Raw genomic sequence first — 144179 nt, 5'->3', positions numbered from 1 at the left:
TCAATTAATTCATAGAACCCTTTGACATAAGTATCAAAAAGTGGGAGATAATAAATAAGGAGATACCCAAAAAGGGGAGATATCCAAAGGGGGAGATAAAATAAATTGGGGAATATACTAAAATTTTCAGTCTTGAAGAGATAAGGAGAATAAATCCAAAAGTATACAAAAACTGCAAGGGAAGATGTGTGAAAGGGGGAGTAGAAATAGAGAAGAGAAGAATGATAAGGCAAAGCATGGAAATAGCATGAGTCAAATCTAGCATAAGGAGTTTTGAATACAGAAATGGCACATTAGCTCAGGGGGAGTTACATTTTTTGAGGTATATAGTCTTCCACAAAATTTTGAGCAGGTTTTTGAAGTTTTGTACATATGTCAAAAAAGATGTATATTATACTTATTGAGATCAGATTCATAATGTTTAGTTATATGTTTTTGAAACTCATGTCAAAGGGGGAGATTGTTGGTCTCAGATTGGTTTTGACAATTTAGTGTCAACACACTTCAAAAAATTGTTAAGTAGATGCCAAGTATAATATAGATGCCAAGCTACAGTATGTGTTGAGCCAAAAATTCAACAAGAGCCAAGTTATTCAAGTGCCAAGTGATAATTGATGCCAAGAAAAGTATAGGTGCCAAGAAAGATAGACTTACTATATCTGTAGAGCAAGACATAGTTAGTATAGGTCCAGAGAAAGATAGAGTCACTATAGGAGCTGAGCAAGATAGAATTCCTATATGTGCTGAGCATCAAAAAATAATAAGTGTCGAGTAACATAGAATCAACAAAAGAGTTTGTATCTTCACAAACTCAAATGTAAACCATTTTTGAGCCAATTCAAGATGAATCTCGAAGGTTCTTAACGATAAGATTGAATCTATTACATTCCCTATGTAATATGCATGCAACCAATCACAAAAATGGGGAGATTATGTAACCAATCAGATAAATGGAAAGAATTGAGAAGGAAAGATGGATGAATCTCAATCGGACTCATACCTAACCATAAGTCTCAAAACCTTTATAAGGAGGTTGAAACCCCATAATTCAAGTGTGTAAGAGGTTATGTGGATTGCAATGAGTGAATGCTAGAAATTTTTTGAAAGGGATGTAAGGACTTAGAGGAAGAACATCATTGCAGAATTAGGTTATCAAAAAAAAGTATCAACACTTCAAAAAAAGTTATATCAGAGCATGAAGGATTATATCTAATTGGATAGAAAAAGGATTTGGAATCAACAATTGGAGATTGTATGTCAACAGGTCATCACATTCTATAATACTTTCTAGCCATTGTATTAGGAGAATGAAAATCTTATGAAGATACATTGGCATAATAGCTATTTCTTAGAACCTTTAACAAGGTGTTAAATCCTTTAATAGGATGACATTCCAAGTCAATGTTTGTAAATCCTTTAGACTTTTCACTTTTAACAAGGCATGCCTTTCACAGGGTAGACAATTAATAGTGGTCAAACTTTGTAACTTTAACCAGTTACATATTACTGTAGTGATAAGTTGTGGGTGTCATCCCCACCCCAGTTTTACCTTCTCATTTTGGAGGGTTTTTGGGTGATCAAATCTTGTGTTATCTATTTTCATGCATGCCTTTAATTTCATGTTTATTAGAAGATATTAGATGCATGTGATTGATTTTAGCTAAATAGTTTTAGAGGGTAAAGTTTGTTACTTCTGATTCACCCCCCCTCTTAGAAGTAAATCTTCCCACTTGTAAATTCCAACATAATGGCATTAATTCCAATCTCCTAATCTATACAGCTCCATAGTATTAGGGTATGTGGAGGATCATGGTGTGCCAAAAAGTGGCAATCTAAAAAATATGTAGTTTTGAAATATCTCAAAGCATTTCAAAATATATTCCAAAACTTTTCCCACCCATATTGATACCAAACCAAAAAATTAATAGCTTTATAAGGCCTAGTATATCATTGGATACTAACCCTACATGATCAACTTTAAAAACATGTCAAAACATATTTTTGGTCTATTTTTGTGTATTTTTTACTTTAAACATGTACCTGATCACTTGTTTTCAAGCAAATTAGATGAAATGAAAATGGTTTCTTAACAATGTTCTTATCTTTCCATAAATGTAATCTCTATCAAATTACAAGTGTAGTAAGTAATTATTACTTATTTTCTAATTGATTTACATAAAAAGTGTTGATTGACACACTGATTGAAAAATAGTTATAACTTTAAAATGATACAACATTTTTGAAATCCAAAAGATGTATCACATACTATGCTTCTTCCACTATAACGATAAAACAAGAAGAAATAAATCTTGCAAAGTTTTCAATTAGTTAAGGTTGTTAGAGACAAGAATTTTTTTTTCTGAAAATACTATAGTAAACAATTAATAATTATTTAGTTATTTAGGATAAAAATACCCAAACATATACGTCACATTTGGGCATGAGTTTGGGTGAATGCATAAAGTTGGGTCATAATTTTGTGGAAGTGAATTATGCAGAATGAGAGCTCTTTAGAAATAGATACCCATTATGGTTTGGGTGCCCGATCCGTATTCAAAAATTAAGGATCGAGTACCCAAACTATGATTTTAAAATCATGTACTCAATTTCTAAAAAGCATAAAACCCAATTTTTTGTGGCTTTTCCTTCATTCTGATTATCATTTTAAATGGGAGCCTGATTTAAGCTTAGAAATAGGAGCCCATTTTTGGTTTTCTACTGACCCCCAACTATTTCTTTCACTGTACCAGGTAATTTACTTTGTTTTATATTATTTTATTTCATTGTTTTCAGATTATCACTTTATAATTTCGTCAATTTATTCCTTTTTATTCATGTTTAATATCTTTTAATATGTAAAATTGTAAATTTCTATTGTTAATAGTTTTATATTTAAATTATTATATATGTTCATTTAAATAGTTTTATATCTATTCATTTAAATTTTTGTTTTGTAGATGTTCATTTAAAATTATTATTTTAGATGTTTTGATTTATTAAATAAAATTTATAGTGATTAATGATTAGATAGATGCAAATTAGATTGTTTAAACATGTAATTACATTGATGTTTTACATTTATTTCAACTAAATAGTAATTAATTGTAAATTAGTTTATAAACCATAGTAAATTTGTAAACCATGATGTTAAACACTAAATTCTTAAAGTAAATCTAAACCATAATGTTAGCTACCCATATCCATATCATAACACTAAACCTAATCAAGTTTCATGAACTCATACCCTAAAATGTTATTTATAAAACTTAACCACGTAACCCTAATCTTGTAGTTTAAGGTGATGAATTTACAAGTTTGAATCGAATATATGTTTAGTGTTCATGTATGAGTTCAAAAAATTATATGAAAACATCAAGTTCGAATTTAGTTTAAATTTTAAATAATATATAATCAATCATTATGTATTAAAATAAATTCTAAGTTCAATATATGAAATAATAGATAATTTAACTGCAAGTTTCCTATATATCAAATGATTTTAATGACAAATATTAAAACATAATGTTAAACAGGGTATATAGTCTTATTAATAATCTTGTTATAGACCTAAACCCTATTAAAAATCGTAACTTCAACCATAAAACTAACTATATTACTAAGTCTAACCTCAAGCTAACCATAATTGTACAATAATTTAATCTAAACCCTAAACATAAAACTAAGTATTTAATTTTCTCCCTTACCTTAAATCCATAATTTTAACTCTAAACCCTAGATTCATGTAACTCTAATGGTAACCCAACTCTAATCCTAACATTAACTAAAATCATAATCCTAAACAATCATGTAACCAAATCCTTAACACAACCTTAGCCCTAATAAAAAATATAAATTTAGACTCTCTTAAATTCTATTTGTGATTTTCAATAAGTCATGTTTCCCTTCGAAATCAAATGTAAAATTTTAAATGGTCATATCTTTTTTTATAAAACTATAGAATAACTCTAAACATAGTAAACACTAAAATTTAAACCCTAATCCTTAAATGTAAACAATAATTCTAATCCTTATTTTTAAACACTAATTCTAAGTGCTACACTATAATCTTATATTATCACCCATAAATCATAAATCTAAACTCAAACTAGAAAAATCTAAATTCTAATGCCTAATCTTAAATGATAAGCCTTCAAATAGTAGACGTAATCATAAATGTTATATTTTATGCCCCAATCATAATGTTAATTACTCTACCCTAATTCTAAATGGATAACCCTAAATCATAACCCAAAACACAATCAAGTATTTAAATGTTAAATCCCAAGTGAACATTTTAATATTGAACCTTAATTGTAAATGCTAAGGCATAGTCCTTAACATTTAAATATAAATGCTAAACATTCATATTAAATTATCCTAGAAAATACATACCATAATCCTAATCATATTTCTATTTTAATGATGTAAACCCATACTATAATCTTTTCCCTAGCCCTATTTGTAAATGCCAAACCATGATTATAAATGCTAGACCCTAATTTCTCAATATAAAATCTAAATTGGTAAACACTAAATTATCCCAATCTTAACCATAATTAAAAATTTCCTAATCCTTAAAGCCGACATGTGATCCTAAAATGTAAACTTTAATTCTAATCCTAATTTTTAAACACTAATTCTAAGTGCTAAACTATAATCCTAAATTATCATCCATAAATCCTAAATCTAAACCTAAACCATAATTCTAAATTCTAATGCCTAATCTTAAATGAAAAGCCTTGAAATAGTAATCGTAATCCTAAAAATACTATATTTTGTGACCAAATCATAATGTTAATTAATCTACCCTAATTCTAAATGGATAACCCTAAATCTTAAACCAAACCACAATCTTATTTATGTTTAATCCTAATTGTTTTAACATTGAAACTTAGCCATAAATGCTAAGGCATAATCCTAAACATAGATATAAGTTATTTTTAGAATTCACATTTAAGTTGATTTATTAATAGTTTTTTGGAGTATTATTTTATGATTAGGCTTAAATTTGGTATAATGTTCAATTAGCCTTAAGATTAAAGTTTACTTAAATGTTGAACTTTACTTATATAGTTGATATTTTAGATTTATTTTATTAAATATTAATTTTGTGAATTTTTATGTTGTTTACAGATATGCATATTATATTTGATGGACCTCCCCCTCCCCCTCCCCTACCCTTGCCTCCTCCATCTACACCTCCACCTCCACCCCCAACTCCATGACCACCTAGTTTACCTACACCACCTACTATAGATGATCTGAGGGAGAGAATGAGGTGCAACCTTCACCACATCATGTACAATATTTAGACCATTAGGCACGAGACCCACAATCCCCCTTACCTACTTCACCTTGCAAATAGTATGCAAGGCATTATAAACTCTATCGATATTTTGGATAGTGACATCGATAAAGTTAGATTATGGGGGTAAAACATGTGTGCCTTCTATTCTAATGACCTATCCTATAGAGAGGTCCATCATCTCAAGTTAAATAAATGACATTTTAAAAGAAATTTTTGTAGTCCCTAAGATGGGTCTTGAGATTAGCTTGAAGAAGCCTCATATTTCTAGTAGATGGTGCAGGCATCCATTTATTTAAGTGCACTTTTGGGAGTGATGGTGGATGGTATTTGACCATCCACTATACACAAATCATGAGGTGCCCAACTACTTTCTTAAGACACTATGGACTAAGTTTGCATTGAGTTTGAACCCTAGTTATTGTGATATTAGATCAATTTAGGGGGTTGGTGGAAGGATGCCTTAGGATACGCTTGGGGAAAGGCTGAGTGATAATACAAGTAATTGCAAATGTCCTAAGCCTCTTATACCTCTTCCTATACTAATGTTCCCAGTGCCTCACCGTCATTGAGCAATGTCATCTTCTCTTACTTCACTGAGTGCCCTTTTGGAAAATTTAATAGAGTAGTGGATACCGGCAATAGATATTCATCCACTTGGACACATTTGTACCAGTCATGGAGGTATATGTAGAGGCCCCTGAATAGTAATTGATGTAGCACATGATGGCCATCATGCTAAGGGTGCTGATTTTTATTAAAATGCATACACTACTCATGGTGATGGTACTAATGATATTATTGTGTCATCATTTGTTGACCTTCTGCATGGCAAGGGAGATAGTTAGGAGAAACAAGTTAAAATTTAGTTAAAATTTATAAAGTACATAATTTTTTACTTTCTACATATATGCATAATTATATTTACCATATTAATGTATGCTGATTTTGAATTAATAGAGGATGGATGATATTGTTCCTCCTAGGAGGTAGTATAGTCTTTTCTCGAGACCTATAGATGTTGGCATCTCTCATATGTTATGCACTTTGAATTACACTATAAATAATGTATATTGGAACTTGAATAAATGATATCTGCTCATATGTTATTTCTATCTAATTTCGTAGGGATTGTCATCTGTTGCATAGTTTGATATTTGTATAGGTCCTTATCGATCAACCACTGAGGCACAACCTCAAAATCCTAAGGAATGAAATTTTGAAGACAAATAATTTTTAGTATTTTTATGTACACATTTTTATTAACTTATCTTCAAATTTGATTCATGTATAATTTTATTTATTTTGGTTTTATGAAAATGGAATGGATTGTACTTATCCATATAGGCCTCAGTATAGTTTATTTTTTACTCCTTCATCTTTTGGAAATTTCAAAGATGTCAATGATCATCATGGTAGCATATCTTTAGATGCATCTATGACACCAACTACTACTTAGGTATGATATATGTTTTTATTTCAAAAAAATGTAGAGTACATTATGTACTTTTAAATTTGTGTACTTTGTAATCCATGTATATATAATTTTGACTCAATGTTTATGCACCCATAATTTTATGACTATGTCACCATGAGTGTTGTTGAGACTACAAGACTAAGCTAGATGGAGGTACTAAAGTCATTCTTTGAGGTCAGTATTGTAATTTATACATACATAGTTTATTATGATCTTTATCAAATTTTAAAAATTTATGTATTGTAAATTACAGGACCTCACTGCTGCCCCATTTGGTAGCTTTCACAGTGCAACCCCTCATTATAGAGGGATACCTATCTGACATGGTATTATTTTTATTATATACTAAATATATAATTTATTTGCAAGCTAGATTTTCAAACCCATTTCAATTAAGCATGTACATATTGTCTTTTTAGGACGTCGCACACAATGCTCCACAGGGTGTCCCACATGATGACACACCTCATGTTACATAAGATAATCCATCTGAGTCCTCTTTGGGTGGAGTAAAGAGGATTGCAAAACAAATAGATTAGGTCTTTTGGCACCTTTAGATTATATTTTTTGTGACACATTTTTTTATTCTAATACACTTTGTCTTAGGACAATTTATTGTATTATATGTATTTTTTGAGATCATCGATCAGGTAACGAAATGTTAGACCATGCATTATATTTTACGAATTATTATCATGCTAGTGTATGCAATATAGATTATTATGTTATTGTGTTGTAAGTGTGAATCATTTTCTTTATTGTGATATATTTTAATGATATTATGACACATTTTTTAAGTATATGGTATAGGAATAATAATTTTAATAATATTAATTATTTATATAGGAACATTAATTTAAACATGTTTGAATGTAAAAGTAATGGAAAAGAAAGGTGTTGCTCTTAGATGATTTTTACATTTGAGTGTCTATACACTTAACCACTTTCCACATTGAAGTCGAGTACACTATGTATGCCAAGCTACAATGTGTGTTGAGTAAGATTTTTAATAGGTGCCAAGCAGTATATAAGTGTCGAGTCAAAATTAATGTCAAGCAATCCAGCCATAGTTAATTTCAAGTTATCTAGGATCTTAATTGTGTCAAGAAAGATAGAGTGTAATAGGTGCCAAGAAATCCAGGGTAATATATATGTTTCGAGCACTAGTATTCCAGTATGTGCCAAGTAACACAAAATCAAGCTATCAGTTTATGCCCTCACAAACTCAGATGTAAACAATTTTTGGAGCTGACATAGAAGGATTTCAAAGGAGAAAAAGGATAAGGAAGAATTTTTTTAATTCCCTATGCAATTAGCATGCATCCAATCAAAAAAATGGAGAAGGTATGCAACCAATGAGTAAAATGCAAGAAATGAGTGGGAACTCAAATATTCAATATGGGTCATAGATCCATACCTAACCTTAAGTCTTCAAAATATTTAAAAGGAGGATGTATGGGGAGATTATAGAAAAATTCAGTGTGAAGGAAGGAAGACTTAGAGGAATAGAGCAACAATTCTGCATCCAGTTGATCAAAATAGCATAAGGGATAAGAATAGAGATTAGATCAAGCAAGCAAGGGTCACATTAGAGAGACAAGATCAAGTTCCTGAATTTAGCAATTAAAGATTGCATACTATCAAGTTCATTGTTCTAATACTTCCTTTCCATTGTATTAGAAGTTGAAAATCGTATATTGATAGGTTAGCTTAACAGCTAGGTAGGAGAACCTTTGGAGAAGGTGATTGAAAATCCTATTGTATTAGGTGGGTTTAATAGCCTATTGTAAATCCTTTAACATGGTGACACTTCATGTAAAGTGTTTGTAAATCCTCTAACTAGGTCACTATTGATATAGTGTAAAGCCTTTAATAGGGTAGGCCTTCCACAAGGTAGGCCATCAGAAGTGGTCAAACATTTATTACTGCAGTAATTTTTGTGGGTATCATCCCCACCCTAGTTTTACCTTCTTATTCTTGAAGGGTTTCTGGGTTACCAAATCTGGTGTTATGTGTTATTACATGTGTCTACTTTATGTTCATTTCTATGTTTCCATGCATGTAGTTTACTTTTCAATTATTTGATTTAAAGGATTAGAAAAGGTTGAAAGTGTGGTACTTCTGATTCACCCCCCTTCTTAGAAGTACTCTTACCATTTTGAACATTCCAAAAATTGGTATCAGAGTATAGGTTCTCACAAGGAAAAGCCTAATAGCTTAGAGAAAAGATCTAAAGATGGAAGTCTTCAAACTTGGGAAGATTATAGACAATCAGGTGATTGATGTGCACCTTTCTCTACACAAATTGGAAGAAGCCAGAGAAGAATTGAGAAAGTCCTTAAAAAGAAGGAAGGAGATAGCCATAGCTGAAAATGACATACATTACAAGGAGATTGATACCACACAAGTGTTTTCCAATGGAGATTCTAAGGAATTTGATACATCAATAATATAATTGATGGAGACAAATAGAGCACAAGCTAAAGAAATCAAATCACTCAAGCTTTGAACTAGAATCATAGGCTATAATGCTTTGTGAAGTGACTAAACAAAAGAAGAGAGCCATTGAAGACAAGGCCATGATAGAAGATGACAACAAAAATCTTACCAATAGACTAGAGGAGAAGATAATTGAGTTTGAAAGGATCTCAAACATGTAGGTAGACACCTTAAGCCACATGATTAATGCTCATCATGAATTGAATATGAAGGACATTGAGATTTCTACCTTGAAAATACAAAACGAGCAACTACAAAATGAATTGAAAAGAGAGGAGATAGCAGAAAGATTCAACAAACCCAATGAGGCTATCAAATATTTTGAGAAACTACTAAAATCACCAAGGGCTAGTAATGATACTTGAGGACTTGGTTACACCAACATTGAACAAGGAGAATCATCCAAGACTGCAGAAGAAAGTATTAACAAAGGTAAGAACAGTAAACCTACTTCTCATTTTTGTGGTAAAAGGGACATACCTCTAATGTATAGAGGAGAAAGAACAGTCATGAACATGATAAGCCTACAAATGCAAGCTTTTGTCACAAGTGCATAAAGTAAGGACATCAAGCACATGAATTTAGAACCAAGACTATGAGGACACCAAGATTTGAAGGTTACTGCTACAACTGCAAAAAAATATGGACATAGAGCATTTGAATGCAGATCAAAGTCTATGTGGACACCTAATCAGCCTATAGGAGGAAACAACCATGGTCATCACTGCAATTGGGATTACAACACTAGGTATAGTTGTCACTATTGTCAAGAGTATGGACACATTCCTAAAAATTGTATAAGAACATATTTTAGAGGGAATTACAGTAGATGGTTGAGCCAAACCACATGTTTTAGTTGCTTGAAGACTGCACATATCAATAGGAATTGCTCAACAAAGTCAAAAGCACCCAAGATAGAAGTCAACATAGGAAAAGAGAAGGTTGACATTGAACAAATAAGAGGGAAAATGAACAAGACTTGGAAGAAGAAAGGTGAGTATAGCACATCAAATGGAGAGATTACTTCACCCAAGAGGTTAGGTGATCACACTTCATCCAACTAAGGAAAAGAAAGGTGTATGGGACTGATATGTAAAGCTATATCATAAATTAGTCCCAAAGAACAAAAGAGTACTGCAAGGAAGAAATCAGCATGAGCAAAGATGCCAAGTCAAAATTTTGAAGAAGCTGCTGAGTTACCCATGGATGCTGAGTAAATTTCCAATAGATGTTGAGTTTCTAATAGCGATTGAGCTGATATTTGAAGTTGAGTGAAATAGAAGTCTAGTGGAGGTCGAGTAAATGAAATACAATGGGAGCCGAGTCATATTCAATCCTTCAAGTGCAAAGTTTATAGTTGTACACATGAAGCATTTAATGCTAGGTCTTTAATAGGTATAAGGTTGAATTTTGTTCATTTTCACACCATTCAAACACAGAGAAAAGATGAGAAGAGTGAAGAAGCGATCAAGCAACAACCTAACATCCATTTTCATGGATTTTAATAATAATTCAACACAAACTCATCGATTTAAAGCTATTTATCAAGTACCAAGCTAAATAGAATTAAAGTTTTTAATATGTTTAAAACCTTAGTTTGGTAAAATGGCCTATAGTTCAAGAAACCACAAAGAAAAGGAAGGTCATGAGATTCAGTTGGTTAGCAACGAAGTAAGGCAACTCAAATTTAGGCCAATCCCTGAAGTTGCCTACAGAAATGAACCAGCTCATGCATTATCCATCATTCCACATAAAGTAGTCATGGTTCAAGATGTAAGAAAATGCTACAAATACAAAATTGGTTCCATGGCTGATTTTGAAATATTCCAAGCTTATGACAAACTATGTGAGAAAAAGATTCTGAAAAAGGAATTCAATATAGTTGAGAAAAAGGGTTTGGCCAATGCCCTAGCCTACCCTATAAGATTCAAATCTGAATGGATTTTCATTATTTTGAGTCAAATTCATGATGGTTATCTTTGGCTAGAGATAAGACCTACTAAGATTATAAAGAGGATAGTTTATAAGGTTATAGGATTCCCAACCCTAGATCAGCCAAAGACCTTGAGAAGTGATAGAAAGGAGGTCATTGAGAGAAATACAGGAGCCAAATGGAACAATAGGGGAATGACCATTGATACTCTAACTGATCCTCTTCTAGATTTTTTTGTGACAATAATATCCCACAAATTCTATCAATCTAGTAGATTAAACAATGTGCCATGTTTAGTAGTTGATGTAGCCTAAAAATTGGTGAAGAAAGATCACACATATGATCTATTAGAACTCATGTTACCACAAATTAATGGAAACCTAGGGGCAATAAGGAGATCAAAAGGTGCTCAATGCAAATTTGGTTCAATTCTTATGTGTATATTCTTTTATGTTATGGAAGAATTTCCTTCTATAGGAAAGGTGAATTGGAACACTAATGAAACTACAATTACACAAATCAATGAGTTCTTTGATCAAATGGGTGACAATTTTGAGGCACAAATGACAAGTTATTTTGAAGACTTTAAAAAATCCATGAAGTAGAGAATGAGAATACCAGCTTCACTAGTAGAGAAACATGTCAATGACATATGTTTCTTGGTTGACATTGACTACACCTACATCTAGGTAGCAATACCTAGAGTAAGATGGCTAAGGCCATTGGGTTATGAGCTTGATGTTGATGAAGCCTCAGTAGTAATCACAGCATTGCCTGCAAAAGAAATTGATAAAGCAGTGCCTCACTTTGGAACATATGACGTTGTCAAGTCCATAGTTGGGATTGACTTAAAGACATCCACTATTATCAAGAAGAAATATAGGATAGAAGATAAAGAAGCAATTCAGAGCAAACATTGAAGGAGAAGTAGGTGACGAAGAAGAAGAAGAAGAAGAAGAAGTAGTAGAAGGAGATAGTGAAGAAGAACAAGAGCAAGGGCAAGGCCTAGTACAGCTAACACAAGGCTTAGGAGAAGACAAGGAGGAAGGTGTCGACGGAGAAGAAACTGAGGAAGCACCTACATCTATTGTGAAAAAGAAGACAAAGGAAAAAACTTATCCTGTAGCTCAGCCCAAGTCCAAGAAGGTTAGCAAGCCAACTCCAACAACAAGGGCCACTACAAGAGCATCCACTCAAAAGCCTAAAGAGGCATCAAAAGAGAAGAAGAAAGACACTAAATAGCTTGCTAAAGAACCCAAGAAGAGAAGGAATGTAGCATATCCAAATACATATGATGAAGAAAGAAAGAAATCAAAGGACATTAGCTAATTTAAAGTGGTAAGCCATCCTCCTAAGACTACAATTGATAAACTTTGTGATAAGATTAAAAATGAAGATTTGAATGATTTAAAGTCTCTTAATTTCAATAAGCTCAGTAGGGAAGAGAAGAATAAAGTAGAGGAATTTGTGTATGCCATGATGGCAGAATTTAAAAACACACCTCTAGAACTTGACAATACCATGCCCAAGGAACTATATGAAATAATTGAGAACAAATGGCATTATTGTCTAAGAATGGAAAAGGAGATTAGAGAATCCACCTTGGCTCAAGTAAAGCCTGACACGATAAAGGCTCAAATAAAAAAGGAAAACAAGAAACATCGTGGAAAGTTTTCACCTAAGTGTAGAGCCTTCAAATTTCTTCAAAACAAGATTGAGGATGTTGTGAATAAATACACACATTTGTGGAAATTAATTTACAAGATAACTGATGAGAAGGTAGAGGAAACAAATAAGGCAGAAACTAGTGCCAAAGAAAAGATAAAGGAAAATAAAATAGAGAAGCAAGAGGAGGAGAAGAAAGAGGCAAAGGAAACAAAAAGGAAGGAAGAAGGAAAGAAAGAGGAAGAAAAGAAAGATGAGGAAGTAAAAGGAGAGGAAGAGAATAAGGAGAAAGAAGAGGAGGAATTAGCTAAGGGAGAAGACATGGTAACAACTGACCAATAGCAAGAAGAAGAATAGAATGTGTAAGACACACAAATGCCACCTCCTAGTCCACCTCATGTAACCATTACACCTGCAAAGACAATAATTATTAAGGATTTTCCTAACAATTCGGCTTAGAACATCAATCCACTAACTGCAAAGGATCTCTCCAAGATCCTTCACCAATCCTCTTTACAAGCATAGTTATGTACAAGCCCTGTATTGGTGAGTGTTGATGAGTTAAAAAAGGTAGTAGCACCACCACAAAAGGAAAAGGTGAAACCAAAGGAGACACCTTTCACATATACAACTACTTGCACTAACATTTTGATGCTTCCACCACTACCTCTACCAAGAGCAACAAATGATACTATTTAGATTTTGAGTGCAAAAGAAAGGAAGTCAAATGAAAAAGAGGATACCTCCAAAGAAAAGGAGTAGGCCACCATACAAACATTGGTAGAACTACCAAAGACTGGAACTCTTACAAAGAATATTCAGAAGTTGAGTATTGAAGCCATTCCTTTAATTCTCAATTCCAAGCTTGAGTTCAACTAGAGTGGCAAGGGTACTTCACTGTGGAGACCCTAAATTAGATGAAGAAATTGTTATACCCTCCTATGATTCCAAGACCATCACAATGGCACAAATGATTGAAATGCAAACTACATTAGATAGAAGGATGAGGTAGGAAATAATTAGGAAAGAGTTCAAACATAAGGAAGCACTTATGAGATCAAGGACATGTTTATAGATGCCTCAAGCTTGTAGTCACTAGATGAAGCAAAGCCAATAATAGAGCAACTATTAGATATAGTTGACTAGGTGACCAATGAAGACCAGGATACTAATGTTAAACTCATGGAATGGTCAGAGAGAAAATTTTAAGGAAAAGTGAATGAGAAGATATCAAGTGGCATAGCACTTGAACAGGTAGAGTTGGCCAAGAAAATTGATAATGGAGGTAAATAGTAATTTTTTTTGGCTAAGTATGGTATTTCTCTTTAGAAAACTTTAACATAAGTGTCATTAAGGGGGAGATATATGTTTTAGGAGAGATATAAGGGAGATACAACTAAGGGGGAGAATACTATAAATTTTTTATAGCAAAAAGGGGGAGATACAAAATTTTGGCAATCATATGGAAGATAGCTGTATTCCATATAAGATCTAATACAAAATGCAAAAATTCCATAGCTCTAATAGATCAGATACAAAAACACAGATATAGAAACATAGGTACGGAATATAGGTATAGGGCAGAGGCAAAAGAGTATCAACCACATTCAAAACAAAAATTTTGTTGCAAGAATGTCAAGGCACATTAAACTCAGGGGGAGTTATAAGGTATTTTGAACAATTTTTGCACAAATTTTGAAATTTTGTGGATAAGGTACTCATAAGGATAGATTAGTAATGATTAGTTAAGTGGTTTTGACACTCATATCAAAGGGGAAGATTGTTGGTCTTAGATGGTTTTGACATTTGAGTGTCAATACACTTAACCACTTTCTACATTGAAGCTGAGTACACTATGTATGCTAAGCCATAGTGTATGCTAAGTTAGATTTTCAACAGGTGTCGAGTGACTTCAGGTGCCGACCAATATATAAGTATCGAGTGATATATATGTGCCAAGTCACAGTTAATACTAAGCAATCTAGTCACAATTAATGTCGAGCAATCCAAGATCTTACATGTGCCGAGTAAGAAAAAGTGTAATAGGTGTTGAGCAATCTAGGATAGTATATATGTGCCAAGCACTAGTAGTCCAGTATGTGCCAAGTAACACAGAATCAACATATGAGTTTGTGCCCTCACAAACTTAGATGTAAACCATTTTTGGAGCCAACATAGAAGGATTTTGAAGTAAAAAGAGGATAAGGATGAACCTTTTACATTCCTTATGTGATCAGCATGCAACCAATCAAAAAAATGGAGAAGACATGCAACCAATGAGGAAAATGCAAGAAATGAGTGGGAACTCAAAGATTCAATATGGATCATAGATTCATACCTAACCCTAAGTCTTCAAAAATTTTAAAAGGAGGATGAAAACCCCGTTGTGTGTGTGGATGAGAATAATGTGTGGGGAGATTATAGTGAAATTTAGTATGAAGGAAGGAAGACTTAGAGGAATAGAGCAACGATTATACATCTAGTTGATCATAACAACACAAGGGATAAGAGAAAAAATCAAATCTAGCAATTAAAGATAGCATACTGTCAGGTTCATTGTTCGAATACTTTCTCACCATTGTATTAGAAGTTGAAAATTATATATTGATAGGTTATCTTAATAGCTAGGTAGGAGAACCTTTGGAGAAGGTGATTGAAAATCCTATTGTAAATCCTTTAATAGGGTGACACTTCATCTAAAGTGTTTGTAAATCCTCTAACCAAGTCACTATTTATATAGTGCAAAGCCTTTAACAAGGCAGGCCTTTCACACGGTAGACCATCATAAGTGGTCAAACATTTATTACTATAGTAATTTTTGTGGGTATCATCGCCACCCTAGTTTTACCTTCTTATTCTTGGAGGCTTTTTGGGTTACCAAATTTGGTGTTATGTGTTATTGCATGTGTTTATTTTATGTTAATTTATATGTTTACATGCATGTAGTTTACTTTTTAGTTATTTGATTTGAAGGATTAGAAAAGGTTGAAAGTGTGATACTTTTGTTTCACCACCCGTCTTTGAACTACTCTTCCCATTTTGAACATTCCAACAAAAGAAGGTCATTACTAGAATTGACAATTAATTTTTAATATCAAGTGCACACCTTTAACTTTCAAATAGAAGTGAACTCTTAGTTTTAAATGTGTGCAACATGTTTCAAAATAGATGTAAGACAATGTGAATGACATAAATAGAAGTGAACTCAAAATATAAAATTGATTCAACACATTTCTTCAAATGAGGTCCTGGAAAATATATTTTTAAAACAAAAACATGTATTAGTAAAAGCATAAATTAATATGAGTTATCTAAATTATGTAAATACATTTGTGATGTATGTACTCACTATGTGCAATTGCACAAGATGTTGATGTTAGATGCACCTTAAACAATTAAATTGGCACAAATTGTAATTGAGACTTGAATAAAAGGTATATATAAGTTTTCTAATTTATTGTTGACAATGCATACATACATTTAAAAATTATATAAGTACATATATAAAAATTGCACAATAAAGAAAAAAAAGAATATGTTTGAATTAAATGTAGTCATCCCATTGTACCATCTGCATCCTCCCTCTTTTGCAATGCATCTATGATTGTCTTGTGCTCATCCATTGAAATTTTCCATAATAACTTATTGGCGAGTCTCACTTTGTATATTTCTAATTTGATATTCATTACCACAACCAAATGAGAATAGTGTAAAATCTTCTTTTCAGATTGTTAGTCCTCAAATGTTGGTAAGCCATTTCTTCTTGTTAGGTATGTATGTAGCCAGGTGCTAGCTACAAAAATAGACCCAATTGGACACTCAAAACCATCATTATCAACTTGATGAAATATCAATTTTTTCTTAGGTTCCACACATTTGCCTTGCCAATACTTAGTATGTTCATCGTTATCACTAGGTGCAATAACAACATAAACATGCCCTACAAGATAAGATAAAGTACATAAACACTTTAATCAAATGTGTAGATATGTAAATAATATATTAATGACATATACTTGGATTATATTAATGACATGTACATAAATAAATAATTTAATTTGAAGCATGGTCACAATAAAATTTAATTTCATTATGGGGTAAAAGCATAAACCTGTGTCACCCTTTTGTAAAGGAAAAGGCTAACAAAATTATAATTGTTCACCTTTAATGACATAAAATATTTATTATTATTTTGAATTTGGAGATAAATTAGACTAATGAAATGTGAAGAAATGGATTAATTTTAGGATTATAAGTATTAATAATTATTTGGAATAAGAATTGATATATTTTCCTAATTTTTATAGATAATTTTTTAGTGTTGAAAAAGACTAAAAATTAGGGGCCTAGTTCCCACCACAAAACTATATACAAATAAATTTATTTCTCTTTGATCTTAGACTATGTTATAGATAACATATATATGTAGAACAATCAAAAATAAAAATTGGCTTTACAACTATATTTTCCCTTTTATAAGGATTGAAATTTCAACTCACCTAAAATCGATAGTTTTCATCTCTCACCAAATTTTTCAAAACAAACCTATTCTAACTAGGAGAAAAATTATACATTCTAGAAGAGGGTAGTCTCCTTTATAATGTCATATAATTTTTATACTTTTTTGATATGATTTAAGATTTTTTTCTTTCTCAAAACTAACATCTTTTCAACTATTAAAACATGTGCTTGTGGAATTTTTTATTTTCAATATACTATATCTAATTGAAACACTATAAACTCTACATGAGAATATTCTTGACTTTGAGCTCTATAAAATGGTGTTTATATGTTATTAAAAAAATATCATAAAAAATCGTAAGAGTTATTTAAATGCCACTTTTCTGGAATAATTTTACTTCTTTAGTAATTGTATACAAACTAGTACAAAACATGCATTTAATAGACATTTCCAATTGGAAAAGTATGAGGCCATATATAAGATAGAATAAATTTATCTAGATCGTATGTATTAACAAAATTAAATTCTAGATAGAAATACTCAAATTTAGTCATTCTAATAAGTTAGCCTAATAGGTGACATAGCTTTGTACTTTTACCCTATGCAAAGGTTAGGTTTTATGAGGTCTGAAATACAACCATAGTCTTCTGATGCAAAAGTAACATTCTAATCTTCATTTACTATATCATCTTCAAAATTTGTGTCAATGGCAATTTATTTTGCCAATATTCAACCCATTACATATTCTTGAATTCTTCTCATTCATCTATAAAACAAAACTAACAAAAAAAGTAAGCTCCCTAATATATAATCCAAGTGTTAGAATCTGAACTCCTAAATGAATGTCATTTAGTTGATTCAATAATTGTGTGTCATAGTCATATCTTGAAAGGCTATTCTTCTCTTCAGCTAGGCAGAAGAAATGTTAGATTGTAGATTTTTGACTTGATCCTATGTATAAATATTTGTTACACCATTCCACAATCTTATGTGCATTTTTTAATTTTTCTTTTTCCTCAAATTTTAATGGCTCTCTACTAAGGGATCTCTTTATGCATTCACTAGAATCATCATGTTCTCATTTACCATGTCCAACATCAAAATAAATCAACACATGTTGTATATTAGTTTGCCTATGTGTCCTAGCCAACCAATAGAACATTCTAGCATTCTTAAATATTCATCTACAATTATCTGACCATATCCAATGTTTTGTCATTTGATTTTTTTTCTCTTTTAAATTGTCATAAAATAACTTGAAACAATATTGGACAAACTCGGATGAATGAAATTTATTATTACTTATATAGAAATGGTGCTGTCTCAATATTTTTTAATCCTCATTTGTACTATCAGGTGCATGCCTATAAACTATCTGAACATAAATTGTTACTTGCATTGAATTTTGATATTGTGGTTGTCCTACATCTTGTTGTGCAAGTGTGTAGTTATCTACAATGTCAACAACTAAAAGTATAGTACCAATTGGAAACGTATCCTTACATATGTGAAATTTTCCATCAAGCCATCTAGCATACTGAGAGTTTTTAACATATTTTGATACAATCAAACTCTTAAATTCATCCATAAATGCATGAAAACTAACTTTATCTATAACTAGATCACTCCCTTCTCCCAATCTTCAAATGCTTCAATGGATATTCAAGAGTTCTGAATCTTTTACGTCAACTAATTGTTGTCCAAAATTAGTCAAAGAATTTTCATGCAAACATTCATCTAACAAAGAAACATTCATCTAAAAAGATATACATTGAAAAGAAAATATTAGCTTACAAAACAAATGTGATATGAAATCCTTTATAGTTTGAGGTGGTATTTTTATACCACATTCCTACCACATTTCTTTACTATGCATGGTACCACATATAGATTGAAATACATGATAATGGTAGCAAAATTGAACATGAGTTTTATAACATGTGATTATTTCCTTCTTAATCCTTACATACCATGGTTTACACTTTTCAAAAGATCTTTCACTAATGGTAATAGTTAATACCTTAGCATCTACAACTTTTCTAAACAGTTCATTTTGATTCATGTCCAAAAAGTGTTTAGGATGTAGAACATGCATTTTTGAGCCAACTCTCAATTTAAGAACATCTCTTGATTTAGGGTTCACTCTTGTATTATCATGAAAAATAATTTCATCCAAACTTTTGACTTTAGTAGTAAGTTTCATATGAGATATCGAGAGTCTACCACTAGAAGTCCATAACCTATTTGTTGGATCATATTCATATTTTAGACATTTAAATTAGTTGCAACATCAACTAACATTGAAACATAAATTTCTATATAATATTTGAGCATGTTTCCTAAATTGTCTCCACAAAAACAATTCATGAAGATTATCTAGCACATCATTAGAAGAATGGAAATTATGTTCACTCACATTAGTATCATTCCAATATGTTTGTTTAGTACTTGGTCTTTCCATGTCTACATTCATACCATCCTTATTTTCTATTGGCATTTCATTTTCAATGTTATTTGGAATTTGACTCTCATTTTTTTTTTCTTAAGATTTCTTTCGGGGCATGCATTTCCATTGGAGTTTGTTGTGCATGATCATTTGGAAATCTATTCTCATGAAGAAAATTCAAATAGTTTAAATCATAACTTGCTTCTTAAAAATCACCAATTTCATCATGGGAAAAAACTCGAGAGTTTGGAGACACACCTATATTGAATGTTTGATTAGAATCTACACCTAAATCTCCTTGCATTGGGTTCTCATCTTTAGCCTCTTCATCCATCGTGGTATCCTCAATGTCTTTATCCTCTAAAAGATTGATCAACTCTCTAATTCTTTGTCTTCTCTCTCATTGATGTTGTGCTTCATTATCTTTGTTTTTTGCAATCTCCTCATTTGTTAGAAATTTTATTTTCTTCTTTCTCCATTGTTTTGATCCCATGTTTGCACTAGTTTTGAATTCAAATTAGTAGCTTGAAAATTGTAGAAGATGTCAAGAAAATAGAATAATCATGAAAGAAATTCATTGTTGCAGCTTGAAATTGTCATTCAATCATTGTAATCATTGAAAAGTGTTTTGTGGGGCATCTTTTTGGGCCCAACAGGTACATCAAAATTGGGCAACTAATTTTTAGACAATCAGGCACTTAAATTTTAAATTACTAGGTACCTAATTGTTTAAATATTGGGTTCTTGATTCTATTAATATTTAAATTTGAATCAGGGACCCAACTTTTGAATTATAAATTGGGTGCTCGATTCTAATGCCATGAGCAAGAGTTTTCCATGGGCAGAAATTCACATCAGGTTTTGCCTTAGGGAAAGTGATGGCATAGGCTTGTTGGGATCAAGCATATGGCTTTATACCAAATTTTTACAAAGGTATTTAATCAACAATTTCAGGTATTGTTGTAATTTTTGTATGGTCGTCCCCATTGAATTTTTTGACAAAATTAAAACCCATTATAGGTCTTACTATTCTAATTTCAAAAATGTAAATTTTATAGTGTTATGGCTTCATTTTCTATTTCACCGTTATTTATTAATCAAAAGTATCTTTTAAACATAAAATAGTGATATTCACAAAAAATTTAATAACCTTTTTAACTTTTCATATTTTTAAAATAAATTCACATGTCATCAATCTTCACACAATTCTTTTGAAGTTAAACACAAAAATATATTTAAAAACAAATTTTGATTAAATTATGGTGTCTGTATATGAAAGGTTTTAGAAATTAGCTTAATCATCAATTAAAAATTAATTAAAAAAAGATTCGTTAAAAAATTCAAGAAAATTATTCTTGTCTATCTTTGGTGAGTCAGGTAACTTTTTTTAAATGGATTAACAAAAATTCATTTAGTTGTGTCAAATTTTGGTGTCCTTCATGAGTGTGGTATGGTCCTAAAATAGACATTTTAAAAATGTAGTTTTTAAAGATCCATACCAAAATGAATCAATCATATGAATATAAAAATAAATTACATAGTCAAAAAGGAGATCCCAATCCCCACAACTTTTATTTCTAAAGTTTTTAATATTTAATCTCTAAATGCCTCAAATTCTGGCATTAATTAAAAATATATTTCCAACATAGGAAAAGCACTTCCACTTTTTGGCCAAAAGTTAGACCCAACTTCTATCACTGAATCATTTACTTATTATATCTAGAATATTATTAAAAAATATTATCATTTGGTTTTTATTAAGGTGGTTAGACATATGTCTAATTATATTTGTCGTGAAATTTTTTTACTATTGCATTAAAATTCAAAATTTTAACAAACTAATTGTTTAATTTTTTTTAGATAAAGCCTAGTATTTTGGAAACTAAATTCAATTTCTTAGAGATTCTTTTATCTTAACTTTTAAATAGAGAGTTCATAACAACTTGAAAATTGCATGTCAAGTTGACTTAACACTGATTTGCTGATTTTTCATTGGCACTAAAGGGCATAGTTTGTTTGAACATGATCCCAGACATACCCAGTAATAAATACTCAAAAATTCTATTTATTTCTTCTTCAAAATGGTTTTTCGATATATCATATCATAGTTGTGACTATCTCGATGGTGTTTGGATCTAAATACATCATCCTCAATGATTATAATGTATATTTGAAATGTGAAAACCATTGTGTGAAAATTTATAACTTTTTGTCAAAAGTTAACAATATTTTTTGCTAACAAGCAACTTTTTCAATATCATGCCATAAGAACTTATAAACCAAAAAATTGTAACTCCTAAAACCTTATTAAGATATAATGACTTATAAAACATATCAAAGTCACATTATTTCTCTAAAATATGAAAATTTAGGATCCTTTTGGACTAAGTGAACTTAGGTTTATATAGACACCTTAAGTTCCTTGGCCATACAAATTGGATCATTATTTATTAAAAAATGAAAACTAATATTAAATTTGTTGAATCATCTCCATATGCCTTGTTCCATCCTATTATTATTTATATGTCACCTTGGTGCCCTGCACTACAATCTTGTGGCCAAAAGAGACTCAAGTCCCTTGAGTGGCAATGTCTACAAGTTTAACACTAGTCTTCTCAATGTCCTTGCAAGTCATTCAAGTTACTTACTCCAAAGGAATCCTACCATTTGATCAAATAAACATAATATGCATCCCTCCTAGTCTTCTTGTTGATCCTTCTCTCCAACATACATTCAATTTTTGGAGGATTCTGTCTTAGTAATCTTGAAGTACATCTATTATTGGGGAGTCAGTAGAACTTGCATCACCAATATCAGTAGGACTAGAAGTTTTATAAGCATAAATATTAGATACACTAAATATAGGTGAGAGACCTATATGAGGAGGTGAAGCAATACATTATGCATTGGGACCATATTTCTTAAGGATTTGGAAGGTACCAATCTTTTCCAAGTGTAGTTCGGAAAACTTCCCTTTAGAAAACCTTTCTTTTTTAAGATGGACCATGACAAGGTCCCCTACCTTAAAATGTATTTCTCCCCTCTTTACATATGTTTCCTCCTTGTACCTTTGAGAGCTCTGATACAACCTTTCTCTAACCTATTGGTGGATATCTCTACAAAATTAGCTTCCAGGGCATTCCTTTGACCAATGTTCTCTACTTCTCTAAGCTCAAACCCAGCCCTTCGATGAGATCCATAAACAATTTGAAAAGGGCTAAATCATGTACTCCTATTTACAGACTGGTTATAGGAGAATTCTACTTGTGGTAAAATACTATCTCACATAACACCATTTTCTTTTGTTAGACATCTAAGAAGGTTACTCAAAGACTTATTTATGACCTTTGTCTACCCATCAAATTGTGGGTGACAGGTAGAGGACAAATCAAGGTTAGTTCCAAGTCTCTTCCATAGGGTATGTCAAAAATGTCAAACAAACTTAGGGTCTCTTTCTGAAACAATGGTGAGAGGTATCCCATGGAGTCTTACAATTTCCTTGAAGAAGAGGCTTAAAATAATTGAAGCATCATGGGATTTTATACATGGCAAGAAGTGTACCATTTTGAAAAATTTGTCCACAACCAGATACACACTATAGATCATAACTAGATTTGGTTCTTGGTAAACCTAGGAAAAAGTCCATGCTATCTAAATCCCAAGTCTTTATAGGTATAGGCAATGGTGTATACAATCCTTGGTTAGAACTTTTTTGTTTGGCCCTCTTTGTAGATAAAGAAAGTCTCTTCAAACTTTCTAATATCTATTTGCATCCTAGGCTAGAAATAAAACCTTCTTACTAACTCCAAAGTTTTGTCAAGGTCAAAATGACTAGCTAGGCTCCCATAATGCAATTCTCTTATTATATTTTTCCTCATAGAGCACTGAGGTATACAAAATTGACTCCCTTTGAATAAGATGCCTTCTTAAATGATGTAATATAAAAAATTAATATGATACCTATCTCCTATTTACAAACAAACTTCGTACACTTCTTTAAAATCTTCATCATTAAGATACATGTCTTTTAAGGTAGAAATACCAACACTCTCCATTTAGATTTCTTGAATGGATAAATTCCTCCTTCTTAAAGCATCGGCTACCTTATTGGCTACCCTTTTCTTGTATTTGGTAGAGAAGGTGTATGATTGCAAGTACTCCATGATCCATTTGATTTTTCTATGATTCAATTTGTCCTACCTATTAAGAAAGCTCAATGTTTTCTTGTTAGTGTAAAAAATAAATTCCTTATGTAGTAAATAATTTCTCCATTTCCTAGGCTACTAAACCATTGAATACAATTCTAGATCATAGGTGACAACTTTTTTTTTTCCTCATTAAGTTTTTCTCTAAAAAAGGCCATAAGCCTTCCTTCATGACAGAATACACCACCAATTTCTCTCATACTAGCATCACATTCTACAATGAAAACCTTGTTAAAATCAAGTAAAAGAAGTATAGATTTCTATGCCACCCTTTTCTTCAGATATTCAAATGATTGGTCTTCATATTTAGTCCACTTAAATTGGCATTTTCCTCCCCCTTTGATAGTTTCAATAATAGGTGAAGTTATCCCAGTAAAATTCTTTACAAATTTTCTATAAAAACTAGGAAGGCCATGGAAGCTCTTTACCTCACCAATAGATTTTGGAGTAGGCCAATTCAATATGGCTTCAACCTTAGAGGGATCTTCTCATCTAATTTTTTGCAAAAATAAAAAATCAGATAATTTTTTATCCTGTAGGTTAGGGTTTGGTTTGTGAAATTTTTATAAAAAGAAACCTAGGTGAAACCCTATTAAATATTTTTATCCACCAAGAAAAGTTTTTAAGTCATATGGTACTTCTTTTTCCAAAAAATGGCTTGGTGAGCGAATCAATTTTCATAGTGGAATATTCTTTTGGGAGATCATTTTAAAATTCTTTACCTTTAATTTATTCTTCCCAAAAGTTTTTCCTTCTATCAGATCTCTTCTAGATATACAGTGGTTGTCATTTCGCATAGCCAAGTTGCAAGTATTTTACCATATGCGACATGGTGAACATTGCAAAACCTAAAGATGGTGATGGGAAGAAGAATAATGGGTGCCAATTTTTTATTATTTTAAAATTCTCATTGGTCAGATTGATGTCATCAATGTCATGACTAGAAAATGCAAGAATCCAATTGGTAACAAAAAAACACCTTGATGTGAATATCAAGAAGCATGAGATTAACAAATGGATGGGCATCATAAATTTTTTCTATTTTAATGACACTATATGCTTATGATGCATTGTTAAAAGAATTGAATGTAGTGATAATGGTGGAAACATTTATTTTTTCTTGGCACCAGAGTTCCTAAATGCCTTAAGGAAGTTGCTATGTCATGATCGAGAAATGAAAGAATCCTACCAATAATGACATAGCACCTTGTCGAAAAAGATGGAATGTAGCCATAGTTTTGGAAGGTTAGTCCCAGGAATTCCCTAGTTAGAAACAAGCCACATAACTAGTGTGATACAGTGGCATTAGTTAAGACATGTGTGCTAGAAGTCACTATGTCACCACCGTAAAACCTATGTTTTACGTTGGTGGTGACATAGCGCCTTGCTAGAAAAGATAAGATACAATAGGGATTGATTTTATCATGTTAAAAAAATATCAAAATATTAGTTTTCCAACATGTCAAAGTGTTTCCAAGTCACATGTGACATGGAGACGCAATCAAGGAAAGGATAGATGAAGAATCAGGACCATCAGATCAAGGTTAAGTTAATCAAGAACTGTTGCGAAGTCGCCATCAAGAGTTGTGTGATGTTTATTCCATGTGACATGGTGACCAAGGGAAAGAATGCATGGGCCCACCAATGTTGAAGTAAGATAATTATAGATTCCTTGTCATCAGATCAAATTTGCATCAATGGCAGGCACAAAGTTGTTATGAGTAGTTTGTTTTTTTTAATGGTAGCGATGTAACGACCATAGAGAGAAATGGAGGGACCCACCACAATCATGTTAAAATAGTGATCAAATGCACATAGTTAGATTATAATGAATCTACTGTGGTCATGATGTTGTAAAGATAAATTGATCACTATTTATACATGGTGATATAGCGAGAAGGTGGCACGTGTCCACAAGTGCTAGTGGGTCCAGTCTAAGTTGCTAGTAGTAAAAAAAAAATAGATTATTGGGTTGACTTCTAGTTTGGCAAGTGGAAAATGAGTCATTCTTGTTTATATTCTTGGTTCCTTAGATTTTTTTGAGATCGACGACATATTTTCAAAATTAAAAGGTGCTACCACCCTACTTTCCTTACACTTCATTTATGAAGATTGAAGGCTCCTTGTGTGAACTAGGAATAGAGTATATTGTAGAAATCTCAATATTTCCTTCATATGAAATTTTTTTTTTTGGCTTCCAAAGAATATAGAGCTATTAGGAACCTGTAGTAAAAAATCAAGTAAGTTCTTGTCTTCACCATATATATCAAAGTATTCTAGTTTTTTACAATTCTATTCACCATGTCTCCAAAGAAGGTTTTCTCTAGTCAAGAAGGCTATTTAGCTAGAAATATTCATGATGATCTCCTTAACTTATTTTTTTATTCCATAAATGAGACTATTAAAGTGAAAAAATTAGTTTACCTAAATCCTAGACTCAAATTTGCTGACAAATTGTATGATAAGGGAAACTAGGTTAGGGATGCTAAAACTTTTCAAATAGGGTTTGTTCTCTTCAAAAAATGGTTCTCAAAAAGTAAATTATTTGCCCCTCATGGGAACATCTGGAACTTTCATTTGGGAAAACTAGTGGTTTCTAGCGTTTTCATGGATTATGACCTATTAGAAGCTATTGCTAAAAATTATGACTCAATAATCAGAGTAGTGAGAAGGTTGGATGGTGAATGTCTCATCACAGTAAGCCTTGAGGAAATTAGAGAATTTTTTGGTCTAGAGATATTTTTAGATTATCATGTACCTATTGACTTACAAGATTTGGAAAAGGAATATCTATCGAATAAGGATATGATCAGGTAGGATGCACTGAGGGCACACATAGGCACAATTGGAAACTTGCCAATAATCACAACATCTATTAGGGAACCTTTTAAAAAGGAATATTTCACTTCTTGGACTTTGGAGATATATATGACTCTATGTAGGGATTTTAGTGAGGATGAGAAGAATGTTACACCTATAAATTTTATGTATATGATGGCTCAAATTTCTTGTTTTGGTGTTTACATTCTTTGAGATTTCACCTCCTATCTAGCATAAGAAATCCATACGGGCTTGGTTGGAATTTCCTTGGGCAAGGTAGAAAAAACTTTTGGTTACTACTCACTACTGATGCATATGTTCTTGTTTAAAGGCATGGCATATTTTGGGAAGGGAATAGTTTTGAATAGAAAATAGGAGGGAGAAGCTTTTCCAGTTCATTTGTGGAGTGCAGATGTGACCTGGGATGTAGAAAAGGCTAGGTTCATTAGGTTTGATAGGTAATTTGCCTCAAGGGAAAGGTGCCTTCTATTAAGGGACAATCCTAAAATCCTTAAGGCATTAATAAATTTGATTAGGCCCATGGATAATGCCTCTGGTTTGAAAGTATCACACAATTTGGGAGATATTATACCATACACTATTTCAACTATTTTTAGAATTTATGGTTTTAGAGGGACTCCTCATGTATTACCCTACCAGGTGCCTCTAAATGTAGTGATAGCTGAGATATTGGTGCAACTAGGAGAATTGGAGGAAAACTATTTGGTAGGAATACAAAGAGGCTCAATTTTCCCAACTTGTACTATAGTACACCATTTTGTAATTACAAAAGGTGTTTGGTTATTTTTATACAAATTACTACACTAGTATAAGATGGTTGAGTCTCATCCCCATTTTTGTGATACTAGCGGATTCTATGATTTGATTTTTAGATTCAGTGCTAAGCTTGGTTCCATAAAACATGAGCCTTATTACTCTAAGGATATAATAAGGAAGGAGTTTTCTTTGCAAAAGCAAGTGACCAAAAAGGAGAAGTGGAGGGTTTTTTCAAGAGTTTTGGAATTTATCCATAGTTTTGACAAGGATTATAAGTCTCTTGATAATGCAAACATAGAGGTAGATAAAATAAATAAACTCATGATAACTTTTCTTGAGATAATGGAGGCAATGAATGAGAAGAATCAATTCTTCATTAATGCCTATAATGATAAAGCTAGAGAGGTTATGAAAAGTCTTACATTCACTCCCAATATTGGACTAGGACAATTGATTGTGCAAAAATGGTCCGGCTATAATCTAGTCCAAATTAAGAAGAACACTGTGGATGAAAGTAAACAAATAATATCATCCACTAGTGTTGTCTTGGAAGAAAGACTTGATGAGCCCTCTCCTAAGAGGCAAAAAATAAATGAAAGAAAAAGGTCCTCACAATGAGGAATATTCACCTACCTAATCTCCTTTGTAGATTGGAGAGGAGCAGCTCACTAGAGAGCAAGTTGAATAGCTAGGGTCCCAAGGGGGAGTATTTATTACCCAAGCAGAGCTAGATGAGGGAAATCCTCAAGAGCCTCTAGTGCCAAGCCTTGATTTGATAGTGGCAGATTATAAAAGGAGGGAATTAGACCCTGTGTTAGAATAGGCTAGCCATGCATTCTTGTCGGATGATGATTTTGTTAAGTCAAGAGCCTTCTATTAGTTTGCTTGGAGAACAAATATGGAAAATATGAGGAAAGGTGCAACAAGTTGAGAATTGAGAACCTAGAAATGGAGGAGGTAGACATAAAAAATCAAATAAAAGATGAAATGACACAAAAAATTAAAGAGGGGAGATAGATTGTAAAAGCATCTGATTCTACTACTACCCAATAGGGATATACCAGATGCTCTTGTTTTTAATTATGTTTCTAATAAAATAAACATACAGGATTAGAACAAGAAATAAATTAAAGGTTCCACCTTTAGTGAAGACCAAGTTGCCTTCGTCATTTTGTCAATAAGGAAAGGATCCAAGACTATTTCCTTATAGTCAAATGACACTAGATTAATAAAAAATATAATTGTATAAAGAGTAACAGATAGAACCAATATTTAGATTGCATATTTAAATGTTGATACATCACACCTAGCTTTGGCCACTATAGAGAGAGGATGAGATGGAAAGGTTGGAGTTATAGGCTAAGTATGAGAAAATTTTGGATGCTTACAATAAGGAAGTTTAAAAAAGAATTGAATTTGAAAATAAAATGAGGAGATAGTCTTCTAGGCCAAAGATCACTTACCCTCACCCACCAGTGGAACCTTTTAAATCCACTCTCCTTATTGAAATTCCTAATACTCCATAGAGGCCACATTATTATATAGCTAAAGATTTTGAAGAAGAGAAGAGCAAGCTATGGGCACTACATGTAGAGTTTAATGTTCAGTATGAAGATAAATTGAGAAGGACTCTCATGTATTTGGTTGAAAAAATTGAATAGCCATTGTTGTATGATTAGTTAGCAAGTGTAATAAACATATGGGAGGAGAGAAAAGAAAGTGAATATACTTTTAAACCCATTGTCAATAAGTGGAGTAAGAGGAGAAAAGAGGTCACATTGTTATGTTATTCTATTATAGAATTTGCACATGACCATATAGAAAAAACTTATGACATGTTGTTAATGATCTTTTAGAATTTGATGATAAAAGAGTTGAGAAATAGAGAAGGATTGTTAGATACTTGAATAAGTAGAAAAGTGTAAAATTTTATTTATTTCCACTTGCTTTGGACAAAGAGAATAAACTAAAAAGTAAGGATGAGTGCGCCAAGGAATTAGATGACTTGTTTCATTTAAGAATGGATAAAGTTATTAATGAAATAGGACATGCATGGTGGGCACCCACAATAGAGGAAATGGTGAAGGTCCAATTATTCTTTGATTCTTTGAAACAAGATTTTGTTAATATTGACAAAGAGGTTGAATATGTGGTCAAGAAGCAAAATGATATCCTATAGTTTAACTGTCCAGAGGGCACACTTTTTGACAAATGGATGGTAGATATTGGTTCTGATGAGCACTGGGAAGAAAATAAAATTGATAATGATGAGATGGATCAAGATGAAATAAAATCCATTGATGCACCTTCAAGAGATTAGAGGGAAGAGGAGGACAAAGATAAGCAACCAATTGTAGTTGCAGGAATAGAGGCCCAAAATAATGACATGGAAGAGGAAGAAACAAGAATAAATTTGGTTTTATTAGTTCATGATGAAGCTAGTTGAGATCCTCGAGTTTGACTTGAAATTACTAGAATAGGACATAGCATTGGCCAGTTTAATTGCTATATATTCCAAAGAATCGAGATAGCACAAGAGCCAATCATGGAATCTATAGTGTTTGTAGAATGCAATAGAAATGGGGCCTACAAAAGGAATACTGTGATGTATAAGTTTTTTGTTACACACAATTTTATCTTTTATGACAGCAAGATGTAAATATATTTTGTCTTAAAGGAAAGTTGTCATTTCCTCTAATCTTGAAGCTTGTTGCATCTCACCCTTTATAAGTGAGATTCTAAGGCTAGAGAAAGGGTCTATTTTATTATCTTTATAATTTTTATTAAGTCTATTCAGTCCAATCTTTCTTGATGAATACTTGGTGATATGTTTTCTCTACAAATTTTATGTGAATATATCAATTTGACAAGATTTAGGTGTTTTGTCTTCAGTTATTTTGAGTATTGTTCAAATGTATATAATTTTTTAGAAGGGAACTAATAAAAGAGTGAGCTATCCCAACATCTTCTCTAGCTAAATCTTGTCTTTTTTCTCTTCACATGATTATTTTGAGATTGTATGAGCAAGTCTTGTTCAATTGGATGCAATGAAATCAAATTGTATGCCAAATTACTATTGCTTTTAATTCAAAGGATTAAATAAATACTTTAGTAAAATTGATAGGATTACCATGGTAGTGGGAGGGATGTTTCTGAGAATGATTTTAATTAAGAATTGCTGATTATATTGATTTTAATGCAATCAATTAGATCCATGAATTGAATAGACTCTAAATCCCAATAGATAAGGCATTGATCTGATTATTTCAATCTATTGATGGAAAGATCATAAGTGGGAATCAAGTTTAAATGTTAACTCAATTTTATTTTACTATTTGAAGATCATCAATGATGGTTAGCACTCATTTGCATTTGATCTCTGAGTCTTAGTTAACTACTATTGTTAGGAATATTTGTAAACCCTAGGAGAATTGTGACCAAATATGCTATTAAGGGATGTGTGTTTTTGTAAAGTGTCATGGAATGAGAAAGTTTTTGTATGTGATTGTATGTTGAAAAATCTTCCATCCCTCAGGTACACCCACCTTGGTTTTGCAAAGCCTAAAGAGTAGGAAATCAATCTTGATTTTGTTGAAGTTGGATCTAGATAAAAGGCATACATAATTGTTAATGGTGTGTAGCTGATCCTTAGGTTTTGTACATTTTATTATCTTGGTATTGAGAATTTTGATTCTTGATAGTTGAAAAATGCCAATAAAATGGCAACTTTGCTCGAGAGTTTCTTAACACATATGTGTGTATAAAATGCACTGCAGTTTCTTTAGTATTGCTCATGATGGTCATGAGTCTTTAGTGAAAAACCTTGAGAATTTAAAGAAAAAATAAAAGACCACAAGTACCATGTACTTACAATAGCATATACAACCTTTATGAAGTGTCTTATTTGTCAAGTGAGAGTTGCAATTATGTGTTTTTTGTGATTGGTCACTTTATGTTACAAATTTATTTGGTATTTTCTTGTATTTTTTCTCTTGAAGTCAAAAACTATTTTACTATCATATTTTCCCTAGAATAGGGTGGCAACTCAGTCAAGGTTTTGAAGCTAGTTCTTATTTAACAAGAAATTATTTCTAATGGCTGATAAAAGGAAGAATACAAGAGCTTACACAAGGGCCAATCTTGATGTACCTTTATATACCAATTTGCCCCAAGGTGGTAGGAGGAATCAAGGAAAAAAGAAGGTAGATTTGAATCCTACCTGGAAACCTAGAAGTAATACATCAATATACCCTCAATACCAACCAGTGGTACGAAGGGAATCTTCTTCATTAGGTTTTAAGTCAAAAACTATAGGACTCTTGGGGGGAATATTTAGTACACCACTACAAGAAGACCAAGTTTATCATGACAAGAACATGTCCTTAGTAGGAGATACATTTCATAGATTAGAGATGAACCATAGTTTAGGATATGGGAACATTATGAAATATCATAGAATAGTTCCATTTATGGAAACAAATCTTATAAATCTTGATGATCCTACTAATTCAGAAGCCACTTCTATAGACCCTAAAGAAATATGCTTAGAAATAGAAGTTATAAAGAAATGGGTTGCAAAAGAGGAGGCCAAATGTATATTTTTGGAGAAAGAAAGAGAGAAAGTCACTTTGAATGTTATTATTGAATGAGACAACTTGCTTAGAAGAATGGCTACTTTGAAGGAACAAAATAAGAAGTTAGAAGAAAGGACCTTATTCCTTCATGCTGATGTGTTTGAGGATATAGATAGTTTGAGATCTAGGGTTTTAAAACAAGAAAATTTCATGAGCCAATGATAAGAACCTATTATTTCTCAAGTCCAAGCTTATAAGCCTACCCAAGTAGACCCTGTAGAACCTCCTGTAGACAAAAAAAGGGAAAGGTCATAGGAATTCAAATAAATGAACCCCAAGCCATACCAAGTAAACCTATGAATCCTCCCATGTCTAAGTTAGACCTTGATCTAGAAAAGGCCAGAAAGGAGAAAGAGGATTTGACAAAAGAACTTGAGAACGTTGGGAATGAAGCTCAAGCAGTAGAAACTAGGAGAAAAATTCAATTTATCAAGTCTAACTCTGTTTTAGCTTCTAGGCCTAATTTGTCTACTCAAACTACAATTTGTATGCCTAGTTATGGACCAGTAATATCTAGTTAGAAAATATCCCAATCTACTCTTGCATCATCATCCACTACTAGCATTTAGATCCCTATTATCCAAATACAAAAATATCAAGAAAATGTTGCTCAAAATCAAGCCAATATAGCAAGCACAATAGATGTTGCTGGTTTTCAAAAGAAGCCCACATATATGGAAAAATTTAGATAAATATCATTTGTAGGGATTCCTCATTTCCCTCATCCCATATCTTTTGATCTAAGAGACAAAGTTGTTAAATTCTTTGGAAAAAATGTTGTCACTTGAGAGGAACATTTGAGAGTCTTTGTAGATATGTTGAATGAATTCAAAGTTGATCATGAAGATATGGTGATTAAATTGTTTGTGCATTCATTGATTAAAGACATCAGGGATTGGTTTAGAAGATTACCAGAATATTGTATTAGTTCCTAGAGTGATATGGCAAAATTGTTCAAAGAACAATATGGTGATAATACTAATGCTGGATTTATGTTGAATCATTTCAATAATACCAAGAGAAACCCTAATGAATCTACATTTGATTTCAATGTAAGGTTTCAAAAGGGAATGTATAATTTTTTCCAAGTTATATTATTGAATGAGGATGTTTGTCCTACAACTTATTTTAATGATTTTGATAGCAAGATAGCTTACCAATTGAGGGATAAATATCCTAAAACTTGAAGGGATGCTTATAAGATTGTATAAAATATTGAAAATAATAGAAAATCATCTTCTAAGCTTGGGAGGAGAGATGAGCTACAGCTATTCAATCCCAAGAATAACAAAAAGGAAGTTGATAAAACTCATGGAAGTAAGAAACTTGAATGATGTAGGCAAGGATAAAATAACTACGGCCAAAGGCACACCCAACTATCCAAACCACCCTGCAAGTTAACACAGTGGAAAACACAACACAAACACATCATCAAGGAGAGAGAACAAGATATCTTTTATTAACTCATCAAATATTCACCATACATGCCCAGTTGTAAGGCCTTCTAGGTTATGGCCAAATTACAAAATACATTCACATTGAAAGATCCAACTGCAAATTTGCACTTTCAGTTCTGCTCTTTCTAATTTTCTTCCCCTTCAAATCCTCTCTCCAAAAACCTCCTTAACACTAAGCCTAAACACCCTATTTATATTTGCCAAAATGGCTTACAAATCATTCTAGAACATTACATATGAGAAATGATGACACAAGATCCTATCATTAAATTCATGATCAAAATTAAATATGTAGGTCAGCTCCCACTAAGAACCAAAAACAGACAACTCAACACCCACCAGATAAATGGTACTTGAAATCAACTAGAAACTGGCACTCGACATCCACTGGAAACTGGCAACTTGACACATGAAGGAATGCTCGGCACATGAAGAAACACTCAGCATATGAAGAAATGGTCAACACATGAAGGAATTTTTGACACATGAAGAAACACTCGGCACATAAAGGAATGCTCGACAGATAAAGGAATGCTTAGCACATAAAGAAATACTTAGCACATGAAGGAATGCTTGGCACATGAAGGAAGTAACTTGGCACCAACTAAGTAACTCGAAACCAACTATAGAATGAACAAAAATGAGTAGGATAATAAGGTAATCGAGGATGCTCCTACATTAAACAACCAAGGTTGAAAGAAATGATTCACTTGAATCATTGAGATGTCCCAACCTAAGTTGAATCCAACTCAAATTTCAAAATCCATGAAGCATCTTCAATAGGTTTGTTCTTCCACTTCACCAAATATTCATAGTAATCTTTTCCTCTTGTACTCTTGCCAACTCTTTGATCCAATATCTATTCAACATCCTCAAACTATTTCTTAGGATAATCATCTGGTATAAAAACTTCATCCTCTGACTCATGATACTGATACAAATCAGCAATACTAAATAGAGGAGATATATCCATGTCATCAGGTAACTCAACCTCATAAGCATTACCACTGTCAAAATTCTAGAGGATCTTACAAGGTCCAAATTTCTTCATCTTCAGCTTGCTATATGTTCCAACTAGGAATCTTCCTTTCTTTAGATGAACCATCACCTCATGACCAACTTGAAAATCATGGTGTCTTCTAGACTGATCAGCATTCTCCTTATACTTTTGATTAATTTTTTCTAACCTCAGCTTCACTTCCTTATGCAAAGACTCCATAAAATAAGCAAATTCTTCTCCTACAACGCTTCTCTTTTCTTCACTAGCTACATCTCTCAAATCTGATATACCTCTAGGATCTGTTCCAGTAGAAATCTCAAAAGGTGTCTTCCCAGTACTCCTATTCACTAAATTTTTATATGCAAATTCAACTTGTGCCAATACCATCTCCCAATTACTCGGCTTATTCCCAACTAAACATCTCAGCAAATTTCCCAAGCTTCTATTGAAAACCTCTGTCTGTCCATCTATTTGTGGATGGAATGTAGAACTAAAATTCAATTCTATACCCATCTTCTTCCACAAAGTCTTCCAAAAATAACCAACAAACTTACTATCTCTATTTGAAATAATGCTTCTTGGTAATCCATCCATGCAATCTCACAATCTCTTTAAAGAAAAGTTCAGCAACATGCTCAACATTTGATGTCTTCTTACATAGTATAAAATGAGCCATCCTCTAAAATCTCTCCACTACAAAAAATATGGAATCATACACTTTCACTATTTTAGGCAATCCAAGAACAAAATACATACTAATGCCAGTCCAAGGATTCTTAGGAATAGTAATAGGTGTATACAAACCAAAATTTTGACTCACTCCCTGTGCAACTTGACAAACTCCACAACTCTTTACAAATTTTTGAACATCCTTATACATTTGTGGCCAATAATACTTCTCTTTCAGAAAAATCAATGTCTTATCAATTAAAATATGTCTAGCTAATCCACCACTATGCTTTTCCTTAATCAAATTCAACCTCAGAGGACTTCTAGGAATACACAACTGAATACCTTTGAAAAACATACCCTCTTGAATGAAATACTCATCATACTTACTTATGTGATCTATCAGATTTGGTGCTCTGCACTCTCTCCAGGCCTTAAAAAAATTAGGATCAGTATCATATAACTCTTTCATCTCATCAAAACCAAGAACTTTAACCTTCATCTTAGTCAACAAAGAATGTATTCTACTCAATGCATCAACAACTTTGTTAGTAACTCCATTCTTATGCTTGATCACAAATGTAAAACTTTGCAAATACTCAACCCACTTCATATGTCTTTGATTCAATTTATGTTGACTTCCCAAGTATTGTAAAGCTTTATGATCAGTATACAACACAAACTCCTTAGGCATCAAATAATGTCTCCACTTCTTTAATGCTTGATCAATAGCATAAAACTCTTGATCATACATAGAATATTTCCTTTTAGCATTGTTGGTAAATAGATTTTTCACAGTAGAATTTTCCCAATGGAGTGTGTGGAAAACCATTCACAACAGTTGGATAGGCCCTTGGTATGTGGCCTTCCTCTGGGTTCAGAGGGGTAACTCTCTCATATGATATGATTTTTAAAAAGGATTTTCAAGTAAAGAATCTAAAACTTTAAAGATTACGAGAAAGTTGTTCAAGATGAATGCACTACATGCCCTCACAACCTTCTTCGGTAAACAAGATTGATAACAAAGGCGGTCAAGAACTACACTTGAAGGAAACCAGTATTACCAAGTACATTCATTATCATTCAAAAACACTCACATAGCACCATGAGAATGTCTACTACTGCATATAACAATTTTGATTTTAAAATAAGAAACCCAAAGCATATCTCATTTTATTTCCTTACACCAAGAAAGCAATAGAGAAATTTCAGAGATAAAAAGTGTACATACCTTCCGAAATTTATCCCTCAATCAAAATTTCAGCATAGTGTTCCCTTATTTTTAAAATCGAAAAGTCCCTTTTACAAAGCCAAAAGGTGTCCTTATATAGACATAGAGGTTAATAACTACCTCTTTGTGGTTAATAACCACCTCCAAAATACATAATTTTGGAAGGTTAATTAACCTCAAGAAAATTAACCTATACAAGGAAACTTGCATAAACAAAATTTTAGCTATAGTTCCTAAAGATGTTTACATATAAAATCACTGATTCTTTTAGCTACTAACTCTATCTACCCAGACACAATTGATCTATCCCAAAAAGCCCTGTAAGCATCTAGGATGATCATCATTGATTCATAGTTCTAAATGAACACATTTTCCATCCTGAGTTTGGCTGTGAAGTATCTATCTTGAATTTCTTCTGACTCTTGTCGATAGGCTAAAATGTTACAATCTCCTAGAGTGACTACAACCAGGTTGAGCTTCATCATAGTTCCAACATCTGATACATGGTTCTCTAATTTTCTAATGAATCTAAACACTAAAGGAATCAATGAGAAATTCAAAATCAATATGTTGAAGGTCACTTACTGGTGCCCCACCTATGATAGTAGAGATTAATTCATTTGTAGGATTTGTTTTCAGCTGCTCCAAAGAAGCTATTAGCTTTTCAAACTCAGTGATCCCTTTGTTGATGTTTATCACCTTCCAACCAACACTTTTACTCCAGATATGTGTTTGGTTCTCACTTGGATCAGTAATAATTTTCTCAAGAAGTAGGATGCTCCTATCTAACTTTGCCATTTCTCTTAATTCATTAGCTACTTTTTTCCAGGTGGATTTATGTTCCTTTCTATTTTCTAGCTCTTTAGAAATTTCCTATATCTGTGTGATAACTTTTCCTTATATCTCCTTCACTACAGTTATAAGTTTTGAAGCATCCTCTATCATCCTTTTTATCCAAGCTTCTATCATCATACTATGTGACTTGTGTTTGTAGATTCTTTCAACAATAGTATGATCTAAAATACCATCAGGGCTTGCTAAAATCAGTAGAGTGACCATGGGTTGGGCATTAGAAGGATTTCTGATTGAATTAATATAAGATACCAGCATCTTAACTTGTTCCTTGAGTTTCTCCTTAGCTCTTTTCTCTTCCTTCGCCCTTTGCAACATCTGAACAGCAATCACTTCAAAATTTTGAAACTCTCTTTCTGCATTAGAAGGACCAAGATCAACCTTTTCTAGAATGAAATTTAATTTAGATGCTTCATCAACACTCTTTTCAATTATAGGCTTGGCTAATTTCACACACAAGTTTCTTGAAGTTTCATCAATAGCTAACCTAGACATCACCTTGGTCTTTTTCACCTTAGGAGGCTTCTAAAGAATACTAGAGATCACATCAAATGGAGGTTAGATCATGTGAAAAAATTTCTTCCTCTTTTGAAGACTATTCTGGAACCATGTATGCATATTATTTGAAACCGGTACATCACTTGTTACATTTTCAGCAATCATCATTAAGTCTTCTAAATTAGATAACAGATTATCTAACTACGTGATGTCTATTAATGGCATATTAGGAGGAGAGAGACTCAAGTGAGGAATCACTACATCAAGAGGGGATGTAACAGGGACATGTGATTCAACAATTTGAGGAGTTCTTTGATCTTTTTCATTGGATTCATTTCGTTCTTGATCCATTCTACCTTTCATTCTTGTCCTTTTTCTTTTGACTGTAAACTTATCTAGCTGATTTAGATCTTCATCTTGATCTTGAGCACCTATATCTAGTTGTTGTATCTTCTCACTAGAAGTTTCTTCTATTGCCATCCGAGATGATTCCCCTATATTATATCTCCTTTCTTTATTTTGAAACTCACCACTTTCTTTTTCAGCTCTGGCTTTATTGATCTAGTCTCTTGTCCTTTTAAGAACATAGCTATACCTATCCTTCAAGCTTTTTAACTTGGGAATTGATCAATCAATAGGAGGAAGCTCTAGCAATTCAATTTTCTCATAATAGTAAGGATCAAACAAAGAAACCTCATCATCATTAACACCTGTCACATCAATGTCCAACTTGAAGTCTATCATCGGCCATATTGTAAGTCGCATCCAATCTCTCTTCCTAACTTTGAAATCATTTTCATAGTCTTCTAGAGTTGAGAAGTGACCAAGACTAGGATTTAACTTTAATTCATTCACTGCATAGCCCTTATTGTCATAAGGGAAACACATTGTGTAAGGATGCAATTTTTTTGTGGCAATAGATCTTTCAATGTTCCTAGCATCTAATGTAGTATCACAACTATAATATTCGATGTCGATAGGAAAAGGTATTTCATCTATTTTCCTGTTCCTATAAAGTTTATTGATTTGACTAATCTACCTACACATCTCAATCAAGATCAATTTATCATCAACAAATCTAGGTAGCATCAGTGGACACCCATCATAGGTAACTAGCCTAATATAAGTAAACTTTGGAAATTGTATGAAAACACTTCCATATTTTTGTACTTTCATCACTACTTCTGGTGAAATTCTGAGTCCAGTATTCCCCTAAATCCCCCTAATAGTTAGCATTGTGAATGCATCATTCACTCTTCTAAAATGGTGCAAGCTATTATCATATTGAATTTGAAGAAGATGATTATACATAATGGTCGTATCATCATAAATACCCTATCGATTAAGTCTTGGCCAACTTTTGGTACTTGCAATAGCATAGAAAAGATATGAAGTCATATAAAAGTAGTCATTTTCTTGAAGTCCCATGAGTTGTCTATGGAGTGAGTCGCTGATAATTTCAGCCCAATCAATATTTTTTTTTCCTTTATAGAGCATATTGATAAATAGGAACATCCAACCTTCGAACTCATGCAAATCTTGAAGACCAACGATCCTACTCAATAGAGTTACCATGTTTGCCATGTCTTCTTTTAATGACGATCTTTGAATGGATTTTCCTAATTGAGATTTTCCTCTTCTTGGTTGCAAGAATCATGACCTCACCACAGTATTTAAACATTGGGTTTTATTTGCAGTAAAATATTCCTTGGCAGTTCTTAGATTGACACTGCAATATTGCATCTTGGTAGGCAATCAAAAAATATCAGCAATAGAGGCAAGGTCTAGATAGACAATTACTTCATTTTTCTGTGAAATAACTTCTCTAGTGTTGGGATGATAAGCCTTCATGCAATCCAATACTAATTTTGGGCACTATACTAAAATGGGATGTCCACTTTCTCAAGCCAAGCCACTTTCTAATATCTTTTCGACTAATGGGGTCCTTTCTTCGTTCACAAGAGATGACCAGAAGTCTTGACGGAAAACACTTCCTAAAATGGTATCTCTGATATTTGGAAGCATACTTCTTAAAATTGGAGCATAATCTAGCCTCTGATACTTGTACTTCATGATTGATTGTCAATCTTTCTTTATCAAATATGTTAGATGCCTTCAACCTCGTGCTGCACTCTTTAGTTTTGACTTCAAAGTAACAAATTGACCACTGAACCAAAAAAATCTATCAATATTACATTGGACTGAAAATTACCATGTCTTGTAATAGACATTCACAAGAATTTGACCACGCCTAGACTATAATTTACTCACAAATCTACATGTCATTAATGATGCTCCGACATATATGTAGATTGTCGATTGCCAAAGAAGGTAAGAATGCTGATCTGAATTTGAATAACCTAAAGAGTGAATATTTCAGAGCTACAATTTAGGAATGAGTATTTCATTTCATCGAACGCTTCACTATCACTCTATATTTTCTGTTCATTTTCACCACCCTTTTAATTTTGGCATTATGTCAAACAAGTCGAGAGCGATCTTGAGTATTGTAAACATCCTCCATAACTTGTCCATGAACCTGACAATAAATTATTAAAATTCCCTTAGATTCAAGGCTCTCATCATCTTGAAGCCACAATGCTTTCATGTCATTCTCCCTATGTTTGATTGTACCTAACTCTCATGCATTTACAAGAGTAAGCCATTTCTGCCGAACTTCTAGATTTTGAACTAGTATGCCAACACCACACTAGCTATAGTGACCAAGTCATGTTCCATTTTTGCAACCCACATTTTACCAAACATTATCATCACTTCATTCATATTCAAGAACTTTATAAGGATTGATGTTCATTTCATTTTGTGAACCAAATGTCTTATGGGTAATCTATCAAACATGTGCCTTGCACCAACCATAATCAGTAAATGAGAGCATTTTTTCATGAGAACTATTAAGAAAACTTCTCTTTCGGCACCCTCAAGGCTGAGATTTGGTGATTGATCAAACCTTGGAAAACATGTCCTCTCAATAGGGAATGTCCTCCTTATGTTGAATGCACAAGCATGCAACCTGTGGACATCCAGCGATTAAAGCAGAACTTAGACTTATTCATTGCAAAAATTGTGACTCTTCCAATATCTTGCCTCTTATGTATGTGTCGCTGATTAAAAATATCTATAGTAATTTAAATGCATGGCATGAGGTTTGTACTGTATCTATATATTCTCAGACTTAGTGATGATGGCATCATCCCAACTATTCATGTGGAGAGCCCATGCATTTGGGTTTGTAATTGGGTGAGCAAGATGGCATGAGACTAGTTGCTAAACTGCAAGCTTATTTGGTTCTTTAAAATGTCTTTACTCTAAACTTATGAAGAGGACAACCTGCACTTATTGACTTTATTCCAGTTTATGTATACATGTGCTACAATAGCTTCCAGTGATCCACATTTGCCTTGGCATAGTTATCCTAAACAACCCATATTTATGGCAGAGTTCATAGGTTGGAACACATATATCACTTATTATCCATGTCAATAGTTCAAATCCCTAGCATGAGGCTTGGTGATATTAGACTAGCGGCATGAACACATCAATGCTCATGTGGGAAAATAAATGCATCTGAACTCACATATATGCTATAGCTTCATATAGCTTACCAAACTTTGAAACATCTTCCACTATAAAGGAAACAATAACCATAGGTTGAGACTGATTCCAATAAAGTTGAATCATGAGTTAGCTATGTATTGAGTGAGGTGGTACACTGTCACTACTTCTTCAAAAACATTCTTACCCTAGACTTCGTGGAGAGAAAACTGCAGTTCTGTGACATGATAAATAAGTTATTATCAAGGGGAGAAACCTCCTAGCACATTTTTTTTCTCCATTTTCTATTCGGTTCTTGCATTATTGACAAATGTTGCATATGTCATTCTCAATGCCATGTTGCATAGCCAGGATGGTATCTAGCGTACAATAGTATAAAACTTAATTTGAGTCTTTAAGAAAGCTTCCATAACATTTACTCAAATTAAAACGTCTTTTATTGCATATGATGAATTATTAGGGACTCCATTTGATTCATTTCCAATTTTATTGCCACTTGCACTTATGTACATATCTAACTTCTTTTTTAAACAAGTTAATAATTGCCTCATGGGGGTTAAGAAAAATGTATTTTTGATGGCTATCATTAAGCTTTTGAGAGGTTAAGGAAAACACATTTTTGGTAGCTATCATTAACCTTTTGGGAGGTTAAGAAAAACATAATTTTGGGGGTTATCATTAACCTTTTGAGAGGTTAAGAAAAATGTGTTTTTGAACATTATCATTAACCTTTTGGGAGGTTAGGAAAAACACATTTTTGGTAGCTATCATTAACTTTTAATAACTTGAGGCTCAAAAGTTGGATTTAAAAAATTTCAAGTGTTGTGCAAAGCTGAGAACGAGCCAAAGACATGAAATTTGTAGAAACTCAAAAATTCAAAGATAAAATGGCCAATTTAAAGGATAAAACCAAGAAAGTTTCAAAAAATTAATCATGTCTTATAATAACCAGGCAACAACTAGCTCTAACTGGGGACAACGACTGACAAGGACGAAGCTCGAATCTAGAATGAATGAAATAGTGCCTTATCCATTGGTGGTTTCAAAAGCCAACTTATAAGCTTTTGGGAATTTCTCTCCTTCTAGTGATATCAACACTATCCCAGCACCTGAACCAGAAGAAGAAGAACTTCCATCAAAATCCATTGACCATAATTCATTAGTTATATTAGGCATGAGAGGTTTAGTCACATCTTCTTCAATGGACATCATCACATACATTCCATGCCCAATATCAACATACAATATTTCAGCTCTTGGATCATCTGATTTCAAGACTGTATATGTGGCTTTATGCTTAGGATTAAGCTTAACCTTTTTATCTCCAATCGGGATAAGGGCATGAGATAGGTCCATCTTGATCTCACCACTAAGATCTTTGCAATATATATATATATATATATATCACTATTTATCCATGTCAATAGTTCAAATCCCTTGTGTAAGGCTTGGTGATATTAGACTAGCCACATGACCATATTAATGCTCATGTGGGAAAAGAAATGCATCCAAACTCACATATATGTTGTAGCTTCATATAGCTTACCGAACTTTGAAACATCTTCTTCTATAGAGGAAACAATAACTGCAGCTTGAGACCGATTCCAATAAAGTTGAATCATGAGTTAGCTATGTGTTGAGTGAGGTGGCACACTGTCATTGCTTTTTCAAAAACATTCTTACCCTAGAATTTGTGGGGAGAAAACTATAGTTCTGTGACATGATACAAAAGTTATTATGGAGGGGAGAAACCTCCTAGCACATTGTTTTTCTCCATTTTCTATTTGGTTGCTGCGTTATTGACCAATGTTGCATATATCACTCTCAATGCCATGTTGCATAGCTAGGCTAGTATCTAGCGTACAATAGTAGAAAACTTAATTTGAGTCTTTAAGAAAGCTTCCATAATGTTTACTCAAATTAAAACATCTCTTATTGCACATGATGAATTATCAAGGACTCCATCTTATTTATTTCCAATGTTATTGCCACTTGCTCTCATGTACATATCTAACTTCTTTTTTAAACAAGTTAATAACTGCCTCACGGGGGTTGAGAAAAACATGTTTTTGATGGCTATCATTAACCTTTTGAGAGGTTAAGAAAAACACATTTTTGGTAGCTATCATTAGCCTTTTGGGAGGTTAAGAAAAAGACATTTTTGGGGGTTATCACTAACCTTTTGAGAGTTTAAGAAAAACATGTTTTTGAGCGTTATCATTAACCTTTTGGGAGGTTAGGAAAAACATGTTTTTGGTAGCTATCATTAACCTTTAATAACTTGAGGCTCAGAAGTTGGATTTTAAAATTTCAAGTGCTGTGTGGAGTTGAGAACGAGCCAGAGACATGAAATTTTTAGAAACACAAAAATTCAAAGATAAAATGGCAAATTTAAAGCATAAAACTAGGAAAGTTTCAAAAAATTAATCATGACTTATAATAATCGGGCAACAAGCATCATTCAAATTTTCACTAAAGAAAGCAACATGCTTACCTTCTTGACTTAATATAGCTCCTATTGCATTGCCACTTGCATCACATTCAACTTGAAATACTTTGTTGAAATTAGGTAAAGCCAATATAGGTAATTTAACAACCTTTTTTTTCAAAGTCTCAAAACTCTTATCAGCTCCATGTGTCCACTTGAATTCCTTTTTATCTCCCCTCATTGTTTTAGTCATAGCATTACAAATAGCACTGAAATTCTTTATAAACTTTTTGTAAAAGCTCTCCAAACAATGAAATGATCTTACCTCACTCACATTCTTAGGTGTAGGCCATTCTAAAATTGCTTTAACCTTCTCAAGATCCATCCTCAATCCATCAACTGAAATCACAACTCCTAGGTACACAATCTCCTCTTGCATAAAAGAACACTTTTTCAGATTAATCAACAATTTTTCCTCTTTCAACCTTTGCAATACTTATCTAATATGCTCAAGATTTTTTTCCTTAGTCTTGCTCAATATCAGAATATCATCCAAATAAACAATCACAAATTTACCCTAGAATCTTTTCAGAACTTCATTCATCAACCTCATGAAAGTACTAAGTGCATTAGTCAAACCAAAAGGGATAACCAACCATTCATACAAACCATCTTTTGTCTTGAAAGAAATCTTCCATTCATCACCTTCTCTGATTCTGATATTATGATAGCCACTTTTCAAATCAATCTTGGTAAAATACTTTGCTCCACTCAAACAATCCATTATGTCATCCATCAATGGCATAGGAAACCTATATTTCACTGTTATCTTGTTAATGGCTCTGGAATCAGTACACATTCTCCATTCTCCATTCTTTTTAGGTGCTAATACAGTAGGTACAACACATGGACTCAAGCTTTCTCTGATCAAACCTTTCTGCAAGAACTCATGCACTTGTCTATTAAGTTCTTCATTCTCTGCAGGTGTCAATCTATATGGTGCTTTGTTTGGAAAACTAGCTCCAGGAATTAGATCCATACAATGGGTTATACTTCTTATAGGAGGTAAACCACCCATAATATCTTCAACAATAATGCCTTTATACTCATTCAGCAACTCTGCAATTTTTCCTAGTACTTGGCTTCCATTGGTTTCTACTGTCACTCGATCACCATTGACAAAACTTAGTTTTCTTGGAATTATAGCAAAACAAACCTAATTCTTCTTCACTTCCTTTTCAAATTATTTCCCATTAACCATGCAAATTTTTATAGTAGTACAATTAACCTCATCTAGAACTTCAATCAAAGGCAACAATGTTTGTTTCTTCCCATTTACCCAAAGAGTATATTGATTCAATCTTCCATCATGTACAACATATCTATCATATTTCCAAGGTCTACCCAAAAAAATATGAAAACAATCCATGGGCATAATATCACACAAAACTTCATCAAAGTAATCTCCAATTTTGAACTTCACAAGGCATTGCTCACTTACCAATATCTTATGCTCATCTTTGATCCATGAAACATGATAAGGGTTGGGATGTTTCAACCTCTACAATGACATCTTTGTAACTAGCTCTTCTGATGCCAAATTTGTAGAACTTCTACTATCAGTGATCACTTTACAACATTTTCCATCCATCTTACATCTTGTCTTGAAAAGACTTCTCCTTAAAACAGGTTCCTCATCATCTCCCTTATTACATAAGGTTCTTCTCAACATCAATTTTTCTCCAGCCTCAAGTCCACTTGGAGAACTCTCAATGTCTTCTTGAATCATAGCATTTCTATTATTCTACCCACCTTTAAAAGATCTACATTTAAAGGATCTATGCCCTTGTTTTCCACATCTAAAATAATTACCATAAAATCTACCTCTAGAATAATAATTATCTCTTCCTCAGTAAGAATTAGTACCTCCTTGTTAAGAATTACCACTTTTTCATTTAGTCTTGCCTTTGTCATCATTCTTCCATTCAGTTTTTCCTTTATCCTACATAGAACTTTCAAATCTGCCACTTTCTACAAAAGATCTACCTCTGCCTCTCTAGAATCTACCACCTCTACCTCTCTATCTTCGTTCATGCTTCTTTGTCAAGATCTCCTCAATTTTCAAGGCATATTGATATGCTTCTTATACACTTTCCAATTTCACAAAACTTATTTCATCTTGTATTCCAGATCTCAATCCATTAATGTACCTTGCAATTTTCTCAACATCATCATCCACATGTCCAGATCTAATGTCTAGTCTATAGAATTCCTTAGTATACTCTTTCACAGTCATGTCTTTTTGCTTCAAATTTTGCATCTTTCTAAACAAGATAACTTGGTAATCAGTAGGAAGGAATTTTTGCTTTACCTTGTTCACCATCTTTGGCCAAGTTCTGATCTTCTCCTTTCCTCTCCTTTATTTATCAGTTTACAAGTGCTCCCACCATAGTGATGCATGACCTTTCAACCTAGTAACTAAAATCTTCACCTTTCTATTATCAGGAGTGTTTTCATACTCAAAGAACTTCTCCATATCAGAGATCCAATCTAGCATAGCATTGGTATCCAATTTTTTATCATAAGGAACAACTTCTATAGCTGGCTTTGAATTCTCTCTAGACAATACTCTCAACAATCTTGTTTCATCTTGGTCTTCTTCAAGTTCTTGATTAGGGTTTGGTGAGGTTGCTTCATCATCACTTACATCATCAAGATCTGCTCCTCTACTTTAGGCTATCTCCATAGTATCTAATCTAGCTATAATTTGTCTCAATTGATCCAATATAGCATTATCAACATTATTTCCTCTACCTCAAACCATCTTTACAAATCAAGTTCTTGCAAGATTGTAACCCTCTGCAAGTTATAGGTAAAATCTATAGATCTGCCACCTTACAACTAAATCCAAATCAGGGTTCTACACAATCCAATCTCCACAAGGATGAACCTCAAGCTCTGATACCAACTAACGTATGCAAAGATAGAATAGCTAGGGCCAAAAGTACACCGATCTATCCAAACCACCCTGCAAGAGTTAACATAGTGGAAGACACAACACAAATATAGCACCAAGGAGAGAGAACAAGATATCTTTTATTAACTCATGAAATATTTACTATACATGCCTAGCTATAAGGCCTTCTGGGTTACAGCCAAATTACAAAATACATTCACATTCAAAGATCCAACTACAAATTTGCACTTTTAGTTCTACTCTCTCTAATATTCTTCCCCTTCAAATCCTCTCTCCAAAAGCCTCCTTAACTCTAAGCCTAAATACCCTATTTATACTTTCCAAAATGGCTTACAGATCATTCTAGAACATTACAAAAGAGAAAGGCTGACACAAGATCCTATCATTAAACTCATGATCAAAATTAAATATTCAGGTTGGCTCCCACTAAGAACCAAAAATAGACAACTCGGCACCCACTAGATAACTGGCACTCAACATCAACTAGCACTCAACATCAACTAGAAATTGGCACTCGACATCACTTGGCATCCACTGGAAATTGGCAACTCGACACATGAAGGAATGCTTGGCACATGAAGAAACACTTAGCACATGAAGAAACACTTGGCACATGAAGGAATGCTTGGCACATGAAGAAACACTTGACACATGAAGAAACACTCAGCACATGAAGGAATGCTTGGCACATGAGGGAAGTAAATCAGCACCAACTAAGTAACTCGGTACCAACTGTAGAATGAACAAAAATAAGCAGGATAACAAGACAACCCAGGATGCTCTTGCATCACTGAAGAACCTACAATTGGTTAGTTGTTGGACTTGTTGAAAAAGATGAACCTAATGACTTTCAATACACATAAGCCAAATGTGTTGGAAATATAGGAGGAGTAACTAAGAGGGGGGGGTGTGAATAAGTTACCACTAAAATAAATCCTAGATCCCTTAGATGTCAACAATAAAATTTAGATAAAGAAAGATGATTACTATTGTTCCTAATTAAACACAAAAAAAATGTTGTATCTCAGTAAATGTAGAGTGTGATCTACTTTTAGCTAATCTTAAATATTAACAGTGATTAATTTGCAAGAATAAGAGAATGAACACATGAGACACTAGGATTTAATGTGGAAACCCAATATGGGAAAAACCACCAATGTAACTAGTTACTATTTTTCACTCTTCTAAAGTGAGCCTAGTTAGGAGCCAAGCTAGTTAAAGGTTACAAAACACACTATTAGGTGTGACCTTGTTAGAGGATTTAATCACTCTGGTAGGAGTGGCCTTGCAAGAGGTCTTAAAAAAATTCAATGGAACTGTCACCTTGTTAGAGTATTTACAAATGGATAGTAAACCAACTCTATTAAGAGATTTTAGATCACTACTATAATGGTTATAGAGTAACAATGAAATGAATTGATTGTGGTGCAACTGAATTGTTGATTATAGATCTCTTTTTTGCTTCATACTTGATCTTTCTTGATTGAATAATGTTTTTTTACTCCACAAGGATACCTGCTTATCCTTCAAGTTTGCTCTCACTCTTTCTTTCTCAATTTAATCAACACCCTTGGACACACACTAGAGATCTCAACTTGACCTTTTATTTATACCATCTAGAATGTCAAGTCAGCTCAAATTCAAATGCAATAATCAATAATCATCACCATATTCGGCTAGAAACAATACTTAAAAGAATTAAGATTCTTATGCCAAAACAATAAAATCCTTCATTGGCTAATCCGACTTGGTAAACATTAGTTCTGAGATGACTTCCTATGTTAACCAATAGAAGCTTTATTAAGACTATGAACTTGTAAAAATCCTTTTGTAACTGAGTGAACTTGGTGAACACTAACTCTGTCCAACTTTCCTTTACTAACCATGTGAACTTGGTTAACACAATTTCTTGGCTAAATTCCTTCAATGCTCAAGTGAGCTCAGTAGACACTGTCTTCATAGAGTAAACTTCAGGAATGCTTGATAGACAAGGAAAAATAGTCTTGCTGACCAAGTGAGCTTGGTAAGCAGTGACTGCCAACTGATATTACATTTGTGTAACATCAAAGACCACACATAATTAGACAATTGTATCCAACAATCTCCCTCTTTGGCTTTGATGGAAACACAACATGTCATAGCACAATGAAATTTGAGAACAAGAATTTCTCTAATAGAAAGCAAAAGCTTCTTCTTCTTTCATGTAGTAATCTCCTTCTGTGAAGAATTGCATAACTTCTATGATAGTATACTTCTGCCTTAGAAAAATATAAACAAATTTTAGAAAGATATGATAGTAATCTTCTCCCTCTTTGACAATATAAGCCAAAGACACCACATAACAAATTAGTATTAATGTACCCTGAGTACAGATTCATATGCAATATTTACTATGCTGCATCAACTGATTGATTTTCAACTTGATTCCTATTGATGCATCACTAAAACTTTATTTAGTGAGCTTCAGATAGGGGAATGACCCCTAACTTACCTCTTAGATATAGGAATGCATCCTTAGGTAATGGCTTGGTGAATATGTTTGCAATCTATTCTTTTGTGTGAACATATATTAATCTGATTTCTTTTCCTGTACCAATTCTCTGAAAAAATGATATTTTATAGAAATGTACTTAGTTTTGGAGTGCATCACTAGGTTCTTTGATATGTTAATTATGCTAGTGTTATCACAATACATGACAATTGGCTCTTTGATCTTGACCTTCATGCCTTCCAACAATCATTTAAACCAAACAATGTTAGAATAATTCACTATTGCTACAACATATTTTTCTTCTACTGTACATTGGGATGTGCAGTTTTGCTTCTTGCTTGTCCAAGATACCAACCTTTTACCAAGAAAGAATACTCCACCACTTGTTCTATTTTTGTCTTCAAGATTTTCTACCCAATTAGCATTAGCGAATACCATTAGGTCTAAATTTCCTCCAATTTTTTACCATAATCCATAGTCTTTAGTACCTTTTAGATATCTCAAAAATTTTTTTATTGCCATCATATGATTTTCTCTCAGTTTAGCTGAGAATCTTGCCACTATCCCAACTGCTAAAGCATTACCAGGCCTTGTATGAACTATATATTGTAATTTTCCAATCATTGATCTGTATAAGTCTAATCTACCTCTTTTGAATCATCATCTTTGGTAAGCTTTAGTCTAGTACACGTGGGGGTTTCCAACTAGTTTAGAATCTTCCATTCCAAACTTCTTGAGTATCTCTTTGATATACTTAGATTGAGTAATTCTTTTTTTGCTAAATCTGTTATCCAACAAAGAACTTTATCTCACCAAACATGGAGATTTCAAATTCCTTGTTCATTTGTTCTAAAAATTCTGTGCATGGATCATCATTTCCTGTAAATAGAGTGCCATCCACAAATATCTCTGCCAATACAATCTTGTTATTTGGTCCTTCCTTGATATAAAAACTATTATTATCATTTGTTCTCTGAAAACCAATCTATATAAGGTATTTATACAACCTTTCATACCATGATCTAGGGGCTTGTTTTAGACCATACAATGCTTTGTATAATTTGTAGACCATGTCCCTTTTTTTTGGATCAACAAAACCTTTGAGTTGTTCAATGTAGTATTCCTCATCAAGAATACCATTGAGAAATGTAGATTTAACATCCATCTGATATAATTTGAATCCTTTGTAAGTAGCATATTCAAGTAGAGTCCTAACACCTTCTAATCTTACAATAAGAGACAAAGTCTCACCACAATCAATTCCTTCTTCTTGAGAGTAGCATTTACATACTAGTCTTGCTTTATTTCTTGATACTTGTCCATCTTCATTTAGCTTATTTATGAATACCCATTTTGTTCCAATCATATTTTTATCTTTGGGTCTAGGTACAATGGTCTAAGCTTTTTTATTTTCTATTTGTTGTATTTCTTCATTCATAGCCTCAATCCAACTTTCAGTCTCCAATGCATCTTTTACACTTCTAGGTTCAAAATCAGCAAGTCAACATACACCTTTTAGCTTACTTGTTGTCATAGTACCTTCTAATTTATCTCCAGCATTCTGATCAAGTGCATGATGCCTTCTGACATACTTGGCCAATAAAGGTTCTTTGCCTTTTGCATGAATTGCACTATTTTTGTTTTGAATTTTAACTTTTGACTGAGGTTGCTTAGACTCAATAGGTATTGGCTTGGTAGCTTTAGAATGTGATTCAAGTTCTTGTGACTCGGTTTGGACTTCTAGAAACTCATTAATTGAGGAAGACTTGGGAGATTAAGTCTCCTTATTGATAGATGTGTCTGAAAATGTATCAGGTTCAAAGTAAACAAATCTCTTGTAGTCTTCTGGTTCCTTTTTTCTTTCTTCTTCAATCTTTTCTGCAAACTCATCAATTCTCCACGTGCACTTTCTATTATTTTATGAGTAGAAAAATTCAAACATCTATATTCCTTACTTCTACAAGAATATCCTAAGAATATACCTTCATCACCTTTCACATCAAACTTTCCTTTTCTAGACTCTTTCAAGATAAAACATTTACTTCCAAATACTTTTAGGTAACTTACATTGGGTTTGTAGCCATACCATAACTCATAAGGAGTTTTATAAGAGTACTTCTTCAATTGTACTTAGTTCAAAGTATGAACTATAGTGCTGATGGCTTCCATCTAGTATTTGATAGCAACATTCTTTTAAATTATTAGAGTCCTTGTATAATACATGATGGATCTATTTCTTCTTTCAACTATTCCATTTTGCTTGGAAGTACCAGGGGTTAATAATTGTCTTTTAATTCCTCTTTCAATGAAAAAGTTATTGAATTCATTGGAGATGAATTCACCACCTCTGTTTGATCTTAAGCATTTCAATCTTTTTCCCATTTGCTTCACTATCGTTGCTAAATACCATTTGAATTTCTCAAATGTTTCTGACTTTTCTTTAAGATACATAACAATAATCATTCTAGAATAGTCGTTAATAAAAAAAATAAAGAAATTCACCACTATAAATATCTATTCCACTAGGCCCACATAGGTTTGTATGCACAATTTCCAAAAAATATTCAGATTGATAGTTTTTGCTTTTAAAACTAGTCTTTCATATTTTACCAATCTAGCAATTCTTGTACAAACCAACATCTTCTTTCTTCAAACTAGGGACACCTCTTACTTTTTTGAATTTTCTTATCTTGACCATATTATGAAAGTTTATATGACATAATATTTCATGACATAACCAAATTTCTTCCATTTGAACAATAAAACATGACCAATCACCAACATCAAGATAAAATAGGTTACCTCTTGGTTGTTTGCCTGATCCAATCAGATTCCCTTTGTTATCCAATAGTCTTGGCTTGCCATGCATGAATTCTAACTTGAATCTAATATTGATTAGCTATGCCACACTTTGAAGATTATGTTTTAGTCTTTCAAACCAATATGGATTGTCACAAACAATTTCTTTGGTTAATGAATTCGGCCTTTCCCTTTTATGCAACAAGGTTCATTGTTTCCAAACCTTACACTACCTCCATCATAATGTTCAAAGTGTTCAAATTTTCTTTTGTCTCTAGTCATATGATGTGAACATCCACTCTCTATAATCCATGTGTCATTTTTACTAACATGAGAGATATGTGCCATCTTATCTTCTTCTTCATTAGATTCATCTTTCACAATAATGTATACTATTTCATCTTCATTTTTATCAAAATTTGTAGCCATAAAACAAGTCTTCTTACCTTTATCCTTGTATGATTTGTGATTTTTGAAATCCTTCTTTCCATTGTACTTGTGAATCTTCTTCTCATCCTTGCTTTCTTTGTTTGGGCACCTAGCAGCAATATGACCAATTTCTTCACATGAAAAATAGATTAGGGGAACTTTACCTTTGTATTTTCCTCTACTTCTAGAATATTTCTTTGCAAGTAAAGAATCAACAATTTTAAGATCACTATCAGAACTTTCCCCCAATTCCTCTTCACTTTTTGATAGAATGTCCATTATTTTCTTTCCTTTTTCTTTGAGCGAAAGTTTGGCGTCAAATAGATATTCAATATTTTTGGAAGCTACAACATAATTGTCATAGCTATCTAGCTCAAAAGTTGTCAATCTTCCTACTACGATATCCAAACTTATCTTGTGATTTGGCTCACACCTCTTTTCTCGAATAGTAGATACTCTAATTGCATAGATAGGAAGCAATGTTTAGAGAAATTTACTTACAATAGTTTCATCCTTGATTTCTCCTATTGAAGCTCTGATTGCACTGACACTAGTTTTGATTCTCTCTACATATTTGGCAAGATTTTCATCTTCTCTCATTCTAATTTGATCAAACTATCCTTTAAGGATTTTTTCTTTGGATCTTCTCATATTGTCATCACAACCATAGATATCCTTTAGCTTGTTCCACATATCAAAAATAGTTTTGCAGTCTTTGATCTCATCAAATTCATCATAGCTAAGAGCAGATGCAATATCAATCATCATGATGTTATGGTTCTTTTTCTCAGAAATATCTCCAATAGATAATGTACCAATAGGGTTGTGTATTCTTCATCAAGGTATTTTAAGCTTGAATTGCTAATGGTGGCTAGATGAAGTCTCATGATTCCTTGCCATGCTGAAAAGTTATCTCTATTTAGCTTTGGAATCTCTCTCTTGTAAGACATCTTGGTCTCTAGCTTAGATCCATGAAACCTTTCCTGCAAGCATCAAAAGTTTTGATACCAATTGTTGGAAATATAGAAGGAGTAACTAAGAGGGGGGGTGAATCAATTACCACTAAAATAAGTCTTAGATCCCTTAGATGTCAATAATAAAATCTAGACAAAGAAAATTGATTATTGTTGTTACTCGGTAAACACAAAGTAAATGATGTACCTTGCTAAATGCTGAGTGTGATTAATTTTTAGTTGATCTTAAATATTAATAGTGATTAATTTGCAAGCATAATAGAATGAAAATTGAACACACCATGATTTAATGAGGAAACACAATATGGTAAAAACCACCAACGTAACTAGTTACTTTTTTTCACTCTTCTAAAATGAGCCCTATTAGGAGCCAACCTAGTTAAAGGTTACAAAAAACACTGTTAGGTGTGATCTTCTTAGAGGATTTAATTACCCTATTAGGAGTGGCCTTGCAAGAGGTCTTAAAAAATGCAATGGAATTGTTACCTTGTTAGAGGATTTACAACTAGCTATTAAACCAACTCTATTAAGAGATTTTAGATCACTACTACAATGGATAGAGAGTAATAATGAAATGAACTGGTTGTGATGCAACTGAATTGCTAATTACAGATCTCTTTTTTGCTTCATACTTGATCCTTCCTGATCGAATAATACTTTTCTACTCCACAAGGATACCTGCTTATCCTTCAAGTTTTCTCTCACTCTTTATTTCTCAATTTAATCAACACACTTCCACACACACTAGAGATCTCAACTTGACCTTTCATTTATACCATTTGGATTATCAGGTAAGTTCAAATTGAAAATGCAATAATCAATAATCATCACAATAGTTAGCTAGAAATAATTCTTTAAATAATTAAGCTTCTTATGCCAAAACAACAAAATCCTTCATTGGTAAACACAACAAAATTCTTTAAATAATTAAGCTTCTTATGCCAAAACAACAATTTCCTATGTTAACCAACAAAAGCTTGGTAAACACTAAAAACTTGCAAAAATCCTTTGCTAACCAAGTGAACTCGGTGAATACTGACTCTGTCCAACTTTCCTTTGCTAACCATGTGAACTTGGTTAACACTATTTCTTGCTTGAATTCCTTCAACACATAAGTGAGCTCAGTAGACACTATCTTTATAGAGTGAACTTTAGGAATGCTCGGTAGACAAGGAAAAAGTCTTGCTAACCAAGCAAGACTGGTAAACACTAACTGATAATTTATATGATATTTGTGTAACATTAAAAACAACAAAAAATTAGACAACTATATCCAAAAAAATGTTGGTGAGAAGGTCCTAATTAATAATAACCATTTCAAAATAAAACCAAGAATATAAAACTATCCTTATACCACTCAAATGAAAGCTAGAAAACCAATTCCTAACTAGACCCAAAATGTGAAGGATAAGATTACACTAGAAGCTCTACAGAGAAGTTCTATTAATATGAATGATGATATATCATGGTGTGTCATATGTCAACCATCCCATTCTCCAAACTATTGTGTAGTTGCTCAATCATTTGTCTCAGATCAAAGTGCACAAAATGGGGAGGATGAAGAAGAAAAAAGCCATGATGATGTAAACTGTAATATAGTTAATGTGTGTGACGATTGTGTAGATTTTGATTTGGAAGAACCTAAAAATGATATTACACAATAGACAATTGCTTATCAGTTATATTATTAGTAAGTATTCTCAAAAAATGAAGGTTATGACAAAGAGCATGTGTGTGTTACATCTTTAGAAGTTGGCCATGAAAACTTGAGAATTCCCTCTAAGGAGGAGATTGATAGGATTACTACAGAGATGATTTCTCAAGTTCATAGAAATTAAAATTTAAGAAACTAAACAATCAATAATGATGCTAGAAAACCCTCTGGTATGTTCATCAAGGATATTATGCATAAGATGAAAGATGATAATAAGAAGATCAATGTAGATATTGCTAAGATTAAAGATGGCAAGACCAAGAAGTGGGAGCCTAAGAAGAAGGTCTAGTTCCAAGAAAATGAGATAGCAAAAACAATTGTGCAAGAAAAGAAATTAGGATCTGACACTATCAAGAAAATGATAGTGCCTATTGTTCAAAAGTTTTCCACTCTAGATATTCTTGTAAAACCCAATATATTTGAACCTATTGATATGATAGCTATGTTGTCACAAATAATTATTTAGGTTCCCTTATTTGAACTATTTAGAATTAGAGAGCATAAGATTAAAGCCTTGTCATGGTTGGGAGGGACAAGAAATAATAGCAATGTTGCAGAACAATGTGTCATTCATCAAACCCTAGTGGTACTAGAGGATAGTGATATTATATCTCAAATTCCCTAGATGTTTTTGGATGATTCATCAGTAGCATATATAGAAGATATTGACCCTTTCTTGCTCAACCTGATTATAAAAGGAAAAAACTTTAAAAATTCCATGATAGATTTAGAAGCTTCTAATACCATCATGCCATTCAAAGTTATGGAAGCTTTAGGTTTGAAGGTAGATACTAAGCAAGGTAGATGTAGAGGTATGGATGCTAGAGAAATCCCAATCATAGGTACTATCAATGCTTTACCATTTAAGCTAGCTACATACCCTAAGCTAGAATCGACCATGTCTATCCTTGTAGTTGATATTCCTCCACATTATGAAATGTTGTTCTCTAGAAAATGGAGTGTTTCTATGGGAGGTAGCCTACAATGTGACTTGTCTTATGCAACTTTTCACATAGGGGATAAGCCTATTAAAGTGGATAGAAAGCCAAGGGTTAGTCACATTCTTGGTGAAGAAATTGATAAGGATTCCATTTGTTTCTTGGACACTAGTGTGAATGCATTTAGAGCTGAGTTGATTATCCAAGAAGTTGAGAAAGTTCCTACTATGATTGAGCATGAGGTTGAATGTTGTATGGATTCACTAGTACTATGGACCATTTATTTTGATGTGGTCAGCTCAAAGGAAGGCTCAACAGTAGGGGTGGTTTTTGTTTCTCTTGAAAAGAATACTTTTATATAATCTTTCACCTTACATTTCTCATGCACTAACAATATAGAAAAATATCAAGCTCTTCTATTAGGATTAAAAGTTGCTACCAACCATGGAATTAAGAAGTTGCATGTCATAGTTGATTCTAAATTGCTCATCTCACAAATAAGGGAAACTTATGCCTCTAAAAATAAGAGATTGAAATAATATAGAAATGTTGTCTGGGACCATATTGAACTCTTTGATGTATTTGGTATTTTTGTGGAGAGATAGGAGTTAGAATAAGATGGACCACCTATTGGACAATGTAGCAATTAAGCCTAAATATGTATCATTCATAGGAATTTCATAGATTGAGGTTCAAAATAGGCCCTCAATACCTGACAATCTTGAATGTTGGTAAGTCTTTGAATATGACAAAGATATTCTAAATTTCATGTTAAGTGAGGACAAATACCACAATCAAGAGATGGATTGCAGTGATTTAATTGAAACCATTGATGGTAAGGAAACAATTTTTGGCCAGGAGATCATGCAGTTGAAAACTAACAAGGTACCCAAGGGGTTAGTAGACTTAGAAAATATCTTTGATAATCAAGATAGAGTAAAATTTGGAACTAGGGACCCTAGGCCTCAAGAATTGGAAGAAATAAATCTTGGTGTTGATGAGGCTCCCACGAAAGTTTATACTGGCCAAAACTTGCCTGTTGAAATTAGAAAACCATTGATTGATTTTTTGAGGAAGTGAATTTTTTTTTTTGCATGATCATACAATGACCTTAAGCCTCATAGGGAAGATTTGTTCCAACATGTCATACCAATTAAAGATAATGTAAAACCTTTTAGACAGAAACAAGGACTAGTAAATCAATGCTTAGCACCTAAAATGCAAGAAGAGCTAATGAAGCTAAGATGTGGAGGGATAATTAAACCTATTAGGAATTCTACTTGGGTCTCAAATTTGGTGCCTATTAGAAAAAAGAATGGAGACATCAGACTGTGTGTAGTTTTTAGAAACCTAAACATTGCTTCTATGAATGATAATTATGGGTTGCCAAACATGGAGGCTATGTGACACCAAGTAACTAGCTCTAAGTTAATGTCTATGATGGATAGATTCTTAGGGTACAATCAAGTCCTTGTGAAAGAAGATTAGAAATTCAAGACAATATTTATAACTCCATGGGGAACTTATTTGTATGTGAGAATTCCATTAGGGTTGATTAATGTTGGTGTGACTTTTCAAAGGGCTATGAATGTATCTTTCCATGATTACATCAATAAGTTTATGGTAGTATACCAAGATGACCTTATAGCTTATTCCAAGAAGGTTGAAGACAATTGTAGACATGTAGAGAAGATTTTTATCAAAGCCTTGAAATATGGAGTATCTTTAAATCCAAAAATATGTATGTTTTAGTTAACATAAGGTAGATTACTAGGACATATAGTGTCAAAAGATGGTGTAAAGATAGATCCTAAAAGAGTGGCAACTATCGATAAGGTTCCTAAACCAAAAAATGTGAAGGGAATACAATATTTCTTTGGGCAAGATAATTTTTTGAGAAGCTTTGTTAAAAACTTTGTTGAAGTTAGTAGACCTATTTCAGAAATGCTTAAGAAAGGAGCTACTATCGAATGGGATGGTGAACCTTCATAGGAATTTCAACATATTAAAACCACCATAAAAAATGATCCAATCATTAGGGCTCTAGATTGCACAAAACCAATGCACATATTCTCTTTTGCATCTTTCCATACTGTAGTTGCAATCTTGTTACAAAAGAATGAGGAAGGATATGAATAGCCTATTGCTTTTTTCAATAAATCATTATAGCCCGTTGAACTAAAATATGAGATAAATGAAAAGAAAGCATATGATTTGTTGAAAGTTCTCAAATCTTTTAGGTCTTATTTGATAGGTGATATTTCTATTGTGTTTGTACCTAGTGCAGTTGTCAAGGACATATTTTTTTAGTAGGAGGTGTCAGCTAGGAGATGCAGATGGATTAATAGGATCCAAGAATTTCATATTGAAACTCAAATCACAAATTTGGTAAGAGGTCAAGGATTAGTTGGGCTTATGGCTCAATCCAACTTAGATGCTAATAAGATCAATATAGTAAAAGATGATTAAAGGTCAAACTTATGTGAGAAGGACCATTGCGAATAGTATACTAATGTTATTCATTATCTACAACATATGGAAGCCCCATCTTATTTGACTAAAAATTAAAAAAGAAGCACTAAATTACAAGCCATCAGATATATTATTGTCCAGACTAGCTTATGGTGGAGAAATTTTGAAAGAGTGGTACTAAAATGCATTGATCAAGAGAAATCAAAAGAAGTGTTGAGTGAAATGCATTTCGGAGTCTATAGAGGATATTATATGGCCAAGATTACTACACAAAAAGTGATGAGATTTGGATTGTAGTGACCTTCCCTAGTAAAGATGCTCAGATGATGGTCAGAAAGTGCTATGCCTATCAGAGATTTGTAGGTATGTTCAAATTTTTAGGAAACACTCCATTAAAACTAGTGGAAGATTCAAGCACCATTCCAACAATGGGGAATGGATTTCATAGGAGAAATATCTCCTAAGTTTAGTACTAGTTATTCATGGATATTGGTGAAGTTATTGATTAGTTCACAAAATGGGTAGAAGTAATTCCTACTAGAAATGCAACTAGCAAGGTTGTCAATATTTTTTTGCTAAGTCATATCATTTCCAAATTTGGTTGTCCTCAGAGGATTATGACAAATAATGCAATGTGTTTTAGATCTAAGCAATTCATAAAATTTTGTGATAGGTATGGGATAACAAGATCGACATCTTCTCTATATCATCCACAAGGGAATGGACAAGCTAAATCCACTAATAAAAGTTTGTTGAAAGTAATAAAATGGACACTAGATGATAATAAGAAAGCCTAGGATTCTAAATTGTATTTAGCAATATGGGCTGACTGGGTGACTATGAAAAAGGCCATAGGAGTAGCACCATTTGATATTATCTATGGGATCTAGGCAAGAATTCCTCTAAACAATTTAATGGGGTTGTATAATTACATCCAAGTGTATGATGAAAACATTACTAATGATATGGAAGAAAGAATGGATGAATTGGTAGGACTAGCTGAAACTAGAAAAGAAGCATCTATCATGAATTAGAAGTTGCAACTACAAGTTAAGCCACTTTATGATAGAAGAATAGTGAATAAGAAATTTGAACTTGAAAATCTAGTCCTCATGTGGAATGTCAGGATTGAGGATAAGGGGAAACATGATAAATTTGATCCTATATGGTTGGACCCTTATCTAATTGAAGCCTTATGGGGAGAGGATTGTTATTTGCTAAAGGATCTATCAGGTAACATTCTTGAGCTACCAGTTCATGGATAGTTCTTGAAGAGGTATTTTGCTAAAATAGTTTTTTTATCCATAAACAATTTTTTAAGGGTTTTTATACATTTGTATATCCTTTTTGTCTTTTTGTATAGTTCTTGTGCATAGTGCTTTTGTCTGTGGTTGTGCTCTTAGAAGTTGTTATTCTTGGTAAAGTATGTGGTTTTCTCTACCAAAGATTCTAGTTTCTTGGATAGACACAAGTAGTCTATCATCCGTAGACAAAGCCACTGGTGGTCTAATTTTTTGTAGAAAATAAAAAATCAGTTAAATTTTTATCCTACAAGTTTGGGTTTGGTTTGTGCAAGTTTTATAAAAAGAAACCTAGGTGAAACTTTATTAAATATTTTTATTCCCCAAGAAAAGTTGTTAAGTCATATGCTACCCCTTTTTTTAAAAATGGCTTGGCAGGTGAATCAATTTTCAAAGTGGAATATTCTCTTAGGAGATCATTTTAAAATTCTTTCCTTAATGTTTATTCTTCCTGAACATCTTTCCTACCATTAGATCTTTTCTAGATCTATGGTGGTTGTTATGTCGCATAGCAAAGTTGCAAGTATTTTACTATATGCGACATGGCGACCATTGTGAAACATAGAGACAACAGTAGGAAATAGAAAAATGGGTGCCAATTTTTCATTATTTTAAAGTTCTCAATGGTCAAATTGATTTCATCAACGTTAGGACCAAAAAATGCAAGAATCCTACCAGTAATGACATAACACCTTTTAATGAAAATCAAAAAGCGTGAGATTAACAAATGGATGGGTGACATAATATTTTTCTATTTTAATGAGGTTGTATGCTTATAATGCATTGTTAGAAGCATTGAATGTAGTGATAACGATGGAAATGTGTATTTTTTCTCAGCACTAGAGTTCCTAAATGATTTAAGGAGGTTGCTATGTCATGAGCAGGAAATGAAAGAATCCTGCCAGTTGTGACATGGAGCCTTATCGAAATAGATGGAATGTGGCAATAGTTTGGAATGTGTATCCCAATAATTCCTTGGTCAGAAATAAGCCATGTAACTAGTGTGACACATTAGCATCAGTTAAGACATGTGTGCTAGAAGTTGCTATGTCAAGACTGGAAAACCTATGTTATATGCTGGTAGCGACATAGGCCCTTGCTAGAAAAGACAAGACATAGGGAGGCTCAATTTTATTGTGATGAAAAAATGATTCAAATATTGATTTTCTAGTATGTCAAAGTGTTTCCAAGTCACATGTGACATTGACACACACTCAAGAAAAGGACATATGATGAACTAGGACCATCAAATCAAAGTTAATCAATGATTTTCACCAAGTCACCATCAAGAGTTGCGTGATGTTTATTCCATGTGACATGGTGACCAAGGGAAAGAATGCATGTGCCCACCATAGTTGAAGTAAGATAATTACAAATTCCTCAATGTTAGATCAAATTCACATCAATGGTAGGCACTGATTCATTATGAGGAGTTGCTTATTTTTAATGGTAGGGACATAGTGACCAATGAGAGAAATAGAGGGACCCCCCATAGTCACATTAAAATAGTGATCAAATGCAAGTTGTCAAATTACAATAAATATATAGTGGTTTTTATGTTTCATAGACAAACTTCTTACTATTTATGCATGGTAATATAGCAAGAAGGCGACACTTGTCTGAAAGTGCTAGTGGGTCTAGTCCAAGTTGTCACCTGTAAAAGAAAATATTATGTAAAGAAAGTTTATTGGGTTGACTTCCACCTTGGTGAGTGGAAAATGAGTCATTCTTGTTTTTATTCCTAGATCATTGGATTTTTTTGAGATCAACGATGTATTTTTAAAATTAGAAGGTGGTGCCACCCTGTTTTCCTTACACTTTATTTCTAAATATTGAAGGCTCCTCATGCAAACTAGGAATAGAGTATATTGTAGAAATCTTGCTATTTCCTTCATATGCAAACAAATCTTTAGTCTTCCAAAGAATTTAGAGAAATTAAGAACTTGTATTAGGATTTCTCTAGTCAAGAAGAATATTTAGCCTAAAATATTCATGATGATCTCCTTGAATTAATTCCTGAGTCCACAAACAAGACTGTTAAATGAAAAAATTAGTTTCCCTAAACCCTAGACTCAAAATTGCTGATGGATTGTATGATAAGGAAAACTACATTAGGGATGCTAAAACATCTCAAACAAGGCTTGTTCTCTTGAAAAAATGGTTCTCAAAAAGGAAATTATTTGCCCCTCATGGGAACATCTGGAACTTTGATTTGGGAAAATTGGTGATTCCTAGTGTTTTTATGGATTATGACCCAACAATCAGAGTAGTGAGAAGGTTGGATGGTGAATGTCTCATCACAATAAGCCCTAAGGAAATTAGAGAAGTTTTTGGTTTGGAGCCATTTTTAGAATATCATGTACCTATTGACTTACAAGATTTGGAAAAGGAATATCTATTCAGGAAGGATACAATTAGAGAAGGTGCAATGAGGGCACACATAAGAAAAATTGGAAACTTTCTAGTAATCACAATATCTACTAGGGAACCTTTTAAAAAGGAATATTTCACTTCCCATGCTATGGAGATATATATGACCCTATGTAGGCTTTTTGGTGAGGATGAGCTGAATGTTATTACTATAAATTTTATGTATATGATGGCTCAAATTTCTTCTTTTGGTGTTGACATTCTTTTTGATTTCACCTCTTACTTAGTAGAAGAAATCCATACAGGCCTAGTTGGAATTGCCTAGGACAAGGTAGAAAAAACTTTTGGTCACTACTCACTGCTAATGCATATTTTCTTGTTTAAAGGTTTGACATATTTTGGGAAGGAAATGGTTTTGAATAGAGAATAAGAGGGAGAAGCTCTACCATTTCAGTTGTGGAGTGGAGATATGACATGGGATGCAGAAATGGCTAGTTTCATTAGGTTTGAAAGGTAATTTGCCTCAAGGCTAAGGTGCCTCTTATTAAGTGACAATCCCAAAATCCCTAGGACATTAATACATTTCACTAGGCCCACGGATAACCCCTTTGGTTTGAAAGTTTCACAAAACTGGAGGTATATTATACCATACCATCTTTCAACTATTTCTAGAATTTATGATTTCAGAGGGACTCCTCATGTATTGCCCTATCGGGTACATCTCAAAGTATGGATAGTTGAGATATTGTGGTAGTTGGGAGGACTAGAGGAAAACTATTTGGTAAGAAGAAAAAGAGGGTTTATTTTCCCAACTTGTACTATAGCCCACCATTTTTTTATTATAAAAGTTGGTTGGTTATTTTTATACAAATTACTAGACTAGTATAAGATGGTTGTGTCTCATCCCTATCTTTGTGATATTAAGAAATTCTATGATTTCATTTTTATATTTAGAGCTAAGTTTGGTTCTATAAAACATGAGCCTTATAGAGGATATAATAAGGAATGTATTTTCTTTGTAGGAGCAAGAGACCAAAAAGCATAAGTTGAGGGTATTTTCAAGAGTTTTGGAATTTATCCATTGTTTTGACAAGGATTATGAGCCTTTTGATAATGCAAAAATAGAGTTAGAGAAAATGGATAAACTCTTGATAAATTTTCCTAAGATAATGGAGACAATGAATGAGAAGAAGCAATTCTTCATTAATGCCTATCCTAATAAAGCCGGAGAGGTTATGAGAAGGTTGGCATTCACTCTCAATGTTGGAGTAGGAAAATTAATTGTCCAAAATAGGTTAGGCTATAATGTAATCCAAAGTAAGAAAACTACTATGGATAAAGGTAAACAAATAATAGGATCCACTATAGTTGTCTTGGAAAAAAGACCTGATGAGCCCTCTCCTAAGAGGCAAAACATAATGAAAGAACAAGGTCCTCACACTAAGGAATATTCACCTACCCAATTTGAATTACAAATTGTAGAGGAGTAGCTCACTAGAGAGCAAGTTGAATAGATGGTGTCCCAAGGGGGAGTATTTATTACTCAGGTGGAGCAGGATGAGGGAAATCCTCAAGAGCCTCCAGTGCCAAGCCTTGATTTGACTATGGAAAATTATAAAGGAATGGAATTGGACACTGTGTTAGAATAGGCTAGCCATTAATTCTTGTCAGATGATTATTTTGTTAAGTCAAGAGCCTTCTATCAGTTTTATTTGAGAACAAACATGGAAAAATATGTGGAAAGGTGCAACAATTTGAGAATTGAGCACCTGAAAATGGAGGAGGTAGCCATACAAAATCAAGTAAAAGATGAAATGACACACGAATTAAAGAACTTGAGCCCTAAAGAAGGGATGGGTATGTGCAGGATCATGGTGTACCAAACTATGGCATTAAGTGGCAGTGAAAAACTAACAAATCAGGGTTATGTCAACTTGACACATAATTTTAAAGTGGTTCTAAAACTTTATATCAAAAGGTTGTAAGAAAATAATTTGTAGGAAATTGAATCAAGTTTCTAAACTTCAAGGCCTTATCTAGAGAAAAAATTATTTGATTAGTCAAAAATTTGGATTTTAATGCAGTACTACAAAAATTTCAGGGCAAAAATAAAAAGTGGGTGTATGTCTAACCACCTTAATCATAATCAAATAATAATATTTTTAAATATAATTTTAGATATAAAAATTAGACTCATGCTTGGATGTGACACATATTTTTGGGAATTTTAATTCCAAATAAATAATTAATTATGAATTTTCTACTATACCATTTTCAGAATTAAAAAACTCCCGTGTCTGACCACCTTAACTAGTTTAAAAAAAATCAAAATTAAGTTTTTTTATTTTATTTTCTTATACTATTTGAAGCATAGAATGTGCTGCATCTTTTGGATTTCACAAATTTTATACAGTTTGAAAGTTATAGCTATTTTTCAACCAGTACGTCAATCAGTACTTTGTAGCTAACTCCATTAGAAAATAAGTAATAATTACTTACTGAACTCATAATTTGACAAACCTTACATTTATGAAAAGCTAAGAACATTCTTAAGAAACCCTTTTCATTACATCAAATTTTGGTTAAAAAAAAGTTGTCAGCTACATGCTTGAAGTAAAAAACACATAAGAACATGCCAAAAACACATTTTTGGGATGTTTTAAACATGACCATATAAGGTTGGTATTGAAAGATATAGTAGGAATTATAAAGGTATTAATTGTTTTCATTTAGTATTAGGATGGGTGGGAAAAAAGTTGGAATAGATTTTGAAATTTTTTGAGGCATTTCAAAACTACATATTTTTCAGATTGCCAGTTTTTGGTACACCATGATCCTGCACATACCCGGATATAGATGGTAAAAGCATATGATATTCTGTTGCTACCCAATTGGGATATAGTAGATGCTCTAGTTTTTAATTATGTTTCTAATAAAATAAACATACGGGATTAGAACAAGAAAGAAATAAAATATTTTTCCTTCAGTGAAGACTAGGTTGCCTTAGTCAATTTGGTCAATAAGGATAGGATCTAGGACTATTTCCTCACAATCAGATGACACTAGATTAATGGGAAAAACAATTGTAAAGAGAGTGGCAAATACAACCAATGTGGAGGTTTCACATTTAAATGTTGATACATCTCACCTAGCTTTGGCCACTATAGAGAGAGGATGAGAAGGAAGGGTTGGAGTTACAAGCTAAGTATGAGAAATTTTTTGAGGCTTACAATAAGGAAGTTCAAAAAAGAATTGAACTTGAAAATAAAACGAGGGGACAGTCTTGTAGGACAAAGATCACATACCCTTGCCCACTAGTCGAGCTTTTTAAATCCACTCCCCTTATCAAAATTCTTGGTACTCCATAGAGGCCACATTATTATACAACTGAAGATTTTGAAGAAGAGAAGAGAAAACTATGGGCACTATATGTAGAATTGAATGTTCAATATGAAGATAAATTGAGAAAGACTCTCATGTATCTGGCTGAAAAAATTAAATAGCCATTGTTCTATGATCAGTTAGCAAGTGTAATAAACATATGGGAGGAGATAAAAGCAAGTGAATAGACTTTGAAACCCATTATCAATAAGTGGAGTAAGAGGAGAAAATAGGTCACATTGTTATGTTATTCTATTATAGAATTTGCACATGACCATATAGAAAAAACGTATGATTTTGTTAATGATCTACCCGAATTTGATGATAAAAGAGTTGAGCTATAGAGAAGGTTTGTTGGTTACTTGAATAAGTACAAAAGTGTAAAATTTGATTTATTTCCACTTGCTTTGGACAAAGAGAATAAACTAAAAAGTAAGGATGAATGGGCCAAGGAATTAGATGACTTGTTTTGTTTAAGAATGGATAAAGTTATTAATGAAATAGGACATGCATGGTGGGCACCCACAACAAAGGAAATGGTGAAGGTCTAATTATTCTTTGATTATTTGAAACAGGATTGTGTTAATATTGACAATGAAGCTGAATATGTGGTCAAGAAGCAAAATGATATCCTACAATTTAACTGGCTAGAGGACATGATTTTTGACAAATGGATGTCAGCTATTGATTCTAATGTGCAGTGGGAAGAAAATGAAAATGATAATGATGAGATGGATAAAGATGAAATACAAATCGTAGATGCACCTTCAGGAGATCAGAGGAAAGGGAGGACAAAGATAAGCAACCAATTGTTGTTATAGGTACAAAAGCCCAAAATAATGACATGGCACAGGAAGAAACATGAATAAATGTGCTTTTTTTAGTTCATGATGCGTTAACTTACAAGTACTAGAACATGAAACAACATTGACTAGTTTAATAGCTACTTATTTTGAAGAATCAAAATAGCATAAGAGCCAATCATGGAATCTGTAGCATTTCGAGAATGTAATAGAAATGGGGCCTACTAAAGGAATACTTTGATGTATACATTTTCTATTTCTCACTTTTTTATCTTTTATGATAGAAAAATTTAAATATCTTTTGTCTTAAAGGATAGTTATCATTTTTTCGAAGCTCGAAGCTTGTTGCATCTCACCCTTTATAAGTGAGATTCCAAGGCTAGATAAAGGTTTCATTTTATTATCTTTATAAGTTTTTATTAAGTCTATTCAGTCTAGTTTTTCTTGATGAATACTTGGTGATATGTTTTCTCTACAAATTTTATGAGAATATATGAATTTGATAGGATTTAGGTGTTTTGTCTTGAGTTATTTTCAGTCTTGTTTGAATGCATACAATTTTTTAAAAGAGAATTAATATAAAGATGAGCTATCCTGACACCTTTTCTGGCTAAATCTTGTTTCCTTTCCCTTTACCTTGTTATTTTGAGATTGTATGGGCAATTCTTGTTTAATTGAATGCAATGAAATCAAATTGTATTCCAATTTACTATTGCTTTTAATTCAAAGGATTAAGTAAATGCTTTAGTAAAATTGACAAGATTGCTATGGTAGTGCGAGGGATGTTTGTGAGAATGATTATCAATAAGTATTTCTGATTATATTGATTGTAATGCAATCAATCAGATCCATGAATTAAATAGACTCTAAATCCCAATAGATAAAACACTGAATTGATTATTTCAATCTATAGATGGAAAGATCATAAGTGAACATCGAGCTTAAATTTGAAATCAATTTTATTTTACTATTTGAAGATTATCAATGCTCATCAACATTTGTTTGCATTTGATCTCTGAGTCTTAGTTAGCTACTATTATTAGGAATATTTCTAAACCTGAGGAGAATTCTGATCAAATCTTCTATTAAGGGATGTGTGCTATTTTAAAGTGTCATGGAATGAGTAATTTTTGCTATGTGATCATATGTTGAAAAATCTTCCATCCCTCAAGTATACTCACCTTGGTTTTGTAGAGCCTAAAGAGTAAGAAATCAATCTTGAATTTGTTGAAGTTGGATCCAAATAAAAGGCATACATAATTGTTAATGGGATGTAGCTGATCTTTAGGTCTTTATGCATTTTAATATCTTGGTATTGAGAATTTTGTTGCTTGATAACTGGAAAAAACCAATAGGATCTATCTTTAGGTTTCCCTTGGAGATGAAAAACCCAAGAAATGTACAAGCTCTTCCTACAAGGACACACATTTGTCCAAATTGATCTTCAATTGTTCCTCATGTAACCTCTTCAATACCATATCTATATGCATTAGATTTTCACCTTTATCCTCTCTAAAAATCAAGATATCATCCAAATAAACAATAATGAAAATATTTATGAAAGGTTTAAGGACTTCATTCATTAACATCATAAAGTTTCTTGGAGCATTGGATAGGCCAAAAGACATCATAACCCATTCAGACAATCCTTCATTGGTATTGAATGTGTTTTGTCACTGACCCCCCTTTCTAAATGTAATTTGGTGGTAGCCACTCTTCAAGTCAATCATGGAATAATATCTTTTATTTCCCAAATATTCCATGAGATCCTTCATTCTAGGCATTGGAAATTTGTATCTGATGGTTATTTTGTTTATGTCTTTGGACTTAGTACATAGTCTCCATTTACCTTCCTTCTTAGGAGCTAGCACTACTAGAACAACATAAGGGGTGACAACCTTTCTTATGATACCTTTGTCTAGTAGACCTTGGATTTTCTTGCCACTTTTGCATTATGTTTAGGGGTTAGTTTGTAGGCAACCTTGTTAGGCAATGTGGATCCAAGGATGAGGTCTATATATTGACTAATCTCCCTCTTAGGAATTAAGGTATTTTTACTTTCATCAACAACTATCTCCTTATACTGGTCTAACAAGTCTATAACTTCTTTTTCGACAACACTTCTCAAGGTTTCTTGTGTTTTTTTCTCCTTCCTAGGAATGTTCTCCTTACGTTTCACCACAACAGTAAAATATGGCATGTTAAACTCTTTTGGTCCTTTTAATAATTCCTTTTCACCTACTAACATGACAATACTAGGCTTACTTCTATCCTTAGTCTTTCCTACCAATGGTGTCATGGTGTAAGTTTCCCCATCTTTGGTTAAGGTATATACATTATTCTTCCCTTTATGTTGGGAATTTTCATCATATTGCCAAGTCCTTCCTAGAAGGAGATGACAAGCATCCATATCTATAATTTGACACATTAATTTATCCTTATAGAAATCCAATCTAAAACTCAACACAACATTTCTCATTTACCAAGGTCTTCTTTTCCTTATTTAGCCAAGAAACCTTATAGGGATTTGGTTGTGAGATTCTCTTCAACCCTAGTTTATTTGCCAACTCAATAGAGGGTAAATTTTTAGTGTAGCCTGAATCAGTTCAATCACATTGCATACCTTTCCAAACACCTTGTAGGCTTCCTTAAAGATCAATTTCCTTTATGGAGGTTCCTTTTTGAGTGGCATCAAGAGTGACCTATTGAACATGATGCATTCTCCTTCCTTTGGTTTTGCAGGTCTAGAAATTCTTGAGTGGTAAGAAGTCATGCTTTGGCAGTTCTCTTCTTGTGCAAGTTTCATCCTCTTATTATATCCTTGGTGACTTGTGCTAGCTCCACCCTTTCTTGGACATATGAAGGACTGATGACCCACTTGGTTTTAAGAAAAACACCTCCTAGTGAACTCATGAGTGCCCCTTCCATTCAATATTCCCCTATTGTTTCCTCTAACTCCTATAAATTTTCCTCTAGAACTTGTTTATCTGTCATTCTCCTAATGAATTGATTCTCCTTGAGTTCTTGGTATTGACCCTCTTCCTTGGAACCTTCTTCTCCCTCTAAAATTTTTTCCTCTTCCTCTATGTTGTTCACTTCTCCTTTTAAGTTTGTCTTCAATTTTGAGGGAAAGTTGATAGCACTTATGGACCAATTCCATTGATGTCAAAGTAAATTCATCTTTTATGTTGTACTTGAGGCCACTTGTACCTTGCAATCTTTTTCTTTTCATTTTCATATAACATATCCCTAAGACTTAATCTATGAAATTCTCAAGTATAGGTAGTTACATCCATGTCCTTTTGTTTAAGGTTCTAAAAATTCTTGTGGAGCATCACCTCATAATCATCAACAACAACTTTCTTCATAATCTCTGCCATAATCCTCTTCCATGTAGAGCTAGGCTGATTTTCTTCTTCCATTCTTTCATTTTGAAGGAAATTCCACCAACTTAGGGCTGGTTCTTTCATCTTAGATATTTTTTGTCTTCGCCTCTTTGCTCTCAGAGATATCCTCCTATTCAAAGTAGTTTTCATGAGCTTCTAGCCATTCCATGCATGTGTTTGGCTCTAACTTCCCATAAAACATGGGAAAGTCTCCTTTTTCATTCTTTCCTACCCTCTATAAAGTTGTTTTAATAATCCTCTAATCTTCATGTATATTAGGCAAGTCATCTTCCTTCTCTTTTTCTCCTTCAGACTCTCCACAATCTCCTTTGTGCACTTTCCCTTTTAGTTTTTCACTTTCTCTTTTGATGGTTCTATTTTCGTCTCTCATTGCTCTACTCTCAACCATCTTCTCCATTACTATTTTTTCCAATTATATATTAGTTATCATCAAGGGAAAATCTTCTTATACCATTGTTTACTTCTTATAGGGTTTTAATCGCTCCGATACCACTTGGTGTAGAGATCAACAACAAAAGAGTAATGAGTCCAACAAATCCAATGTTTTAAGGTGTTTTATACATCTCTTACTCTTTAAGGGTCTACAAGACTCCCTTAACCAACACTTCAAACTATCACAAGTTCCCACACAACTCTTTGAACATCACAACTTCTTTTAACAAAGTGACTCTAAAAGCGAACCTTCTATCTACAACACAGAAATAGGAGATGGTCACTACCCAAGTCCTTGACCCCAACCAATACTTGGAAAAAATTCAAGAAACATATAAAGACCAAGATTCAATGACATTTTGGATTTTTCAACTTCCACAATTCACAATTGCAATAAGAGACCGAAAACTCCTAGTAGTACTTTTAAATGTTTTAGGCCAACAACTAAAAGTTCTTCCAAAGAACTTGGAAAATAAATTATAGCTCTAAATATGATGCATGATGCAGGAGCATCTTGCATGGGAAAATTAAATTATTAGAAAAAAAAAATGAGAAAAATGAGAAAAAAAAAAAATTGGAGAGAGAAAGTGATGAAAATGGAAGGAAAATAATAAAAAATAGAAAAATAGGAAAAATGGAGAAAATAGGAATTTCTATTTTCAAGGTGCATGGGTGGCATAAATAGAAAATAATAAAAATAGTTGTCATTCCATTAATCGAGGTGTGTAGGTGGCATTTAAAAAGTTTGTGGAAAGTTCCTTAAATCATGTATTTAATATTTGTTGGGTGCTTAGTTGTATTTGGGTGGGAATTTAATATTTATTTAAAGGTAGTTGTATTTACCTTTTATCACACATTGGTTGTGTTTGTAATGTCTTGGGTTAGAAGTGCCTATTTAAGAAAGGTCTATTATCGTTTGTAATCAAGTTCAAGAAATGGAAGCTCTTCTAATGGAAGTTGGAGAAATAGAAGCTCTTCAAGTGAAGCTCTTCAAGTAGAAGCTCTTTGTATATAATCTCTTGTAAGGAAGTTAGAGAAATAGAAGTTCTTGCATTGTAAGCTCTTCAAATGTAATCTCTTCTAATGAATTTCAAGTATTAATGGATGATGCTTTATGAAGCATTTTTGTCATCTATCTATCTCCATATTGTTGCATTTTTGGTTGCGAGTTGGTATAGGTGGTGTGGTCCGTAATCAGTGGTATCAGAGCAGGAGTTCCTGAGCATGCAGACAGATCGCTGAACGTGAGGCAGTTTGCACTAGGACCTTGAGTTGGGTGAAGTTTGTGAAGAAGTTCTTGATTGTGTAGACAGAATGTCGACTATGAGGTATTTTGCACGAGGTTCTTATTTTGGATGAGATTTGTCTTCTGAAGACTTGATTATGGAGAAGAGAAAGAAGAAGATGAATTTTGTGATTGGATGGATTCTAAGGATTCCTCAAATTGAGAAATTTAGAGCAAGAAATCAATAGTCATTGCTAGTTTATTTGTAGAAGCAAGTGAATGAACTAGAAGCTAAGTTGCAGAAACAAAGAGCACGTCACTAGAAAAGAGATGTTGATAATTTCTTGGATGCAGAAAAGAAAGAAAATCGAGTGGAGTATCAGACATGTGGTACAAAAGAAGAGCAAGCGGATAAAGAGAAAATTATTTGGGAACCAGAAGTTGAAGAAGATGAAAGAGAAGAGGAAGAGCATGAAGATAACTAGATTTGTATGCCAAAAGTAGATGAAGGTGATTGGAAGACTAAAACAATGGAGGAAGAGTATAGTTCCTTAGTTGGAGATCAAGCAAGTGGAGTAGTTACGTGCATTGTTGACGACATAAAAGAGGCAAGCGAAGATGAAGATGTCAAATAGGTAAATTCTTATGAATCATGGGATGTTGTCTTTGATATGAGTTTAAAAGTTATTAATGATGGTTTGCATGAGGATCTTGTTTGTGATGTATGGTATGCAAAGCAAGATTGGTATGGTGTTGCTAGATTTATTACAGGTGTGATTAATTCAACAAGACTGAATTAGGATGAGAGTTATACTTGGACAAAGTTCATTGTGAAGGATTATTTTCAGAAACAAACACTTGTTCTAGCTAGGTGTTGGAAAAGAAGAAAGAAGGAAATATATCGGCACCGAATACTTGTTCCAGCTATGTGTAGGAGGAAGAGGAAAAAAAAATGTCAACAGTGGCTACTTCATTTTGTGAATCCATATTCACAAAAAAAATTTCTACCATAGGAGTCGGATGCAGGAGTATCATGCATCAATAAAAAAAAATGTGGAAGATTTGTATGTTGGTTTTCTTGTCCCTATTGAGGTGGAAGCTTGTGGTGAAGATGAAGATGCTTCTATATCTTTCTTTTGACATCAAAGTGTGGGACACACTTTTCTATCTACCAAGGCAGTCTGATGCAGGAGCATCTTGCATGCAAAAATTAAATTATTAGGAAAAAAAAGAAAGAGAAAAAAAAAATTGTGGAGGAGAGAGAAAGTGACGAAAATGGAAGGAAAATAATAAAAAATAGAAAAATAGGAAAAATGGAGAAAGGAGGAATTTCTATTTTCAAGGTGCATGGGTGGCATAAATAGAAAATAATAAAAATAGTTGTCATTCCATTAATCGAGGTGTGTAGGTGGCATTTTAGAAGTTTGTGGAAAGTTCCTTAAATCATGTATTTAATATTTTTTGGGTGCTTAGTTGTATTTGGGTGGAAATTTAATATTTATTTAAAGGTAGTTGTATTTACCTTTTATCCCATATTGGTTGTGTTTGTAATGTCTTGGGTTAGAAGTGCCTATTTAAGAAAGGCCTATTATCATTTGTAATCAAGTTAAAGAAATGGAAGCTCTTCTAATGGAAGTTGGAGAAATAGAAGCTCTTCAAGTGAAGCTCTTCAAGTGAAGCTCTTCAAGTAGAAGCTCTTTGTATGTAATCTCTTGTAAGGAAGTTTGAGAAATAGAAGTTCTTGTGTTGTAAGCTCTTCAAATGTAATCTCTTCTAATGAATTTCAAGTATTAATGGATGATGCTTTATAAAGCATTTTTGTCATCTCTCTATCTCCATATTGTTGCATTTTTGGTTGTGAGTTGGTACCGGTGGTGTGGCCCATTGTCAAAATAACCTTTTGGGACTTATATCTACACTCCAAATTTCAGCTCTCCCACCTACTTCTTCACCCCTGAACTCACACAGGCTTCACATGCCTAATTGGCCAAATTAGGCTTGGAACACTTGGTAAAGGACAAGAATGGGTTCATAGGTCTCAAGAATTGATTTGAAATCTCTTCAACCTAACGCTTGATCATAGGAACTTCAAATCATCTGAGAAAATAATACCACTTTGGAATCTATGAATACATTCCCTAATCTTACAAATTCTAGAAGGTTACTGAATTATAGCCATGGAGTTACAAGTTAGAGCCCAAAATCAAACAAAACCCTCAATTTTAGGATTTTCTCACCCAATCACAGTAAAATTTTGATAACTTGGTTCAATATTAATGAAATTCAACAAAACATATGCAATGGAACTAGGACTCATAGATCTATCCAATTATGACATTAATTCTAGTCTCCTAATCTATACAACTCTATACTAGAAATAAATGCTGGGAATTTTTTTTATTCCTTCTTCCAATTGGTTTGTTTGTACATCATATCACACCCCTAACTTACTTGAGAGTGGTTGAGCCTAAATACATTATCCCCAATGGTTATAACTAATATTTTAAAGGTTAAAGATGTTGGATGAGAAGTTGCAACTTTTAGTCAAAAGTTGTCAGCAATATTTGTTGCTAACAAGTGGCTTTTTTAATATTATGCCATAAGACCTTATAAACTAAACATTTGTAACTCCTAAAACCTTATTAAGATATAAGGACTTATAAAACATATCAAAGTCACATTATTTCTCTAAAACATGCAAATTTAGGATCCTTTTGGACTAAGTGAACTTAGGTTTATATGGACACCTTAAGTTTCTTGACCATACAAATATGACCATTCTTTATTATAAACAAATAAAAACTAATATTATTTTATGATAATTATCACCATATACCTTTCATTAGATGAATCATCTCCATATGCCTTGTTCTATCATGTCACCTGGGTGCCCTACAGAGAGAGAGAGAGAGAGAGAGAGAGAGAGAGAGAGAGAGAGAGAGAGAGAGAGAGAGAGAGAGAGAGAGAGATGTATATGATGGTGAGAAGAGGTGGGGTTTAAAGGGTGAGAGGGGTATTATGGGGCATATTTAGAGAGATTAGAAAGGGATGTATTCTTGGTGTTTGTGTGTATAAGTGTGTGTGTGAGCGTGTGTGTGTGAGCGTGTGTGTGTATCACACACACACACACAGACACACAGAGAGAGAGAGAGAGAGAGAGAGAGAGAGAGAGAGAGAGAGAGGTTGTATTATGGGGCATAGCTAAAGAGAGAGACAAGTTATCTTACTATGTTTTTTTTGTAGAAAGGGAGCTTACAAATATGGGAAGAGAGAGGGATATGAAGGTGAGATAAGGTAGGGGAGAGAGATACAAAGATGATGATTAGGGTGTGTGTGTGTGTGTATCTATATATATATATATGTATATATATATGTACATACATACATACATACATACATACATACATACATACATACATATATATATATGTGTGTGTGTGTGTGTGTGTGTGTGTGTGTGTGTAGATGTATGTATATGTATATATACATACATATATGTGTGTGTGTGTGTGTGTGTGTGTGTGTGTGTGTGTGTGTGTGTGTGTGTAGAGAGAGAGAGAGGGTTTTTTTTTTGGCTAATATTCATTAATTGGCGAGTTTTATAAATTTTTGTCTATTAATTTGTCTAATAATTTAAGATTTAATGCAACCTAAATTACCACAATTTTATAAAATTCAATTCTAAAATATTTTAAATTATTCAGTATTTTAATTTATTAAAAGAATTAAACTTAAAGATTTTCCACAATATTCAACACATGATTATATTTGATTCACCTAAATATTATATATTATTGAAGAAATTAAAATTAATTCACTAATAATTATCATAATTATTAGTTACTTTAGGGATATATCACCAATATTTATTTTTAACTATTTGTTCAAAATATAATGTAATGATCCTCATATATTCCATGAGATAAAAAATGTTCATTTTCTATTTGTAATTCTCCATTGTGATAAATGAGGTTCCTATTATTATCGAGATTCACTAATATTTTCTATACAAAATTTATGATTCAAAAAAAATTGCCGATATAAATAATATTTAAAATAAAAAACATGGAGAGATTCACCAAAATAAATAATTTGTTTTTTTCAAAATAATGGAAGATTCACCAAAAAAATTTTTTGAGGTGGATTTCTTATAGTTTACTTCAAAGAGAGGGAAGAGTTAAATGATGGAGGCAGAGTTTGAGAGAGAGAGAGATGATTGAAGAGATAAAAGTGAATGGGGGAGAGAGGCACAGAGAGAGTTTAGGGGGCATATATAGAGATAATTTTTTAGAGAGAGAGAGATAGAGAGAGAGAGAGAGAGAGAGAGAGAGAGAGAGAGAGAGAGAGAGAGAGAGAGAGAGAGAGAGAGAGAGGGTTATTAAAGCTGGTACATTGGTAAGAAAATGACTAAAGGAGTTAAGGAGCTCATTTATGAGGGTTTTGGTTTTCATTTTTATTCTATGGTTCTATTTGGTTTGTCATCTAGTAATAGTTTCCAGTTTTAGTGTTTCGTCAATATTATTGGTCTTTGTCTCTTTTATAGTAGTAAGGTGTTCCCATTTATTGATTTTGTCTTGTATTGCAAGGGTTTATATCTTAGGTTTTACGTCCTTGTAGAACCTATGTATTTTGTTGATACCTTGAACTTAATGGTTTTTCTTTATTAATTTTTGCATGGGATTTTGGGCCCCTCAAAACCCTTTTTTACATTAATCCAAAAAAAGAATGATTCACTAACTTTAAACTTACGTTATCCTTGAGATTATATAGATTACAATATGAAATATTAACTAACTATAATAATTGATTTACACATGGATCTAATTGAATCACTATACATGATATCAAAAGCTTAATAATAATAAAATATAAATGCTACAAGTTAAATATTTAAATAAAAATAATAGAAAAAACTACATTTGTAAGTTTTAGAAAAATGTTAAAGAATGTATTAATTTGATAAAATATTCATCGACCACTCTTTTAGTCATTTGTTTGAGTGACTAGTTATTAGTGACCAAGTGTTTGTGTAGGATTTGATAATGAAAAAATCCACAGATCCCTAAATATTCTTCATGCAAATAGCATATTACAAGGAAGTAAGAAAGGAAGAGAGAGAGAAGGGTTAGCTCAATAAACAAGAAGAATGCATTTTCTTGTGTAAAATAGAATGAATAAATTTACAACTAATCAATCCTTATGAAGGAGATCAATATAATAAAAGAGAAACCCTAAGAGGTGAATGACATATAATGATTACTAATTAAATATTAAATGAAAATGCAAGTGCATAAATAGAAATCTTAATAAGGGAGTATATGTAATTTAATAAATGCAATAAAATTAACCTTTTACTCTAATGCCCCCCTTAAGATGAGAAACAATACAACTAAAAACAATGCAAATTTTAACAAGGAAACTATGATGCAATGCGAAAAAGAAAATTTGGGTCCCAGCAACAAGTCCTAATGAGGTAGCCAATCACAACTAAATCTCTATGACATGGAGAAATAGAGAAAGACCCTAATCCAAAAAGAGATAGAAAATGATTCACAAATGAAAAAATCTCAAGAAACTATCTCAAGACCATAAGTACAATGAAAGTCCCCATGATAGAATCTTGAGACTCCATAGCCCCTCTTAGAATGGTAGAACTCCTATATTGATGAACATACCAATTTGGCTCCAATCTAAAAGAAATAAAGGTCGTGGAAAAGGATGATAAAACCTCGAATGTAAGGTGAAGCTAGAAGTCCTAGCTGATGCTCAGATTAGAATGCACGAGAATCCTAAAATAGAATCTCCAATGAAGGTGGTATAACATATATGTTGAAACTCTCATTTAAGAGGAGATGTGTTTCCTCTAATATATCCTCAACAACTATAGTAGGTGGCTCGATGAGTAGAGCTATAGTGGTAGGAAATGCTAAAGAGTAATCTTATGTGATAGATGGAATCTAAATAGGGGGTGGAGGTATAGAACTCACAACACTAGTCTCAGGATCAACACATAAGTTCAAGTGACTTGACTTCACCTCAGTAGACTCTTGTGAAGAAGGAGAGAAAGTCTTTGATAGTAGACATGGTGGATCAAAGTGTGATGATTATAGTTGGGAAGAATGATCAACAATCCCTGTAGCTATAATATTGTATGCCTCTCTATCTTTGATGTGTACTACATCTTATGTAAACTCAATTGTCTTCCCTATCCCATTGTATGTTGATAAATAGAGGGAAGCTTAGTGGAAAAGGTGGAACACAAATTACATAATGAAATGTACCATCATCAATGCTAATAGAATCTTTCCCACAAATAGTCATAAAAATGTTGTTCCCCATCAAAATGTGTGGAGTAGGAGAAGCCTCAAAAGAAGAGAACAAATCCTGAGAAATATGTCATATGGTGTGAGGCACCTAAATCCAATAACAATCTAGAATAGGGTGGACTAGTAACTACACATAGGACATGACCCTTTAATATATCTTTACCATCTAACTAAAATGATTATGATGAAGAAGATATGTGACAACTAGAAGGAATATCAATGTTTCTTTTTTGAAGGAGAGTCGTCAAATTTGATACCTATTTGGCATAGCCATCTAACTTCTTCCCATAACAGCATGACTCATCATGATTGGGCTTATTATAATAAGAACACTTTTATCTTTCTATATTTTGTTTATCTCCCTTTAGAGGAGGTAGGCCTAAAGTGATGTGAAGGATAGAATCAATTCAAGACTATTTCTTCTCCTTCATCCTAGAAGATGGCCAATTTGCAAATGCATAAGTCTATGAGCTTGTGAGTGAATCCAAATGAGAGATTATAGCTTGCCCTCAAGTCAAACGATAAAAAAAATAAAAGGATGACATTATAAATTTATTACCTAAAGCATCATTGGTGGAATAGAAGGTAGAAGTAAAAAACTAAAAGTTTCCATGAAGCTTAGAAAGAGCCAAGTAGATGCACTTGGTGTCAGTCTTTATTTCCCACAACCATGAAATAAAGATGTATATTGTTTGAATGTCATCAAGAAGTCCTCAATGGATGGAAAAGAATCAAATATAAGAGAGGTAAGCTCTACCTCAATCTGAAGTTCTTTGAACTCATTCACTCTATGAGACAAGTCATCAAGCTTGGTCCCAATAGATAGAGGGTTATTGCACCCATCAAGATAAAACTATAGATTGTTGGATACCTATAAAGCAATCAAACCCATTTCATCATCCATCTTGTTCTTGTGCTACATGAACTCAAAAGCCATGTGTAAAAAATGGTTGCATTGTATCTAAACAAGACTATGATCATTTTGACTGAAGAAGTGATTATTGTATGCGATTATTTTTTCGCTCCAGTCATTAGGGACTTCCATGTGTGATAGTTATGAGGGGTAAAAATTTCTAGACAAGAAGAGGTCTCAGCCATTCTTTTAGAAGCTATTGGATTTTCTTATGAAAATTTTCTATTTCATTGATGTAAATAATAGAAAAAATAATACAAAACACCTCCCACAATTGAAAAAATTAAACCCTAGCTACTAGAAGGAATGTGTAATGAGAAGAGGGAAAAATGACTTTAGTTCAGCATCATATGTACCTTTGAGAAATATTGATGAAAATAACAAAGAATATGGATATGGATTGAGAAGAGATATTCGTCGCTTCTTTCATATTGGAAAATAGAGCTAAAATGAGCAAGTTACGCCCCCCAAAAGATAGAAAGCATCATCTAAATTGTATAAAAAAAGGTACCAAACTAGACAAAATCCAAAATTTACCTACACTATGATCTCCATCTCTAAATCACCTTTGTGGCATGTCTTTTGGATAAAAAAAATACCCATGTATGCAGAAGATATGACCAAAAAACCACCAAGAGGTTTTTAGAACAAAAAATATCAAACACATGAAAACTTGAAGGCTATTAAATTTCAGCTCAAATTGCTGATGTCAACACATGTGCCCTACTAAAATTAATGTTTTTGTAGGTCTATTAGTACCTGCATACTTGCTGATATAGGTGTACATTATGATGTTTGAGTTTTTGTCTTTAAAAAAAAAATGATGTTTTAAAAAACTATTAAAGTTTAATATAGACAACGTTTTTTTTCTTTTTCAAAAAAACTGATAGATTTTTTTGCAAAGTGTGAACAAGGCTGTACAACCCTATTCGGAAAATATTTTTTGCCATAAAATGCAATGTTGTGCAAATGGGATGTGCTTTATATGAAAATGGGGGTTTTGGCGTCTGTTTGGGCTTCAAGTGCCCCAATTTTAGAGATCCCCAATTTTCACAAGAAAAATTGTGTTCCTTTTGTACTCCAAACAAGAATAGGAAGTTGTAGGCAAACCTCTAATACCATGTAGGATTTGGTAATGAAAAAATTATTAGATCAATGAATATCTTGCATGCAAATATCACATTACAAGGAAGTAAGAAACACATAGAGAGAGAGAAAGGTTTTCTCAATAAACAAGAAGAATGCATTTTATTGTGTAAAACAAAATGAATAAATTGACAACCAATCAATCCTTATGAAGGAGATCAAAAAACTAAAAGGGAAACCCTAAGAGGTAAATGATGTTTAATAATTAGTAATTAATTATAAAATGGAAATGCAAACTGTGCATAAAGAGAAATCTTGAGAAGGGAGAAAAGGTAATTTAATAAACAAAATAAAATTAGCATTTTACTTTAATAGTTTGGTCATTTATATGATCATTCTTATAGTCATTTATCTTTGCCTAACCTTGTGATTACCTAATCACCAAATTATTCATTTATAGCCACTTATACTTATAAATTATAAAATATTACTAATGTTAGATAACTTCCAATCACATGACTAAAATTTTTAGTCTTGTGACTAAGTTTTTGAGTCATATAGTCATGTGCTTGTAACACGCTAGTGGATGTCATGCACAAGTCATACTTGAATTACGTGGTATACAAAGATTTTTTTTAAAGAATGCCTAAAAATATATCAAGATATGGCATATAGTATTCTCATGTTTTACAATATGCAAAGATGTCATCAATGAAACTAACACAAATGATCTTACCTATGAATGGAATACCATGGTCAGTGCATTAGTTAGCCCAACTGGAAAAGTCACAAAATAAAAAATTCCCAAAATGAAAATGAAATGCTATCTTCTCAATATCTTGCTCCCCAACATGGCTATGATGGTATCCTATCCTCAAACTAATTTTTAAAAAAAATGAGGCACCATGTATCTCATCAATCAACTCATCAATCCTCATATTAGGATTCATATTATTTATAGTTATTTTATTTAGTATCTTCTAGTCAATACTCATTCATAAAGTGATATCTCTCTTTTTGACCAAAAATATAGATGAAAAAAATGTTGAGTTAATATATATGATATGTTACATAGCTAGAAACTCCTTAATTTTCTTTGTGAATTCATCCTTGAACCTCTTGGCATTCCTATAAGGAGTGACTATCATAGGTTTATCACCCTCCTTCAACTCAATGATGTGCTCAATTCACCTTTCTAGGGATCTAACTGATGGAATATCAATTAATACCTTTGTGTTCTTCATCCTAAACTTATATATATTTTTATTATATACTAGTTTCTTCTTCTCCTCTTGTGTTGGAAATGAAAACATAGCCATCTTCCCACTCAACCATGTCATGATGCATTAGCCATTTCATCCTTCTCAAAGAAATTTTCCTATAGCTAGTGTCTCAGAGTTCCTTCAACACATGGTTTTTTCCATCTATCTAAAATATATTCTCCATCTCACAATGGTTGAGTGTGAATATTCCTATTTCATGTAGTCATGTCATTCCCAAAACCATATCAAGGTCACCCATGTTAACCAAAACTAAATATGCCTTGAACTCAAAGTTATTCAACTACATGGGAATGTTTGCAATTATAACTATCCACAATGTTAACTCCAATTCCTTTAAAAAAATATATTTTTATACCATGCCTCTTAACCAATCTATCATCAATAAAATTATGAGTGGCACAAGTGTCAATAATAAATTGATGATCTTTTTTCCTACTAGATTTTTACTCATCTTCAAAAAATCCTTTACAACGAATGCTAGTGAGACATGCTTCCTTAAGATTCACCTAGTTCTCTACTTCAACCTCATGTTTGGACTTTGTTGACTTGGAATCTTCATTCTCTAATTTTTTATCCAAATCAAATTCTTTATAAAAATACCATATAACTCAATAGGCCTTAACCTTTGGTCTCATTGGACAATTATGATTCACATCACAAAGCCCTTTATAATACAAGGACAACTTCCATCTCCTCAAATCATTAAGTGTCTTGGGGTCTAGTGGAAACATAGTTTCCCTTTTGTTTTATCTTCCTCCTTGGGAAGGCTTTTGTTTTCTCGATATGAGGTAGATCGATTTTATGAGAACCTATTGGTAGGTGTTGTAAGTTCCATTACTTGTGCCTTCCTCATTTCTCCATATAGTGTTGGTGGATAAAAGGCTTTTGGCCATTGCTTTAAGGGCTTCATCAACCCCTCAATGGACCTGACTACCAATTACCTCTCACTAATATCTGGAATTCTGGTTGTTAACCTCTAAAAACTAGAAACATATGTTTAATTTGTGCCAACTCTTAGAAATTAACTTCGTAATCCTTAACATCAAATCTTTCAATTATTCTATTAGTGAATTCACCATAAGTCATTATGAGATTATGATGAAGGGTGACCAACCCATGATACCACCATTTATGAGCCACTCCTTCCTAGTTTAGTGTTGCAAATTGGATTGTATATTCTTTAGGAATTGGTCTCAATGAAAGCTAGTTATCAAGTTTTTGTACCCATGGCATAGATGTGTACTCATTAGTTCCATGAAAAGGGGCTAATGTAGTCCTACTAAGATCTTGTTAACATTATATACTCTTGTTGGAGTATTCTAACAATCTAATTCTGATTTTATAATTTTTGACCTCATCAAATGCTTTCCACTAAGGGATATCATGTAAATTGATTTTTATATCCTTTTCAATTGGTAACAATATAAAATGCTTATAAATATCATCAACAACATCTAAACATTGTATTAGAATGATAATGCAAATTACCGATTACAATCATTGAGTGATGGCCAAGACTCTTGGATTACAAAGGAAACTTATTTAGAAGATTTCTCATACCTAGTTATCCACAATAAAATCTAAAAATTATTATACCAATGTGGAACATTTAATATATTGCTCCAACACTTTAGAGGTTCTTTTGCCACTTCAATTATGTTTATCAATGTGAGTAATTATTCCTAATGAATAATGATATAACTTTGAAGAAACCCTTGGATCCACAAATGAAAATATTGAAGTAATTATAAAGAATTTGATAATCAAAATCTTGATTTTGTATTTGTTTATAGAGTCTTTTTCAAGAGGAGATGAATCCTTCAAGAAGCTTCTAGGAACATGAGAAGACAAATCTTTTTAGAACCTTCTAAAGACATAAAGAGGTAAGTCCTTCACAAAGCTTCTAGAAACATAAGGAGAGTCTTATAGGAACATAATGAGATAAATCCTTCAATAATATTCTAGGTAAACGAGGAAATGGCTCTTTTAACAAGCTTCTAGAACCATGAGGAAAACCTTAGAGTAACATGATGAGGTGGATGCTTCTAGAGTAATTTAATTTTGTTCATTTATAACATTAATTAAATATAAGGTTATATTTTAATATTCATATAATTGATAACCTTATAAATAATTGATTGATTTCTCCCTTGTTTCTTAACTTAGCCTATGGAAAATGAAAGGCTAAGAACTCCACCGAGAGGCTAAAAAGAAGGGAGCATTAAAATAAATCTTTTACATACCTCCTAAAAACTTGATAACATTATTAATATTAATCATAATCCAACCAAATAAAATAGTAGTTATTAAAAAATAACAAAACAAAGTGCTAAATTTTAGTATAAATACTCTTTAGAACATACATGAGGTTTACAAAAGCTCAATGAACAAGTTAAAGTTTTACATCATTTGTCAAAACTTAATTTTCTCTCATCCATATCTAGAGACATTAACTATGATATTAATAATTTTTAGATGAGGAATAAAAAAATGTGATAGCTAGAGGCTTGGAGGAGATGGAAAACCTTATAGTTCTAGATGATAGGTCATGTCTTGCTATGTACTTGAGAACATAGAACAAGGCTTGCGCCCATTTGGATAGTGTCATTAGAAAGATTAAACGTATTAAAATTGACATTATCATGAAAAAATGTCTCTTAAAAAGTGTTCCACTATTTTAGCTTTTGCTTCATGTTAGTGACATGTCTAGTTAGTTTTTTTAAATTTTTTCATGGCAAGGTTAATCATTTATTTTTTTATTAAACTTTATGCTTCTATGCCTTGTAAAACTACTTATCATTTAGTAAAAACCATATGTGTAAAATCAAAAACTTGTGTCACCCTTTTGTAAAGGAAAAGGCTAACAAGAGTATAATTGTTCACCTTCGGTGACATAAAATTGGTATTATTAATTTGAATTTAAAAATGAAGTAAACTAACAAAGTGTGTAGAAATGGATGAATTTTATGATTATAATTTTTAATAAGTATTTGGAATAAGAATTGATACATGTTCCTAATTTTTATAGATAAATTTTTAGCCATTGAAAAATGCCGAAAATTAGGGGTCTAGTTCCCATCGCAAAACCATATGGAAATAAACTTATTTCCCTTTGAACATAGAATATGTTATAGATAACATATATAGCTAGAACAATCAAAAATAAAAATCATCTTTAGACCTATATTTTCTCTTTTATAATAATTCAAATTTCAACTCACCTGAAATCGATAGTTTTCATTTCCCACCATATTTTTCAAAACAAATCTAGTCTAACCTAGAGAAAAATTATACATTCCAGAAGAGGACTCTCTCCTCTAGAACATTATATTTTAATTTTTTTTAATATGATTTAATATTTTAATTACAATATACTATATCTAACTAAAACACTATAAAATCTACATGAGATTATTCTTGACTCCAAGCTCTATAAAATGGTGTTTATATGTTATTAAAAAACCATCTTAAAAATAGTAAGAGTTATTGAAATGCCACTTTTTTGAAATAATTTTATTTCTTTAGTAAATGGATATAAACTAATATAAAGCTTGCATTTAATAGACTTTTCCAATTGGAAAAGTGAAAAACCATATATAACTTAGCTAGAATGAATTTATCTAGATCATATGTTTGAACAAAATTGATTTTTAGATAGAAATACTCAAATTTGGTTGTTCTAATATATCAACTTGAAATGTGACACATCTTTGTACTTTTACCCATATACATCAAAAAAGGGTCAATTGATAGTTTAGAATCATATTGCAATGTACTCCACTTCTCATTAATGTTAATACTAAGTTATTTGGATAAGCCCAAATCCACCAAAATCTGAACTTAGGAAGTGTAAGATAAAATTTTGGTAAATTAAGAGATTTCATTATGATGATGACCAGGTATAGTGAAACTTAGTAGGTTCCCCTGGAGTATTGAAATGAATAAAAGGTAGATTAAGAGAGCATGCGAGTCATATTGCTTCACACCCAAGATGAAAACAATATCTCTATCTTTAGTGGAGTCAAAGTAGATATTGAAGAAGCATAAATATAGATCTCTTTTAGAGACCAATTGATTCTCATGCTCACAAAGGTATGAGTGTAATATAGGGAGTGAAAGTAATCCTTAGACCTTAAACATTGGATACTAAAATTTGAATTGATAACGCTAATTATTATATGATGGTACATGTAGATTAGTAAACTTTACATTGTTAATAACTAGAAGGTGTGTGCCTTTTTGATACTATGATAATTGATATTACCATATAAAACTCTAAACCACATGAAAAATAAAATATACATTTGGATTGGTGGAGAACCTTACAATGTATACTTTCATTTAATTTTTCATTTGGTTTCTATGTATATGATTACTACATTTTTTTCAGCTTCCACTAAAGAATCCAATTTGACATAATAAATGACACCAAATTATAGTTTTGTAAACTATGAGAGAAAGGAATGGAGTAAGGCTTAAAAATTTATAGCTATAAGATATACCTTAATTTAAATGCAGGTACAGTACCTAAGGTGATGATGTTGATGAAAGATCAATCCCACAACTCCCAAAAATGACCTGCATGCAAATCCCTACCATAGAAAGAGAGAAAAAAAAGCTATGGAGGCCAAAATTTCCATATCCACAGTACATGAAATATTCTGAAATATTCTTGATGTAAAAAAAAAAAGAATTAAAAATTGTATTAAATGAATGAATAGATTAAAAATTACATTCCTTACAAAAGGAAAGAGTTAAAACCTATAAGGTAGAAGCCCTAAAGGGAAATATCCTAGGTTGCATGATAATAATTAATAAAATAATTAATTTGTATATGTCTAAAGTTTATCTTAAGTAAATTGAAGCATAAGAAGTTGCAAAGATCTATCAAAAGTAATTGTTGATATGAAGGACCTTCACTAAAATAAAACTTGACCAAGTAGAAAAGACTATAAACTTCATGTCTACTCTTACAAGACACTACTAGAATCAAGAGGCACATAAAGGAAAACAACTAAACTTGAAGATACATATGACATACAACACCAAAACTTGAAGAGTTTATCAATCGAGCATGGAAGGTTGCATACAAATTAGAAACAAAAAGAGAAGTGTTTATATGGTAAATGATCCATCTCACCAAAATGCATAGGTACCCTACCACTACATCTTCCTGGTACATAGGGAAAAAAACTAAATGCATAGTTCACTCCATCAAACAAAGGAAGCATGAGAAACAATAGAAGAATCCCCCTAATGTAGACAAGGGAGAGGTGACGAGATATTGGAAAAGTGGACCAAAAGTACTACATGGCAAGGAACCATGTTCAAGATGAACAAAATAATACATGGGTGATCCCACAATAGTGGGTGATACTTTTTGATCAATTTTGACACTAAAATCAACATTTTTGAAATAAACCTCACATTTGATCAACTATATCTCTATGACTATGAATAATTTAAGGATGAAGTAACCTAGTGATTTATAGTACTCTGTTCCTACTTTCTAGCCAAAGTGTCAATTTTTTTTTTCTCCTTTGATCTATCAATAATAATTTAGACATGAATTAATTTTGAAAAGGATCACATGAACATGGTTTATCATAAATCAAATATTCTTTTATGAATAGAAAGCTATCTCAGTAAAAAAATTCCTAGTTATTTTTCAAAAAAAAATTAACCTGATTTACAAATTTCCCAAAGTGTTGAAGTTAATTGCTATTAAATTGTTAATCAACCTATAATGAGTTAAACTCATATATGAAATTCTTAATAAATATAATATGTGTTACAATAATAGTCATTGGAAAGCTTGCTTCAAGAGCACAAATTGACATTTTTTAGTTTAAAGTAGGAGATCATTTGATCTCAAGTTTGGGGGTCAAAACAACCAATTTTAATTCTTTTCTAAGAAAACAACCCAAAAATTTAAAAAATCATGTGGTCATGCAAACACTATTTTCACACAAACATATTTAGTGTGTTAAGAAAAACATGTGTTTGCATGAACAAACAAGCCAAAATAACTTAGTTACCAAAAGAAAGTTTTAATGGGTTCGTGCAAACATATAGAAACGCTTATGTTCACCCAAACATGTTAAAAAAAAAATTCTAACATCACCTACATAGTCAAGAAAAATGTTTGGAAGTGAAGCGAAATTTTATAAAGTTACTACAATTTTTTGATGTAAATGAATACTTTTTTATTTTTATGATTTTTTAATGGGAAACAAGAAAGGAAGAGATTGCATGAAGTTTATATATATATATATATATATATATATATATATATAATTTGTCTGTTTTCATGGTCTTGAATTTAATAATGTATCAATCTTATTTTTATCTAATTTGACTCATTTATGAACTTGTGCTAAAGAAGTTAATGTAACAGAAGTTAGAGAAGGGCTAGAGTCTCTCCTTGTAGAATCCCAAATAATGAATGTTGTAGAAGGCTTAAGATTGCTCATTGTTTGACCTTTAAGTTAGTCTAAGAAAAGCTCAATGAGTAAGAACATACGAGAAATAATGACTGAATTTGACAACATTGAAACACTTGAACAAGCTCAGTTGCCTTCACTTTTGCTTACACAAAAGAAGTTGCAAGAGGAAATGAAATTGTTAGGTGTAGACATGACATCAAATAAGAGAAGATTTTCTAACATGTAAACTAATGTGATTGAAAATGTTAAACAAAGTTTGAGAAACATAGGAAAATAGTCTTGAACTAAAGATAAGTCCATGGAAAGAAAAGTGATGTTGATTTCTGTTGTAAATAAGAATATGACCCAAAATAGACAAATATTTTTAATTTCATCTGAAATAGATTTTAGTAGTCCAAAAAATGAGAGAATATATTAAGAGAAGATTAATTTGAGATGACAACACTATGGAAGACAATCAGAAAATCATGTGTAGAGCACCTTGTTCTGATTGGATTGATGAGGGATTCAAAAATTTAGTCATATAATTTTGGATTGATAATACTTGTTCTTCATCAAATAGTAGAGATGTTATCAGGTATAAAATTGCATTTTCTTAATATGAACATTATACAAAACATTGGTTGGACACAACACAACATGAGTTATATGTGTTATTTTGTACTAAAAATCCTAATGTAAAAATTGGGCAAATGTTGTTTGAAAAATTGAAGCCATACTTTATGACGTCAAACAAAATATTTGAAACATGTTGTTGTCATCATCATATTGAGTTTGATCTCCACTATCAAGTAATTCAAAAATTTGTAGAAGACACATATGGTTTTCATGCTACTCCTCCAAGTAGGAGAAGTGATCTTATATCATCTATTCTATGTGAAAAAATAGATGATCTAGTTGTTCAAATAAATTGCATCAAAGGATTATGTGAAACATGTGGTGAATTGGCTATATTTTCTTTTGAAAATTGAAAATATTGATGTGACAAAAAAGTTAAATTGCAAAAATTACAAGTATGTGAAGAATGAAATAAAGCTAGGGAAAGAGACAAAAAGGTTGGAATATGTTGTAGAGGAGTTACCTATTGTAACATTTATGGACAGACATAAGAATTTGGTTCAACCTTATATTTGTCATGCATTTTTTGCAAAGTGGCAAGCACAATAGTTTCAAATTTTGAGAGATAATTTCCTACTTGGAACAATTGTATCAGTTGTTGATTTTGTAGAAAAAAAAAATCATTTTTTCATCCAAAATAAATTCAATTAGATTATTTCTTTTCTAACTGGGTCACTATTATGATACATGTATGTTATAGACATGCACAGTTAGATTTGGATGGTGTTCAAAGTACACTTGAAGAATGAGTCATTAAAAAGGAATATCACTTTTATATAAGTCATGATAAAGAACATGGCATTCACTATGTAGAACATTGCTGCAATATGTTCTTTTCTTATTTGAAAGAAAGAGACATAAATGTTGATAAATATTGTGTTTGGTCTAATGGATCTCCCACACAGTTCAAATCATCTGGACCATTTTATGCATTACGTAGATAACATTGTAATGAGAATTTAAAATAGATTTTGAATTTCTCCAAGAGTGGGCATGAAAAAGGTGAACATGATAGTGCTGGAGCTTGTACAAATGTGCTCTATGAAAGTATCAAATGAATTATTAGAGAGCTTGTATAAATGATGTACATGATGTTGTTGAATGTGTAAGACACATCTTACATCAGACGAGGTTGGGGCATCATCAAGAATGAGTTGACAAGTACCATATAGAGTGTTTTGGGAGATAATAGGTATGGATGTGTACATTTGTTTAAGTTTTATGCAATTAAGTTTTAAAATTTTGTTTTTAAGTTTTATCTTGATTCGTTGAAGTTTCAATTCAATTTTTCCATATTTATAATGCAATGAAATTTTAGATGTTAATAGAAAAAACATGCATAGTTGCAAGAGGATAGAAAAGATACATTCCTTACATTCAGTTGTGAGTGTAGATTATCGCAATTGGACATTGAAGACAAAAGAATACTCATGTTTTTGTGATAGTTGCATTGATTAAGACTATTCAGAATGCCTAAATTGAACATATGGATATACAAGTGCATGGATTTTAGTACCACTTGATGTTACTAATACATTTGATATAGGTGATGAAAATTTTGACGATATTCCATTGAGTTCTGATGATTATAATCATATCTTTGGATTGGTAAAAGTGGCTAAGTATCATAAAAATTAATCTCAACTTGCCAATTAATTTCAACTTGTTATTTAATTATTAGTGAATTTTCTTATATACTATACATGTATGTATACTTGTTCTATAAGAGATGTCTTTGTAGTGATTGCTAAGCCTTGAAATCATGAAGGTGTTAGTTATTATTTATTGTGATGTGCTACAAAGAGGAAAAAGTTATATGATCCTAAAGAAAGTGATGACATGTTGTTCTCCATTGGTGTTATACATACATGTGCATGTACATATATGAATTTATATATATCTAGGTAAATTTATATCTATCAAAATTTAAATTATCCAAATTTTTTATTTAGGTTATGTTCTAATACATGGAACATATTTCAAGAAAGAAAAAATAGTTTGACATGGAATACACTTTGTTAGTTATCAACCTAACAACGACATTTTACAATACATCCATTTGGTTGTTGGTATCGGGCTTTTTTTATATCTAGTCAAATTTAATCATGTACATCACAAGTGGAGACTGGATAGTGAAGATCATGAGAAGATATTACATGTTATAAGTGTACACCATGGTTGAACTAACCTTTCAGATGGTCTAATTTAATTTAAATCAAATTTTAAGACCTTTAAATGTAGACAATTAGAACGCATGAATGATATATTAATTTAATAATATTATCTTAAATATATATTAGTTCTTCTTAAGATTTATTTTATAATAATTTGAATTAATTTAAAGTTGTTTGCCTTGATATATAAAATTTTAGGACCTTTAAATGTATACATTTTAATTATATTAATTACCATGGATGAAGGTTTCTAAGAATATTATATTTTGTAAAAGTTTTTAAAATAATTTATTGGCTTACCTGCTAGCATATTTTTATCCACATAAAAAAAATAGTATCTTTAGTCCTACTAATTGATTTAATAATTAGAAGGGATGAATGTTATATATTAATTTAGTAATATTATCTTAAATAGATATTAGTTCTTTATAAGATTCATTTTAAAATAACTTGAATTAATTTAAAGTTCCTTAACTTAATATATCAAATTTTAGGACCTTTAAATGTATACATTTTAATAATATTAATTACCATGGATGAAGGTTTTTAAGAATATTATATTTTGTAAAAGCTTTTTAAAAGAATGCATCTGCTTACCTACTAGCATATTTTTATCCACATAAAAAAATATGTATGTTTAGTCCCACTTATTGATTATTTTATAATGATTACAAATAAATATAATGTGTTAAATCTATAATCTAATTCATTTCGGTTAATTTAGTAGTTTTAAGCACCTATATTAATATAATTGGCATGAAAAATAATTCAATCACTTAGATAAAATGTGCACATAGTTTGAACATAAGCTAGTGATGATAACAATACAACATTAATTAGATGTAATTAAAAAACAAGTAATGAATTCAATTCAATCATGCTATATTACTATTATTTTTCTGAATTATAAATTAGGTTCATAGATCAATTTGGAACTTTTTCATATTTAACTATTGAAGTAGGTAAAGATAAGTTAATTTGATTAGTTCATAATGATCACAAACAAATATAAATTTTAAAATCTATAATCTAATTCATGAAGAATGTTCTACTAAAATACAAAAATATACACATAAATATGTCTGAAGAATGAACATCTAGATCTAATATCTATATTGAAATGCATGTATGCAAACTGTAAGTGCCAAATAAACATGTATACATAAAATATAAATATGTGAAACACATGTCATCCAACTATTGAAGCACTAAATAGGCAAATAAATAGTGAAATGTACATGTCATCGATGCACTAAAATACTTATGTATGTAAGTCTCCAGAATAGGTAAAAATGTATACAAAGTATCCAACATATAAATGCATCAAAATATATATAAATCTACTATTATTGGAGGGACCCCTCAAGAAGCATATGAAAGAATGACCCTCTGATTGAGTATCATTAACATGTTGGAAATATTCAAGATAAGATAGGTTACTAAGGGGGGAGGGGTGAATCAATAACTTCAAAATTTTAAACAATTTAACACTTTAAAATATTCACCATTCAATCATCTAATCTACTACATAAATGAGAAATCATATATCCATAACACATGTACACAGTGATTTGGTGACCCAGAAACCTTTCAAATTGAAAGTAAAATTGGGGTGGCGATGATACCCACAAAACTTCATTACTGCAGTATGAAGTTGGCCTGTTAAGGCTTACATTGACCACTTCTAGTGATCTACCTTGTTAGGAGCACAAAGGACTGCTAGGTCCACCTTGTTAGAGGATTTACAAACATACACTGAAGTATGCACTCTGTTAGGAGATTTATACAAATACTGTCAAGTCTACCATGTTAAAGGATTTACAAAACCGATTCGCCTGTTAGGATGAAATGGTGGATCTACTTACAAACTTGATTTGCTGATTAGATCCTTGATGTATAGATAACCTCTTGTGACTAATAAATTTTTACTGCTCCTTGTAGACATTGCTGAATATTTTTCTCTTTTGCTGATTTGCATTTATACTTCTCAAAACATTACATGTCTCTTTAGATACTCTCCTTCATATATCACATATATCTTGCAAATGATATAATATATTACATATATACCATTCCAATAATTATAATTGCAAGCTCAACTAAAACACAAGTGAACAAAATATTATTGAGTACCATTTCCCCAATCTGCATTTTCTCAGCATCAGTTCTTGTTTCAAATTTTAGTGCCTTGAAATTTGTGATGCTAGCTCCTTCTTCCAATTGTTTAAGCCTTTCCTCAAATGTGGGTGGAGGCCTAACTAGTATAGGTTCCTACTTTCCTTTTCTGGTTCTTCTGGAGAATACTACAGTGGGTTTTTTCTTAGGTTTGGTAATAGTTACCTTACCTTTCTTCTTTGGTGTTTCCTCTTTAGATTCATGTTCTTCTTTGTCTTCTTCTCCTTCTTCTTCTTCATTATCTTCTTCATCCTTACCTTTTCCCTCGGTAAGCATAAGAGCAATGGTAGCAGTTTTTAATTTTGCTATCTTCCTCTTGCCTTTGCTTATTGCCTATGGTAGCTTGATTTCAAGCTCAATTCAGGCCTTTGCCTCATCATATGTTCCAAAGATTGGTTGCCTTGGGTCTATTGGCTCATTCACCAGTGCTTCAATAATATCCCTGGCCTCATCAATATTTACCTCATAAGTAAGTGGTTTTACCCATGCAGCTCGGGGTCTAATTGCCTAGATGTATACCTTATCACAGTCAACCATAAAGCATACATCGTCTCTGTAATCTTCAACCAATTTTGGTGGAATTCGAAACCTATTATTCATTCTCTCCTTGAAATCTTCAAAGTAATTGTCCATGATGCTATCAAAATTTTCAGCCATTTTTAGTACAAACTTATTAATTTGATAAAGAATGGGAATGTATTTTCTCCATACAACTATTCCTTTTGATGGAAAGAATTTTTGAACATAGAAAAATAAATAGATCAATAGAGAGCCCAATTTGCAAGGATTATTCTTTGAAGTCCTTATACTCTCCATATTCTTTTTTAATTTTTTCAACAGTAATTTAGATAGGTAAAATTCAAGGTTCTTCTTTACAATTTTGAAGGCCAAATCCACAGCCTCACAAGGTACACTGTTCAATCAAGTAGAGCTATAGATTTTTTGGGCAATGACATGAATGCCAAATCTTAGTTTGACATCTGATACAGTGTTCACCTTCAAACCTCTACCATCCCACTCGGCTAGGGTTATCTTCTACAACTCATCCCAACCTAGGGTTTTGGTGGTTTTTTCTTTGTTAAGCATAGGGAGACCCATGATTTTGCAAATCATCTTATTTGTAATTAACACTGGCTGTTCTAGCCATAGTTTCCCATTGTGCACCCAACTCAAAATATACCTAATCCATTTAGTTTGGAAGCTTCTAGGCATATGCAAGATATGAGTCAAACCTTTGGTTTCAAGATGCTTGTATTCGAGTTTTAGAGAGCCATCTACACTCATTTCTCGTAGGGCATTGTCCATCTCTAGGTTTCTAATTTCTTGAACAGAGCATTTGAAATAAGTACAAATATCATTGATAAGAAGTACCTTAGGTGGAATTTGCGATTGAGCTCCATTTAGGTCGAGTGATTCTACAATGGCTAGAACAATTTTGAAGTTGGGCACTTTCCATTCTATACCCTTTACCAACATTTTTAAACCTCTTTTTTCCTTGGTGCTACTGCTACTCCTCGATGCCATTGCTGCTCGATAAGTGTAAGAAAATTTTGAACAATTTTTTCTCTTTAAAATCTCTTGAAATCACTTGGAATTACTTGGAATTCATTTGAAATTTCTTAGCTTTGAAATCACAATGAAGAATGAAATCAAATTCTGTCCTTTTGATGAAATTTTTTCCATAAATTCTTGGTACAAAGGTAGTTGAGATAACATAGTGTTTGACAGGCTATCATTCATTTCCTCAATTAGAAATTTTTTTAGTTATTACTGACCTAGTTCAGTAAGGTCTTCAATAGGCTTTCCTCAGTAGATGTAACTTGATGATAGATATGCTTTCTTTGATCTTTTTGTATCCGGAATACTTTTTTGATCATTTTGCTTTCTTGCATTCGGAACTACTCTGTATATAGCTTGATGATACAGTTCCAAATCCTTTATGAATCTAATTGGAAATGATGGAATCACCCACTTCTTGAGTGACATTGCCATCACTTGAACTATCTTGCTTGGTACATTTGGAATCCATTCATGCTTCATTTGCTTCCAAATGTTTTTAGCTTTAGCTTTCTTTTCATTTTCAACTCTTCCAATATTCATGCAATTTTTTGCTATATGACTGAGTTTAGTGCATGTATAACATCTTATTATTGTGTTTCTTTTCCTCAAGTGATGCCTTGAGCAGTCTTTGCCAATGTGTCCATATTCTCCACAATAATGACATCTACACCAGGTATTGTAATCTCATCCAAAGATTGGTTTAACAAGTTGTTTAGGAGGATTGAATGATTTGGATCTGCATTAGAATGCCTTGTGACCATGCTTCTTGCACTTGTGACAATTGCCTTCAAATTTTGGTTTTTCCTTGCATTCATTAGCTTTATGACCATGCTGATTGTAATTGTAGCATTTACCATTGAATTTACCTTTCCCATTGCTCCAACACTTGTTTGATGTGTGACCTAGCTTACCATAGTGATTGCAAGTAGGTCTTTGATTCCTTTGGGCACCTTGTTTGGAAGTTTCACCTTCTTCCCTATAACCAAGTCCAGCTTTGCCTTTTTTTCTATGAAGATTTTGCTCACTTTGCTGATTGAATTGAGTCATGTCTACTTGAGACGTCATCATTCTCTCATTGATTTTATTTTTAGTGATCAAGTCACCTTTTAAGCTTTCATTGATTTTTCTTTAGTTAATTAAATCATTCCTCGAGCTTTCATTTTCAGATCTTGGATTCATAATTTCTTCATTTGCATTAGATAGTTGATCTACAAGATCTTCATGCTAAAGGGATTGATTATTTCTTGCCTCTAAGTCTTCATTTGCCTTTTTTCTCTGTTCCAAAACTTCACATAGCCTGATTGATTGGATTTCTTGTTCTTTTTAAAGTTTTCTTACTTCTTCCTATAGAGAACCATTCTTTGCCAGGAGTTCCTTAATTGCCTCATTAGCTTCATTTGAACTGCTTGATGGTAAGAGGTCTTCAATATTTTCTTCAACATACTAATGATCATTCATTTGTTTTGCAAGTTCCTTCCTTCTCTTCAGGGATTGAGAAAGATGCTCCTTAGCTTCTTTGAGTTGAGCCATGCCCATTTCCAGATCTAGCTTTTCATTTTCAATAGCTTTGTCAAGTCTAAATATCTCCATTGTCGTTGATCTTTGCTCAAGCTATCAAGATTTCTCTTGAGAACCAAAAGCTCTGATACCAATTTTTGGAAATATTCAAGATAAGATAGGTTACTGAAAGGGGAGGGGTGAATCAGTAACCTCAAAATTTTAAACAATTTGGCACTTTAAAATATTCACCATTCAATCATCTAATCTACTGCATGTATGAGAAATCATATATCCATAACACATGTACACAGTGATTTGGTGACGCAAAAACGTTCCAAATAGAAAGTAAAACTAGGGTGGGGATGATACCCACAAAACTTCATCACTTCAATATGAAGCTGGCCTGTTAAGGCTTACATTGACCACTTATGGTGATCTGCCTTGTTAGGAGCACAAAGGACTGCTAGGTCCACCTTGTTAGAGGATTTACAAACATACACTAAAGTATGCACTCTGTTAGGAGATTTATACAAAGACTTAAGTTTACCCTGTTGAAGGATTTACAAAACTGATTCACCTATTAGGATGAAACAGAGGATCTACTTACAAAATTGATTTGCTGATTAGATCATTGATGTATAGATCACCTCTTGTGACTGATAAATCTTTACTACTCTTTGTAGACCTTGCTGAATATTCTTCTCTTTTGCTAATTTGCATTTATACTACTCAAAACATTACATGTCTCTTTCGATACTCTAATCCATATATCACATGTATCTTGACAATGCTATAATATATTAGATATATACCATTCCAATAATTACAATTGCAAGGTTAGCTAAAACACAAGTGAATAAAATATTACTGAGTCGGCCAAACAATAAATAACTCAGTTTCACTGAACTGACTCAATGACCTTCTGATACTCAGTGTCCACTACATTACTCAGCATCATTATGCACTTGGTAGAAGTGAATGCTTGGTCCATACTAATCATCTGACATAGTTTTGAACTTGGTAACTATTGGAGACTCAGTGGATATACTATCACTCGATAAAAAATGAATCCTTCATTTACCTTGCTTTCACTCGGTAAACATTATACTTTCATTACTCGGTAAGCATTGCTCTTGCACCCTCGATAGACACTATTCTTCCATCACTCGGTATGCACTATGCTTCTATCACTCGATAGGCACTGATAACTCGGTAGGCACTACGAAGCTAGGTGACCACTTTAAGCCTGGTAGACACTGTTGGATTGCACATTCACTCAATAGCTATACGTAGCTCAGTTACTACTAGAATGCTAGGTGTGAATTGTGAGGCTCGATGTAAACTTCTTAAGTGATGAATGTACAAGGTAACCACTAAATGCTCAATATATATTGTAGGCTGAGTAATGATCTCTATAGTTATAGTGATACAGATAAGTGTTGTCACTAATGGCAATAATATCTTAATCCCAATAGTACATCCCATGGTGAAGGAGCAACAATTGAGCCCTACAAATATATATACATGAGAATTATTTAAACATATATACATTTGTACATGAATATGAGTACATATAGTTTGAAACATAAATAACTTTACAAACTATTTAAAACATGTACTTGAGCAGTATTGGGTGTCTTAGTAGAATCATGTATTTGATGTGCATGCCCTGACCCAACAATAGATGTAATAATGTGCTAGGTGGTGTATCCCTGCATGATTTATTATAAGTTTTTAATATTTTTCTGAACTATTTTTAAATTTTATATATTTAAATTTAAAAATATTATATATATGTAGGTGGGTCTTAGAAGTTGGAGGATGATCATTAGACTCCATCCTATCATCTACTGATCTACCTCTAGTGTCAACATCCTATCCTAATACACCAACATCATCTCCTAAAACTCCAACACCTATTGAACCACCCTCAGTGCCACAATCTCTTAAAGCACCCTCAGCACTAGAATCTCCAACTAAAAGTAATGACAAGTGAAGTGGCATGTGTGTTTGGCTAGGTAATAGTGTAGAATCATTGTCGGGTCAAAATAACATGTCCACATACGATGAAAATCCCATGCTCTGACTAGTATCAATCTCAGATAGTCCTTGTAACTACTTACTAAAATCATCAAGGCCCTTGGTTATGATACTGACATCTCCAAATTGTATGCTCTAGCCATCTATAGAGCGTCGTGACCTTGGTATAGAATGTTATGAGCTATGTTGTATGGAAACTATCACTATTGTGGTTTGTCCATGTGGAACTATGGGGCACTATTGTAGTCTAATTATTTTCATCACTAAGTGAAATCATATCCCCTATGTATCAAAAATATAATTGATACCCTACAATAGGTCCTCCAAAAAATATAGTGCTAGATCCATATGTGTGTGTTGTCCACAAAGAGCACAAACATCACCTAGTATTGGTAGTTTAGTAGCTCTATATGCCTCTCTAAAATTGTAATATATAATGATTGTGAGAGTTAACTCTTTCAATATTTCACATAGGCTCAAAAAAAAATTCCACTTTCACCATCTTTATATAGTTTTGAACTATTTATATTTAGAGGCGAAGGAGCATTTTACCTAAAATTTAATTTGAAATAGTTGTAGAACAATAAATACTTTGTAAATAAAAAATTTAAGATAAACAAAGAAAAAATATATTATTGCCTACAAGTCATTTTTCTTAGTTTTTCCCCTAAGACATGCACCCTCTCTACAAATTGTATGCCTTTGAACAATATTTAAAATTTCATAATAATCTTGATCAACATTCATTTGTAAAAGTTGTCTCGTGTTTGTCAAACATGGATGTTGTGCAAAAAAATGTAATTACAAAATACAAATAAATTATTTTTATTATAGATTTAAAATAAAAGAGTTAGAATGAGAAAATACTTTTTATTCCATTTTAAAAATACCTACATATTGTGTGCACTAACACATGCTCGTGGATTCCACACATGAACTATATGATGAAAATAATTTTCGGCATGTTTTACCTATTGTTCATAATGAAGGTAACACTCTGATACCACTAATGTAGATATGCTCTGATACCACTGATGAAAGGCCACAACACCCTTACCAAATCACAACCAAGAATGCAACAATACGAAGACAATTTTATTATACTTGAAAATCCTTATCAATTACAATAACATTTTTGCAAGATCTCTCAAGATTCAATCCAAACCCAAGCTAGTCTAGATCCACACTCTGGTAGAAACCTCTGAGATCTCAACTTGTGCTCGCAAGCCACCAAGCAACCTCCTTGTTTCTAAACCGCAGTCACTAGCTCTTCTCCAACCTTATCCAAGATCCAAGTGTAATCTGCCTCACATTCGGCACTCTGTCTACACTCACAACTCCATCACAATCCTATTGTAAACTGCCTCACATTCGACGCTCTGTCCATAGTCTCAGGAAAACTCAATCTTTGCTTTCTCCTCTTTCTCTTTCACACCTTCCAACTTTCACATATTCAAGCTTTTCCTTCCAAAGCTTCTACTTCTCGAGCTTCTACTTCTCAAGCTTCTCCTTCTCAAGCTACTTCTTCTGAAACTTCCACTTCTCAAGCTACTCCTTGAGCTTCTACTCCTCAAGCTTCCCCTTGAGCTTGATTTAGAAATGCTCATATGCCTTGCTTAAATAGGCACTTACCACCCCATGCATGACTTATCCACAACCTTCTAGAATTCCTCCACAACCTTCTACAACTTTCACAACTTCCACAACCTTCCACAACTTCCACAACTTTCTACAATATTCATAACTTTCTAGAATTCTACTCACACACCTCGATAAATGGAATGACAACCATTTATATTTATATTTTTTCTATTATGCCACCTATGCACCTCGAAAATAGATATCATGTTTTCCTTTCTTTTCTCCCTTTTCCCCTTTTTTTTATTTTTTATTATTTCTCCTCTAATTTTTGTCACTTTCTCTCTCCTCCACATTATTATTATTTTTTTTCAACTTTAGTTTTATAAATTTTAAATTTTTTCCCCAATAATTTTCCCATGCAAGATGCTCCTGCATCACACTCCCTCGGTAGATAGAAAAGTGTGTCCCACACTTTGATGTCAAAAGAAAGATCTACCACCATCTTCATCTTCACCAAAGGCTTCCACCTCAATAGGGACAACAAAACCACCATGAAAATCCTCCACACTAGCATCTCAACCATCCAATCAACATGCTCATTCCCAAGAACAAACTAAACATAATGCTTGAACAGAAAACTCTCATCCACATCAGAAACTACTGAATTCACACCCATAGAAAAAAACCCCACATCAACAACCACATGTAGATCTCCATCAACACATGCCAAACTCTCAACACCAGCAACCTCATTGCTCACAACAAGATTCTCTGCAATACATAACTCACCTCCAACAACTAGATCATCCACGAACGAATGCTCCACAATCTCCATGTCAAACTCAACCAATTGATCATGAAAACTAACATCTGTCCCAACATCAACAACATTAGAAATATCTTCAGCAACAACCCCTAGTTGCTCTGCAAGTTTTGCATCAGACTCCACAATCTGATCAATCAAACCATCCTCTTCCACCTTGACCTTCTTAGCTTGATTAGCCAATCTAGCATCCCACCAAGAAATCATCTTAGAAAAATTCCTCTCCACTATATCATGGATTTTGGCAGTCATCTTAGGGTCCAATTCTCTTGGAGCCATCTCCCAAGATCTTCATAAACCCTCTGCAACAAATCCTTCCCACACTCCTCATGACAACCAAATTGTTTGCAAGTCAAATTGCAACCTGCCACCTTGCACAAACAATCAGGAACCAAATCACAAGTCTAGGACAACGGATCTGCAATCCACAAGCTCTCCACAATCATGTCTCAACAAGTCCAGTCTTCCATCTCCACATCAATCGATCAATCTACATGTCCTCCCAAGGTCCTAGTGCAAATTGCCTCAGCTTTGGTGATCTGTTTACATGCTTAGGAACTCCCACTCTAATAAACTTCACCCAACCAAGGTCCTGGTACAAACTGCCTCACTCTTCGGCGATCTGCTTGTACACTCAGGAACTCTTGCTCTGATAACACTAATGAAGGTAACACTCTAATACCACTAATGTAGATATTCTCTGATACCACTAATGAAGGGCCACAACACCCTTACCAAATCACAACCAAGAATGCAACAATACGAAGACAATTTTATTATACTTGAAAATCCTTAGCAATTACAATAACATTTTTGCAAGATCTCTCAAGATTCAATCCAAACCCAAGCTAGTCTAGATCCACACTCTGGTAGAAACCTCTGAGATCTCAACTTGTGCTCACAAGCCACCAAGCAACCTCCTTGTTTCTAAACCACAGTCACTAGCTGTTCTCCAACCTTATCCAAGATCCAAGTGTAAACTGCCTCACATTCGGCACTCTGTCTACACTCACAATTCCATCACAATCCTACTGTAAACTTCCTCACATTCAGCACTCTGTCCATAGTCTCAGGAAAACACACTCTTTAGTTTCTCCTCTTTCTCTTTCACACCTTCCAACTTTCACATATTCAATCTTTTCCTTCCAAAGCTTCTACTTCTCGAGCTTCTACTTCTCAAGCTTCTCCTTCTCTAGCTACTTCTTCTGAAGCTTCCACTTCTCAAGCTACTCCTTGAGCTTCTACTCCTCAAGCTTCCCCTTGAGCTTGATTTAGAAATGCTCATATGCCTTGCTTAAATCGGTACTTACCACCCCATCCATGACTTATCCACAACCTTCTAGAATTCCTCCACAACCTTCTACAACTTTCACAACTTCCACAACCTTCTACAACTCCCACAACTTTCTACAATATTCATAACTTTCTAGAATTCTACCCACACACCTCGATAAATGGAATGACAACCATTTATTTTTTTATTTTTTCTATTATGCCACCTATGCACCTCGAAAATAGATATCCTCTTTTCCTTTCTTTTCTCCATTTTCCCCTTTTTTTATTTTTTATTATTTCTCCTCTAATTTTTGTCACTTTCTCTCTCCTCCACATTATTATTTTTTTTTTCAACTTTTTTTTTATACATTTAAATTTTTTTTTTTTTCCCCAATAATTTTCCCATGCAAGATGCTCCTGCATCACTTCATTATGCCAATCAAATGTATCCATATTTGGAGCAACATGAAGCCATAAAAAGCCTTGTACATGTGGAGAGTCCCTATGTTATGATTCATATCTAGACCAAAAGTGTTTCACATTAAATCCTTTCTCTAAAAGCTCTTTTCGAAACATTATGTGTCTAAGATGCATGTAATTAGCCACATTAGGGTAGTGAATAAAATTTTGTGTTCTCCATTTTTTAGCTTCTCTAGGGTTTGTAGAAAAAGTTCTAGGCATTAGTGGACGTAGATCTAGCCAATATAAATCAGCCATACTAAGTGTGAAGAAAATAGCTAGAGTTTCTAGTTGTTTAAGAAGATTGTACAATTCTCCCTAACATTTTTTCTAGTATGAGTTAGTGCCTTGTAATGTTTTACCAAAATGCATTAAGTTGTCAGCCACTTTTGTGTTTGGTATATCTTACATATGTTGAAGTAACTCATCTATGATTATTGGTAGATCCTGAATATAACTTTTGACAAAAATTGTACTTGAATTATGTGCTTGGTACCTTTGTATCATGTTCATCATATATAATATCTAAACCTAGGGTGTTTTCCAAATCAATGATCACTATATTGAAATAGATGCTTCACATATTCATGGAGGTTTATTCTTCATAACACAGGGCTCCAACCAATCATGTTTTCTAGTGTGAAATAGTGTAGGAAAAGTCATGTCCAACAAATTTGGCATAACATATTCATTTATTGGAGATGCACCTATTGATGGCTAATCTATTAACCTTAAAGGATCAATATTAGAGTTATTTATCCATGCCTATATAAATTCCATTTCCCTTTGCATATTTCCTGACCTTTTTGCCATTGAAGTTGAATGATTTAGGTTACTATTATCTCCATCATCAATTTTAGATTATACATAGATTAATTCATTTGACTCACTCTCAACCTGAACGTGAACAATTTTAATTTGTTTAAATATATTAAAATCTCAATTTCTTTCAATATCATCCAATGCATGAGCATCCACTATAACATTTGAATAAAATTTATCCTTTTCAATTTTATACTTTAGGGCATGATATACATGATCCACGTTAACTGTAAAGTCATAATTTGTACCATGTTGATCTTTCTTTTGAACAATTATAATTGGTCACTATTTTATTGGATGTGGAAGACTTATATAAATGCTCAATATTTTGAGGGAAGCTTATTGTGTTCCCCTTGTATTTATAATGCCCACCTATTGCATGTGTTCCCTACAAAATTGGACCAACACATGCAATCAACATTTTTTCCAGTTGTGTTGAATTTGCAAGTTTAGATGGCTATGATCATGGATCCATATTGCTTTTTGCAGAGAATCAATTATTTTCTTTGTCTTTATAACATCTAGAACATATTGGACCTTCTTCTATGTGATGAACTTTAATGCCAATATAACACTCTTAACACATATGGCACATTGATGGTCGAACTAGACTATCCAAGTGATGTCAAAATAGTAACTGAAGATTTTGATAACTATTTAAAAAATTGGTATGAAAATTCTCTTGAGTTTCAACACCATAGTAGTTGGTGCGATTTTGTTGAAGAATAAGTGACTCAACACCAATTGATTGATTATGATCAAGGGGAAAGAGCAAGAAGTTGTGTCTCACTTTTGGGCGAAAAGTGGAAGTGTTTGTCCTATTTTTGAAATTTCGTGTCAATTGATGTGAGAATTTGAGACATTTAGAGACTAAATAAAAAAACACTTTAGAAATAAAAATTGTAGTGTCTAGAATCTACATTTTGAATATGTAATTTATTTATGTACCCACTTGAGATTTTTTTTTGGTATGGATCTTTAAAAACCACATTTTCAAAATGCCTATTTCACAACCATACCACACTCATGTACAAACACCATAGTTTGAGACAAATAAAAGAATTTTTGTAAATTCTTTCAAAGAAAGTTACCTAACACACCAAATATTGATGATAATATATTTTTAAAATTTTTAATTAAATATTTTTATTATTATTAATTTTTTATTGGCTATAAATGTAAATTTTAAAATGTCTTATGTACAGGCATCCGTAATTTGATAAAATTTCACCCTTTTCAAAAATTCTATTTTTTTAACTTCAAAAGAATTGTATGTAGATTGATGACATATAAATTAATTTAAGAAAAATCATAAAATTAAAAAGTTATAAAGTTTAAGTGGAGTTCAATTTTTACATTTAGGTACCACCTTTGATTAAAAATTAATGAAAAATAGTAAATAAAATCATAACACTATAAAATTTATATTTATGAAATCTAAATAGTGAGAACTCTAATGTGTTTTTGTTTCATAAAAAAATTGATCGGGAAGAGCCTCTAAAAATTATGGCAAGGCATGAATTTGTCAGTTCAATGTCATAGCAAAACTTAAGAAGTCAAGGCACAGGCTTGGTCTCACCAAGCCTATCCAAACCTAAATCTGAAGCAGGAGAAAAAAATCATGTTCCATTTTGTAAGAAACGTCCATCCATTATTTGAAATTCAAAAAATGGGTGCCCACTTTTAAAAAGTAAAATTAGTGATTAAAATGCATTTAAAATCTCCAAAAAAAAAATTGAACTTTTTAAAAATGGACAAAAAAATTTTAAAGTAAAAAATGGACGTTTGATTTTTGAAAAAATGGGTACCCATTTTTTATTTTTAAAAACGGGTGCCAATTTTTTTTAAATTCAATTTTTTTTTTTTTTTTTTTCAAAAACTAGTACCCACTTTTGGAAAAGAAAAAATAGACACTACATTTTTTTTAAAAAGGGCACCCATTTTTTAAATTTTGGATTAGATGCCAGAGCCTAATAAGGCTTCAAATTTCAAAAAGATCATGATCTCAATCTATATACTTCTATGGAATTGAGACTTGCTTCTACCCCAAGTTCAACCCTTGATGTATTTATTAGATTATTATTTTGGACTATTAGTTCTTGTATTGTTTTTTAAGTCTCTCTTCTAACATTTATTTCCCTATCTTCTTGGTTGTGGTTGATACTTTGATATTTTCTCATTCAAAATAATTCATTTGGTTCCTTTGTGTTTTTCTATATTCTCTTTGATATTCTCTCATATATTTTCTTCTATCTTGGATAGATTGACGGTTTCAATTTTCCCCATCGTTTTCTTCATTAACTACTATTACAATTTATCTTTGTTCTGGATCTAATTAAGATTCTGTTATGCCCACATTTGCATCCGTCATGTTTGTAGTATCTAATGCATTCATTATTTTTTCTTCTCTTTCTCTAGCATTATTCTCCTTTTCTTCTGAAATACACTTAATTTTTTTGTTTTCTCTTTTTCTTTCATCAATTTATTATTGTTGACTTGGTCTACATTCCATGTGACACTCAAATCTATTATGCGCTTCATTATCTAAATAATGCAAATTCAAAGATATATATAAAAATTGAAGTTCATTTTGAAATTGAAATGTTGTATATTGATCGGAGCAACCTAGAATATCTAAATTATTTGTATTCCCTTGAACTATATTTTGATTTTTTATTTCACAATCTATCATTTATGTTCTCTTTCTAGAAAATATTGTTGTTTCATCTTCATTATGCACAAAAATTTGTGACTCATTTTCTTAATCATGCATTTGTTCTTTTCGCCTTCACCTATATTCCCTTTTGTATTTACTTTTCTTCTCCTCAAACTAAAAGTTTAAACATCTTGGTGCTATAGCTACAATGTAAAATTAAACATATAACTTCAAATATATTTCTTTTCTTTGATTGATAAAGTATGTCAATTATATATAAAAAATTAGAATAATCCTACTTCCTATTTAAAAATCCATTAAAATTTATTAAAAACATGGAACAATAGATATTTTTATCTTTGTAATTGAAAATATCAAACATGTCGTTTTCTAGTTGGGTGTGTGCAGGATCATGGCCAACCAAACTATGCTCTTAAGTGGCAATAAAAAAGCAATAAATTAAGGTTATTTCAACTTGTCATGTAGTTTTCTACTTGTTATAAAATTTATATCAAAAATTTGAGAGAAAAGAATCTTTAGGAAATTGAATTTAGTTTCTAAACTCCTAGGTCTTATATTAAAAAAATAAAAAATGATTGGTCAATATTTTGAATTTTAATGCAATAGTACAAAACATTTAGGACAAAAGTAAGAAGTAGACATATGTCTGACCACCTTAATCAAAATTAGATGATAATATTTTTTAGTAGTATTATAGATATAAAAATTAGACTCATGCATGGATGTGACACATATTTTTGAGTATTCTTATTCTAAATAATTAATTAATTATTAATTTTCTACTTAGTATTCTTTTAATAAAAAAACTCTCATTTCTAACTAGCTTAACTAATTCAAAAGTCTGCAAAATTTAATTTTTCTTTTTTTTTCTTTATAGTACAAGAAACATAGAATGTGATGCATTTTTTGGATTTCAAAAGTGTTGTACCTCTTGAAAATTATAGTTATTTTTCAAGTAGTGTATCAGTCAACATTTTATATGTAACTCCATTAGAAAATATGCAATAATTACTTACTAAAATAGTAATTTGACAAACCTTACACTTATGGAAAGCTAAGAAAATTATTAAGAAACCCTTTTCATTTCATCAAATTTTGGTGAAAAAAAAGTTGTTAGCTACATGTTTGAAGTAAAAAACACACAAGAACACACCAAAAACACATTTTCAAGACGTTCCAAAGTTGAAAATGTAGGGTTGGTATATAAAGATATAGTAGGCCTTATAATGGTATTATGTCTTATTGTTTAGTATCAAGATGAGTGAGAAAAAATTTGAATGAATTTGAAATGCTTTGAGGCATTTCAGAACTACGTATTTTTTAGATTGCCACTTTTTGGCACACCCAATTGAACATTTAATATTGTTCAAATTGAGCCATTTCCATTTAAATGATAGAGGGTAATTTCCTCAGATTGAAAGTACATATTGACCCCTACCTCTATCTTTCCCTATTGAAAACCAATATGTTACATTCTCATATTCTATTTTCTAGATGTCTCCAATTCTTATTTAATCTCTTTACACTTAATTTATGGTTGGTTTTAATTTACAATAGTATTAAGTTAAATTAAATGTAATATTATCTCAAACTATTAGAGATTCATAAGGAACATTATCCATGAGTCAACCATAGCTCTAACTATGCCAGATATATTAAAACATCATTTTCCATAATAAGTTCTTATTTGCAAATACTCAATTTTCAACTTTCAAAATTCTATTATTTTAATAAATATATTAATCAATTTTCACTATCTTTAAAATATATTAAATAACTCATGAATGGAACAAAGCTACTGATTGTTTGGCCAAGTGGGCTTCTAGTCATTCTTCGAGCTGGAATATTATGGATAGGGAGCAACTTATCTTTGAGTTGGTACAAGAATTTGATGAACTTATTGCTTATGACAGAGCTCCTTGTTGAGCTTTCTTTGTTGTAATCCTTTCTATCTTAATAAATTTTTACCCCTCTTTTTTCAAAAAAAATACAAAATTGTTAAATTAATTAATTTAATAAAAAAATAGTAAACATGAATTGTCATGATTATTATTATTTTTAAGCTGAAATAGTTAAGGTTGAATTTTATGATTATAATTGTAGATAATTCAACTCTTTTTTCTATTTGCTTAAGGTGCTCTTCCTTCTAATTCTTTCTTTTGAACAATGTTTATATTGCTTTAGTGTTTTAAGACTCTAAGTTACTCCGAAATGGTTATGAAAACTATTTATTTCAACCCCTCCCTCTTTGGATCTTAAAGATGTAGGAGATCTAATATGAAGATGAGAAGATCATAAACTTCTTTTTCTAAACAATAAAATTATCCTATTGGGACAATCATTTTAAGGCATTTTGGAGACAATTGATGGTTTGAATTTGTCAAAGCATTACCCTTAAAGAAATGATTGCATGAGCAAGAGTTGTGGTTTAAAATGTGGTTTGTTTAAACAATTTTTAAAGAATGAGAGGCAATATGTATGAAAGGCTCACTTATATACATATTACACTATCCAAAAATGGTTTAAAGGAGGCCCATTATACCAAGTTTTCAACCTAATTAATGAAACAAGGATTCATTATTCACCTAATGGCCAAAAATACTATTGATTCAAGGTTGAAAATTTTTTATTGGCTATTTTTGGTGTAGAACAAATTAAAGATCACGTATAATCATTGACTTAACATGCGATGTAAAATAAAGTATTGGCAACTGAAAGGTAGGAAGGATCAATTCAATAGTTGATGTGAGATTCTAACTATAACTATAGACAACTCTTCTCTTATATTTATGCTCAAACATATTCCTCCAACGATTCTTGAAATAAATCAAAGACTCTAATACACATAATAATAATAGAAGTTTTTATTATAAGTTTTATTATTGAATTTTCTCTTTTCTTGAACAAAATAAAAGTAAAGTATCTATAAATATTAAATGAATTTATTTATAGATTATAAGATCAAACTTGGTTCATTTAAATTTCAACATTTAGAAATGTGATATAGCATATTGGGTATCAAAATTATGATTGAAATAGATATTTGCGATTTTTTCCAATCAAAAAATTTGTCAATGATTTGTGTTGAGATATAAAAATAAATAAAAATTTATTGATAAATATAAAATATTTATAATATATTATTCTTTATCCAAAAATAGCATATAGAAAAAATTATAGACTAAAGATCTAAATATCTAAGATGATGGCCATTAGTGTCAACTATCTTAACCATAAAATTCCATTTTATTTTATCTTAATGCTACTTTTAAAATCTAATCTAAAAAATAATTTTTCTTTTAAAACTTGATTAACTATGAAAACTTTTCTTTCTTTAAAATATCAAATAAATGTTCTGGATGGCTTTGAAAATTGTAACCAAATCATTAGATGAAAGATGGCAAATAAATTAATATATAAAAAATTATATAGGTATCGAGTAAAATTTGTGGATGAGGACTACATGAGAACACAATACAATGAGGCTCATCCCATTTTGACCAACCCTATACTAGGAGTTACAACACCTAAACATGTAGGAATATAATTTTTTTTTGCTATCTTAACATTGTTGTTTTAAAAAAAGGATATTAGATAAACAAGAATCTGGTATGATTTGATGTATAGTTGGCACATAAGAACAAAACCCAATCTCCCAAGAAAGGTTCAAACACACACTTATTCCATAAATGGAAATGGCAGTTACTAGGTGCTAAACTGTCTAAACCAATCTAGAGGTTGTGCAATTTGTTAGTTGCAACGCCTGTGATGAGCAATTCATTGTAGTCCTATGATATTGATCACTTTAAAATAATGCCAACATACTCATACATTGCATCCATGCATGGGTATTGCCCAACAAATAAAGGCATTATGAAGGGGAGTTATGAGGCATGAGACTATTATGACAACCATTCACATTGTTGATCAAATCCAAGACGTGTTGGCCCCCTATTTGACTCTAGTCAAGAGTATGGGAAAAAATGTGAAAATAAATCACAACACAAAAAAATTTCTCTGCAATAAATATTGTCGAGTGCCATTTTTTGCTCAGCATGTTAAGGAGCCGAGTGGGAGGAGGGTGTTGAGTGAGCTTGGCACATGAAGGAACCAAGTGAACTCTACACGTAAAGGGAAACTTGGAACAAATGGATGCCAAGTGAGCTCAGTCACCACTATAGGGTGGAGCTTGGTAGAAGTAGATGTTAAGTGAGCTCAACAATAACTACAGAGATCAAACTCAACTTAGACTAAGTCAAGTGAGTAGAATAAAAAAACTGAATATTTTCATGATTAAAACTAGAGAGCTAAAGCTTGAAGCATAAAAAAATAAAATTCTCAAATGTAATGAATAAGGAATAACAATGGATTCACATATGCCTGCTTTCTTGCCATTCAACTTTGATTAAAACTATTACAAAATCTAGGAGCATTCGGCTTCAACCAAAAAACCATAAAATAACCCTAAAATCTTCAAATTGATAAAGAAGTTTAAAATTTAAACTTACAACTCGAATGGTGGAGCTTGGTAGAAGTGGATGCTGAGTGAGCTCAGTGATATCTAAAGAGATCAAACTTAGGTTAGACTAAGCCGAGTGATTGGAATAACAAACTGAATGTTTTCACGATTAAAACTAGATAGCTAAAGCTTGAAGAATACAACAATAAACTTCTCAAATGTAATGAATAAGGAATAAAAATGGATTCACATATGCCTACTTGCTTGCCATTCAACTTTGATTAAAAATATTATAAAATCTAGGAGCTTTCAGCTTTAACACAAAAACCCTAAAATAACCCTAAAATCTTCAAATTGATAAAGAACTTAAAACTTAAAACTTAAAACTGTAATGGCTACATACAATAGTGCCTAGAGCAATCACTTCTTCATAGGATGAATTCAACATAAAACTAACTTACAAAATGACTAGAGAAGAAACACGTGCAACTATAGGCATGAAATGAACTTCCTTCTTTCTCTGCACTCTGACAACTGGATTTGTTGATCAACTTCTTTCTTCTTCCTTCTTTTCTCTACTCTACTCTTCTAATCTATTGAACTAAATGAATTAATCTAAAAAATTCCTTTTTTTCTATTACCAAAAATACTTTCCCCTCTTTTCCAAATTTGAAAAACTCACCTACCCACATTCAATTTTCTAAACATTCTGCAATCCATCAGGTGGTAGGTGGATGTTTGGCTCCAGGAGCAAATGATTTTAGCATTAAATATTTCAACAATTCCCCTTTGTCTTGAGCCAAACAAACAATATCACTATTAATCCATATAAACTACACCAAGACACTCTCTTAGGTGTACAAAAGTTCCAATGCCTAATGGCTTAGTAAAAATGTCTGCTAGCTGCTGCTTAGACTTGCAAAATTTCATTTTGATATCCCCATTCTCTACCAACTCTCTAATGAAGTGATATTTGATCTCTATATGCTTGCTTCCCCCATGGAAGACTAGATTCTTAGATAATACAATTAATGAGATGTTGTCACAATAAATTGTGGTTCCACCCTCTTTTCTTTCATTCAAATTTGTCAATATCCTCCTTAACCAAATAGCTTGACATGCTATTGCAGTTGCTACTATGTATTCAACCTCTACTATAGATTGAGCAATAATAGGTTACTTCTTGGATGCCCATGAAATAGCACCCAATCTCATATGAAACATGTATCTAGAAGTGCTCTTCCTATCATCTAAACTTCCAGCCCAATCACTAGTTGTATAACCCACCAACTTGAAATCATGTTTTGCAGTATACAAAATTCAAAATCCCTTGGTACCATTCACATACCTTAGGACCCTCTTTCCTGCTTGCCAATTTGAATCCTATGGTGTTTCCATAAATCTAGAAATAAGACTTACTACATTTGTATTATGTCTAGTTGAGTTGTAGTCAAATACATCAAACTTCCAATCATACTCTTGTATACTATTGGATTCATACTTTTTCTGCAATCTACCTTGCTCAGCTTTAGACCTATTGTTGTTGGTCTTGGGGCTACCTTACTATTCTAAATTTTAAATCTCTCCAAGATCTGCTTGCATATTTTTCTTGAGAGATAAAAGTGCCATCATGCATTTGTTTTACTTCTATGCCTAGAAAGTACTTCAAGAGACATAGGTTTGTCATTTCAAATTCATTTTTCATGGCCTCTTCAAATTCACCAATTAGGAAATTGTCATTTCTAGTAAAAATTAAATCATCTACATACTAGAAAACAATCAATAGATTACCATTTGCTGCCTTGATGTAAAGAGTGGGTTCACCATCGCTTTTGCTAAAGCCATTGCTCATCAAATATGAGTCAATCCTACTATACCACACCCTTGGAGCTTGCTTGAGACCATAAAGAGCTATCTTCAATCTATAAACCTTATGTTCTTCACGTACAACTTCATAACTAGCTGACTGCTCCACGTAAACTTCTTCCTTCAATACACCATTTAGGAAGGTGGACTTCACATCCATTTGATATACCTTCCATTTGTGATGGGTTGCAATTTCTATGATAGCACACATGGTTTCCATTCTTGCAACCAGAGCATATGTCTCATCATAATCTCTTCCATATTACTTCTTGTACCCCTTGACCACTAAACATGCCTTGTAGTGCCTACCCTCGTTCACATTTTTTCTGGACATTGTTGTTATTATCAGACCTTTGATAGACTAGTTTTATGTTGATGGCTTAGTGGTATTGTTTTGACACTATCAGACATTATGTTATGGATTCAGTGGTTATATGATGAGATCATTTAGATTTTACATTTCATGCATACATGATGATCATTATACTATTTTCAGTTATTATTGATGATTAGATGGATGGTTTATTATCTTATGTGTTTTATTATGGATACTTACCCCATACTTGCATGTGTATGGTGTGTGTGTTTTCTTATTGTATGACATTTCTGATGTGGTTAAGGAAGGGAGTCATAGTCACCTGCTTAGTCAGGATCTACACGATGCACTAGTTCTTGCCATTATCTATTTAGTTTAGCATTATATATATATTGTATGTACATGCATGGTTTTTTTGTAGGTTGAAGGTACTGGACATCGACTTCCCTGAATTGCCAGGATGAGCATACCCTATTATACTATCTCAATGATAAGAGAAGGGAGATAAATTCTCAAGTCCAAATCCCAAAACTTTAAGCCAATTGTCCTAGTGAGGTAGGACAAGTATCTGGATATTTTACCCACCGAACGTTTCGGATGACATGATTCGTGATTTTTAACCCTTTTGACTAATTTTGAGTGATTTGCTCTATGATGGGTTTTCATATTTTATCTTGGAGGGCTATGGTGAATTTTCTATTAATTAAGTCCTAATAAATGGATTTAATTAATAAATTAATTATTTGAGAAAATCAATATAAAATATAATGTTATTTGATATTTTGATTATAATTAATTGAATGGAATTAATTGAGGAAAAATGAATTAAATAAAAGAAAATTAGAAATTAAAAATAACAATAATAATAAAATAATAATAAAGTAATAAATTAATAATAATAATAAAAGTTATAAAAATTAAAATGAAAGTTCTAAATATTTAAATAAAAATTATATAAAAAGTGAATTGGAGTTATAAGCTTGCATGGGAATTAACACACTTCGCTATTTCTCAAGTGTCAACAACATGGGGGTTAGTGCATCAATTAAGCGCATGGTGTCTACAACCCTAAGGCTCATCTTGAAGGTTGGAAAAGACCCATGCTTAGTTGGTGACACCTTCCAGCTATTTCTAGAAGCATTCTAGATGTTTCCTGAAAGCTCTTTATATTCAGGCATTCATAGAAGCTTAGACATAGCATTGGGAGAGCAATTGGAGCATTGGAGGACTTGAGAATTCTGAAGAAGGGAGGAGCTTGCTCTGCAGATTTTCTAAGGAAGAGCGATTTAGCATCAGAATCCAGGTAGATTCTTGTGATTTTACTTATGCTATTTTAGTATCATGCATTCCCTGTCTTCTTTGTGTCATCCATATGTCTTCTAAGAAGTTTCATATTTATATGCATTCTCAAGGTGGATAGATTAATTTAATTGGAGAACTTTATATGCATTCTATAATGCAAATATCTTATTCTTAATTGTAGATATAATCTTTGTGGAAAAAAAATATATATATATATATACATGGTTATATATTCAGATCTGCATACATATACATATATATAAATATATATTTATATATATGCATATGTATACATTTATTATAGATCTATTATAAAATTTGAATATATACATATATACATATATATATATATATACATATATACATATATATATATATATACATATATACATATACATATATACATATATACATATATACATATACATATATACATATATACATATACATATATACATATATATATATACATATATATACATATATATATATACATATATATATATACATATATATATACATATATATATACATATATATATACCTATGTATATTTATATATAATGCACCGAATTGAGCGATTAATAAAATCGCGATGGAAAATTTATTAATTTGTATCGTGATTCATATCGCATGAAAAAAGAGTTTATATATTATATGGGCACGATTCGTACCCCGTGCCGGTGGAAGGCAAAAACCTGTCGTCGCAGGTCTGCGGCGATAGGGGTATTACATACCCACTATCAGTGCAGTGCCTGTGACTGCAGGTACTGCGTGCCACAGCAAGAGTTGGGGGGTTTAATTGATATTAATGATATGCAAAAATAATAATAATGTTTATGTTAAAATGTTTATATGCAATCGATTCTCATATGGTGTCAATCGAAAATTGTTAATTCAATTTTATGAAAACGCATTTACATATGTATGTACGTATATATATATTTAAATATATATATATATATATGTATATATGTAATATGTAAATAGGCTATTTATAAATTTAAGTTATTATTTGATCAATGACTTATATTGATGGTTTATTTTCATAAAGGTGACCCTTTAATAATTTTCTATTATTTAATAATTTAAATGTTTTAAATTATTAAATAAGGAATTGATAGTTGGGTGGGGGATGTATCAAAAAAATGTTATTAATTGGAAAATGGATTTTTTTTAGTTCTGTTAAGGAAAACTTTTATTTATCCAAAAAACAATATATGTGTTCCTCCATTCATTCTTCATACTTGGAAACTTAAATTGAGATCTCTACATTTAAGTTCAAGTGGTAAACTTGGTAAAACCAATACATGTGTTTGCGTTGTGTATTCTTTATGCAATTGTTTTGGGTTTTGGGTTGACTAGTGTTGACTAGTATAGGACGTTTACCAGAGGCTTGGGGGTTACGTGATTGTGGTGAGATGATGATGTTTTAATCTTGATCTTTATAAACCCAACCATGGTTATGTGATGGAATGCTCTATGTATTGGTTGTGGTTACTGATTATTATAGTTGAGATTCTTATGTATGAGACACTTGACATAACCATTATTTTTGGCCATCGATTAGTTATCCTTGGTTATTTTTCTAGTCGCCATGATGGGACTATAATGTGGATTTATTTTGATGATGTCATGATGTGACATGTTTTGACTCAACCATTTTTGGAGTCTTCGATCATTATGATTGATATATATATATTTTTGGTTATTGAGAATCATTGGATATTTGATTATCAGTGATACTTCAGTTGCCAATAGAGAGTTGTTGTGATCATGATTTTCTATGGATGTTAGGTCATGGAGATTTGATGATTTTATTGTGGATTATCTTTTTTGATTTTGAGATTTATGATTCCATGAGCATTAGGGTAGGATATCTGCATGTAGTGACTGGAAGTGGCTTGCAATGGGGGTCGGGGCCCTAAGAGGCTGCCAGGGTAACTCATTATAAGTTGGATTAATAAGTGATAACATTCACACCTAATACTAACTGAATGAACCTAAAAAGATAAGCTTTTTGTTCTTGCCCATGCCTTGAGTGCTTGTATAGGCTAGGATGGGAGTAGTGAGACACATGATTGCGACCTTGCATTCCGTAGTATGCCTCATCAGTATGAGAGGATACTAGTGGCCGCATGAAATCAGTATGGACCCGTGGAGTTTGGCTAACTGCTAGGGTAACTTATGCATGATAATTGTGGTGACACTTTCCTACTTGCATGGTAGGTTCCTACATGTCATTGTGTGCCTATGGGATTAGATGTCAGATTTTTGTGTTTGGAACCTCTGAGTCAGTATAGTTTTAGGATTCTTGGACTTATAGAGATATGTACTATGTGATTTTGATAGCCTGCTTGGGACTTGAGATTATCTCCTTAGCATGGTGGGAGGTGGACCACTTAGGTACCATACGGTCGGGTGGTAGTGTATTTTCCACTCTTATCATTTTGAGATTCATTGAGACATCGTGGCTGATGTGTCCTTCATGATGGTGGATATGTATCATTTTCATTAATGATTAGCATATGTTAGATGATGTTATCTTATGCTTTTATTTGCATGTTAGATTACTTCTACATAATATTTTGTATTTATTAGGAGTGACATTCCTACTATTTAATACTGATGATCTCTTCGGTGATTTGGAATGTTATGCATGGAGGGATGGCTAGGATCCATGATGGTCTAATGATGCTATTGACAGTTGGGAGGAACCGTGCACTTATTTTATTATGTTTGATCTTTATGATGGATGTATATGTTTTCTATGATGATATATCATGTGATTATCTCTACTTTGATGTATCATGGATTAGAATAGGATGATGTACCTTATTATGTACGTATATTCTTTTGAGCTTGTCATACCATGTGACATGTACAATGGATGATTGAGTATTTGAAATGTAATGTATAAACATTGGACTTATCATTATTGTTTCATATGGATGTTGTTCTAGATGGATTCATGTATGTAATTCAATTTTAAGGATTCTTAAAGAATGTAATCTATTATTTATGTTATGTTTAATTTCAGATGGACATTACTATTGCTTCTGTTATTGTGCACAAGTTATATGTGATGTTTACTTTCATGAAAAAAAAATGCTACTAAACTTAGTGAAATTCTAGGTTAATTCTTTGGATCCCTTGGCAGGGCATTACATGCCTTATGCCTAATCTATTTTTCCTTCAGCATTGCACTTGGTCTTGTGTACCCATTTCACTCCAATTACTTATTTCTTGAGAGGCAATATAGTTAACTCCCATGTCTCATTTCTTTCAATAGCATATATTTCCTCATCCATGGAATTACACTATTTCTCCACATTCACAGCTTCCTCAAAATATATTTGATCACTATGAGAAAATAATGCAAAATTTACACTCTCACCATAATCATCTTCATACCTTTCTTCTTGCTATATCTCCCTAGGACTCTTGATCTTTCTTGGAAATAAGGAGGTGCGAGTGGGGTCTGAATTCTTATTATTGCTACTGCTACTATTTTGGATACTAGCTCAAGGTTGTCTTGATGTGCTTGGAGCTGTTGCTCGACATGTTAAGGGTTGCTTCCCCTTTTGGCTTTGTCTGCAATCTATTATTGTTGCTCCATCTTCTTGTTGATCACCAATGTCATCTTCTTTCTCTTCAATAGTAGGCACTTTTCTTAAAGTGCTTGAGGATTCATCTACCGAGCCATCCCATGACTAATTTTCAAGATACTCCACATCTCACGAAATGATGATCTTTTTGTCAAGTGGATCATATAGCCTATATGCATTTTATTTTGAGCTATACCTATGAAGATGCACTTCACACCTTTATCATCTAGATTTTTCCTTTGTTCCTTAGGTACATGTGCATATGCTACACATATGAACACTTTCAAGTGCTCAACTATCCATTTTCCCTTTGACCAAGCCTCAAGGGGTATCTTTTCATGAAAATACTTTGTAGGACACCTGTTGATCAATTAAATTGCTGTTGCTATAGCCTCTCTCCAATATCTAGTTTGGAGAGCCTTTGCTTTCATAATGCTCCTTGTCACTTCAACAATGGTACTATTTTTCCTCTCAGCCACTCCATTTTGCTACAAAGTATAACTGACTGTAAGTTCTTTCTTGATGTGATTTCTCCTACAAAACTTTACAAACATATTGGAGGTATACTCCCCTCCTCTATCTAACCTAAGGACCTTAATATAATTGTCCACATTCTTTTTCAACTAGGGCTTTAAATTCAACAAATTTATCAAATGATTTAAATTTGTTCTTCAAAAAATGAACCCATGTCCTATGGCTGAAATCATCTATGAATGTCATAAAATAAGTACTCCCCCCAATAGAAGTAATTTGCATAGGGCCTACCAAATTAGAATTCACCAATTCTAATGGTGCTCTAGCCCTTCTAGATTTTCTAGAATGAAAAGGTAGCCAATGTTGCTTACCCAATATGCAAGCCTCACAGTTGACATATGAATTTACAATGCTTGGAAAACCATCTACTTTTGTTTTCTTTGACAACAAATTTAAACTAGCAAATCCAAGATGTCCATAGCTGAGATGCCAAACCTTGGAGGGGTCTTCAATCATGATCCTAAGAGCTGATTTATGGTGTACTACTATACATGCATGCTTAAGAGGTGCAACATTGACTTGAGAAGAGAAACATGTCTCTATCCTCAATGGGAACATCCAGTTCTTTGTCATTTGGATCGTTGCAAGTAATCAATTACTCCCATCCTTCTCATGAATGATACATTTGTCATTTTCCATTAGCATCTTATATCTGTTCTGAATGATTTCTCCAACACTCATCACATTTTGCTTCATACTGGGGGAAAAATATACATTCATTATTTCCTTCTTCTCACCTTGCTTGGTGTAGACCATAATGGATCCTTTGCCCACTATGGGAATAGTTCCATTATTTCCCATATTAATTTCAGACTTAAAAGTCTTGTCAATGAAAGAGAATAGACTTTCATTACCACTCATGGGGTAGCTACATCCATTGTCCAGGTACCAACCTTAGGGCTTCCTTCTTCACTAATGTTACACATGATGAAGGTTGTGGGATTGTTTGCATTTCCCATGTGCACATCAGCCGCATTAGCATTTTTCTTTGACTGATAGCCCTGCTTCTTATTGTTGTTTAGTGTGGAGCCTGATCAGTCCCCAAGTGGGAGATTGTTAGATTGTGGTGACTGATCAGGAAAGTACTGTACATACTTCATAAAAAAAAAAATTTGGGTAGTAGCCGACATAGTAGCTGACATGGTAGCCGACATATTATGGCCGACATGTTATAACCCTAAAGCGATTTAATAGTTGTATAAAATGGCTTAGGGTTGGGTATTTTTCATAATATTGTGATACGAAATTGGTTCTTGCGGCGGTATTGAGCTGTAAGGGGTTACGGATTGTAATCAGGTTGTAATCACTAGATTGTAATAAGATCCGACTTGTTGTTTGGTGGATGTAGCCCAAGGATTGGGTGCACCACATTAAATCTTGGTGCCTTGTGTTCATTTCTGTGTGTTCTATTATTTTCTGTTATTGGTTATATTTGCATGTAGTTTTTATTTCTGTCCGTGGTTTATCCTAACAAGTGGTATCAGAGCTAGGTTGTCTTTCAGTTATCCTTTGCAGGAGAGTCTCATGGTTAAGTGGGAGTCTCACAGTTGAGTGGGAGCAATGGCAGATGACGGTAAGTTGAGGGTTAACAGGTTTAATGGGAAAAACTTCTAGTTATGGAAGATGCAAATGGAAGACTATTTATATTAGAAGGATTTATGGAAGCCGTTGGAAGGCAAAGCCAAGAATCAGGGAACTATGTCAGAGGCTGAATGGGATCTTTTGGATAGAAAGGAACTCAGAAGCATTCGGTTATGCTTGGCACCATCGGTGGCATTTAATATTACAAAAGAAAAGATGACAGAAGATTTGATGAAAACCCTAGCGACACTATATGAAAAAGCCCTTCGCTTCAAACAAGGTATTTCTCATGAAGCGTTTATTTAATATGAAAATGGCAGACGGTGGATCTGTTGCAGATCATTTAAATGAGTTTAATACTATTACTAGTCAATTATCTTCTATGGGTATCAATTTTGATGAAGAAATTAGGGCTCTCTTGATTTTGTGTTCTTTGCCTGAAAGCTGGAATGGCTTGGTAATGGTGGTGAGTAATTATGTTCCTGGATCTAGTACCCTAAAATATGATGATGTGATCAGTGTTATTTTAAGTGAGGAAACTCGTAGAAAATCCTCAGGTGGATCTACATCAGGAAGTGCTTTAAATGCACAAAGCAGGGGCAGAACGACTGAAAGAGGAAGTAACTCTGGAAATCATGGGAAATCAAGAGGAAAGTCAAAGGGGAGGAGGTCTCAATCGAGAGGACCAAATGATTGCTGGTACTATGGGAAACCAGGGCACAAAAAGAAAGATTTTTGGAATCGAAAGAGAAATGAAAGAGATAAATTAGATGGAGACAAGGAGGCAAATGTGGTAAGTAACAAATCCGAAGAGGATGCTTTGCTTCTATCTTTAGAGAGTGTTGATGATTCATGGGTTTTAGATTCTGGTGCTTCATTTCATGCTACACCTCATAGAGGTTATCTCATTGATTATGTCCAAGGGGATTTTGGGCTTGTTTATTTGGGGGATAATGAACCCTATCAGATTGTTGGAAAGGGAAAAATTAAGATTAAGTTGCAGAATGGGAATCATTGGCTACTACATGAGGTAAGACATGTTCCAAAACTAATTAGAAATTTAATTTCAGTAGGGCAACTCGGTGATGAGGGTTGTGTAGTTACTTTTAATTATAAAAATTGGAAGGTTTCAAAAGGTTTCCTTGTAGTAGCAAAAGGTGTGAAAGTAGGCACCTTATATCTTTGTACAGGTCATATTGTTCCTTCTACTTTGATTGTTTCAGAAAAAAATGAATATTCAGGAACAATTACTACAGTTGAGCAGGGAGAACAAATAGCTGCTATAGATTATGATACAGCACTGTGGCACAATAGACTTGGGCACATGAGTGAGAAAGGTATGAAAGTACTTCATTCAAGAAAAGTTTTACCAGGTCTAAAATGTGTGAATATGGATTTCTTTGAAAGTTGTGTGTATGGAAAGAAAAAGAGAGTGAGTTTTGTAAAGATAGGGAAGGAAAACAAAAAGGAGAAATTAGAGCTTGTGCATAGAGATATATGGGGACCAGCCCAAGTATCTTCCCTTGGTGGCTCTCATTATTATGTTACATTTATTGATGACGCAACTAGAAAAGTATGGGTTTATTTCCTTAGACAAAAATTTGATGTATTTCAAACTTTTAAGAAATGGAAATGCTTGGTTGAAAATGAGACTGGTAAGAAATTAAAATGTCTCAGATCTAATAATGGTGGTGAGTATTGCAGTCATGAATTTGAAGATTATTTCTCCACTAATGGTATTCGTAGACAAAAAACTATTCCAAGGACTCCACGGGAAAATGGAGTGGCTGAAAGCATGAACAGGACTATAATGGAGCACGCAAGGAGCATGAGGTTGCATGTTGGGTTGCCCTTACACATGCGGGCGGAGCCTGTCAATACTGCAGTATATTTGATTAATAGAGGTCCCTCTACTCCTTTGGGTTGTGGTATTCTAGAGGAAGCATGGACTGGTAAGAAGGTGAGTTATTCTTTTCTCAAGACCTTTGGTTGTGAAGCTTTTGCTCATATAGACTCTGAAAATAGAACCAAGCTAGAAGCTAAATCAAAGAAATGTGTCTTTGTTGGATATGGCATTAATGAATTTGGTTATAGGCTTTGGGATTTTGAAAATCATAAAATTATAACAAGCCAGGATGTCATATTCAATGAAAAAGTGTTGTACAAAGATCTGTTGCAGCAACATGAGAAGAAAGAAGATGATTATGTAGTGCTGGATGATACTCCAAAAGCTGATGTTCCAGCCATTCCTCATGATGTGCAACAACTGCAACAACAAATACCACACACACCAGTGAATGTTAGATGGTCAACAAGGAAAATTAGACCTCCACAAAGGTTTTCTCCCTCTTTGTATTCTATTTTACTTACTGATGTTGGCGAAACTGAAAGTTATGATGAAGCTATGCAGGTGGATACTAAGATTCAATGGGAGTCTGCAATAAAAGATGAAATGGACTCTTTGCTGAAAAATAAGACATGGGATTTGTGCAAGTTGCTTGCAGGTAAAAAGGCTTTACAGAATAAATGGGTTTATAGGTTGAAAGAAGAGGAAGGAGGTAATAAAATATTTAAGGCTAGGTTAGTTGTAAAAGGATTTGCACAGAAAAAGGGAATTGATTTTGATGAGATTTTTTCTCCTGTTGTTAAAATGACTTCTATTCGTATAGTTTTAAGTCTTGTGGCTACTAAAGATTTGCATTTAGAGCAGATGGATGTTAAAACAACCTTTCTTCATGGTGATTTGGATGAAGAAATATATATGGCTCAGCCACAGGGTTTTGAGGTCAAAGGTAAGGAGAACTTAGTGTGCAAATTGAAGAAAAGTTTATATGGCTTGAAGCAAGCACCTCGGCAATGGTATCTAAAATTTGACAGTTTTATGCATGAGCATGGATATAATAGGTGTCATTCAGATTACTGTGTTTATTTTAAGAGGTTGGATGATGATAGTTAGATTATTTTATGTTTATATGTTGATGATATCCTTGTTGCTAGGTCTAACATGGATCATATTAAGGGGCTGAAACGCCAATTAGCACATGCATTTGCTATGAAGGATTTGGGGGCAGCAAAACAAATCCTTGGTATGAAGATTTGCAGAGATAGGAAGAACAGAACATTGATGCTATCTCAAGCTGCTTATGTTGAGAAGGTGTTGCAACGTTTCTCTATGGAGAATGCTAAAGCTGTCAACACACCTTTAACTGGTCATTTGAAATTGACTAAGGAGATGTGTCCCAAGACACAGGAAGAGGAGGATAAGATGTCCAAGGTACCCTATGCTTCAGCTGTAGGAGGTTTGATGTATGCTATGGTATGCACTAGGCTAGATATTGCACATGCAGTGGGAGTCGTTAGCAGGTATATGAGTCATCCAGGATTTAAGCATTGGAATGCTGTCAAGTGCATTCTTAGATATTTGAGAGGAACATCCAATAAGTGTTTACACTTTGGGGGCTCTACTACTGATTTACAGGGCTATGTTGACTCATATTTGGTAGGAGTTATTGATACTAGGCAGAGTACTACAGGTTATGTCTTTACTGTTGGTGGGGCAGCTGTGAGCTGGGTTTCTAGGTTACAGAAGATTAATGCTTTATCCACTACAGAGGCAGCCAAGGAGATGATATGGCCTCATTTCTTCTTGGAAGAATTGGGACATCCTGAGAAGGATAATTATTTGTTCATAGATAGTCAGAGTGCCATTCATCTTGCTAAGAATTTAGCTCTGCATTCTAAGACCAAACACATACAGTTGCGGTACCATTTCATTCGGTCAGTTTTGGAGGATGGACAGTTAAAGCTGGAGAAGATACATACCAATGAAAATCCAATAGATATGTTGACAAAGGTTGTAACAAGGGAGAAGTTGAACTCCTCTTCAGCTTCGGTTGGTCTTTTAGACTCAACATGAATAAAAGAACAGTAGAGTCTAGGATGGTTTGATCCAGTGGGAGCCCCATGTGGTAGTGGTATTGCTATAGGATCAGTCTCCAAGTGGGAGATTGTTGTTTAGTGTGGAGCCTGATCAGTCCCCAAGTGGGAGATTGTTAGATTGTGGTGACTGATTAGGAAAGTACTGTACATACTTCATAAATTTTTTTTTTGGGTAGTAGTCGACATAGTAGCCGACATTGTAGCCAACATATTATGGTTGACATGTTATAACCCTAAAGCGGTTTAATAGTTGTATAAAAGGGCTTAGGGTTGGGTATTTTTCATAATGTTGTGATACAAAATTGGTTCTTGCGGCGGTATTGAGCTGTAAGGGATTATGGATTGTAATCAAGTTGTAATCACTGGATTGTAATAAGATCGGACTTGCTGTTTGGTGGATGTAGCCCAAGGATTGGGTGAACCATGTTAAATCTTGGTGCCTTGTGTTCATTTCTGTGTGTTCTATTATTTTTTGTTATTGGTTATATTTGCATGTAGTTTTTATTTCTGTCTGTGGTTTATCCTAACAAGTGGTATCAAAGCCAGGTTGTCTTTTAGTTATCCTCTGTAGGAAAGTCTCACAGTTAAGTGGGAGTCTCACAATTGAGTGGGAGCAATGGCAGATGAGGGTAAGTTGAGAGTTGACAGTTTAATGGGCAGAACTTCCAGTTATGGAAGATGCAAATGGAAGACTATTTATATCAGAAGGATTTTTGGAAGCCGTTGGAAGGCAAACCCAAGAATCAGGGAACTATGTCAGAGGCTGAATGCGATCTTTTGGATAGAAAGGCACTCAGAAGCATTCGGTTATGCTTGGCACCATCGGCGGCATTTAATATTACAAAAGCAAAGACGACAGAAGATTTGATGAAAACCCTAGCGACACTGTATGAAAAGCCCTCCACTTCAAACAAGGTATTTCTCATGAAGCGTTTATTTAATATGAAAATGGCAGAAGGTGGATCTGTTGCAGATCATTTAAATGAGTTTAATACTATTACTAGTCAATTATCTTCTGTGGGTATCAATTTTGATGAAGAAATTAGGGCTCTCTTGATTTTATGTTCTTTGCCTGAAAGTTGGAATGGCTTGGTAATGGCAGTGAGTAATTCTGTTCCTGGATCTAGTACCCTAAAATATGATTATGTGATCAGTGTTATTTTAAGTGAGGAAACTCGTAGAAAATCCTCAGGTGGATCTACATTAGGAAGTGCTTTAAATGCACAAAGCAGGGGCCGAAGGACTGAAAGAGGAAGTAACTCTGGAAATCGTGGGAAATCAAGAGGAAAGTCAAAGGGGAGGAGGTCTCAATCGAGAGGACCAAATGATTGCTAGTACTGTGGGAAACCACGGCACAAAAAGAAAGATTGTTGGAATCAAAAGAGAAATGAAGGAGATAAATCAGATGGAGACAAGGAGGCAATTGTGGTAAGTAACAAATCCTAAGAGGATGCTTTGCTTCTGTCTTTAGAGAGTGTTGATGATTCATGGGTTTTAGATTCTGGTGCTTCATTTCATGCTACACGTCATAGAGGTTATTTCATTGATTATGTCCAAGGGTATTTTGGGCTTCTTTATTTGGGGGATAATGAATCCTGTCAGATTGTTGGAAAGGGAAAAATTAAGATTAAGTTGCAAAATGGGAAAGATTAAGTTTACACTTTGGGGGCTCTACTACTGATTTACAAGGCTATGTTGACTTAGATTTAGCAGGGGATATTGATACTAGGTGGAGTACTACAGGTTATGTCTTTACTGTTGGTGGGGCAGCTGTGAGCTGGGTTTCTAGGTTAAAGAAGATTAATGCTTTATCCACTACAGAGGCAGAGTATGTTGCTGCTACAGAGGCAGGCAAGGAGATGATATGGCTTCAGTTCTTCTTGGAAGAATTGGGAAATCCTTAGAAGGATAATTATTTGTTCACAGATAGTCAGAGTGCCATTCATCTTGCTAAGAATTCAGCTCTGCATTCTAAGACCAAACACATACAGTTGTGGTACCATTTCATTCAGTCAGTTTTGGAGGATGGACAGTTAAAGCTGGAGAAGATACATACCAATGACAATCTAGCAGATATGTTGACAAAGGTTGTAACAAGGGAGAAGCTGAACTCCTCTTCAGCTTCGGTTGGTCTTTTAGACTGAACATGAATAAAAGAATAGTAGAGTCCAGGATGGTTTGATCCAGTGGGAGCCCCATGTGGTAGTGGTATTGCTACAAGATCAGTCTCCAAGTGGGAGATTGTTGTTTAGTGTGGAGCCTGATCAGTGCCAAAGTGGGAGATTGTTAGATTGTGGTGACTGATCGGGAAAGTACTGTACATACTTCATAATTTATTTTTTTTGGGTAGTAGCCGACATGGTAGCTGACATATTATGGCCAACATGTTATAACCCTAAAGTGGTTTAATAGTTGTATAAAAGGGCTTAGGGTTGGGTATTTTTCATAATGCTGTGATACAAAATTGGTTCTTGCGGCAGTATTGAGCTGTAAGGGATTACGGATTGTAATCAGGTTGTAATCACTGGATTGTAATAAGATCAGACTTGTTTTTTGGTGGATGTAGCCCAGGGATTGGGTGAACCACGTTAAATCTTGGTACCTTGTGTTCATTTCTGTGTGTTCTATTATTTTCTGTTATTGGTTATATTTGCATGTAGTTTTTATTTCTGTCTGTGGTTTATCCTAACACTTTTAGCATTCACTTGCATAACATCCATACTTATGACAATAGTAGCATTCAATATTACACTTATTGGAGTTGTAATTCTTCTTACCTCCACTAGATTTTTTTTGAGAGGTGCTTGCTCCCTCTTGGTTGCTTGCTCTTCCTAAGATTTTTGCACCAGCATTTCTTTGACCTTTCCTTCCACAACCTCTACTTCTTGAGCCTCTACCAGAGCCATTTCTTCCTCTCCCCTTATCTCTTGAATTCTCTTGGGAATTAGTTAATGACCTATTTATCTTGTGCTAATGGGTTTGAAGAGTTCCCATCAACTCATCCATGGTCAATGTGGTGAGGTCCTTTGCTTCCTCTATGGTCATGACAATATTTTCATATTTATGAGGTAAAATCCTCAATATCTTCTCTACTATTCTCTGCTAATCATACTCTTCTCCATTTGATTCGAGCTGGTTTATCAAAGTGGAGATTCATGAGTTGAACTCTACAATAGGTTCATTGTCCGTCATCTAAATGCTCTCAAACTCTCTTCTAATCATCTATAGCTTTACTACTATGACCTTATCAGTTCCCTTGAAGTTTTTCTCAAGGATATCCCATACTTCCTTTGCATAATTTTTTGCTGCTATTTTGGCTGTCATCACTGCCACGATCAAACTTAATTCCTTAGCATCTTTTCTCCTCGACTCTTTCAACTAAGTCTTTTGTGGATTTGTGAGAGAAAACATACTGAGTTGTTTCTATCACAACATTGAACCCGTTAATTAAAAAATCCCATAAATCATTCGAAACAATTATAGGTTTCATCTTATTTGCCCATGTATCATAATTTTTTCCATTAAAGGATAGTGGCTACTAAATATCTTTTCTGCATCTCCTGCCATGTCAAATATCTCAAGAAAAAATGCCATAACTCACTGTGGATGTGGGGTCTCAAAGCTCTGATACCATGTGAAAATAAATCAAAACTCAAAATTTTTTCTCTGCAATAACTATTGTCAAGTGCCAATGTTTTCTCAGCATGTTAAGGAGTCGAGTGGCAAGAGGGTGCTGAGTGAGCTCAGCACATGAAGGAACTGAGTGAACTCAGCATGTAAAGGGAAACTTGGCACAAATGGATGCCAAGTGAGCTCAATCACCATTGCAAGGTGGAGCTTGATAGAAGTAGATGCCAAATGAGCTCGACAATAACTATAGAGATCAAACTCAGCTTAGACTAAGCCAAGTGAGTAGAATAACAAATTGATTATTTTGACCATTAAAACTAGAGAACTAAAGCTTGAATCATACAAAAATAAACTTGTCAAATGTAATGAATAAGGCAGAACAATGGATTCATGTATTCTTTCTTGGTTGCCATTCAACTTTGATTAAAACTATTACAAAATCTAGGAGCATTTGACTTCAACTAGAAAACCCTAAAATAACCCTAAAATCTTCAAACTCATAAAGAACTTAAAACTTAAAACTTGTAGCTCTAATGGGTACATACAATAGTGTCTGGAGGAATCACTACTTCATAGGATGAATTGAACAAACAACTAACTTATAGAATGAGCAGAGAAGAAACACATGCAACTATAGGCATAAAATGAACTTCCTTCGTTCTTTGCACTTTGATGACTAGATCTGATGATCAACTTCTTTCTTCTTCCTTTTCTACTCTACTCTGGTCTTTTGATCTGTTGAAATAAATGAATGAATCTAAAAAATTCCTTTTTATCTTTTTCCAAAAATATTTCCCCCTGTTTTCTAAATTTGAGAAACTCACCTACCTGCATTCAATTTTTTGACCATTCTGCAATTTGTTAGGTGGTAGGTGGCAGTTTGGCTCTAGGGACAAATGACTGCAGCATTAAATATTTCAACAAAAAGAACATGAGACAACACGATAAGTCATCAATTAAGGCCAACTTTATACATGCACAACATTAAGATGAACCAAAGGTTTGTTTAGGCCAAGCTTCATTCTGGGTTCATTATTGGCATGGCTTAATAGCACACCAGCCCATAAAAATTACTATTATTCATGGTGCAACAAAAACTAAAAGAAACATTCTATGTTAATTGAATTCTTCTAGCATTGAAGGAGATTTAGACTTAGGTCCACATATGCAAATCTTGGAAGGAATAAGAACAAATATTGGAAGGAATAAAAAGATAGCTGACATCAACTTAGATGCTTTAACCTCAAACTAAGAAACATTTTGGAATTCAAACATAAAAGGATTTATATGATTAATCAAAAAATGTAAAAAACTCTAATCTAATATTACCATTCCAATAATTTTCATTCTAAAAGTGGAACCTGGTATCGTCAATGCTTCCCCTTCTTTGTCCTTCAAGCTCAATCTTTGGCTTCTTCCAATATCCAGAGTTCCTTGCTACTTCCCTATGTTTCGATAGAGGATAATTTGGAACACTAATCCAACCAATCAATTCGACATTTTGTATCACCGTCAATATTGTAAATGACATTTAAACAAAATTCTTAATAATTAAATTAGGTTTACTTTTACATTTGACATACTTATTATTTTCATGTATTATTTTCTCTTAATTCACTAGAATTATATGTATTACATAGAATTACAGCTAAATATTTTTTTTTTTTAAATTACATGATTTTGTGGGGTCTCTGATGAGACTAAAGAGCCTCTTAGCTAAATAGAGTCATAAATTACACATTTGTATGGTTATGTCAATATCTTATGAAATAAAAAATAAATATTATAATCATAGCTTAATAAACAAAAGAAAAAACTATTACATCATAGCTTCTAAAATGAAAATCATTTTCTGATTTACATAACATTATTGAATAATTAATTATTCTATACTTAGCTTGATTTATAAATTTTATGTTCTTCCATGAAAAAATAGACAAATCAAACTAGAAAAGAATATAGACATCCAAGTGAGAATTAAAAAAAAATGGTTCTAGAATTAGGAACTAGACAATAAAAAGTCATAAAAGTAATTAAAATTTCTTAACAAAATTTCTACCGTAAAATTTTAAAATAGGATAAAGATTTTACAATTAGAAAGTTCATTATACAATTAACATAATTATACAATTCAAATCATTTGAATGGATTTACAATTCCTGTCCTTATAAAAGGAGAACAGTAAAACCTAAAAGGTAGAAATTCTAAAGGAAAATATCTTAGGTTGCATCGTAATAATTAATAAAATAATTATTTGTTTTATGTTGAAAGTTCAGCATAAGGAAACTACAAATAATAAGTGACTTTATAATTAAATCAAGATACATTAATTAATAAGAAAATATTTTATCAGTCTAATACATGAAGTAAAACAGTGAAATGTCTCTAGTGAATAACTAGCTAACAAATAACATATACAATATGTTAAATCCAAGAACAAAGACATAAAAAGAAATGATTAATCCATCATTGGAACAATGAGAAGATTTGAAAAACCTATTCCACATAATTGAAAAAAAAAGAAAAAAAAAAACCACACAGAAAAAGACGTTACCAATTTTAAATTTATTTTCTTTCAATCAATTGTAAAAGAGATATGCTAAATAGATCAAAAATTTAAATTTATTTACTATTACCAATAATATACATCAAACATAGGTTCATTTTTATTTTTTCAATTCTTTCATAATGATTTTTTTTGGTTGAGAAGATTTGGTTTCTATTATGATAAAAATTTAATTTTGAAATCTTAATTTGTTTCTAGATTTCATTGTATAACAAAATCATATCTAAAAATAGATCATTTTCATCATACATTTAATTAAATAAAATCTTTAAAAATAAACTAAAATCATTTAAGTTTTACTATTTTTTAATTGTATTTTTCTATATAAGATATATTATTGATAGATTTTATGTATGTCTAATTATAATTTAACTACCTAAAATATATATCATCCTAGGTTTATAAAATATTTTATTTGAAACAAAAATAAATATAGATATGATGCAATATTTCTATTATTTACATATACATTTAGATATGATGTAATCTTTCTAGTAGGAATTATTACAACTAGAGTAAAAAATTATATTTTTATAGAATGATTGAATGATTATAATAAATATTTTACTAATAGAGAAAATTTCTTGTTCTAGGTATTAGCAATATCCACAATATGTTTGATTAGGCCAATAGGTAAAAAAGACAACTTGGAAATAAAATAGACTCACCAAGTGCTAATAAAAAATTATACTGCAACTTACATCACTAATACAAATAGAGTGATAAGTTATGCATTTGCACGGTTACCTCAAAATCTTATGAAATATAAAATAAATATGAAAACCATAATGTAATAAACAAAACAAAAAACTAGTAAGTCATAACTTCTAAAATGAAAATCATTTTCTGATTTACACAGCATTATCTTTTTGAAGAAGGAGCAACATTGATAACCCTAGTTATATCCTCTTTAAAATATTTTAAAATACTATAAAAATAGAGGCCATTGAATAGAAAATTTGATTATAATAGAATAATTGATTATTCTATACTTTGCTTGATTTAGAAATTTTATGTTGTTGCATTAAAAATAGAAAAATCAAACTAGAAAAGAATATAAACATCAAAGTGAGATTCTTTTTAAAAAAGAGAGCTCTAGAATTAGGACCTAAACAATGAAAAATCATAAAAGTAATAGAAAAATTCTTTACAAAATTTCTATCATAAAATTCTTAAATAGGATAACGATTGACAATTAGAAATTCATTATAAAATTAAACATAATTATAAAATACAAAACATGCACATATAAGAATATATTTTGCAACTCTACGAAAATTTTATTTTTGAAAATGTAGGAAATTTCATAGCATATTATCTGGTTAAAATATTTGATTAAATAAGAAACAAAAATTGGTTAAATATATTATCTTTACTCTATTTATTTATATTTATGTGATCTATACTTCTAATGACAGATTCTATCACTTCTACTAAAGAGTAGATAAACTTTACTTTTACTTTGATATATACATTTGAAGAAAAATCAACTAAAAATCAACTTTTCATCTCCTCATCCTCTTTTGATGTTTCTTTTTTAATGTTAATTGTCACACTTGCTCCTCCACCCCTAGTTAAGGTGGGAACTTAAGCTATGTGTAGCCCTTGTTCTATTTATTTATATCATAAGGTGGATTGATAAAATGACTAGCACTATGTTCCAGTAATGCTTTTTGTGAACATATTCTCTAAAATTTATAAGGGTAGGTCCACATGTAGCTGCTAGGGTTAATTTAGCTAGCAATTGGTGCTCCATATTTTTGGCATTAATTTGTGGAGTTGATGGCCCCATGGAACAAAAATTTACTTATTTTCTAAGCATTAAGTGTACTGCTAAATGAAGGTTTGTATGATATTTATTGTGAATAAATGTTAGAAGAGAAATTTTAGGCAAATAAAAAAAGAAGAGGAATAAATGGGGTGAAGATATTTGACATTTTTCCAATAAGCAGTCACTAGGTAAGAGCACAAAGTTGGATCACAATTTCATGGAAGTCAATTCCATGGAATGAGACCTTTAAGAAATAGTACCCAATTTTTTGAATATGGATTGCATGCCCGAACTGTGTTTTTAAACTCAAGTACCTAATTTTGAACAAATCAAGTATCTGATATTTTAAAAGTCAAGTAACCGATTTTAGAAAACTAAAAAAGCTAATTTTGGGGGGTTTTTTTTGTTCATTTTTACTATTTGCAAAATGTGAGCCTAATTTTAGCAAGATACGAGAGCCCATTTTCAGAATTCTACTGACCCCCTATTGCTCTTTTTCGGCATACCAGGTATTTTACTTTGTTTTGTACTATTTTATTTCATTATTTTCAGTTTTATGATTTATAATTTTGTCAATTTATTAATATTTTTTCACTTTTAATATATAAAATTGTAAATTTCCATTGTTAATAGTATTATCTTTAGTTATTGTATCTGTTCATTTAAATTGTTTTGTATAATTTTAATTTTTTAAATTTGTAGATGTTCATTTAAAAATTATTATTTTAGATGTTGCAATGTATTTAATAAAACTTACAATGTTGAATGATTAGATAGATATAAATTAGGTTGTCTAAACATGTAATTGCATTCAATATGTTAAATATATTTCAACTAAATAGAAATTAATTATAAATTAGTTTGTAAACCATATAACAAAGAAAGTAAAACTAGCTATATTCTTAAGTCTAACCTCAACCTAACCATAACTGCACAATAATTTAATCTAAACCTGAAAAAAAAAACTAAGTATTTAATGTGTAATGCCCCACCAAGGGATCCAAACACAAAATAAAGTATTTAATGATTTTACTTATTGTCTTGTACTTTGTTTCATGGATTGGAAAGGGATGATGTAATCTATTTTACAAATGTATATTCTTTCAACCTTTCATACCCTATGACATGTACAGTGGATGATTGTGCATTTTGAATTAATGCCAGTGTCATTCAGAACAAATGTATATTATTTAAATGGATTGAACTTGTAGTTATTCTTTCATCTAGATGTGTTGTGTAATGCCCTACCAAGGGATCCAAAAGAATTAACCTAAAGTTTACCTAAGTTTGGTAGAATCTTTTTTTCTTTAAACATGAAAGATAATCCATTCACCTCAAACACATAGTAGCGAAAGAAATAACATCCATTAAATTGAAAGCATACATAAAAATACATAATAGGTTACATTCCTTAAGGATCCCATGACGTTGAATCATATTGAAATTAACTAATACTAAGTCCATCAAATGCCACATCCACATAAAATAATAATGAAAAGTCTAATGTCATTAAAACAATATACGTTTATTCTGAATGGCTCTTGGAAAATTAACTTTGGAATGCTCAATCATCCACTATACATGTCATAGGGTATGAAAGGGTTAAAAGAATATATATGTGAAAATAAAGTAAATCATCCTATTCTAATCCATGATGCAAGTGCAATAAAGTAAATGAAACCATTCATCATACACGATACATGCATCCATTAATATAGATATAACAACCATCATAAAACATAACTAACAAATTGCATGGTTCCTCCCAACTGTCAATGGCATCATTAGACCATCACAGGCCCTAGCCATCCCTCTGTGTGTAACATCCCAAGTCACTGAAGAGATCATCAGTACTATCATAATAGGGATGTCACTCCTAAAACATGCTACAACATACACATAAAGAAATCTAACATGCAAGAATAAAGCATAAGATGATCCTACAAGTAGGCAACATCATCTATCACATGATAATCATCAAAATAAGGATATGTGTCAGTAAATAACATCCATCATAGTGATCCAAGAATAGAATGAAGGTAAAGGCTAGCAGAGAATGCTCCAGCCATGGTGTCTTGGATGGATCTCAAATGGTAAGAGTGAAAAAGCACCACCACTTGACCATGTGGGACCTAAATGGCCCACCCCCACCGCCTTGAGGACATAGTCTCAAGTATGAAATAGAATATCAAATCACATAGCACAAGTACTCTCTAAGTCCAGGAATCCTAAAAGTATACTAACTCAAATGTTCCAACATAGACTGATATCTATACCTAGAGGCACACAAGACATGTAGGGAATCTACTGTGTAAGCGAGAAAGTGTCATCACATGAATCACACTAGATTTACCTTGGTAGTCTCTCCATAGGCCCCAACTCCCTAGTGATCCCTATGTGTCCACTAGTATCCTCTTGTACTACCAAGGCATACTACAAAATGCAAGGTCAAAACCAAACGTCCTCTCCACTCCCATCATAGTTTTTACTAGCACACAAGGCATGGGAAAGAACATACAATTAACTCTTACTAGGTTTATTTAAGTCATTATTTAGTGTAATGTTTTCACTTATTAAACAACTTACATTGAGTTACCTTGGTAGCCACTTAGAGCCCCGACTCCCATTGTAAGCCACTTCTCGACACTACATATAGATAACCTATCCTAAGCTCATGAAATCACAAAATCACAGAATCACCTCAGTCCTATACAAGCAAGTGGAAAGCATCATAAAGATAATCTTAATATCATATCAGTTCTCTATGAGCAACTAAAAAGCATCAAATGATAAATCACAATATCCATCGGTTCTCAATGAGAAACTAGGAAATATATCAAAATAATACTGATCAAGATATCAAAAAATGGTCAAGTCATACATGTCACTATTGGAATCTGATGGAAAAGCTCATTGTTGTTGAAGATCACAAAGGAAAATTGTAATAAAAGAATGTTTTCAATCATTTTTTTGTCATTGATGTCAAACCTGCTATTTGTGGGGATGATAATTGTTTATAAGATCTAAGTACTATCACTTAGTTGATTGATGAAGAGGATTTGATCAACAAGATGTAACAAGAGTACCTAAGGGAAAAGTTGAATTATGATGTTGTAATGAAGTGAAAGGATCAGTTAAGACTTGATGGTTAACTAATATATTTATGACACACTCAAAGATACAAAGATTGACCACACTTAGAAACATTGAAGGAAGAAGTTGTAAGAAGGTTAATTGCAAAGCTTAGACTAAAATCTTTAGTGGGTGCCAACCAAATTCTTAGTAGGAGCTCAGTAATAGAAAACTCTAGTGTGTGTTGAGTGATCTTCAAGTGCTGAGTGAAGATTAGGTGAAAAGTTAGTTGATGCCAAGTAACACAGTATGTGCCAAGCACCAATATTTCAATAACTTTGAGCTATTGCATCATTTCAAATGATGAAAATTCACCAAATCTAAGCTAACATAGTAGTTACATTGAATTTTGTGAATGAGTTGGAAGATAATGATGATGATTTGGTGGCACAGAATCCTATGTAAATTATTTTCGGGTGAAATCTGAAGGATTATTCAAGAAGTTTCTAGAGGAAAAAAAATATGGGTTAGAAACAATATATCCTACCTAATCCATGTGAATTTAAATTGAAGAAAGGAAGAATTGAGTAGGAAAAGGAACTCCAAGACTTCTATTTAAGGAGTCATAGACCAAGAATCATAGAGCTACTAATATTATTGTTGTTGAAGATCCAAAATTTGTGAAGTGGTTAGAAGGGTGTCAAGGAGGTGACACCCAGGTGAAGGAAGAGCATAAAGGCTCTTCTTCTTTAAGTGGTTATGAAGAGATGATTGCACTAGTACATTGAGTATGAAGACTCAAGGGGAAAAAGCTTGAAAGGAGGGAAAGCTATCAAGAGTTGTAGAGATTGACAGCCAAGCAAGGGTATGAGCTAAGAAGTGATTTGAAATCTACAAGATAAGTTGTATGTTGTAGTTAGGTCAATATTTTCTAATCCTCTCTAGCAATTATATTAGATCTAAAAATCCTATGGACATAGGTTGGTTTAATAGCCATTTGTAAATCCTTTAACAGGGTGGCATTCCAAGTGAATGTTCTAAAGTCTTTTAACCAGGCCCACTTCTAACAAGGTCACATTTAACAGTGTGTTGTAAGCCTTTAACAGGGCATGCCTTTCATAGGGCATCACTTTAGAAGAGTGAGAATTGAGTAGCATGTTACTGGTGGTTTTCTCCAAATTGAATTTCCACGTAAATCACTATGTCATGTCTTGATTTCTTAAGTGTTATTCTTGCATGTTGATTTACAATAACTTGATGATTAGAAAAGTTAAAGCTTGGATGAATGAATGGTTGAATGGGTTCACTACACTGAGTGAAAAGTTTGAGGAGGACATTTGGACCTTGAATAACTGATTCACTTGCCCCTCTCAATTATTCTAAAGCAATTGTAACAATTGGTATCAAAGCCATCTATTGATTTAGTTTCAAGGTACTAGAAGCAAGAAGATCAAGATTTCCAAGAGAGTAGTTCCCAAGCCCAACAAAGATAACTTTGCTACATGGAAAAGTCTGATGAAATTGCACCTTGGATCAATAGGTGACTATGCACAAACCTCAATTGGAACAAAACATGTAACTCTAGCAGGACCTCTTACTATAGATGATCTGAACAAAAAGAAGGAGCATAATCAAGCAATGCTGAAAATTGCCTTTGCACTTAACTATGTTGAATATGATTATTTTAGAGACTGTGATATTGCATTGAAAATGTGGAAAACCTTATCAGATATCTATGGAGGAGATCAAATTGTTTAGAGACTAAAAAGAGAAAGCCTAAGAGGAAAGTTTGATGACATGAAGATTGAGGAAGGTAAAAATGCTGCCAAGTACACTAGAAGAATGAAAGAAGTAGTGAGTGCAATAAGAAGTCTAGGTGGAAAATTGGAAGACGAAGAAACAATCAACAAATAATTAAGAACTCTACTCCCTATCTATGCTATAAGAGTTTCAGTCACCCCAAAGCTGAGGTGTGTATAAGGGAAGACAATAACCTTTGAAGGAATAGTTGGAAGACTTACTGCATTTGAGCTATCCAATTTTGACAACTACAAACCTAAGAACCTTGAATCTGCTTTCAAAGCCAAGATGACAATAAAAGATACTAAGGAGGACACATCAAGGAAAAAGAGAAGAAAATGGAAACATGTGTCCAGTGATAGCAGCATAGATGAGGAAGATGTGGAATAGTTAGAAGCATTACTAGCTAGGAGATTCCATAGAGGCACAGGAAAATTCAAAGGTAAGCTCCCTATCATATGTTTCAATTGTAATGAAGTAGGTCATATTATTGCAAGATGTACACAGATAAAGAACTACAAAGAAGGAAGAAAGTATAGGAACAAGAAAGAAGATGATAGAAAGGAATACAAGGAGAAAGGCAAGAGATGCTACATTGTTGAAGAAGACTTTGATGAGAATGATGATGAAGTAGTCTATGTAGCCATGAAGGATGAATTAGACAAAGATAAAGATGAAGCAACAACATTGGTTACTTGTGTGAACAAGAATGACAAGTGGATCATAGACAGTGGATGCTCACATCACATGCTAGGAGATAAAAGTAAGTTCATTACCTTTAATCAGTATGATGGAAATAGTGTTAGATTTGGTAATGATGCCCATTGTCAAATCAAAGGAAAAGGTTCTATTAAGCTCATAGAGAAAATTTCATATATTAATGCATACTATGTTGAAGGATTGAACTACAACTTGTTGAGTGTATCTCAATGAGGCAATGTAGGTTTCAAAGTTGAATTTGAAAACAAAACTGCAAATATCTATGACATAGATGGAAATCTGATAGGAAAAGCTGAACAAACTAGAAGTAATATATTTTATCTTGATATGGAAGATGCAACATGTCTTGTTGTTAGACTTGATGATGTGTGATTGTGGCATAAAAGGCTATGTCATGTTAATTTTGATAATTTGATCAGCATTAGCAAAAAAAAAAAAAGTTAGAGGGTTGCCTAAGTTGAAGAAACCTAAAAATACAATTTGCAAACAATGTCAACTAGGGAAGATGATTAAGTCTAGTTTTAAAAGAAAAGCATACACTTCCAATGAAGTAATAGAGTTAGTTCATATAGAATTATGTGGACCAATAGAAGTAAAAAACTACCTAGGAGATAGATACATAATGCTATTTGTAGATGATTATTCCAGGATGACGACTGCTATGTTTTTTAAAGCAAAAATCTGATGCATTTTAAATGTTCAAGCGGTATTTGTCTAGAGTTGAGAAGGAAATACGAAAGAACCTGAAATGCCTAAGATCAGACAGAGGAGGTGAGATCACATCAAGAGAGTTTGAAGTATTTTGCAATGACAAAAGTATTAAAATGCAAATGTCAACACCAAGAACTCCACCATAGAATGGAAGTTTTGAAAGGAGGAATAGGTTAGTGATTGACTATGCTAGAACATTGATGATGGAGAAAAATGTTGCACTAAAGTACTAGAGAGTTATGAGTACTACAGTCTACACACTGAATAGAGTTCAAGTCAAGAAAGGTACTAATGCAACACCTTTTGAATTGTGGTATGGTCACTCACCTAATGTTAAACATTTCAAAGTCTTTGGTTGTAAATGCTATATTCTTAAAGACATTAGAAATGGAAAGTTTGATGCTAAGAGTGATCAAGGCATATTTCTTGGATTAGCCACTATAAGTAAGGCATATAAGTGTTTGAATGTTAACACTAACAAGATTGTGGAGAGTGCAAATGTAAATTTTGATGAGCATGCTGATGTTCAGATAGATGAGTTAAAGAAACCAAAGGATTATGGATCCTTTGTATACTTCTATGAAGGAATGACACTTGAAGACAATACTGTAAATCAGGTTGCAAATCAGCAAAAAAAAAATTAGTATATGTTGAGTCTTAGCCTATGAATGCTAAGCTACATTTAGAAGGTGAGCTACATAATGTACAAAATGCACATTCTGGTTTTGAAAACACTATGCAAGAAAGGAATGATGAAATGGCAGATGAAGAAGAACAAAATGACTCTGAAACTAAAGGATCAAACATGGAAAGAAGGACTGAACCTAGATTAGCTAAGTATGTGAGAAGACATCACCCTATGGATCAAATCATCGGTGACAAGGATGCCAGACCCATGACAAGGAATAGGCTTAGAAGTGAATCATGTTTGCCAAGCAAGGTTGAACCAAAAACTGTAAAAGATGCACTATAGGATGATGACTGGTATAAAGCCATGAAAAAAGAGATAGATTAGATTGAGAAGAAAAAAACATGGTCTCTAGTTCCTAGACCAACTAATAAGAATGCGATTGGTACCAAGTTGGTGTTTAGAAACAAACTTGATGAGAATGGTGAGATAACAAGAAACAAAGCTAGACTAGTTTGCAAAGGCTATGCACAAGAAGAAGGACTTGATTATGGGGAACCATTTTCCCCTATTGCAAGAATAGAAGGAGTAAGAACATTGCTTGTATATGCTACATATAAAGGTTTCAAATTCTACCAAATGGATGTGATGTTTTCTTTTTTGAATGGTATAATGGAAGAGGAAGTCTACATAGAACAAGTAGAAGGATTTTTTGATGAGAAGAACAAGGACATGGTCTGCAAACTACATATAAAACTTTATGGATTGAAGCAAGCACCTAGAGCATGGTATGAGAGGTTGCACAAATATCTTGTGAAGATATGATTTGAAAGAAGAGATGACAACAACAATTTGTACATCAAAGCTAAAGAAGGTAAAGACATTTTGATTTTAGAAATCTTTTTTGATGATATAATATTTGGAGGAAAATATTTTCTTTGCAAACATGTTGCTAATAAAATGAAGCATTAATTTGACATGTCAATGTTTGGAGAAATCAAATTCTTTGTTGGATTACAAGTACATCAATTGAAGCATGGCATATTTGTGACCCAATCCAAATACATCAAGGCAGTACTTAAAACATTTGGGCTAGAAGACTCAAAACTAGTTAGCACACCAATGGCAACTGGACATAAGCTATCCAAGAATGATGAATCTACTGAACTAAATTAGACATTGTATATGTCAATGATTGGAAAGCTACAATATGTTGTACATAGTAGACTAGACATTACATTAGCTGTTGGAATAGTGGCTAGATTTTCTACCAATCCAAGAGAAAATCACTTAATGGTAGTGAAAATAATACTAAGATACTTGAAAGGATCTTATGAATTTGGTTTGTACTACAAGAGGAATGAGAAGTTTTAACTAAGAGCCTACACTGATGTAGATTGGGCAAGCAACATTGATTATAGAAAAAGCACTAGTACTAGCAAAAAACAAAGTTGCACCTCACAATCCACTACTGAAGCTGAATATGTGGCAGCTGCTATAAACTACACCAATATTGTATGGATCAAACATTTTCTGCAAGGTATTAACATATCAAAGAACCCTTTAATGCATGCCGAAACTAAGCATATTGCAATCGAGTATCACTATGTAAGAGAGTTGGTTGAAGAAAAACAAGTGAAGATGGAATATGTTAGCTCAAAGGAAAAGATTGTTGACATCTTCACAAAAGCACTACCTAAGGATGCTTTTGAGTATCTTAGAGGTAAGTTAGGGGCGATACCCCTAGCTAAGGCTACTTGAAGCAAAAGATAGAATACCCTGCATCAAAAGAGTTGAATGTTGAAGATATTGCACATTGATGCAGAGGATGTTTACTTTGGGATTCATGCCTAAAGTAGTAGAAATGCTGAAATTTCAAATCAGTCACAAGCAAGGTGATATAGGGAGACATTGACTAAACCTATAAAATCTACACTTGCATATGAAAGACATTAATATGTCTTTGGCATTGTTGTCAAAGAGGGAGAAGTAAACAATTGATTAACAACTATTGAAGATAAAGAATCAAAAAAGAAGGGGAGAAGTAGATAACTAAAATAAAGATATAGGGAGATTTCAAAGGTTGGATATAATAGTAGAAGATGAGAAATACTAGGTAAGAAAGAAAAAGAACAAGGATATAGGAGCGAAGAAGGAGAAACATAAATGAAGCAAATAGAATAGTAGAAGGAGATGTGAAGCTACAGTTTACTTTTTGGCATTTGACTTATTTTTCTAACCTAGTTAGTTTGTGGTTGAATAGTTGATTCTAATGGTTGATTAGTTTGGTTTGCCATCAATGCCAAAGAGGGAGATTGTTGGAAATATGATTGAAAAGCTCATTTTTGTTGAAGATCAAATAGGAATATTGTTGTAAAAGAATGTTTTTAATCATTGTTTTTTCATTAATGTCACACCTACTATTTTTAGGCATGATATTTCCTTATAAGATCCAAGTACTATCACTTAGTTGATTGATGAAGAGGATTTGATCAAAAAGATATAACAAGAGTACCTAAGGGAAAGGTTGAGTTATGATGTTGTAATGAAGTGCAAGGATCAGTTAAGACAATGGTTAAGTAATATATTACTGACACACTCAAAGATATAGAGGTTGACCACACTTAGAAACATTAGAGAAAGAAGTTGTAACAAGGTTGACTGCAAAGCTTAGACTAAAATTTTTAGTGGGTGCCAAGCAAGTTAGTTGAAGCCAAGAAAATTCTCAGTATGAGCCGAGTAATAGGAAACTCTAGTATGTGCCAAGTAATCTTCAAGTGCTAAGAGAAGATCAAGTGAAAATTTAGTTGATCCTGAGTATCACAGTATGTGTCGAGCACTAGTATTTCAATAGTGTCAAGCTACTGTATTATTTAAAATGATGAAGATTCATCAAATCTAAGCTGACATAGTGGTTACATTGAACTTTGTGAATGAGTTGGAAGATAAGGATGATGAGTTGGTGGCATAGAATCCTATGTAAATCATTTTTGGGTGAATTCTAAAGGATTATTCAATACGTTTCTAGAGGAAACTGAATATGGGTTAGATACAATGTATCCTACCTAAATTATTCAAATTGAAATTGAAGAAAGGAAAAATTTAGTGGGAAAAGGAACTCCAAGACTTATATTTAAGGAGTCATAGACCAAGAAGCATAGAGTTCTTGATACTATTGCTATTGAAGAGAAAAAATCTACAAAGTGGTTACAACAATGTCAAGGAGGTGACATCTAGGTGAAGGAAAAGCATTAAGGCTTTTCTTCTTTAAGTGGTCATGAAGAGATGATTGCACTAGTACATTGAGTATGAAGACTGAGGGGACAAAGCTTGAAAGGAGGGCAAGTTGTCAAGAGTTGTAGAGATTGAAGGCTAGGAAAGGGTATGAGTTGAGAAATGATTCGAAATCTACAAGATAAGTTGTATGTTGTTGTCAAGTCAAGATTTTCTAATACTCTCTAGAAATTGTATTAGATCAAAAAATTCTATGGACTTAGGTTAGTTTAATAGCCATTTGTAAATCCTTTAATAGGGTGACATTCCATGTGAATGTTCTAAAGTCCTTTAACTAGGCCCACTTCTAACAGAATGGTTAAATCCTCTAATAAGGTCACATTTAACAATGTGTTGTAAGCCTTTAACATGGCATACTTTCCATAGGGCATCACTTCAAAAGAGTGAGAATTGAGTAGCATGTTACTGGTGGTTTTTCCCAAATTGGGTTTCGGCGTAAATCATTGTGTCATGTGTTGATTTCTTATGTGTTCTACTTACATGTTGATTTATAGTAACTTGCTGATTAGAAAAGTTAAAGCTTGGATGAATGAATGGTTGAATGGGTTCACTACACTTAGTGAAAAGTTTGAATAGGAAATTTGGACCTTGAATAACTAATTCACGCCCCCTCTTAGTTATTCTAAAGCAATTCTAACAGTCACAACATGACATCATCAAGATAAAACTAACTCTTCAGTCCCATCAAGGTGACTAGAAAGTGATCCAAATATAACTAATCGATGACACAAAAGTGGTTATGTCAAGTATCTCACATACATATATCTCAGCTTACACAGGAAGAGTTAGAAGCAATAAAAAGTAGTAAACCACACACATCATAGAGTATGCCATCCCATTACCATGGTTGGGTTTTAAAAAGAAATTGAAATCAAATAAAATTAACATTACATCACATCTCATAACCCCCGAGCCTCTAGTAGATGTCTTATAACTGGTCAACAATCTAGTCAACCCAAAAACCCCAAAATAGATAGCATAAAGAAAACACAAAATGCAAGTACATGTTTTGGTTCGTTAAATTGCATAGTTAAGTGTGGGGTTTCAGTTTTCCATTTTATAATTAATTATCAAGTGAAGAAATATTGTACGTTTTCCTTATAACTAACTCATGTATTTGTTTCGATAGATCAAAGTTCTCCTGCATGAATCTGTTGAAACAATTTTCTAAAGTGATCTAAGGATATTTTACGTATACATTTTCATTTATTTAAATGATCCCCTTCATGTTTTCAATAGATCAATAGAAAATTTAATATGAGCAAATATAAGTTTCCTCGTATTATTATTTATCCTTCATTTTAAAATAAAACAAATTAAAACTAAATTAAATTAAATATAGTTTCATTAACCATTATTCAAATAATATAAATAAATCTTAATTAATTATTTAATTTTTGATTAATCATTTAATAAATTTATTTAATAATAATACATGTAAAAAGTAACAATCAATAAAGATTATTAATTAAACATAATTTAAATAAATTAAAAATAAATAATAATAAAAAGAAAACTAAATTCATCGGTGTTTCTTTTAAAAGGCCACTGCCTTTAAAAACTAGGTAGTGTGGCCCCTGCCTGTCGTCATAGGGTTTGTGATGACTATCATAGTACCTGTATCTATAGGTACAGTGCCATCGACCATCATATAGTGAGTAGGGGTAGGGGGTGGGTATAACTCACTAACCCCTCCCAAATTATTATTAATTAAAAAAATAATAATAAAAAAACTCCATCGTAGGTACACTATGATATGTAGGTACCTTGCAATTAATACATCACATGAGACTGAGGGGGTACGGGTCCATCCCTCCCCAAACTAATAATAATTTAAAAAAAAAAAAATTAAACATTTTTTGCATTAAACGTTTGTACTGCACATAAAATTTTCATTTAATTCATTTATAGATGGATTCTCATGTAGGACCATAGAAAAAGGAATATCTTTCACATATATATATATATATATATATATATATATATATATATATATATATATATATATATATATATGTATGTATGTATGTATATGTATAGATATATGTATATACATATACATATACATATATGTATATACATATGCATATACATATATATATATGTATATACATATGTATATATATATATATACATATAGATATATATATATATATATATATATGTATATGCATATGTATATACATATGTATATACATATACATATATACATATATATATGCATATGTATATACATATACATATATATATACATATATATAGATCTGTATATAGATATGTATATATATATATATATGTATCTGTATATACACACACACACACATACATACATATATATATATATATATATGTATGTATGTACATATGTATATATATGTATGTACATATGTATATATATACATACATTTATATATACATATATATATATGTACATATATATACTTATGTACATACATACATACATACATACATACATACATGCATACATACATACATACATACATATATATATATGTACATATATATATACATATGTATACACATATACATATATATATGTATATATATGTGCGCGTGTGTATATATATATATACACACATATATATATACATATATATAGATGTATATGTATATAGATATGTATATATATGTATGTATATGTATATATATATAGATATGTATATATATATATATATGTATATATATATAGATATGTATATCTATATATATATATATATATATATATATATATATATATATAATTATTGGAATTAATTTGATGGAAAACTTATATCGATATCTTAATTAATACATAATTTCTTCTAAAAGATTTTCCATTACATTTAAACCCTATCCTAATAAATTTCTCAAATCTACTGAAGAGGACTATATTCATTTTGTGGGTTCACCATAACAATGATTAAACATTCATAATAGGAATGTGATGCAAGAGCATCCAGAGGTATAAGGGCAATCCTGT

Source organism: Cupressus sempervirens, chromosome 3 (assembly GCF_028749045.1).
Source record: "Cupressus sempervirens isolate cs-2001-9-10 chromosome 3, ASM2874904v1, whole genome shotgun sequence".
Lineage (NCBI taxonomy): Eukaryota > Viridiplantae > Streptophyta > Pinopsida > Cupressales > Cupressaceae > Cupressus > Cupressus sempervirens.
This window is presented reverse-complemented; position numbering follows the sequence as displayed.